Source organism: Somniosus microcephalus, chromosome 10, assembly GCF_052327205.1.
Source record: "Somniosus microcephalus isolate GS21.2 chromosome 10, FLI_Smic_1.0, whole genome shotgun sequence".
In the NCBI taxonomy this organism is placed as follows: domain Eukaryota; kingdom Metazoa; phylum Chordata; class Chondrichthyes; order Squaliformes; family Somniosidae; genus Somniosus; species Somniosus microcephalus.
Window position 1 is genome coordinate 166,914,603 of NC_140996.1, and position 138,812 is coordinate 167,053,414.

The following is a 138,812-nucleotide window of genomic DNA, read 5'->3' on the forward strand; positions in this document are numbered from 1 at the left end:
ACAGATCAGTTAGCCTGACATCAGTAGTAGGGAAAATGCTAGAATCTATTATTAAGGACGTGGTAATAGGGCACTTAGAAAATAATAATAGGATTGGGCAGAGTCAACATATGTTTATGAAAGGGAAATTGTGTTTGACAAACCTGTTCGAGTTTTTTGAGGTTGTAACTAGCAGAATAGATAAGGGGGAACCAGTGGAAGTGGTGTATTTGGATTTTCAGAAGACATTTGATAAGGTGCCACACAAGAGGTTATTAAACAAAATTAGAGCTCATGGGATTGGGGGTAACATACTAGCATGGACTGAGGATTGGTTAGCGGACAGAAAACAGAGATTAGGAATTAACTGGTCATTTTAGGGTTTGCAGGCTGTAACTAGTAGGGTACCGCAAGGATCAGTGCTTGGGCCTCAGCTATTCACAATCTCATCATAATATGGGTGAGGGGACCAAATGTAATATATCCAAATTTGCTGATGATACAAAGCTGGGTGGGAATGTAAGTTGTGAGGAGGATGCAAAGAGGCTTCAAGGGGATATAGGCAGGCTAAGTGAGTGGGCAAGAACATGGCAAATGGAATATAAAGTGGAGAAATGTGAATTTATTCACTTTGGTAGGAAAAATAGAAAAGCAGACTATTTTTTAAATGGTGAGAGATTGGGAAACGTTGGTGTTCAGAGGGACCTGGGTGTCCTTGTACACAAATCACTGAAATTTAACATGCAGGTACAGCAAGCAATTAGGAAAGCAAATGGTATGTTGGCCTTTATTACAAGAGGGTTTGAGTACAAGAGTAAAGACGTCTTACTGCAATTATATAGGGCCCTGGTGAGACCACACCATTGTGTAGAGTTTTGGTCTCCTTACCTAAGGAAGGATATACTTGCCATAGAGGGAGTGCAACGAAGGTTCACCTGTCTGGTTCCTGGGATGTGGGGATTGTCCTATGAGGAGAGATTGAGTAGACTAGGTCTATATTCTCTAAAGTTTAGAAGAATGAGAGGTGATCTCATTGAAAATTCTTACAGGGCTTGACAGGGTCGATGCAGGGAGGATGTTTCCCCTGGCTGGGGAGTCTAGAACCAGGGGTCACAGTCTCAGAATAAGGGGTCGGCCATTTAGGACTGAGATGAGGAGAAATTTCTTTGCTCAGAGGGTGGCGAATCTTTGGAATTCTCTACCCAAGAGGGCTGTGGAATTTTAGCCGTTGAGTATATTCAAGACAGGGATTGATAGATTTTTGAATATTAAGGGAATCCAGAGATATGGGGATAGTGCAGGAAAGTGGAGATGAGGTAGAAGATCAGCCATGATCTTATTGAATGGCAGAGCAGGCTCAAAGAGACAAATGGCCTACTCCTGCTCCTGTTTCTTATGTTCTCATATAAATGTAAGTTTTTTTTTCGTTTTCAGTCTTTTTGTGGATAGCAATTTTACACTTTGTCGGGTAGATGCCAGTGTTGTAGCTGTACTGGAATAGCTTGGCTAGAGGCGCGGCTAGTTCTGGAGCACAAGTCTTCAGCATGACAGCCGGATGTTGTCGGGGCCCATAGCCTTTGCTGTATCCAGTGCGCTCAGCTGTTTCTTGATATCACGTGGAGTGAATTGAATTGGCTGAAGACTGGCTTCTGTGATGGCGGGGACCGCAGGAGGCGGCCAAAATGAATCATCCACTCTTTACTTCTGGCTGAAGATGGTTGCAAACGCTTCAGGCTTGTCTTTTGCACTCACGTTCTGGGCTCCGCCATCATTGAGGATAGGGATATTCATGGAGCCTCCTCCTCCCGTTAGTTACTTAATTGTCCACCACCATTCACGACTGGATGTGGCAGGACTACAGAGCTTTGATATACCGTTGATTGTGGGATCATTTAGCTCTGCCTATAACATGCAACTTCTGCTATTTAGCATGCATGTGGTCCTGTGTTTTAGCTTCACCAGGTTAGTACCTCATTTTTAGGTATGCCTATTCTGAATCTATCCCATTTATTACGGTGGTAGTGCCACACAACGCGATGTAGTGTGTCCTCAGTGTGAAGATGGGACTTCGTCTCCACAAGGACTGTGCGGTGGTCACTCCTACCAATACTGTCATCTGCAACAGGTAGATTGGTGAGGACGAGGTCAAGTAAGTTTTTCCCTCGTGTTTGGCAGCTATGTCCTTCAGGACTCGGCCAGCATTGGTACTACTGAACCACTCTTGATGATGGACATTAAAGTCCCCCACCTAGAGTACATACTGTGTCTTTTCTACCCTCAGTGCTTCTTCTAAGTGCTGTTCAACATGGAGGAGTACTGATTCATCAGCTGAGGGAGGGCAGTAGGTGGTAATCAGCAGGATATTTCCTTGCCCATGTTTGACCTCATGCCATGAGACATTGTGCGGTCCGGAGTCAATGTTGAGGACTCCCAGGGCCAGTCCCTCCCAACTGTATACCACTGTGCCGCCACCTCTGGTGGTTTTGTCCTGCTGGTGGAACTAGGACCTACCCAGGGATAGTGATGGAGGAGTCTGGGACATTAGCTGAAAGGTCTGATTCTGTGAGTATGACTATGTCAGGCTGTTGCTTGACTAGTCTGTGGGACAGCTCTCCCAATTTTGGCACAAGTCCCCAGATGTTAGTGAGGAAGGCTTTGCAGGGTTGACTGGGCTGGGTGTGCCTTTGCCGTGTCCGAATCTGGTACCTAGGTTGTTGCTAGGTGGTCTGTCCTGTTTTTTTATTATCATTTTTCATAGCAGTTTGTTACAACTGAGTGGCTTGCTAGGCCATTTCATAGGGCTGTTAAGAATCAACCACATTGCTGTGGGCCTGGAGTCACATATAGGCCAGGCTGGGTAAGGACAGCAGATTTCCTTCCCTAAGGGACATTATTGAACTGGATGGTCATCATTACTGATACTAGCTTTTTATTCCAGATTTATCGTCTTCGCTGGGTCAAAATCCCAGAACTCCCTACCTAACAGCACTGTGGGAGTACCTTCGCCACATGGACTGCAGCGGTTCAAGAAGGCGGCTCACCACCACCTTCTCAAGGACAACTAGGGATGGGCAATAAATGCTGGCCTTGCCAGTGATGCCCAGATCCCATAAGCGAATAATTTTTTTTTTTAATTATCTGAATTTAAATAGCCCAGCTGCCATGTGGGAATTTGAACTTGTGTCTGAATCATTAGTCCAGGCCTCGGGATTACTAGTCCAGTAACATAACCACTATGTTACCGTACCCCTATCATGGTAAATCAAGGAAATGGAAACTCTCTTACCTGTCTTGATTGTCTGTATGTTAATGATTCTCTTTATCCCTCCTCTTTGTCCCTTCTTTTTCTCTTTTCTGCTTCTTCTTTCTCCTTTCTCTGTCCTCTTTAGCTTCTCTATCTTTTTCTTTCCTGTTGGGTGGGAGGCGGTGGGTGGTGTGGAATCGTATGTTTGGGTGCGAAAATAACCACTAGTTGCTGCAGACTGCCATTGGGGTGGAAGTTATGGGGAATATTGGCTCCCTTCCTATCAGCTCATCCAATCAAACGTGTTTCCTACCATCCTCAGTGGTATTTAGGTTTTATAAATAGGGGCATAGACGCCAAGAGTAAATATGTAATAAATTTATGCAAATTATTGGTTAGGCCACAGTGTGTGGTTGTGGGTGTTCCATTATAGAAAGGTCATTGAAGCTATAGAGAGGAAATAATGTAGATTCACCAGAATGGTGCCAGGGATGGGGAACTATAGTTTTATTAAGAAACTTGAGATACTGGGATTATTTCCACTGGAGCAAAGAATCCCAATAGGAGATTTAATGGAGGTTTTTAAAATAATGAAAGGTTTTGATAGAACAAACCTGGAAAGATTATTTCCTCTGGTTCCCAGAGAGAGTGAGGTGAAAGACTAGGATAAATTTCTTTATGCAGCAGGTTATTGTGCATGGAATGCTTTGCTACAGGGAGTGGTTGAAGCAGAGACCATTGCACCTTTTGAGGGAAAATTGGATAAATATTTTAAGCAGAGGAAGATACAGAGGTTTGGGAAAGAGCGGGACAATGGGATTAGTTTTGGATTGCTCTAGTAAAGAGGAAGCACAGAAACATTGACTGAATGACCTCTTTCGGTGCTGCAAACTTCTGTGTATGCTATGTGTGGTGTATGTGCCTTTAAGAGCAATTATGGTGTATGTGCCTTTAAGAGCCCCAGGTGTGCGTAATGCCGGTAATTGCCACTTGGGCTATATAAGCCTGTGTATTGTGTATATCCTTTAGAAACCACCCCCCAGACTTGCTTAGTAAATACCTATGAACCAACTCCTGTCTTCAGTGTCTTTATCTACACACGGACACCACAGTGGCGACGAAGTGGAAACGGACTGACCTGCAATTCGGCAGCACCTCAAGGACATCGATTCCTCCAGCGTCCAGAAGACTCAAGGAAGTAAGAGAAACTGTGGTTTCACCAGCTGGCCAAGCTGGTGACAGGTACTGCGCTAATCCTTCCTGGGCGTCAGGCTGGAACTCCAGCGGCGGGCTCTACAGCTGAGACAGGCAGCGAAATCGGAGGCAAGCAATAACGGACTGGGAGGGTGCACTCGAGAGATGGCCGGCGCGGCAAGCAGGTCAGCGTTTAGACCTCCGTCGGGAACGAGTCTCCAACAGTGAATAAACGGAAACCACAGTAAAACAGCGTTGTTATCGGTAGCAGCGGCGGGAAAGCGCGGGAAGCACCATATCGTTGCTACAGAGAAAAAAAAAGCGCGGGAAGCGCCATATCTTTTCTGAAATGCCTAAATCTGGTAATATTGAGGCTTTTGATGGCGAAATAGAAGATTGGACCACATACGCGGAAAGAGTAGAGGTTTATTGCACTGTGTGGTAAACCACTGTTTGTATTCCTGTTTGTCCTGTTTGTATTCCACTGTGTACATGCCTGGACATGCCTCGGCTGACTCCTCCCACAGGTCCTAGTATAAAGGTGACTGCTCCCCAGCCCTTAGTATCATGGACCACGACCACGCGAGGCAGACCTCCATTCTGTTGTTAATAAAAGCCTTTGGTTACTCTTCTAACTCTCAGTCTTTTATGAGTAATTGATAGCGCATCAATTTTATTAACAACATTTTTATAATGGAGAAGATCCTCACACCAGCATGCCTGGACTAAGATCATCGGGAGGCGGACTCATCCACCAAGTTTACTCACTGGCTTAAGTGTTTCGAAAAATTCCTGACCGCCTCCGAAGCAATCAAATCGGACGAGGACAAACTGGATGTCCTGACCTCCAAAGTGAACCACCGAGTGTACTCGGTCATCCAAGATGCGACCTCGTACGCGGACGCTATCAAGCTCCTCAAGGACCAGTACACGCGCCCAGTGAACGAAGTGTACGCCAGGCACCTCCTGGGGAGTCGTAAACAACAACCTGGGGAATCGACCGTGGAATACCTTCAGGCACTGTCTGTGCTTGGCCGGGCCTGTGGTTGTAAGGATGTAAAGGCCGCCGTGTACACAGAGGAACTTATCCGGGACGCTTTTGTAGCGGGCCACAGATCCAATTACACCCGACAGCGACTGTTGGAGCAGAGTAACCTCGACCTCAACAAGGCCTCTGAACTCGCACTATCGTTGGATGCAGCCTACCAGGGCATGGATGCCTACTCCTCTGCACCGTGGACGCCGCGGGGAATGACAGCCTGGGACACGGTAGGACCGCCTCATAGCGCCGTGCCACCCCAGCCACACCCCAACAACGGCCCAACTACCGCAGCAGTGTCCCAAGGCCAGACAGCAGTGCCCCAAGGCCAGAAATGCTACTTCTGTGGCCAGGCAAAACACCCCAGAGCGCGCTGCTCGGCGAAAAACGCGATCTGCTCGGGCTGCGGGAAGAAGGGACACTACGCTAGCGTCTGCAGGGCCAAAGCCACCCCGAACCCCAGCAGCGCCGCGTGTGGGCCATGCGGGCCGCCATCTTGGACCTCCCCGGCCATGTGCGAATCACCGGTACAGCAGCCATTTTGGACGCCTCCAGCCACATGGGGATCATGGACGCTGCCATCTTGGACGACAGCCGGGACGCAGCAGGCCCCCGACACCGCCTCATCTGATACCCGCAGCGACACACCGACCCCTACGCTGGCATCCGTTACACTGGACCAAGCGAGACCGCACCAACTGGCCAGTTCCACAATGGACATTGAGGTAAATGGTCATGATACAATCTGCCTTTTTGACTCTGGGAGCACGGAGAGCTTCATCCACCCCGACACGGTGCGGCGTTGCTCTCTCCCAGTCCTGCCTGCGCAACAGCGGATTTCTATGGCCTCCGAGTCCCAGTCGGCGGACATCGGCGGCTACTGCGTGGTGACACTCGTAGTAGACGGGACCGTGTACGATCATTTTAAACTTCTGGTCCTGCCTGACCTCTGCGCTGCCGTCCTGCTGGGGTTAGATTTTCAGTGCCACCTTAAAAGTGTTACGATGGCGTACGGTGGACCCCTACCCCCACTCACAGTCCGCAGCCAGCAGCTTCCAAACTGCCCGCCGCGCACCAGGTGCAACCTCTCCACACTCAGAGTCACCCCCCCCCAACTGTTTGCTAACCTCACCCCCGACTGTAAGCCCATCGCCACAAAGAGCAGGCGATACAGTGCCGGGGACAGGGTTTTCATTAAAACCGAAGTGGAGCGGCTCCTGAAAGAAGGGATTATTGAGGGCAGCACCAGCCCCTGGCGAGCCCAGGTTGTGGTCGTTAAGACCGGCGAGAAGCAGCGCCTGGTCATCGACTACAGCCAGACAATAAATCGCTACACCCTGCTGGACGCCTACCCACTCCCCCGTATAGCTGATATGGTCAACCAGATCGCGCAGTACCGCGTCTTCTCGACCATTGACCTGAAATCAGCGTACCACCAGCTCCCCATCCGCCCTGAGGACCGCCAGTACACTGCCTTTGAGGCAAACGGCCGCCTCTATCACTTCCTTAGGGTTCCCTTTGGCGTCACCAACGGGGTCTCCGTCTTCCAAAGGGAGATGGACCGGATGGTAGATCAAAATGCGTTGCAGGCCACTTTCCCATATCTGGACAATGTGACCATCTGCGGCCGTGACTTGCAGGACCATGACGCAAACCTCGAAAAATTCCTCCGCACCGCCCAACTCCTAAACCTGACATATAACAAGGAGAAGTGCATATTCCGCACAAACCGCCTCGCCATCCTTGGCTGTGTTGTGGAACACGGAGTCATCGGCCCCGACCCCGACCGGATGCGTCCCCTTATGGAACTTCCACTGCCCCACTGCCTCAAGGCCCTGAAGAGGTGCCTAGGGTTTTTCTCCTATTACGCCCAGTGGGTCCCCTACTATGCGGACAAGGCCCGTCCGCTGATCATGTCCACCTCTTTTCCCTTGACGGCAGAGGCCCGCTTAGCCTTCCACCGTATCAAGGAGGACATTGCCAAAGCCACCATGCACGCAGTGGACGAATCCATCCCCTTCCAGGTGGAAAGCGACGCGTCTGACTTTGCCCTGGCCGCTACCCTCAATCAGGCGGGGAGACCCGTGGCCTTCTTTTCACGAACCCTCCAAGGCCCGGAGACCAGACACTCCGCTGTTGAGAAGGAGGCCCAGGCGATTGTGGAGGCTGTGCGTCATTGGAGGCACTATTCACAATTCACAATTCAAATCGCTTTATTGGCATGATAAGTTACATCTTATGTTGCCAAAGCATCAAAATACATTTATGGTTTACCACATAAACGCAGTTCTATTCATACAGTGTATAAACAGGTATATCCCTGAGTGTATAAATATACATTCGCATTGTTTATATATATTCTTTTCTTAGTTTACTGGTTGGCTCTCTGTTCATGGCAAGCTGTAACATAGCGTGCCGCCAGTGTTATACAGCTTCTCTCCTCTCCCAGTAGGAATGGGAGTTTTTGGTTGTCATTCAGATTTCTGAAATCAGGGCATATTTGTGAGAATCTTTGGTAGAAATTCTCCCTGATGCCCTGATATTTTCCACAAGCTGTGAGGAAGTGCATCTCTGTCTCCACCACTCCCTGACTGCAGTGCGAGCATATCCTGTCCTCTCTTGGCAGCCTGGTCTGCCTGTGTCTGCCTTTTTCGATCGCTAGGCCTCCTGGCCGGAAAACGATTTACCCTGCTGCCATATCTTTTCTGAAATGCCTAAATCTGGTAATATTGAGGCTTTTGATGGCGAAATAGAAGATTGGACCACATACGCGGAAAGAGTAGAGGTTTATTGCACTGCAAATGGAATAACAGATGAAAAAAAAGCTTCAGTACTTCTGAACTTAATGGGCGCAAAGACATACGGGCTGTTACAAAATCTAATCACTCCAGCCAAACCAAAGGACAAGACTTTTAAAGAAATTGTTGATACCCTGCAGAAGCATTTAAACCCAACACCGCTGCTGATAGCGGAACGATTCAAGTTCTTCAAGAGAAATCAACACAAGAATGAAAGTAACGCTGATTACCTAAACGAATTAAGAAAGCTATCAAAGTACTGCCAATTCGGAGCAGGACTATCGGATTATCTTCGAGACAAATTTGTTTGCGGTCTCTTAAGTGAAGGAACACAAAAAAGACTGCTTTCTGAAAAAGATTTAACATTGGACAAAGCTTTCAGTATGGCTGTATCATACGAAGCAGCAGCAAAAGGAGCTGCAGAGATACAACAAGAGACACAGGACTTCGGCACCCATAAAATGACACAGGAGTTCGGAAGGTGTTATCGCTGCGGCAGATCCACCCATAACCAGAGGGACTGCTGGTTCAAGGGCAAAGCATGCAGGCAATGTGGTAAGATTGGACACATTGCACGGGTATGCCAATCTGGACAAAATAAATCCACTGACAGAAAACAAAAAATCAATAAAGAAAAGTACAGGAAGGTACAAATGATGACGGACAATAGCTCCGAAGACCAGAATAGCGATAGCGACTCCGGAAACAAGAGACTAAGCTGTCTCAAATTACATAATGTACTTGCCAAAGAGGATTACCAAACCATTTGGGTTACCCTCACAATAGCAGGGTCCCCAGTTAAAATGGAGCTAGATACAGGATCAGCTCTAACCGTAATAAATCGACGAGATTACGAGAGGCTATTTTCGCATATACCTCTAAAAGACACATCCATTATCTTAAAAACATATACGGGGCAGAAAGTCTACCCCAAAGGAAAAATAAGGGTGCCTGTGGTATACAACGGCAAAGAAATACAAAAGTTGTATTTATACATTCTACAAGATGGTGGTCCACCGTTGTTGGGACGTGAATGGATAAGGAAGATACGTTTAGACTGGCACTCCATTCAGGCACTGACGGTGACCAGTAAGGAAAAAAACAATGATGACATCATACCTGAACGATTAAAAGACATCTTGGCCAACGCCAAAGAAGTGTTTCAAGAGAAACTAGGAACCTTGAAAGGCATCACCGCCTCAATAAAAGTGGAAGATACAGCAATTCCAAAAATTTTTAAGGCAAGACCGGTGCCATACGCAATACGTCCGGCAGTCGAGGCAGAGCTGAAGAATTTGGAAAAGGCAGGCGTATTATCCAAAATAGATTGGAGCGAATGGGCAACACCCATCGTTCCAGTCATGAAAAAAACATTGAAAAATAACTCTGAGGAACAGAAAAAAATTCGCATCTGTGGGGACTTTAAGGTAACTGTAAACCCGGTCCTTCACACGGTACAGTATCCTCTTCCGAGGATAGAAGATATTTTCGCCTCACTATCCGGAGGGAAACGTTTCACAAAAATTGACTTGGCACAGGCATATCTACAGATGGAGGTTGAGGAGACCTCTAAAAAGTATCTCTCAATAAACACACACAAAGGCCTGTACCAGTACAATCGACTGGTTTTTGGAATAGCATCAGCTCCAGCTATCTGGCAAAGAGTCATAGAGTCATAGAGTCATAGAGTTTTACAGCACAGAAAGAGGCCCTTCGGCCCATCGTGTCTGCGCCGCCCATCCATCCCTGTCCAGTCTAATCCCATTTTCCAGCATTTGGTCCATAGCCTTGTATGCAATGGCATTTCAAGTGCTCATCCAAATGCTTCTTGAATGTTGTGAGGGTTCCTGCCTCTACCACCCTTTCAGGCATTGAGTTCCACATTCCAACCACCCTCTGGGTGAAGAAGTTCCTCCTCAAATCCCCTCTAAATCTCCTGCCCCTTACCCTGAATCTATGCCCCCTTGTTATTGACCCCCCTACTAAGGGGAGAAGTTCCTCTTTATCTACCCTATCTATGCCCCTCATCATTTTGTACACCTCAATCAGGTCCCCCCTCAGCCTTCTTTGCTCCAAGGAAAACAACCCCAGCCTGTCCAGCCTCTCTTCATAGCTGAGGCGCTCCATCCCAGGTAACATCCTGGTGAATCTTCTCTGCACCCTCTCCAAAGCAATCACATCCTTCCTATAGTGAGGCGACCAGAACTGCACACAGTACTCCAGCTGTGGCCTCACCAGCGTTTTGTACAGTTCCATCATAACCTCCCTGCTCTTATATTCTATGCCTCGGCTAATGAAGGCAAGTATCCCATATGCCTTTTTAACCACCTTATCTACCTGTTCCGCTGCCTTCAGGGATCTATGTACATGTACACCAAGGTCCCTCTGACCCTCTGTACTTCCTAGGGTCCTACCACTCATTGTGTATTCCCTTGCCTTATTTGTCCGTCCAAAATGCATCACCTCGCACTTTTCAGGGTTAAATTCCATTTGCCACTTTTCCACCCATCTGACCAACCCGTTTATATCGTCCTGTAGCCTGAGGCTTTCCTCCTCGCAATTTACCACCCCACCAATTTTCGTGTCATCTGCGAACTTACTGATCATACCTTTTACATTCTCATCCAAATCATTTATGTAGATCACCAACAACAAGGGACCCAGCACCGATCCCTGAGGTACCCCACTGGACACAGGCTTCCAGTCACAAAAGCAACCTTCGACCATCACCCTCTGCCTCCTGCCACTCAGCCAGTTTAGGATCCAACGCGCCAAGGCACCCTGGATCCCATGGGCTCTTACCTTCTTGACCAGTCTCCTATGCGGGACTTTGTCAAAAGCTTTACTGAAGCCCATGTAAACCACATCCACAGCATTTCCCTCATCCACCCCCCTAGTCACCCCCTCGAAAAATTCAATCAGATTTGTCAGACATGATTTACCCTTGACAAAGCCATGCTGACTATCCCCGATTAATCCTTGCCTCTCCAAGTGGAGACTAATTTTGTCCCTCAGAATTTTTTCCAATAATTTCCCTACCACAGATGTTAGGCTCACTGGCCTGTAATTCCCTGGTTTATCCCTGCTACCCTTCTTGAATAATAGTACTACGTTAGCTGTTCTCCAGTCCTCTGGTACATCCCCTGTGGCCAGAGAGGTTCTGAAAATTTGTGTCAGAGCCCCTGCAATCTCCTCCTTTGCCTCCCACAGCAGCCTGGGATACATCTCGTCCGGGCCTGGGGATTTATCCACTTTTTGGCCTGCTAAAACCGCTAGCACCTCCTCCCTCTCGATGCTAATATGTTCAAGTATGTCACAGTCCCCTTGCCCGATTTCTATGTCTGCATCGTCTTTCTCCATAGTGAACACAGATGCAAAAAATTCATTTAAAACCCCGCCTACCTCATCTGGCTCTACACACAGATTGCCACTTTGGTCCCTAATGAGCCCTACCCTTTCCCTGGTTATCCTCTTGCCCTTAATATACTTATAAAACATCTTAGGATTTTCCTTTATTTTGCTCGCCAGTGTTATTTCATGGCCCCTCCTCGCCCTCCTAATTTCTTTTTTAAGTACGCCCCTGCACTTTTTATACTCCTCTAGGGCTTCTTCCGTCTTTAGTCTTTTGTAACTACCAAAAGCCCCCCTTTTATTCCTAATGCATTTTTGTATATCCCTTGTCATCCAAGGTTCCCTTTGCTTGTTGGTCCCACCCTTGACCTTTACAGGAACATGTTGGCGTTGTACTCTCTCTATTTCCCTTCTGAAAGTCTCCCACTGTTTTGATGTGGATTTTCCTATAAGTAGCTGCTCCCAGTCCACTCCAGATCCTGCCTTATCATATTAAAATCGGCCTTCCCCCAATTTAGAACCCTTATTTCCGGGCCGTCTTTGTCCTTTTCCATGACCACCTTAAATCTCACCGAATTATGGTCACTGTCGCCAAAATGCTCTCCTACTGACACTTCCACCACTTGCCCGGCTACATTCCCTAGAATTAGGTCCAGTACCGCCCCCTCTCTTGTAGGACTTTCTACATGTTGGCTCAAAAAGCTCTCCTGGATGCACTTTAAGAATTCTGCACCCTCTAAGCCTTTCACACTCTGACTATCCACAGAATCACAGAATCAGAATCACAGAAATCCCACAGTGCAGATAGAGGCCATTTCGGCCCATCGAGCCTGCACCGACACATATCCCACCCAATCCCCGTAACCCCTACACCAACACCAACACATATCCCACCCTACCCCTGTAACCCCACGTATTTAATCCCCCTAACACTAAGGGTCAATTTATCATAGCCAATCAACCTAACCTGCACATCTTTGGACTGTGGGAGGAAACCGGAGCACCCGGAGAAAACCCACGCAAACACGGGGAGAATGTGCAAACTCCACACAGACAGTCGCCCGAGGCCGGATTCGAACCCGGGTCTCTGGTGCTGTGAGGCAACAGTGCTAACCACTATGCCACCGTGCTGCCCAATTTATATTGGGGAAGTTGAAATCCCCCACTATTATTACCCTATTATTTTCGCACTTTTCTGAGATTTGCCTACATATCTGTTCCTCTATCTCCCCCTGACTGTTTGGGGGCCTATAGTACACTCCCAGCAAAGTGCTTGCCCCCTTTTTGTTTTTAAGTTCTACCCATATGGCCTCATTAGAGGAACCCGCTAATATATCATCCCTCCTTACAGCAGTAATTGACTCCTTAATTAATATTGCAACACCCCCTCCCCTTTTACACCCCCCTCTGTCTCGCCTGAAGATTCTATACCCCGGAATATTGAGCTGCCAGAGCTATGGAGCAAGTCCTGCAAGGGATTCCGGGGACTCAATGCTACCTAGACGACATCCTTATAACAGGAGAAAACGACAACGAGCACCTTGCCAATTTGGAGCAGGTGCTCACTAGGCTGAAAGAACGGGGCCTACGAGCAAATCGCCCCAAGTGTGAATTTTTCCAAAATCAGATATCATATTGTGGCCACATAATTAATAAGGAAGGGTTGCATAAGTCACCTGAAAAAATTGAAGCAGTTATAAAAGCCCCAGCACCTGAAAATGTTTTACAATTAAGGTCATTCCTGGGATTAATAAATTACTATCATAAATTTTTACCGAACTTATCAACTATTCTACACCCTCTTAATGATCTTCTACAGACAGGAGTGATTTGGAAATGGAACGAAGACTGTAAACGTGCCTTCCATAAATGTAAAGACTTAATCACATCCGAGAAAATTTTGGCTCATTACAACCCATCACTACCAATCAGACTGGCGTGCGATGCATCCCCTTACGGCATAGGAGCGGTATTGTCCCATAGATTCCCTGATGGCTCGGAACAGCCGATAGCTTTTGCGTCACGCTCATTGAACTCAGCTGAGCGTAACTATGCCCAGATAGACAGGGAAGCACTCAGCCTGGTATGGGGAGTGAAGAAATTCAGCCATTACCTACACGGACAAAAATTTACCTTGCTGACTGACCATCAACCCCTCATCTCCATATTCAACCCTAAAAAAGGTGTCCCCATTATGACGGCACAAAGACTACAGAGGTGGTCCCTTTTTCTAGGGGCACACCAATACAACATTGAATACAAAGGGTCAAAACAGCATGGGAATGCTGACGGTTTATCACACCTACCGTTGCCAACGATAGAAGAGGCACCTACAGTAGACCCAGTAGAGATATTCCACTCTACCATAGTGGAATGTCTACCGGTGACAAATTCTGCCATTGAAAGAGAGACAAGAAATGACCCTACTCTCTCACGGGTGTACGATTTAACAGTGAAGGGATGGCCAGCACATGGCGAACCACTGTTGCCAGCATTCTCGCAAAGAAGAGAACAGCTGTCAGTGTGCCGAGGAACCTTGATGTGTGGATCCAGAGTGGTGATTCCACCCAAACTCCAGGATAAAGTGCTAAAGGAGCTTCACGAGGGGCATCTGGGTGGAGTGAAAATGAAGAACCTAGCTAGGGCGTTTGTATGGTGGCCAGGTATCGATGGAGACATCGAAGACATGACCAAGAGCTGCCTAGGATGCCAGAAGGTCCAAAATGCTCCACCACAGGCCCCTCTACATCCATGGGAGTGGCCCTCATCTCCCTGGCAAAGGGTGCACATCGACTTTGCTGGTCCATTTATGGACTCAATGTTCTTAATCGCAGTTGATGCACACTCCAAGTGGCCGGAGGTAATAAAGATGTCCTCCACCACCACGGAAAAAACCATCACAGTATTAAGGACCATATTTGCCAGGAATGGGCTGCCGGAGCAGATATGTTCTGATAATGGACCGCAATTTGTGTCCGAAGAATTCAGAAAGTTCTTAAAGAACAATGGGGTAAAGCACTACACGTCCGCCCCATACCATCCCGCCACCAATGGATTGGCTGAAAGGTTTGTCCAGACCTTCAAGAAGGCCATCAAGGCCATGGGTAATGAAGACATAAAACTTCAGCACAAGGTGGATAACTTCTTATTTGCATATAGGAATGCAACGCATATGGTTACTAACCAAACTCCCGCCATGATGTTCTACAATAGAAACCTAAGATGCCGGCTGGATTTGGTCAAGCCCAACATCCGAAGGGACGTGGAGAACCGGCAGTTTCAGGGCATGAATGAAAGGCCAACTAGGGCCTTCCAGATAGGCCAACCGGTTTTGGCCCGGGACTACCGTACCGAGAAATGGCAGCCTGGAACTATCTGCACACGATTAGGACCACTGATGTATACCGTGGACATCGGAGACAGCATAATAAGGCGCTATGCTGACCAAATCATCAAGTCATCCGAAAAGGGACAACCTACACCACCACTCTATACATCTAACGATGAAGTAGAGATACCCATATCTACCTCCGATCCGGTGATACTGGAGCCCGATGAACCCGACACTGGCCTTCAAGCCGAATCAGCCTTGCCAGAAGAACCTACTACACCACCAGAAACTACTACACCCCCGAGGCGTTATCCGGACCGAGTCAGGAAGCCTCCTGAGAGACTAACTTATAATTAATTAATACAGCAATGTATATTATTTTGCATATAACATGTAATTAATAATTACTTAAAATATGATGTACTAGTTAGCTAGAAGGGGAGGAATTGTGGTGTATGTGCCTTTAAGAGCCCCAGGTGTGCGTAATGCCGGTAATTGCCACTTGGGCTATATAAGCCTGTGTATTGTGTATATCCTTTAGAAACCCCCCCCCAGACTTGCTTAGTAAATACCTATGAACCAACTCCTGTCTTCAGTGTCTTTATCTACACACGGACACCACACTATGGTTCCTTTTTTATTTCTTTCTCTTATTTCTCCTGCTTCTCTTTCTTCTTTATTTTGCTTCTCTCATTCTCCAATTTCTCTTCTTGCTTTATCGCTCACTTCTTTGTTTCTCTCCTTTCTCTGTCCCTGCTTTCTTACACTGATTTTCTTTTTCTCCGTGGATCTTTGCTTTTTTTCCCACAGTAGTTTCTTCCACACTCCTGTTGCCCCCTGCTCTTGTCTCTCTCTGTCTTCCCTGTTCATCTCTTTCCTTGCTCCTTCTCCCTGGTCCTCTCTTTCTCTCCCCATGCTTATCTCTTCCTCTCACCCTGCTTCTCTTGTTCTTCTCTTCCCCCTCCCCCTTTACCTTCTTGCTATTGTTTAGCTCTGTGTAAGGAGATTGTGAAGTTGGGAGTAAATAGCCACTTATAACAGCCCAGAAATTGTGGGAACAATCAAAAGCTGTTGAGAACATGGGCCAGAAAGTGAAGATAGACCACGAATGTGGTGTGAGTTGGAATAGGTGAAGTAGAGCACAAATTCACATGAGTGTTAAAGGCAATGAAAGGAATCAAGGTGACATAATTCCTAATCCATGCATGCACAGAATAATTTCCCACAGTGCAGAGTTGTATACTTCAGGAAGATAGTTTTTTCTGAGCCACATGGAATTGTGATCCTTACTCAACTGCATTGTTGTTCTTCCTGGTGGTCAACAACCACAATGCAAGTTATTTACCATTCTGACAATTTAGCTGTTGGATCTCACTTTTGCAAATTCACATTTTAAACTTGAAGTTTGCAAAAACTATGAATTTGTGACCGGGTGCCCATTTCCATCAATACCTGTAATTGTAGGATTTCCACACTTATCCAGAAAGCTACTAGGGATGTTCTGGTCAGAATAACTAATGGCTCCGCACTCAATAGGCATTAGTGTATAAAACTGCCTTTTGTTCCAATCCCTTGATACATCTTAGTGCCTTTAGAATATCAGACTAAAATGTGTATTGTCTGCAGATTGATGTATCAGCTATCAGTACTTAATTTTAGCCCTGTTTATATTTGTGACCAATTTTAAAAACATCAATATAAATAACTCATGGACAAACATTCTTCATTTTTTTTTTACAATCCTATATGTTGTAGGACTATTTTCCTTTTATATTAACATTGGAAATCCTCAGTGTCAAACACATTGATCAGTGGACTGCACTGGACTGGACTGGACTAGACTGAACTGTACTGTATTGGACTGCACTGTCCTGTACTCCATTCATGAAAAATAACTAAAAACAAAATGAACTATTGTGTATTTATTATGAATCATAGCAACTATCTGACTGAATTTAAGGCACTAATCCAATTGTGCAGCTCAGCTGACATCCCTAAATCAGTAAACTTCTTTGACATGTTTATAATATCTTTTGTATTTATGGATTGAATTTGAGCCTTGTAATCTACTTTAAGGTGTTCATTATCCTCTCCTAAAACGGGAGTCTCACAACAGGAGACTATAGTTCAGGATTGATAAATCTTGTAATGAGACTTCTTATGACATGATTTGCTTCTTCCTTCCTACATAATACTTCCCTGGCAAGAGATTTGGATTACTTCTTTTACTTTCCACAATTTTAAAAAACATATTGGAAATAAATTATAGTAACATCATGTGGCGGAACCACCAGAGGATTACGGACAATTGTATATAATTCCTTTTACAGCAATGTAGTAGAGCTGGGGGCTGCACCTTTAATGTATCTGTTAACTGTACTAGGGCTTCTTTCCTGTGCTCCGCGTGATGACGTCATGCCGTCCGTCACGTGATCTCTCAACGGCGGGAAGAACATGATGACGTCATGACGTCAGAGCTCGGAACCTTCTAGCAGTAGAGCTCGGAACCTTCTAGCAGTTGAGCTCGGAACCTGCTAGCAGTTGAGCTCGAAACCTTCTAGCAGTTTTCCAGCGAGGCTTTCAAGCAGACCAGACCTATTTGCATTGTATCCTACAGTTTCCTGTACAGCTTCGTTTGTTCATTAAATTTTATTGTTTTTGATTTTCTGAGTCGATCTCAATTCTTCGGCTAGGAACCCCAGTTCCTACATTGGTGACCCCGATTTCTTCGAACAATTTTCGTTGAAGTTACATCATGGACACAAACGCCGTCACCCTCAAACTGCCGCAAATTTGGGAGCAACAACCAGCCGCGTGATTTTTCCAGGCGGAAGCCCAATTTGCAATCCGGGGAGTAGCAGCGGATTCGACCCGTTATTATTACGTGGTCTCCGCCCTCGACAGCGCCACGGCCTCGCGGGTCGTCAGCCTCCTCGAGAGTCCACCGAACGAGGGCAAGCACGAAGCTTTAAAAGCACGTTTACTGCAGATTTTCAGTCTGTCCAAGTCGGAACGCGCTCGCAGACTTATCTCCATGCTCGGCCTCGGGGACTCAAAACCCTCAGAGCTCATGAGCCAAATGCTCATGCTTTTGGGCTCAGAATCGCAATGTTTTCTGTTCCGCGAGCTGTTTCTCTGTCAACTACCACAGCCAGTACAGACGGCCTTGGCCAATTCCACGATCACGGATTGTGCTGAACTCGCCGCGGAAGCGGATAAAATATTCACTGTCTCACAACAATCTTGTGCAGCCACGAGGTGCCCATCCCCCACAAGAGCGAATCCGACTCCTCCTCCTACAGGCTGGTGTGCACACCACGCTCGTTTCGGCGCGAAGGCCAGAAATTGCCATCCGCCCTGCAGTTTCTCACCAAAAAAAAAACCTACCTCAAACCAGCGGTTTCTGAGAAGATCAATAAGGCCTAAGGGACGCGCCGGAGTTGCGATGGCCGTCGGGTCCGCAGGGAAACTCCTATACATTACAGACTTCCTGTCAGGGTGACGTTTTCTCTGTGATACTGGCTCCCAGTGCAATATCCTACCAGCGTCGAAGCTAGATCTTCAATCCGGCGGTCAAGGTCGCCCCCTCGAGGCAGCCAATGGTGTGGCCATTCGCACGTTCGGAAAGCGTAGGGTCCAGTTGAGTTTTGGCGGCCAACGTTTTGTTTGGGAGTTCGTCACGGCGAAAGTCTCACAGGCCATCCTGGGGGCAGATTCCTTCTGCGCAAACGGGTTTCTCGTCGACGTCCGACACTGCCGGCTAATCAGTGCCTCTACTTTTCACTCGGTCCCCTGCCACCGAAGCACCGCGATGTCTTGGTCAGTTGCCTGTGCAGTCCCATCTCCAAATGAGTTCTCTCGTCTTCTCAGTGAGTTCCCTGAGCTCACCAGGCCCACATTTTCTTCTTCAGTCGTGAGGCATGGTGTGGCGCACCACATTACCACGACAGGATCCCCCGTTTATGCGAGAGCTCGAAGGCTGGAACCTGGTAAACTCGTGGCCGCCAAGGCGGAGTTCCATACAATGGAACGCCTGGGTATTATTCGACGTTCGAATAGTCCTTAGTCCTCGCCATTACACATTGTTCCTAAGCTGGGCGGCGGATGGCGACCATGCGGCGACTACGGACGCCTGAATGAGGCTACCACACTGGACCGGTACCCAATTCCTCACATTCAGGATTTTTCGGCCCATCTGGCAGGGAATTCCATCTTTTCCAAAGTAGACCTCGTCCGAGGCTATCATCAAGTGCCCGTGCATCCTCAGGACGTCCCCAAAACTGCCGTCATCACACCTTTCGGGCTCTTTGAGTTCCTTCGTATGCCGTTTGGGCTGAAGAATGCAGCACAAGCCTTCCAACGTCTCATGGATTCCATGTTGCGCGATCTGCCGTTCATCTTCGTCTACCTAGACGACATCCTTATTGCCAGTAACAGCATGAAAGAACACATTACGCACTTGCGTACCCTTTTTTCTCGTCTCAGCCAACATGGCCTTATTATCAACTCGGCCAAGTACCAGTTTGGGTTGCACAGCATTGATTTCCTGGGACACAGAATCACCTCAGAAGGCACTGGCCACGAAGGTGGAAGCAGTCACCTCGTTCCCTCTTCCTCAGACCATCAGGGCCCTCCAGGAATTTCTGGGAATGGTCAATTTTTATCATCGGTTCGTCCCCAAGGCGGCATTGTTGATGCAACCTTTGTACGAGGCCCTCAGAGGTAAATCGGGCAAAGACCCGATCGATTGGACACCCCAGATGGACCAGGCTTTCCTCGACACTAAGAACGCTTTGGCTGCTGCGACCATGTTGGCACATCCCCTTCCGGGCGCAACCATTGCCCTTACCACCGACGCATTTGATTAAGCCATTGGGGCAGTACAGGAGCAGTGGGTCGACGGCACATGGCAACCACTGGCTTTCTTCAGCCGCCAATTGCGGAAGAACGAATGCAAGTATAGTACTTTTGATAGGGAGTTGTTGGCATTGTTTCTGGCCATCCGCCATTTTCGCTTCCTACTGGAAGGACGCCCATTCATGGCTTTTGTAGACCACAAGCCACTTACTTTTGCGATGGCCAAGACGGTGGAACCATGGTCGGCACGGCAACGACGTCATCTTACGTACACATCTGAATTTACAACCGACATACAACATGTCTCGGGCAAAGACAACCTGGTGGCGGATTGTCTCTCCCGCGCCCAGCTCCACGCAGTACACCTGGGAGTCAACTATGTTGGTTTGGCAAAAGAACAGAAGGCAGACCCTGAAGTGCAGGCATACCGGACCGCACCTTCCAGCTTACAAGTGGCTGATGTCAGTTTCCAGGCCGCAGGGACCACACTCCTGTGTGACATCTCGATGGACGTCCCACGTCCAATCGTTCCAGTCGAATGGCGCAGGAGAATTTTCGACACTATCCACGGGTTGTCACACCCTGGCATGAGAGCGTCACAGTGACTCATGGCAAAGAAATTCGTCTGGAAGGGCATGCATCTCGACGTCCGTGACTGGACCAATACCTGCGTGAGTTGCCAGAAGTCCAAGATACAACGCCATGTTAAGGCCCCAGTCGTCACTTTTCCGGTTCCGGAGCGTCGATTCGACCATGTGCACATGGACCTGGTTGGTCCTCTCCCTTCCTCTCGCGGGTACACTCACCTCCTCACCGTGGTAGACCGCACCACCAGGTGGCCAGAGGCAATTCCTTTGGTTGCCACCACAGCGGCAGACGTCTCCAGAGCCTTCATCTCGTCGTGGGTAGCTCGGTTCGTGGTACCAGCTGACATCTCCTCCGACCGGGGGCCTCAATTTACCTCTGAGCTTTGGAACGCCGTAGCTCAAGGTTTGGGCACCAAGCTTCATCGTACCACCGCCTACCATCCACAGGCGAACGGTCTGTGTGAAAGATTCCACAGGTCCCTTAAAGCCGCACTGCGTGCTAGTCTCCGTGGGCCTAGTTGGGTGGACAGGCTCCCTTGAGTGCTGCTAGGTCTTCGCACGGCGCCTAAGGATGACCTGCATTCTTCTTCAGCAGAGCTGGTTTACGGCCAACCACTCAGAGTGCCTGGCGATTTTCTTCCTCCTCACACGGAACCCTGGTCCCCAGCTCAGCAGCTCGTCAGCCACCAGGAAGCGGCTAGGAATTTCATCCCAGTGCCTACGTCGCATCATGACCTGCAGTGCTCCCATGTCCCGGTGGATCTTAAGAGCGCAGAATACATGTTCATTCGGCAGGATGCTCGCAAAAACCCGCTCAAACCGCCTTACACAGGTCCGTTCCGCGTCATCTCGTCAGGTGACAAGTCCTTCACAGTCGACGTTGGCGGTAAGCCTGACCACATCTCCATCGACCGGTTGAAACCGGCGCATCTGGATCTGAGCGAACCAGTCGTCACTGCTCAGCCGCCTCGTCGTGGTCGTCCACCGTCGACTGCCAGTCCAGTACAGCCACAGTCATCCGCCGAGTCGCCAGTGCTCGCCTCACCGGGTCGACCACAGCTGGCCTCTTCTTCCCTTCCGCCTGCGGCGTCATCCCAACCACAGCCAACGGCCAGTTCGTCTTCTAGCACTCCGTTCCAGCTGCCGGGGTATCGCAGTCGGTCGGACAGACTCGTCAGACCCCCTTATCGCCTTACCTTCTCTGTTAAAAGCAATTCTGGGGGGGCGTATGTGGCGGAACCACCAGAGGATTACGGACAATTGTATATAATTCCTTTTACAGCAATGTAGTACAGCTGGGGGCTGCACCTTTAATGTATCTGTTAACTGTATTAGGGCTCCTTTCCTGTACTCCGCGTGATGATGTCATGCCGTCTGTCACGTGATCTCTCAACGGTGGGAAGAACGTGATGATGTCATGACGTCAGAGCTCGGAACCTTCTAGCAGTAGAGCTCGGAACCTTCTAGCAGTTGAGCTCGGAACCTGCTAGCAGTTGAGCTCGGAACCTGCTAGCAGTTGAGCTCGAAACCTTCTAGCAGTTTCCAGAGAGGCTTTCAAGCAGACCAGACCTATTTGCATTGTATCCTACAGTTTCCTGTACAGCTTCGTTTGTCCATTAAATTTTATTGTTTTTGATTTTCTGAGTCGATCTCAATTCTTCGGCTAGGAACCCCAGTTCCTACAATATCAACTTTTACCATTTAAAAAAATACTTCTTTAAAGTTAGAATAATTTCATATTTAGGACTGTTCATAGATTTTTGGAATGGCTAAGCCCAGCAGTTACTATATGCACGAGGGGTAATGTTCTGAATTAGTGCTACTGGCAAGGAAACTTGCATATCAGAAATTTGGGTGTGTGTTATGGACAAACTTATATAATGAGCAGCAGACCCAAATTTCTGATATGCTCTACTCTCAAGCAAGGCTCCCTGCTAGGCGTGTGAAGTTGGAACATTGCTCCTACTGTGTACATGGACTATAAAAGTTTTACACTTAACCCAAGTTGCTTTTACATTCATAAGGAAAAATACTTTCACAGAAATGAATGAGGAAAATTTGAGCCCAATTTTGCAATGTCATCAAAGTGGGGCTAGGCCTACCTGTGTTGTGAGTGAGCCTGTGCCAATAAGAAAGGCTTGTATTACTGAATTTTGAGAGGTTAGCCCTTCCTCTTAATTTTAATAGGTTCCTCTCACATGTGATTGGCTGGGAGCTGGGAAGTCCAAAGATTGCTGTTCTCAAAAGTCTGCTGTTCGCGATTAGAGGAAGGAAGGAGAAATGAGAAAGAATCATCCCTTTTTGATGATGATGCCTTAGAATCAGATTTACACAGGGGTCCCAAGAATGGATTATCATTTTGTTATTGGTTCAAGGAATGCACGGTCTTGATCATCAAATTCCAAATTACCTGGGAACAAATAGAAAGAAAAGAGGAGTGATAAATTAAGAGTACTGTGGCGACACGCCACCATTGGACATAATCCGCTCATGGCGGCACGGACAGTTTACGCAGGCGCACTGCCGGCAGCAGCCGCCCCCCAGCCGGGGGCCCTTTCCTCCGGCAACTTGTTTCCCCGCAGGGACAGGCTGCCGGGAGCACTTCCTGTCTGGGGAGTATTTAAGTGGTTGCGTGGGCTTTTCAAGTCTCTCTTTGCCATGATGTAAATTAAAGCAGTTGTGTTCCATCAACTCTGGTCTCGACTCCCACATTTGCCGCGGTATCTCAACACTGGTGACCCCGACGCTCAGGACGAATCATAAGCTAGCATGGCGGATACAAACGCAGTCACGGTTAAACTACCGGACTTTTGGGAGAACCTGGCCGAGGCCTGGTTCGTTCAAGCCGAGTCCAGATTCCGGCTGAGAAGCATTACAGTCGACGCCACGAAGTACGACTACCTCGTCGCCTCTCTCACCTGCGCCACAGTCCCCAAGGTTTGGGCAGCGCTGCAGGATCCACAGAGGAAGGCAAGTACGAACATCTGAAGGCCGCGCTTCTTAAAAAATTTCAGGCGTCCTCTTACCAGCGCAACTGCCAACTCCTCGACCTCCCAGGCCTTGGTGACGCTTCACCATCAGACCTGCTTTCCCACATGCTGTCCCTCTTGGACGACAAAAACCCCGGCGCCCTCTTTCGCACGCTTTTCATTCGGCAGCTCCCCACCAGCATCCGCCCGCTCATGGTGGAGTCTGGCTCCACGGACCTGAATGAGATAGCCAAAAAGGCCGACCGGCTGCTCTCCGCGCAGACCACCCGCGACGCCGCGCCCGACCTCACGGCAACGACCACGCGGTCCCCCCGGCCCACTGGGCCCGACCGCCCTTCCACTCCGGGTCACTGCTACTACCACACCCGTTTTGGCACTAGGGCCCAATGCTGCACGCCACCGTGCACTTTCAAACCCCCCCCCCCGCACCGGCCCCCGTGATGGCCGCGGGGCAAAAGGGGCCCCTGCTGTACGTCACCGACGACAGCACTAACCGCCGATTCCTGTGCGACACAGGAGCCCAGCACAGCATCACCCCCGCCTCCGCCCTCGAAATCCAATGCGGCGCACGGGGTATCACGCTGGCCGCAGCCAATGGCTCTGACATCCGCACATACGGCACCCGCATGGTCACGCTCGACCTCGCAGGCCGCCGCTACCGCTGGGAGTTCCTCACAGCCAAGGTCCTCTGCCCACTCATCGGCGCCGACTTCCTACGCGCCCACGGCCTCCTTGTCGACATTCCGAGGCACCGCCTCGTCGACATCAACACTATGGCCCCCATTCCTGGCGCATTCACCCCGGCCCATTCGGCCGGCCTGATGACCTACTGCCACGCCAGAGCCACGGACGACTACTCGGCACTCCTAGCCGAGTTTCCCGCCCTCACTAACCCGACCTTTTCGGCCAAAGCCGCCAAACACGGTGTGGAGCACTATATCCCCACCACCGGCCCCCCGGTCTCTGCCCACGCCCGCAGACTCAACCCGGCCAAGCTGGAAATCGCGCGGACCGAGTTCACCACCATGGAGCAACTCGGCATCATCCGCCGCTCCAGCAGCCCTTGGGCCTCGCCCCTCCACATCGCCCCCAAGCCCGGCGGAGGCTGGCGCCCCTGCGGGGACTACCGCCGCCTCAACGACGCCACCACCCCCGACCAATACCCAGTGCCGCACATCCAGGACTTCTCAGCCCGACTGGCCGGACGAACCGTCTTCTCCAAGGTCGACCTGGTGCGCGGTTACCACCAAGTCCCCGTACACCCCGCGGACATCCCCAAAACGGCCGTCATCACCCCATTCGGCCTGTTCGAGTTCCTGAGGATGCCCTTCGGCCTCAAGAATGCAGCCCAGGCTTTCCAGCGCCTTATGGACTCAGTCCTCCGGGACCTGAACTTCCTATTCGTCTATCTAGACGACATTCTCGTGGCCAGCTCCTCCAAACAGGAACACCTCGAACACCTTTGCATCCTGTTCGGGCGCCTAGCCCAACACGGGCTCATCCTCAGCCTGGCGAAGTGCCAATTCGGCCTAGCCGAGATCGATTTTCTTGGCCACCACATCACCCCTGCTGGGGCCGTCCCCCTGCCCAACAAGGTGCAGGCCGTCCAGCAATTCCCCCGCCCCAAAACCATCAAGGGCCTCCAGGAGTTCCTCGGGATGGTGAACTTCTACAACAGGTTCATCCCCAGAGCTGCAGCCCTCATGAAGCCCCTATACGACTCCCTCCGAGGTAAATCTGGCAAGATGGCCGTAGCCTGGACCGCTGACACGTCAGCCGCCTTCGACGCCACCAAAAACGCACTCGCCGACGCCACCCTGCTCGCGCACCCGAGGGCCGATGCCCGGGTCGCGCTCACCACCGACGCCTCCGACCATGTGGTCGGAGCCGTGTTCGAGCAGTGGGTCAATGGCGCGTGGCAGCCACTTGCCTTCTACAGCCGCCAACTGCGCCCCCCGGAGGTCAAATACTCTACTTTCGACCGCGAGCTCCTCGCGCTCCACCTGTCGGTCCGCCATTTCAGGTTCCTCCTGGAGGACCGCCCCTTTATCGCGTACGTGGACCACAAGCTGCTCACATACGCGATGGCCAAGAACACCGAACCCTGGTCCGCTAGGCAGCAACGCCAGCTCGCGGCCATGTCCAAGTTCACCACGGACATCCAGCACATCTCCGGTAGAGACAACGTTGTCACCGACTGCCTTTCCCGTCCCGCCATCTGCGCGAATCACCTAGCGGTTGACTACGCGCAACTAGCAGCGGCCCAGCTCACGGACCCAGACCTCCTCTCGGCGGCTACCAGCCTGCCAGGGCTACGCCTAGCCAAGGTCGCGCACGGGCCCGAAGCCACGGCAGTCACTTGCGACGTCTCACTCGGCCAACCCAGGCCGGTCGTCCCTGCAACCTGGCGCCGTCGCATCTTCGACGTGCTCCACGGGCTCTCCCATCCGGGTTCCCGCTCATCCGTCAAACTCCTCTCCCAGCGCTTCGTCTGGCGCGGCCTCAGCAAAGATGTTCGGACTTGGGCCACCTCCTGCTTCGCCTGCCAACGGGCTAAGGTACAGCTGCACACAAACGCACCCCTGGGAGACTTCGAGGTACCCAGCCGCCGCTTCGACCACGTACACGTCGACATCGTCGGTCCTCTGCCGCCATCGCAAGGCCAAACTTATCTCCTCACGATGGTTGACCGCTACACACGCTGGCCTGAGGCAGTGCCGCTGACCTCCACCACCACAGCCGACATCGCCAGGGCGTTCGTTAACACCTGGGTCGTGAGGTTCGGCGTACCGGCCAACATAACCTCCGACAGAGGCGCCCAGTTCACCTCCGAACTCTGGACGGCCACAGGACGCAACCTCGGGGTGACGCTCCACCGAACCACGGCGTACCACCTGCAGGCCAACGGGCTGTGTGAACGCTTCCACAGGTCTCTCAAGGCCTCACTCCGCGCCAGCCTGCAGGACAGTACCTGGACTGACCGCCTACCGTGGGTGCTACTAGGCCTACGCACCGCGGTCAAGGAAGACCTCCAGTCCTCAGCAGCGGAGTTAGTCTACGGACAACCGCTGCGCGTACCAGGCGAATTCCTCCCGGAGGCTACCACGCCTTGGTCGGCCGAACAGCAGCGGCTCAACTCTTTCTCTTCCGCTCAACAGTTCGCCCCACTTCCGGTCAACCGACACAGCGAACTCGCACCTTACGTCCCGCCAAACTTACAGCAGGCACGCTTCGTCTTCGTGCGACACAACGCGCACCGCGGACCCCTGCGACCCCCGTACGACGGACCGTACGAGGTACTACAAACCGGGGACAAGGTCTTCAAGCTGCGACTCGGCGACAGGGTCGAAACAGTCTCCATCGACCGACTCAAACCAGCACACACAGAACCAGGGGACCAGGTCCCCGTGGCCCGACCTCCAACTAGAGGCCGTCCCGCCAGCAAGCCAGCACAGCCGGCGGCGAACCGCCCGGACCCACCAACTAGACCGGCGGCCACTCAGAGCCGCTCCGGCAGAACCATTAGACCACTGTCACGATTCGTCCACTCCTCCTAAGCGGATTCTGGGGGGAGCTCTGTGGCGACATGCCACCATTGGACATAATCCGCTCACGGCGGCACGGACAGTTTATGCAGGCGCACTGCCGGCAGCAGCCGCCCCCAGCCGGGGGCCCTTTCCTCCGGCAACTTGTTTCCCCACAGGGACAGGCTGCCGGGAGCACTTCCTGTCTGGGGAGTATTTAAGTGGTTGCGTGGGCTTTTCAAGTCTCTCTTTGCCATGATGTAAATTAAAGCAGTTGTGTTCCATCAACTCTGGTCTCGACTCCCACGTTTGCCGCGGTATCTCAACAGTACCAAACTTTACTTACATTATTTTACTTTTGGGGCTCAGTTCACATCAAAACTGTGACCTATAGCACCCTCAGGAAGGAAACATACAAAGCATGGAGGCAATCTTTTCCCCTTTTCTCCACTTTCTTTTATTGTAGGAAAACTCCTCATCCTCCAATTCACACCATCCCAGATCAGGGGCACTCTACCTCCGCCAGACCTGGTTCACAGAAAGACTGTACATCATCCAATTCATCACCCTTTTATGCAGATCATCTCTCTCCTTCAGTCCTCCCAGTTTATAGTTGCAATCTTGTCTCTCCCCATCAATTCATCCTGGCATTCTTCTTCTTTTCCAACTCAGTTCTGCCTGGTGCTCTTCTTACACCATCCCAATTCACTTTGGCACTTCCCCAGTTCATGCTTGCAGTTTTCCCCCTCCCCCACCCAACTCCCTCAGTTCAAGGTGGCACACATTCCTCAGTTAATATTAAAATTCCACCATCTACAAGGCACAAGTAAGGAGTGTGATGGAATACTCTCCACTTGCCTGGATGAGTGCAGCTCCAACAACACTCAAGAAGCTCAACACCATCCAGGACAACGCAACCCGCTTGATTGGTATTCCCATCCACCACCTTAAACATTCACTCCCTCCACCACCGGCGTACCGTGGCTGCAGTGTGTACCATCTACAAGATGCACTACAGCAACTTGCCAAGGCTTCTTCGGCAGTACCTCCCAAATCCGTGGCCTCTACCACCTAGAAGGACAAGGGCAGCAGGTGCATGGGAACACCACCACCTGCAAGTTCCCCTCCAAGTCACACACCATCCTGACTTGGAAGTATATCGCCGTTCCTTCATCGTCGCTGGGTCAAATCCTGGAACTCCCTCCCTAACAGCACACGGACTGCAGCGGTTCAAGAAGGCGGCTCACCACCATCTTCTCAAGGGCAATTAGGGATGGGCAATAAATGCTGGCCTTGCCAGTGATGGCCACATCCCATGAAAGAATAAAAAAAAATATTGTCACCCTTTCTCCCCATTCCTTTTCCGTTAATGCTGACATGCTTCTTCCTTCGCTACCCCAAAGTGCAGCTCTCAGCTTCTGACCCCTTCCCATTCCCTTTAATGCCATCCATTTCCCTCTTCCCTTCATTGCTATCTATTCCCCTCTCCACTTCATTGCCATTCATTCCTCACTCCCTCAGTTCTACTATTTGAGTCTGCCTCCTATCATTAATGGTTTGAATTCCGGCCTCTGTATAATGTTAGTGGGAATTCCTGTTCTTACAAGAAATTCTGCCTACAGTATACAGAGGCTGGAATCACTGCCATTAGTGCTAGGAGCATGGCAGAGGGAAGAGGGGCATGTTCTAGGCTAGAGGCACCAAGACATGGGAATGAGCCGGACTGAGGGTAGAGCACTGATTTTTGTTAGCTAATGTTGACATGGCCGTCAAGCTGCTGATGGTTAGCGTGTATGAGGCCTTCATGTTTTTTCCTATCCAATATGAGTGAAGAAATGTTAGTATATCATAGAACAATAGAAGTTTATAGAACAGGAGGACATTTTTCACCCCATTGTGCTTGTGCCAGCCCTTGCTAGGATAACCCCAAAATAATCCCAATCCCTTGCTTTCTTCCTTCAATTTATTCACTTTTTCCTTATAAGATACAAGGATCTCTGCCTCAACCACGCCCTGTAGCAAAGCATTCAATGTAACAGCATTCTCCTAAAAAAAAATCTAACGTATCTTCTTATTCTCTCAAAGAATTAAAATTGATGACCTCTTTCTCATTAACAACAACAACAACTTGTACCTATAGCACCTTTAACATAGTAAACCGTCCCAAGGCGCCGCACAGGAGAATTGTAAGACAGAAATCTGAAACCGAGCCACATAAGGAGAAATTAGGGCAGATGACCAAAAGCTTGGTCAAAGAGGTAGGTGTTAAGTCTGTGTGTTATAGTGAGAATTACTACACAGACCACAAGAGTAAACTCAACAGGTCTTTACTGGTTGGAGGTCGGGCTATACTGAATACAATATTATTACACTGTGCTTATATACCGGTGTGTCACCACCGGTATTACGTATACAGCAGCCAAAGAAAGTAGTACCTTTCTTAAGGTGGACCAGGCTTAAGTTCTCTTAAGGTGGAACAGGTTACATACACCACAATCCTCCCTTTTTAGCTTAACAGTCATATCCCCAAATAAACATAACATATATACATATATAACTTCAGGTATAACAGTTCAAAGGTTCAGTCTCTCAGGAGGCTTTCTGATTCGGCTTGGATAACGCCTTTCAGTGGTCTCTGATTCTTGTTGTTGAGGTGCCTCCTCTAGTTGGTTGCCAATGTATTGGGTGTCATCATCATCAAATACATTCTCGGCCGAGGTAGATGCTTCAGGTTCATGAACGTCTTCCACAGCTGTCTCTGTCACAACCATGGGTTCGACCCTTGCTCTCGACTCTACCAGTTGATCCGCATGACGCCTTATCACATTATGACCAATATCTACGGTGTACATCAGAGGTCTTTGTCTGGCCCGGATTGTTCCGGACTGCCATTTGTCGTTTCCATAGCCCCTTGCCATCACTGGTTGTCCTACGTCGAAAGTTCGAGTGGTCTTGCTGTTAATATGCCGAAACTGTTTGTTTTCCACTTCCCTCCGCACATTTGGTTTTAACAAGTCCAACTTGGACCGCAACCTCCTGTTATAAAACATCATAGCAGGACTTTGGTTAGTCACGGCATGATCGGCGTTTCTATATGACATCAGGAACTTATCGACCTTGTGTTGCAGCGAAATCTGATCATCATTCATGGCCTTAATAGCCTTTTTGAATGTCTGGACAAATCTTTCAGCCAACCCGTTTGTCGCCGGATGATATGGGGCAGAGGTATAATGTTTAACTCCATTCTTCTTTAAGAATTGTTGGAATTCTTCTGATACAAACTGTGGTCCGTTGTCCAAACAGATCTGTTCTGGCAATCCGTTCCTTGCGAATATTGTTCTTAACACCGCAATTGTCTTTTCTGAAGTAGTGGTATTCATCTTGATGACTTCTGGCCATTTGGAATGTGCGTCCACCGCAATTAGGAACATGGAGTCCATGAATGGACCAGCAAAGTCAATGTGTACGCGTTGCCATGGGGCTGAAGGCCATTCCCATGGGTGTAGCGGTGCTATCGGAGGTGCATTTTGCACTTTTTGACACCCAGCGCAGCTTTTCGTTAACTCCTCAATCTGTTGGTCAATACCCGGCCACCATACGTAAGCCCTAGCAAGACTTTTCATTTTAACTCCCCCCAGATGACCTTCATGTAGTTCTTTTAAAACTCTTTCCCTTAACTTGGGAGGAATAATCACTCTTGTCCTGTACATCAAAGTACCATGGCAGACGGACAGCTGGTCTCGCCTTGCCGAGAATGCCGGTAACAGAGGATCACCCCGTGTTGGCCATCCTTTCACTGTCACCTCGTAGACTCTGGACAGTGTCGGGTCGTTCCTGGTTTCTCTTTCAATACTTGCGTTGGTGACAGGTAAACACTCGATAATGGTCGAATGAAATAACTCAACAGGGTCAACTTCCGTCGTGTCTTCATCTTCAGGTAGTGGCAGGCGCGACAGGCCATCAGCATTGCCATGCTGTTTCGTACCTTTGAATTCTATCTGATATTGATGTGCCCCTAAGAAAAGAGACCATCTCTGGAGACGCTGTGCTGTCATCACCGAAACACCCTTCTTAGAGTTAAAAATGGACACCAACGGTTGATGGTCCGTCAGAAGTGTGAATTTTTGGCCCTGTAGGTAATGATTAAACTTCTTCACTCCCCATACAAGGCTAAGGGCCTCCCTATCGATCTGCGCATAGTTGCGCTCAGCGGAGGTCAATGATCTGGATGCAAACGCGACTGGCCTTTCCGTGCCATTTGGCAATTTATGTGAGAGTACTGCCCCAATACCATATGGAGAAGCATCACAAGCCAACCGAATAGGCAGTGTCGGGTTGAAGTGAGCCAACACTTCCTCTGAGGTGATCAATTCTTTGCTTTTGCGAAATGCCTTCTTACAGTTTTCGCCCCAGTCCCATGGTACCCCTTTCTGTAAAAGAGCGTTCAACGGATGCAGCACCGTGGATAGATTTGGCAGAAATTTATGGTAGTAGTTAATTAATCCTAGAAACGACCTCAACTGAGAGACATTCTCCGGAGCGGGAGCCTTTACAACTGCCGCTATCTTGTCAGGAGACTTATGAAGCCCCTCCCGGTCAATGACATGACCACAGTACGAGATCCGCTTCTGGAAGAACTCACATTTCTGCCGATTTACCCTAAGTCCATACTCTTTCAGTCTGTTGAGCACCAGTTCCAAGTTAGCGAGATGCTGTTCATCACCATCACCTGTGATCAGAATGTCGTCCAGGTAACATTGTGTGCCTGGAATTCCCTGTAATACCTGCTCCATGGCCCTCTGCCAAATTGCTGGAGCCGATGCCACACCAAAAACCAGCCTATTGTACCGGTACAACCCTCGATGCGTGTTGATCATGAGGTATTGGCGTGACTCTTCTTCAACCTCCATCTGCAAGTACGCCTGCGCCAGGTCTATCTTGGTGAAGTGTTTCCCGCCAGACAGTGAAGCGAAAATATCCTCAATCCGTGGAAGCGGATACTGCACCGTGTGAAGCACCGGATTAACGGTGATCTTGAAATCTCCACAGATGCGAACCTTCCCTGGATCTCCTGGCTTATTGTTCGCAGGACGTTTCATAACGGGAACAATGGGCGTAGCCCACTCACTCCAATCTACTTTAGACAGTACCCCTGAACGTTCTAGTGCTTCCAGCTCCGCTTCAACCGCAGGTCGTATTGCATAGGGTACCGGTCTGGCTTTAAAAATTTTTGGTTGTGCATGTTCATCAATCTTGATGTTTGCCGTAATTCCTCTCAGTGTTCCCAGTCCCGGCTGGAACACCTCTTTAGCCTCATCCAATATTCTGGACAATCGTTTAGGTTTGACAGCTGTTTCCCCAGAATCTACCGTTAGTGCTTTCAAGGAGTGCCAGTCCATATTCATTTTCCTAATCCACTCCCGTCCTAGTAGTGGTGGACCTCCTTCAGGTAGCACATATAAGTCAATTACTTGGCTTCCTTCGCCCTTGTGGACCACTTCTACCTCTATTTTTCCGATGGGGTACACTCTTTGCCCCGTGTACATTTTCAATATAATCTCCGTATCCTGTAAGGGAATATGTTGGAATAACCTTCTGTAATCTTTCTTATTCATGACCGTCAATGCCGATCCAGTGTCCAATTCCATTTTTACTTGGACTCCTGCTATCTTAAGAGTGACCCAAATTGTCTGGAGGTCTGTATCCTTACCAACGTTGTGTATTCTTAAGCTATCCAGTTCATTACTGCTAGCGTCTGAATCTGACTTCTGTTCAGTCAAACTGTTCTTTGTCACCTTGTGTACCTTTGCATATTTTCCTTGCGGTGACTTTTTATTGCTGGTCTTCTTTCCTGACCGGCATACTTTAGCTATGTGGCCAAACCTGCCACACATTCTGCATTCTTGGTTTTTAAACCAACACTGGTTCTGATCGTGCGTTGTCTTTCCACAACGATAACATTTGACAGAACTCAAACCCAATTTGTTTGTACTGAGTTCCGGTGGCCGTAGCTGCATTACTGCCGTGCCTCTCGCTGCGGCCTCATGTGCTGCTGCCATAGTGACTGCCTTCTCGAGAGACAGCTCATTCTCCTCGAGCAGTCGCCTTTGTGTATCCTGTTTAAATAAACCACACACAAATCTATCTCGAAGTGCCTCTGTCAGTCCCGTTCCAAACTGACAATATTTTGCTAGCTTACGTAATTCCATCAAATATTCAGCATTGCTTTCATTTTGCAGCTGTCTTCTATCGTAAAATTTAAATCGTTCCGCTAGCATCAGCGGCGTGGGGCTAAGATGATGTTTTAGGACAGTAACAATCTGTTCGAACGTCTTATCCGCCGGTTCATCTGGTGATAACAGGTGTTTCAATTGCCCGTATGTCTTCGCACCCATTAAGTTTAGTAATGTTAGTGCTTTATCTGTCTCAGGAATTTTATTTGCCTTACAATAGTTTTGTATGCGTTCTACATACATAGCCCAGTCTTCTATATCACTGTCGAAGGCATTAATGTTCCCATGTTTAGGCATCGTAGCAATTTATCGTATTTTTAATGTTATCTAAGATGGCGGCTTCCCGCTCTTGCCGTCGTCCTCCGCCCACAAAATGTCGGTTTTCCCGCGCTTGGCGGTCTTCACCCGTCCCCCGACGCTGTCTCCGCTTCACCGCGGCTCTCGCGCCTTCAGTTTCCCCAGACGCTGCGCCTTTAGCCCGAATGCGGCCCTTATCTCCGGTCGCGATCGATGTCCCGCGCTGCGCCTCTCGCTCGAAAGCGGCCCGGCCCTTATCTCTGGTCGCGATCGACCTCACCGCCCTTATTCCTCCGTCTTCCCAGCCCCGTCTGTACAGCCAACGCGGTTGACTTTCTGTCGCGTCGCTGCCTGGCTTACCCACCACGAGGGAGTAGAAGAAGCTGACAGTCGCTGATGGAGGCTTCGAGGTCAGGATGTCTTCTGCACTCCGGTTGCTCGATGCCTGCCGCTCGACGTGTCTTCCCGTAGGTGATGAGGGTGGAAACCTCTCTTCGACGTCCTGTCTGTGGATGAAGTCGCCGTGGAAATTACTGCAGCAGGGTAAGAATCGGACTCGTCGCCACTGTTAAGTCTGTGTGTTATAGTGAGAATTACTACACAGACCACAAGAGTAAACTCAACAGGTCTTTACTGGTTGGAGGTCGGACTATACTGAATACAATATTATTACACTGTGCTTATATACCGGTGTGTCACCACCGGTATTACGTATACAGCAGCCAAAGAAAGTAGTACCTTTCTTAAGGTGGACCAGGCTTAAGTTCTCTTAAGGTGGAACAGGTTACATACACCACAGTAGGTTTTAAGGATCATCTTAAAAGGAGGAAAGAGAGGCAGAGAGATTTAGGGAAGGAATTCCAGAGCTTAGGGCCTAGGCAGCAGAAGGCACAGCCACCAATGGTTGGGTGATTATAATCAGGGATGCTCAAGAGGGCAGAATTAGAGGCGCGCAGATATCTCGGGGGGTTATGGGACTGGAGGAGATGACAGTGACAGGGAGGGGATAACTCCCCTACTCTTTTTCGACATAATGCCATAGGATCTATTACGTCCACCTGAGGCCATGGATGAGATCATCTTTTGGATGAGACTTTAAACCAAGGCCCTGTCTGCTGTCTCAGGTTGCAACAGTGACAGTACTTCATTGACTGTAAAGTGCTTTGAGATGTCTGGTGGTTGTGAAAGGCACTATATAAATGCAAGTCTTTCTTTCTTCCTTCATGGAGGGATTTGAAAACAGAAAGACTTGTATTTATATACCGCCTTTCATGACAACCGACGTCCCAAAGCGCTTTACAGTCAATGTAGTACTATTTGATGTGTAGTCACTGTTGTAATGTAGGAAACGCGACAGCCAATTTGCGCACAGCAAGCTCCCACAAACAGCAATGTGATAATGACCAGATAATCTGTTTTTTTTAGTGATGTTGATTGAGGAATAAATATTGGCCAGGACACTGGGGATAACTCCCCACTCTTCTTCGAAATAGTGCCATGGGACCTTTAACATCCACTTGAGAGGGCAGACAAGGCCTCGGTTTAACGTCTCATCCGAAAGACGGTACCTCCGACAGTGCAGCACCCTCTCAGTACTGTACTGAAGTGTCAGCCTAGATTTTGGTGCTCAAGTCCATGGAGTTGGACTCAGAACCCACAACCTTCTGACTCAGAGGCGAGAGTGCTACCCACTGAGCCACAGCTGACAGAAGGATGAGAATTTTGAAATCCAGGCATTGCTTAAGCGGGAGCCAATGTAGGTCAGCGAGCACAGAGGTGATGGGTGAACAGGTGATGGTGCGCGTTATGACATGGGCAACCGAGTTTTGGATGACCTCAAGTTTACGGAGGGGAGAATGTGAGAGGCCAGCCAGGAGTGTCTAGTCAAGTCTAGTCTAGAGGTAACAAAAGCATGGATGAGGGTTTCAGCACCGGATGAGTTGAGGCAGGGGCGGAGATGGGCGATGTTACGGATGTGGAAATAGGCGGTCTTAGTTATGCTGCAGATATGTGGTCGGAAGCTCATTTCAGGGTTAAATATGACACTGTAGGAATTCGGGTTGACCTCAGCAGAGTTTGGACGAATGCCTACTAAATAATCGAGTTCGACTTCAGGAGAACAATCTAGAAGTTGTTTATTTACAAGAACAGACGAAATACAGCAGGTAAGGTGGCTGGATGCAGGAGCACTGTGAAGTAGGTCTTTCCCCAACGGGGACGCCACGAGGACTGAGTCCGCAGTCCTGTGGAGAGCATGATGACGTCATCACGCTCGGCCGTGTTTTCCCGCGCTTCGGGCGTCACGTGACCGTGTCGTGACGTCAGCGCGTTCGCCCGCGCTTGGGGCGGTCACGTGACCCGCGCCGATATGTCAGCGCGTTTACCCGGCACTGAGGCTGGCCGTTGAGGCCGAAGTCGCGAGCGCGGGAGCGGGAGCTGGAGGCCGAGCTGGTCTGGCGCTTGCCGCGGGAGATCGCGTCGGCTGGCCGACGCGGCCGAAGTCGCGGTAGGCCGGGCTGTGCCGGCGGCCGACGCGTTTAGGTGCGTCATGTGATACGTGACGTCAGCGCGTTAGGGCGCGTCTTAAAGGGGCAATGGCCCAAACAGGTAAGTTAAAGGGGCAACGGCCCAAACTGGTAAGTTAAAGGGAATTATGTACATAGTTAGTAAGGGACAACCGGTGGTACCGCCACAACACCAAGGTTGCGAATAGTGTGGTTCAGCCTCAGACAGATCTTAGGGAGAGGGATGGAGTCAGTGGCTAGGGAACGAAGTTTTGTGGCGGGGACCGAAAACAATGGCTTCAGTCTTCCCAATATTTAATTGGTGAAAATTTCTGCTCATCCAGAACTGGAGGTTGGACAAGCAATCTGACAATTTAGAGACCGTGGAGGGTGTGGTATCTTGAGCTGGCCATAGATGGAGACAGACACAGGTTAACTCCGTAACATGGTTTAATCAACCCTTGCACATAAAAGCTTCTGCCATGAGGCAGCATAAACAAAGAGTACAACAGTACAGATCAGACTTAACTCAGGAGAGCAATTGCCACAGCACCACCTGGTGGATCAGGTTACTCATAACCTCCCAGGTTACTACACTCCTCCTCCCTTAAGATTGCCGTATGCAATTCTTAAACAATAACCCTTACTAGGTACTACGTTTTAATTAACCAGTATGCTCTAACCATGGTTAACCCGACTAATTTAACAGGTTTGTATAAGTCTTTCTGATTGCTTGCGAATCCTTTGTGAACGTCTTAATTACACTTGTGGTGGATTCTCAGATTCATTCGCACTTGAGATTGGAGTAGTCTCTGATGTTGGTTTTACTCTGTCCCGCTGTGGCCTGGCAGTACCAGTGTCCACTGGCACCTTATAAGCCGTGCTGGGTCCTGGAACAGCCTCCTCTACTGCCCTTTGTTCCATCTGAGGCAGTTCCCCCTGCTGCCGGCTGAAAAGCTGATCCACATGCCGACAAACCCCTCGACCATCCCCTAGTAACACGGAGTACGACACAGGTCCTGTAATGTCCTGGATTAGTCCTGGTATCCATTTAGGTCCATAACCGAAGTTCCGGGTGTACACAGAGTCCCCTATGGCGAAATGGCGAGCTTTAGTATGTTTGTCATGGTACGCTTTTTGGTTTGTTTGTTTTGCCTCAACCTTGCTTTTGAGATCTGGGTGTATCAGGTCTAACGTGCACCGCAACTTTCTCCCCATCATCAACTCAGCCGGAGAAAGCCCTGTGGTAGCTTGGGGTGTTATACGATAACTAAACAAGGCTCTATTGAGCTTGGTCTCCAGGGTGCCACCTGAGCTCTTCCTCATGAGCTCCTTAAAAGTCTGCACGGCTCGCTCGGCTAACCCATTTGAGGCTGGGTGATATGGAGCCGAGGTGACATGTGTGATTCCATTCCTTACCATGAATTCTTTGCTCCCTTCACTACCAAAACACTGTGCATTGTCGGATACAATCATTTCTGGAATACCATGCGTGCTGAAGCTGTTCCTGAGACAATTCAGTGAGGCATCAGTCGTTGCAGAGCTCACTGGATAAACGTCGATCCACTTTGAGTGAGCGTCAACCAGCACCAAAAACATTTTGCCCATAAAAGGTCCTGCATAGTCTATGTGAATTCTCCTCCAGGGTTTGCTGGGCCACTCCCAGGGATGGAGTGGTGCCCCGGCAGGCACTTTCCTCTGTTCCTGACATATAGTGCATGACTTTACCTTTGACTCAATTTCAGCATCCAAGTTAGGACACCACAGGTAGCTCCTAGCCAGTCCTTTCATTCTAGTCATTCCTGGGTGCGATTGATGCAACTGTTCCATCAAAGTAGAGCGTCCCCGCTCTGGGACTATGATGCGTGCTCCCCATAGCACACATCCATCTTGGACACTGAGCTCGTGCTGTCTCTGTCTGTACGGCGCGAACTCCGGACCCTCACGGTGATCTGGCCAGCCTTTCAACACATACTCACGGACCCTTGACAGAACGGGGTCCTTGGCTGTCCAGCCCTGGATTTGCGCTGAAGTCATCAGGGGACTGATCTCCTGATCCAGCATCAGGACGTGCTCCTCAGGGGAAGTACTGTGAGGAGATTTTGAGAGGGGCAAGCGGCTGAGAGCATCCGCGTTCCCGTTTTCCTTGCCGGCTCTGTACGTGATCACATATTCATAGGCTCTTAGTATTACTGCCTATCTCATTATTCTCTGTGATGCCATTTGAGGCACCGCTTTCATCTCATTCAGTAAGCTAATAAGAGGCTTGTGGTCAGTATTGATTACAAACTTCCTCCCATATATGTACTTATGGAATTTCTTTACTCCAAATATAATGGCCAACCCCTCTTTATCAAGCTGTGAATAGTTCTTTTCCGCAGCTGTGAGCGTGCGTGAAACAAACCCGATGGGCCTTTCTGCTCCATCTGGCATGCGGTGGGCCAACACTGCCCCCACTCCATAGGGTGATGCGTCGCAGGACATTATCAGCTCCTTCTTCTCATCATAATGCACCAACACCCTGCTGGACTGAAGTAGCTCCTTTGACTGCTGAAACACTTTCGCTTGCTCTGGCCCCCAACGCCATGGCTCCTCCTTTCTCAGCAGTTTGTGCAGGGGTGCCAGCAGCATCGATAAGTTTGGAAGAAACCGGTTATAATTCAGGAGCCCTAGATAGGCTTTCAGTTCAGTCACTGAGGTGGGTGCAGGTGCATCCTGCACTGCCCGCACTTTCCCTGGTAATGGATGGAGGCCTGTGGCATCCAACCGATGTCCCAGGAATGTAACTTCCTTCTCCATGAAACTACACTTACTCCGTTTCAGGCGTAGCCCCGCCTCTTCCAGCCGCTGTAGCACTTTGTCCAGTGTTTTTAAGTGATCCTGATCGTCACTTCCTGTTAGCAGAATATCATCTAAGTACACGGCCACCTTTGGAATGCCCTCCATAGTCCGTTGGAATATTGCTGGGCTAGAACTGACACCAAATGGTAACCTGGCATACGTGAACAGCCCCTTGTGCGTGTTCACTGTGACAAACTTTTTTGATTCTTCATCTAGCAATATCTGCTGATACGCATGACTCATGTCCAGTTTGCTGAATCTTTCTCCCCCAGCGAGCGATGTTAACACGTCCTCCATTCTCGGAATGGGGTACTGTTCCAGTGATGATACTCTGTTCACTGTTAACTAAACGTCACCACACACCCTTACGTTACCGTCGGGCTTCAATACCGGGACTATTGGTGCCGCCCAGTCTGAAAATGTCACTGGTTCTATTACTTTGTCCCTTAGCAGGCGATCTAGTTCCGCCTCAACCTTGGTTTTCATTGCAAAAGGTACCGACCTTGGTTTAAAGAAACGAGGCGTGGCATCACTGGCTACATGAATCTTGGCTGTGGCTCCCCTTAAGGTGCCCAGTTCGTCCTTGAACACTAACTCATGCTTCATCAGCACTTCTTGCAGTGCCTCTGTACTGTCCTCCATTTTATTCATTGCCTGCCAGTACACACTCAACTCACTGATCCACCCTCGCCCTAACAGGTTTGGCCCTGACCCTGCTACCACTACCACCGTAAGCTCTTTGGTGACTCCTTTGTTTTCCACTACATCTGGTGTCAATCTCAAACTTTACTTGACCTCCGTTCACTATCAAATACTGAGTGAGAGGGGGTACGTTGGGCCTTGAAGTGTCTATACTGTATACAGTGAAAACCTCCTCACTAGACTCTTCCTCTTCTTGTATGTAATTTGCCCGCTTTGTGTACTTCTCCCTCCCCCCTTTTGCATGCTTTGCCCCTTTAGCACTGCTTCTCTCACTCACTGCCCTTTTACAGACTTTCTTTAAGTGCCCTATTTTTCCACAATTGTGGCACTTTGCCTTTGCAAACCTGCAGTCCTTTGCATAATGGCTCGTCCCGCCACATCGGTAGCAATCCCCACCCCTGACTGGTGGACTTTTCGCGCCAGCTTCCATCTTGAAAACAGCTCCTCCCCCTGGGGTTGAGAGAAGTGAACTCCTTAACCAAAGAAATTAATCTTTTTCTATTCACACTATTAAGACCTTTCATAATCTTAAAAATCTGCACAATATCTCCTCTTAACCTCCTCTACACCTTGAACTTGTTACAGGCCAGTGTCTCAGCACTCTCAGTGTAATTATTGCTTTTGCATGGCACTCTCATTTTCAGGGCTATGTTAAACTAGTTATCAACTGTTTTTGAAACGGTTGGTCAACTACTGCAAGTTTTCTAGGTGGATCTGTCCTAATTTTGTGTAGTGACTGGGCTCCCTCCAGGCGATGACTGCAAGTAACAACAATGTGTAAATAAAGTCCGGGATCTGAAACGTCACTGGGACGCGACCGGGCTCTGCTGTCGATGTTGTTAGTGTGTGACGGAAGTTGTCTGTCTACACGCTGGATCCAGGCATGGCTTTCACCGACCGGGGCGATATCATTAGAAACTACGAGAGATGGAAAAAGAAATATCAGAAGAAGAAGACCAAGATAAAGCTGCAGAAGAAGCAGCAGCGGAAGCCCGAGTGGCAGGTCGAGAGGGAGGTGATCGCCAGGCTGGTGCAGCGTTATCCCGAGGTATGAGCGGCGCTCGGTTAAAGGCGGGCGGGGTGACGGCCAGATGCTGAGGCGAGGCCGGGGCGGGAGGATGTGCCGGTGACTGCAGCCGGAGTAACATCCGGCGGGTTCCTGTGTGGAGAGCGCGGTTCAGCTTTCCGACAAATCCGGTGTCCATGGAAACAAGACTAGGCCGGGGAACCTGTCGAAACAACAGTGTGATAATAGGAATAATGTCATTAATATTGAGTAACAGTCGCTGCACTTTGAGGTTTACTGTGTGGTTACAGTGCAGATGAGATGAAACAATTAAGTATTTAATATAAAATGGTTTAAAGAATCGGGAGGACAGTTAGAGTTGTTTATCAATATCACCTGACCGTTCTAGTTTTGGTTTGAAATGTTTTCTATGTGATAGCCGGCAGGTGATGTACCAGTTGTATTTAACACGATAACAAAGCATTGAACAAGACAAAGCTATTTGACCAGTCTATCCCTTCTGCAGATGTTGGACTGCATCACCTGTTTTAATCTGAGAGAAAGTTTTGTGTAAATAATTTGTTCTTGCCAAAGCAAATTAAGTGAAATTTCAGAACACTGATCCACCCTCACATCTCTACTTCAACCTGCGCCTGATGCCTTCCGCAGAATACATCTTTGTAACCAGTAAACTAACATGTCCAGAGGATCATCTTGACATATCCTCATCTGTTTTGGCTCCAATCAAAGTTGTAGCCGGTTAACTACCCAGCTTCATTTTTGAGGAATTAATAGACTCGGTCTGAACTTTTTCTGACAGTCTGTCCATAGGAACATAAAACAGGAGTAGGCCATTCAGGCCCTCGAGTCTGGTCCACCATTCAGTTAGATCATGACTGATCTGTACCTCAACCCGATTTACCTGACTTTGCTCTATATTACTTGATACCCATACCTAACAAAGATCTATTGATCTTCGTCTCGAAAGTTTGAATTGACTCTGCATTCATAGCCTTTTGCAGAGAGAGTTTCAGATTTCTACCCTTTGTGTGAAGAATTGCTTCCTGATTTCACTCCTGAATGCCCCCTTGTTCTGCATTCCCCCACCGGAGGAAATACGTTTCTCTCTATCTACCCTATCCAATCTGTTTATCATTTTAACACCTTGATTAGATCACCCCTCAATCTTCTACAACCAAGGGAATACAAACCGAGTTTATGAAACCTGTCCTGCCCCGGTATAATTCTGGTGAATCTGTGCTGCATCCACTCCAAGATTAATATATCCTTCCTGTGATGTGGCCTGTGATGTGGTGCCCAGAACTGAACGCAGTACTTCAGATGGGGTCTGACCAAGGATCTCTATAACTGAAGCATAACTTCCTCCCCTTGATATTCCAGTTCCCTTGAGATAAAGGCCAACAATCCATTAGCCTTTTTGTATGTATCCACTAGCTTTTAGTGATTTATGTACATGGATAACCATATCTCTTTGCTCCTCCACAGTTCCTAGTTTCCTACCATTTAGAAAGTACTCTGATTTGTCTTTTCTTGGATCCAAAGTGGATGACCTCACACTTCCCCATATTGAACTCCATTTACCACAGTTTTGCCTGCTCACTTTAATCTCTCAATGTCCCTTTGAAACTTCCTGCTCCCAACTTAGTATTATCTGCAAACTTTGATATATAACTCTATTCGTTCATCCAAGTCATTGATAAATATGGTGAAAAGCTGAGGCTCCCGTCCAGACCTGGGGAACACCACTTGTCACATCTCGCCAATCCGAGTACATACCCTACTCTCTGACCTACCGTCCAATTTCCAACTCCTGCTACAAGTTTGCCTCCAATTCCATGCTCTTTCATTTTTTTTCTAATAGTCACTTGGGTTGAACCTGAATGCCTCTGGAAGTCCATACAGACAACATCCATAGACAATTCCTTATCCACCATGTTAGTGACCTGTTCAGAAAATTCAACTAAATTAGTCAGACATGACGTACCCCTGAATAAACCATGCTGACTCTCTCTAATCAGCTCAAATTTGTCCAAGTGCTCAGCCACTCTGTCCCTACTGACAGATTCTAGTAATTTCCCTGCAGCTAACATTAGACTGACGGGTCTGTAGTGACCTGGTTTCTCTCTCCCACCATTCTTAAATAATGGAGAGACAGTTGTAATTATTTAATCCAATGGCACAATTCCTGAATCAAGAGAGTTTTGGAATATTATTACGAATGCATCTGTAATTTCCTCATCTTTCAACGTCCTGCGGTTTGTCTGTCTTAAATCTCATTATTTTCTCCATTACCATTTTCTTTACTTGTATTAAATCCAACAAGTTCCTTTAAAAAAAATTTTAGTCTCCCTTGTGCCACTGATATTTTGTCCTTTTCCTCTACTGTGAAGACGGATGTAAAGTACTCATTTAACAAGTCTGCCATTTTCTTATTGCTGATTACAGCAGGGGTTCTCGACCGTTTTGCTTCTGAGACCCCCCCTCCAGTGTTACAAAAATTCCACGGACCCCCTGTAACCCAACACAAGTATTTTTTCTTCATAAAAATGAGTTATACAATTAAACATATATTTATTATTTTTGTTTTACTTAATGTGAAACTTGTTGCTGGTGCTGAAGTTGAGACTGTTGCCGGGGTTGGTAGAGTTATACTGAGATTAGTAGACTGTGACTGAGGTTAATAAACTGTCACTGGAGCTGATAGAGTGCTGATGAGATCGATGGTGTTGACGACTGTACCAGCTCTCGCTTCTCCTCTTGTCCGTTACTAACCGTTCTCAAGGTTCTTTTCCCTACTAGCCTGCCTCATAGCTTCCCTCTGCCTCAATCTGGGCATCTTTCCCTGCGCCATTGGAGCACACACCACTGGTTGTTCTCCAGTAGATACCCAAACTGCCTTGGTCACCGCTCCTAGCACCTTTCCCGCATACCTCACTTTTTTTTCTGGGGCTAATCTCGCAATTAACTGAATGGAGAAGTGCACAGAGATTATTCTCCCCAAATTAAAAGCAAACTATTACAAAGCGCGCCCGCTGAGATTGGACGCTGTTTCCTTGACAACACAGCAGACCGATAACCATGAGCCTTTGGGCCAAACAGTGGCTTCCGGTTCCTCGCGTCCTATGCGGGGCCGGAGACTAAAGAGATACTTGCTGACGAGGTCAGTGGGCTGCTCAAAATATCTCCTATAGGCCAGGGGTTCTCAACCGGGGGTTGGCAGACTCCTTAAAAACTTCTCCCGAACCCCTGGATTACAGTATCGCGTGTGTCTGCCTGGGCCCACGTTTCCCTTAGCCATTCTCTTCCTCTCAGTATATTTATTAATAACTGTTGCTGATAGTATTGTCTGCAAGTATTTTTCATATTCCTTTCTGCAACTCTTCATACTTTCTTTGTGTCCCTTTATTTATTGTTATAACTCTCCCAGTCAGCTGGATTTCCATTTTTCTTTGCATTTCTGTAAGCCTCGTTTAGCTTCATACTGTATGTACTGACCTTGTATTATACCAAATACTTCTTTGAATACTTCCCACTGTTTGCCTGTAGGTTTATCTGTTAACAATTCAGCTCAGTTTCCTGTGGTCAGTTTATGTCTCATTCTTTTGAAATCAGCCTGACTTAAGTTTAAAGCTTTACATAGAAACATAGAAGATAGGAGCAGGAGTAGGCCATTCGGCCCTTCGAGCCTGCTCCGCCATTCAACGAGATCATGGCTGATCATCCAAACCCTAGCACCCGGTCCCTACACCGACAGCCATCCCACACAAGCCCTATCCCCGTAACCCCACGTATTTAATCCCCCCTAACACTAAGGGCCAATTTTTTTATCACAGCCAATCAACCTAACCCGCACATCTTTGGACTGTGGGAGGAAACCGGAGCACCCGGAGGAAACCCACGCAAACACGGGGAGAATGTGCAAACTCCACACAGACAGTCACCCGAGGCCGGATTTGAACCCGGGTCCCTGGCGCTGTGAGGCAACAGTGCTAACCACTATGCCACCGTGCTGCCCTCTTTGTGACTCTCCTCTCTGTCTCAAACTTTACATCAAATTCAATCACGTTATGGTCAGTGTTCGCAAGATGTTCCCTTATCATCGAATTGTTTCCTAGTCCTGGCTTATTACTCATCACACAATCTAATATGGCCAGTTGCCTTGTCAGTTTTAAAACAGAAAACTGTCCTGAATACACTAGAAATTCTCTACTATTATGACTTGTGCAGTTCTGCTTCTCCCAGTCTTTGTGAAAATTTAAATCTCCCATTATAACCGCTTTGCTTTTGCTACATGTTTCTCATGTCCGTATTTATGCATCCCACTACTGTCGGGCGGTCTGTAGACAACTCCCAATAGAGCATCGTGTCCTTTGCTGTTTCTTAATTCTGTACAAAGTGTTTCCACTGCCTGCATGCCCTTACTGACCCCCCCTTTCAACTGCTGTAATAGTGTCTTTTATCAATATTACTACTACTCCTCCTTTTCCAATTTCTGTCTTTTCTAAAGATCTTGTAGCCTGTAATATTTAGTCATACCCAGCCTGTAGCTATAATGGCTACTATACCATACCCTTTAATCTGAATTTGAGCTTCTAATTTGCTTGCTTTATTCCTTATTCTACGTGTATTTATCTACTGCCTTGGGGGAAGTGAGAAGTTTTCATTTCCCAAGAGGCTTATTACTTTTAATCCTGTGTACTGTACCTCATTTTTCACTTGTAGTCCAAGCCAAACAGTCTGCTTAAATCTAATTTACCTGTGTATGTTGTCAGCATTTTTGAAACTTGGATCATTTGTTTCTCACAGTATTTCTTTTAGATGGATGATACTGATTGCCTGTAGTTTTGCACATTATTTCAACAATCAAATACTTAAAGACTGAAAAAAATGCCAGGAATAATAAGCATATAAGCCAACGATTAGGCTCTACAGACACTGAACCAGTGATATAGATCAGTAATGCTAAAAGTGAATTTAATTGTTGTGCACTATTTTAGTATCTGACTCAGAATATCGAGGCATAGCAACAGAATGGTTGCAGATTTCCTCACACTGTTGCATTTATGGGGCCGGATATTCCGATCCCTACGGGTGGATACGCGCTGTGTACCCACCCGTAGGGACATCGGAAATGCCGGTTTCAGGCATGCACTGCCCATGCGCTGGAAACCAGCATTTCTGATCTGTCAAGAAAGTTCTTGATCGATCCTCCGGCTGCCCTGGAGAAGGGCCTCTGCGAGCGGATAGTTCCGCTTTTTGGAGACTCTCCGCCCGCAGAAAACCCTTACAATTCTTGCGCCTGGTAAAAGCAGGCGTAAGGTCTGCTTTTACCAGGATAAGAGTTGAAAAAAGTAAAAAAAAAAAAAAAAAATGTTTCCACTGCTTTATCATTTAAAAATACTTTAAAAAAAGGTACGTTTATTTTTAGCCCCGTAAATCACTTTAGTTATTTTTAATTTTTTTTAAAAGATTTGCTAAAAATAGTTAATTTATTGTACTTTCAAGTCATTTTAAAAATGTGAGTTTAAAAATTTTTTTTTTAAGTTTTACTATGTTTTGGGGGTGATCTCCATTCATATTTTTGACCGGTCTTCCTGTCAAATGTATGAAGGGAGATTCCCTTCTGTGATTGGCTCCCCATGGCCCATGTGATCCCAGGGACGCTGCGAACTACTTGTGCCTCTGGGATACGTGTGCCCTGCGCACCGGCAGTTTGGAGAGGCCCAGCATTGGTATTGTGCGCCTCCCGGGAGCCCTCAGGTAAGGGCGCAGATTTTTCCAGATTGCAGTCCTCCGCCTGCTGGAGGCCTGCGACCGGAATATCTGGGCCATGATCTCGGAAACACTGGTGTGGTAAAGTGTTGAGGGAACATCAGTTGTTTCTCCAGAAGGGGAGGGGAAGACTTTGGAGAGTTGGCACAGGGTTGCTTTTGGGCATCTCTGAGCAGCTGGTTAAGCGTTTTAGGGGATGCCTGGGGATAAGTTGTCTGCAGTTCATGTTGTGTTTAAAAGTTCTTTTTGCATTTAAATTGTTTGAAAATGTACTGCTTTGGTAGTTGCACACCACTGAACAATTGTTGTCATGTAGAGGAAGCTCCATTTTAATGCCCCTAATGAGTTTTCATCAAACTGAGGGATGGTTTTGCTTGGAATGGAACATTTTTCTACTGTTGGCACTTAGTGTCAGTGTCAAGTGTTCTTAGGTCAAGTATAGCATGGCCGATTGTAGAATGCCCCCCCTTTGCCCTTCCTCAATAATGCACCTTAATCTAATTCTTTACTGTATCAGTGTTTTTTTTCTGTCACTAAATGCCGCTATGGCCTCTTTAATTTAGGTGGTAAATTTTTGGCTGCATAAGTCCCGGCACTCCAAAAGTAATTAATTATGTGTGGTACCTTTTGAGACATAACTTGATATAGTGCTGTATAGCTATTGTGTTTTTATTATTCACTCTCCAGGTGTGGGTGTTGCTGGCATTTATTGCCCATAGATAGCCCGAGAAGGTTTTGAAGAGATTCAAAATTGGGCAGTATAAGGTAAAAGACAGTGTGCAACCCAATCCAATGAGTTATGTGCCATTTTGAAAGTTTGAATTATGCCAGTTCAAGGTTACACTCATTTCTTTGCCCGTATTTCCCTCAACCATGTTCAGGAGGTGGAAGATCTTACTCAGTAACCACTCATGATCAAGCACACCACTGGGACTGGACTTGTTTTTATCCAGGTCTACAGCACAGGTGTTGAAGCTTTTGGGGTAGAAATTGGACCTTGTTGCGCCCATTTTACACCCGTGACACGGGCGCAATGGAGCCCAATTTTGGGGACCCATATCCTGTACCCCAAGGACATCTGAAAAATGTCCAACCTGAAATTGAGTTGGGCCATTTTCAGGTGTCTGAGGCAGCTACCTAAAATAGTCGTTCGGCCCCTTGCATATGCTAGGGCCAAATGCCTGATTTATTACCCCTTGGCGAATTTGGGCTGTCATGAACGGAGCAGGCATCAGGCCTGTGCTCTGCTCAGATTTTTCAGGCGTGGATGTGGCCTAGCCAGGGGCTGCCATCGAAAAGGTAAGTAAATTAAAGAAAAAAATTCACGTGTAGCCAGGAGCAGCAGGAGTCCATGGCACTCGTGTCAATCACTGCCGGCCACGCTTGGGGACCCCCCTAACTGCTGTCCTCTGGTTTCCTTCTCCAAAAATGGTGCAACTGAAATGGGTAAAGTTGCTTTGTAGGCAGGAAGAAAGGAGGTGAGAGAAGATATGTTGGAACCAATTTATATGGCAATATGCATCTGTTGGTCAGAAAAAAAGAAAATTGTTTCAGAAGATAATTAATCTTATTTTTTGGTTTTACTGATGTAATATGAATTCTGTTTTTGTGCTGGATGTGATAGAATAAAAGAGAGTCCCATCAACAGGGACATTAGATGGTCTGTTCTGTTATTTTTCATAAATCAAATGCTTCATGACATTTGGAGAAAATGATTTGTATTCCTGAATAATTCACACTTCATGAATTATACATTTGTGCATGTAGAGTGAGTAAGGAGGAAATTTTATCATTTTTCTCAACTGATATGTTAAGTGAATGCCGAGTGTATTGTTACATTTTATTCACTTTGAAATGCTTCCTGTTTCACGCACATTTAAAGAATCTCAATCTCTGGGTGCTGGGTTCTGGTCTGAATAGGCTTCAAGGACCTTAACTAAGGCCTCCTCCTCATTGATTCTATGTGAAGCTTTTTGAGCCAGGTGCTTATAAGTGAACTTTGCTCTTGACGGTTGCAGACCTCCTTTCTGACAGGAGTTGCCATGGAGGTGGACTTGTTTCTCGTATGCTGTAATGGGAGGTTTCTACAGTTTTGTTGGAGGATAGGGATCAGAACTCAGACACTTGAGTACCTGACCTCACAGTGGGGAAAGAGGTTCCTTTATAAATTTCCTGTTTGCACACATTCCTAGAACTTTGAGGCCTTTATATGTAACCCTATTCACAATTCTGTACTGGCTAAAGAAACCCGAGTTCTCAAGTACCAGGTACTCATTTCCACATTGGCTGTCTCAGAGAGTCAGATCTATCATTCTATCCACATAGTCTTTGGCTGGCCTGATTTTTTTTTTATTCGTTCATGGGATGTGGGTGTCGCTGGCAAGGCCAGCATTTATTGCTCAACCCTAATTGACCTTGAGAAGGTGATGGTGGGCCACCTTCTTGAACCGCTGCAGTCCATGTGGTGAAGGTACTCCCACAGTGCTGTTGGAGGGGGAGTTCCAGGATTTTGACCCAGCGACAATGAAGGATCAGCGATATACTTCCAAGTCAGGGTGGTGTGTGACTTGGAGGGGAACTTGGAGGTGGTGGTTTTCCCATGCGCCTGCTGCTCTTGTCCTTCTAGGTGGAAGAGGTCGCGGGTTTGGGAGGTGCTGCCGAAGACGTCTTGGCGAGTTGCTGCAGTGCATCTTGTAGATGGTACACTCTGCAGCTACAGTACGCCAGTGGTGGAGGGAGTGAATGTTTAAGGTGGTGGATGGGTTGCCAATCAAGCGGGCTGCTTTGTCCTGGATGGTGTCGAGCTTCTTGAGTGTTGCTGGAGCTGCACTCATCCAGGCAAGTGGAGAGTATTCCATCACACTCCTGACTTGTGCCTTGCAGATGATGGAAAGACTTTGGGGAGTAAGGAGGTGAGACTCTCGCCACAGAATACCTAGCCTCTGACCTCTTGTGGCTACTGTATTTATGTGGCTGGTCCAGTTAAGTTTCTGGTCAATGCTGACCCCAGGATGTTGATGTTGTCAGATTCGACGATGGTAATGCCATTGAATGTCAAGGGGCGGTGGTTAGACTCTTGCTTATTGGAGATAGTCATTGCCTGGCACTTCTGTGGCGCGAATGTTCCCTGCCACTTATCAGCCCAAGCCTGAATGTCGTCCCAGTCTTTTGAACAGCAAAAGTTCTTATGCCGAGGCGTTCTATGTTCAAGAGCTCTTTAAAGAAATAATTATATGGAAGGGAGCATGTTAAGCTAAAATCATGCCTCAGATAGCCCGTTAATGGGTTTTTGTAAAGTCGGTTCAATTAATTTATTTTCGAGAGCATGACGCCCTCTCCCCACCCCCCACTTTATCTGGTGGAATTTGGAGCCCTTTATTTTTATTTGTATGCTAGTCGATGTATGAAGTACATCGGAATATGGCTACTTTTACCTGTTTCTGCTCTCTGTTTGATGTTTTGCCTGCTTCCGTCTCTTTCTCTTCTCTGCTTCTCTCCAACTCTTTTTGGTTCACTATCTTTTCTTTCAGATGGACAATGGTGTGATGGAGAAAGGAGACACTGATGGCTTCATTCAGGGTGGGTGTTGTGAGGAAAATGTGGCCTATAGCAGCTCCCTTCTTCCCACCACACCGCGCCACCACCCCCCCCCCCCCCCAAAATCACACGTAGGAACAGGAGTAGGCCATTCAGCCCCTCGACCTTGTTCTGCCTACTCCTTGCTTCCTCTACTCCTTTTACAACCATCAAATCCTCTTCAACTTTGCTACCCACTCCTTCTTCCTACTGCCCCCTCACTTCATCATTAATCCCCACCACCTCCTTTTTGAACAGCCCACTCAACCACTGTATCCTTCCCTCCTTTGCTCCACTGTCACTCACCTCACCCATAATTCTACATCCACTCTTCTCCCACTCCCACTCTCTTTTCCCCCCTCCAACGCTGGATGCTGAGGCCTGAGATCCCCCTCACCCTGAACTCGATTCCCTTCTCCAATCCCACTCTCCTTTTCTATGCGTTTCCCGCAAAGTCTGCCCCTCAAGCTTGTTACCTGGGCAATAATAACAACAAACGTTGCAACATATGTAATAAAATAGGTTGAGCCTGTTTAAAATATTTTAAACCCTTGTGTATTAATATGTTTTTAAGCTTTCATGTATTGACTTAAAGGGACATCTACTAGATTAAAACAAGGCAGAACTGTTTCATATTTGTTATGGTTCTGTTTTGCATTGCCTCCATTGATGGCTTTCAGGACCCGCAAAAAAGTTGCAGTTGCAACACTGAGTTCACTTTGTTTGTGCTGTTGGATAAAAACAGAAAATGGTGGAGATACTCAGCAGGTCAGGCAGCATCTGTGAAGAGAGAAACAGAGTTAACGTTTCAGGTCGATGACCTTTCGTCAGAACTGGCTTTTACCTATCCCCAGAGATGGAGACGGAGAAGTCGAGGAAGGGAAGAGTCGGAGATGGACCATGTGAAAGTGAGGGAAGGGTGGAAATTGGAAGCAAAGTGAATGAAATTGTCCAGTTCAGGGCGAGAGCAGGAAACGGCACCGATACAGTCATCAATGTACTGGAAAAAGAGGTGAGGGAGGGGACCTGAGTAGGACTGGAACAAGGAATGTTCCGCATATCCCACGAAAAGGCAGGCATAGCTAGGACCCATGCGGGTTCCCATAGCAACAGCTTTGATTTGGAGGAAGTGAGTGGAGTCAAAGGAGAAGTTGTTCAATGTGAGAACAAGTTCAGCCAGGCGGAGGACGGTGGTGGTGGATTGGGACTGGTCGGGCCTCTGTTCAAGGAAGAAGCGGAGCACCCTCAGGCCATCCTGGTGGGGGATGGAGGTGTAGAGGGATTGTACGTCCATAGTGAAAAGGAGGCGGTTGGTGCCAGGAAACTGGAAACTGTTAAAGTAGCGGAGGGCGCCGGAAGAGTCGCGGATGCAGGTGGGAAGAGACTGGACAAGGGGCGAAAAAATAGAGTCGAGATAAGAAGAGATACGTTCCATTTGGCAAGAACAGGCTGAAATGATGGGTCTACCAGGGCAGTCCTGTTTGTGGATCTTGGGAAGGAGGTAGAAGCGGGCTGTGCAGGGCTGGGGAACTATGAGGTTGGCGGCCGTGGGGGGAAGATCTCCAGAGGAGATGAGGTCAGTGACAGTTTTGGAAACTGTGGTTTGCTAGATGCAGGAAGGATGTTCCCAATGGTCGGGGAGTCCAGAACCAGGCGTCACAGACTAAGGATAAGGAGTAAGCCATTTAGGACAGAGATGAGGAGGAATTTCTTCACCCAGAGAGTGGTGAATTTGTGGAATTCTCTACCACAGAAGGCAGTAGAGGCCAATTCATTAAATATATTCAAGAAGGAGTTGGATATATTTCTTAAGGCTAAAGGGATCAAGGGCTATGGGGAGAAAGCAGGGGCAGGGTACTGAATTTGGATGATCAGCCATGATCGCATTGAATGGCGGAGCAGGCTCGAGGGGCCGAATGGCCTACTCCTGCTCCTATCTTCTATGTTTCTATGTTGATGTTCGGTAGTAGGGTCATGGTCCAGGCGGAGGTAGGAGGAGGTGTCGGAGAGTTGGCGTTCAGCTTCTGCGAGGTAGAGTTTGGTTCGCCCAACAACAACACCACCCTTGTCAGCTGGTTTAATGACAATGTTGAGGTTGGATCTGAGAGAATGGAGTGCTGCAAGTTCAGAGGGAGGTAGGTTGGAGTGAGCGAGGGGAGCAGAGAAATGGAGACGGCCAATGTCACGCTGGCAGTTTGCAATGAAAAGATCTAGAGAGGTTAAGCGGTCAGAGGGGGGAGTCCAGGTAGAACGAGAATTCTGAAAGCGGGAGAAAGGGTCAGCCGTGCGGGGGGAAGACTGCTAGCCAAAGAAGTGGGCACGGAGACGAAGGTGGCGGCAAAAGAGCTTAGCGTCGTGCCGAGCTCGAAATTCATTGAAGTGGAGGCGTAAGGGGATGAAGCTCAGGCCTTTGCTAAGGACTGATCGTTCGGGGTTAGAGAGGGGAAGGTCAGAGGGGATAGTGAAAACGCGGCAGGGGTGAGTTTGGGAGAAGGGATGGGGTCAGAGGAAAGTGAAGGGGAAGAAGGTTCCGGAGGGGCATTGGTGTCCAAGAGTTGTTGAAGCTTGCGATCCTTGACACTTGAAAGGAAGAAAAAAAGTTTTTTGTTAAAGCACCGGATGAGGCGAAGGATGAAATGGAACTGCGGACCAGGACAGCTTTGAGATAGTGAGTCGGTGCTGCTGAAGACAGAGGTTGAGGGTGTTCATGTGGTGTCGCATAGCATTCAGCGTGGATCTTGGGTTATGGCGAGAGCAGTGGTTCGAGGAACGCTGAATATCTGAGATATCTGTCGTCCTGGGTGGATCCAAAACACGAAAGGTGGAATTTCAGTTGGAATCCACGTGGAGTAAATCGGAGCCGGAGACAGTTGCTGAGGAAAGATAGGTGGCTGCGAAAGCGAGCTTTGGTAGATACCTGATCAAACACGAGAAGGGAGACAGAAAGCAATGAAGATGAACAAGGTAAAAGAGAGAAATGGAAATCCCGTCAGAGAGAAGAGCAGAACTTCTTCAAGGTGGGCATTCCTGGAAGAGCGGTGGCAGTGAATTAAACACGATTACAAAAAGAAAGTACTGCAGATGCTGGAAATCTGAAATAAAACAGAAAATGCTGGAGATACTCAGCAGGTCAGGCAGCATCTGTGAAGAAAGAAACAGAGTTAACGTTTCAGTTCTGATGAAAGGTCATCGACCTGAAACGTTAACTCTGTTTCTCTCTTCACAGATGCTGCCTGACCTGCTGAGTATCTCCACCATTTTCTGTTTATTTCAGATTTCCAGCACCTGCAGTATTTTCTTTCTGTATTTGTGTTGTTGGATGCCTGGTTGAAATGGTGTGATGAACCTGTATCTCATTGGGCAAGAGGACAGACCTGTCCTTCGCCTCATTCTAAGCTTCTCCATAAAGGTAATTTCTGAATACAATCTCTCTTAATCAATTATTGTTCTGTCTTTTTACCCACCCCTTTGTACCTCCGAGATGGAGTAGATTTCTATGTGAATGCGAATTATTGGTATTATTACACTAGTTGTCTTTATTGGCAAGATTTGGCTTATTTGCAAAACACAACCGTATCTTAAGAATTGTGTGAATATTGGAGCATTATCTCTGATCAGAAAGTTGTCAAGCGAATTGTTAGTAAATTGTAGTTTACAAACTTAATTTGGCAGGGAAAGCCTTCAGGAAATGTTAAAAGCCATTCAGGCTGCTTGTTGGCAATGTTTTGGACCAAAAACTGGCAAGACACGAGATAAAGATTCTGCATTCTACTGAATGCTTCCTTGTAATTTTGGACATGGATACCATAATTTCAATCTGTAGTTTATTGGTAAAAATTTAGAAAATGACTCCACAGTAGTTCTGTAGACTTGTGTAAATTAATTTGCTACCTTGTATCTGTACTTGTGTCGCCTGCAGGCAATTAATTAGCTACTGTGTGATAACCAGTTTGACTAAGTCCTCTGCTGTTGTGAACTTGGACATAAAAGATCCCATGGCACTATACGAAGAGGAGCAGGGGAGTCCTGACCAATATTTATTCCTCAACCAACATCACAACAGATCATCTGGTCATTATCACATTGCTGTTTGTGGGACCTTTCTGTGCGCAAATTAGCTGCCACGTTTCCCTACATTAAAACCGTGACTACACTTCAAAAGTACTTAGTTGGCTGTAAAGCGGTTTGGGACGTGCTGAAGATCTTTCTTTGCATTTGAAATCTTATCCTGTATTGCCGTGGTGGTATTTATGCAATTCAGAATCAGTGCTAACATAAAATTTGTTTTAAAAATTAGTGTGAAAAATTTCAGTTAGAACATCTTTACCCAGAGAGTGGTTAGAATATGGAACTTGCTACCACAAGGTGTAGTTGAGGTGAATAGCATTGATACATTTTAAGGGGAAGCTGAATTAAAACATGAGGGAGAAAGTAATAGAAGGTTATGGTGATAGAGTTAGATGAAGAGGGGTTGGGAGGAGGTTTGTGGAGCATAAACACTGGCATGGACCAGTTGGGCTGAATGGCCTGTTTCTGTGCTGTGCATTCTATGTAAGTCATTGCAAATATTAAAAAAGGCAAAATGTAGAAGTGTGACACCAAACAAGTTAAGGCCAAAAATTGCAGGTACATTTTAGAGTGTGACCATTGTAGATTTGAAATTTAGTTATGAATTAAAATAGAATGAGTGGCCTGTCTGCAGTGAACAGACTTTCCATTGAAAATCCGCATCAGGCCATCAAATACTGTTTGTATTTGAGCAGCCATTCTTTATTGACCCTAATGTGACAAGGATTTTGGCAATACACTTGTACTGTGCTTCAAAGTGATCTCAATTAGATCATGTTGTTCGTGCACCTGCTGTTGCACAGCTTGCTGAAATTCATTTGCATGTGGAAGATGAACAAGTGAGGCAGAATCATGGGTATAGTTCTCATTTCTTAACTATATCTTGCATACAAATCTCCTTTCTGCCGTGTTCCATTTTTTTCCTGACTGCATTATTTATGTGGAGTTTTTCTTTAGTCTCTGCTGTTTCTGTGGAAAAGTGTGTGACTTTCTAAAGGTATTTAGAAGGCAGTGTCCCATGATTTTACTCCATCTCGATGATATATTGTGGGGTGTGAATTATATTCAATAATTGAGTACGGGACCTCCTGATATAGATCTTTTAAGATTATGAAAGGGTTTGATGGGGCAGATGTAGAAGAAAATATTTCCATTTGTGAGGGAGTCCAAAACTAGGGGCCATAAATGCAAGATAGTCACCAATAAACCCGATAAGGAATTCATGTAATTGTAACGTGCAGAAAGAGTGGTGAAGGGATGTAAATCTCTTTTGTGATGTATAAATCTATTGTTTTTGACTTTTCAGATAAATGCCAAGGAGGTGGTGAAATTTTCAGATTTTCCATTGTCGAAAAAAACCGTTAAAGGTAAGTGCCATTCTACCTTTCTCCATGCTTCCTTTATTATAATTTTAAAAACACTATACATTTGGTCTATTTGCCATAGAAGGGCCAGGTGGAAATATCTGGGCTGTACCCTTTTCTCTATGGTAATTATCCATGGTGCTTCGTAATTGACAAGTGGGTTCCCTTGAAGCAGGGCGACGGTTTCTTTGCTCTTTCCCTCTGAGATTAGTATTCTGCTATAACTCGGTACTGCTTCTGACAGCCTGTCTGGGAATTGATGAGAATTACTCCCAGCTTAATAGGTGACCTGTGGGGGGGAAAAACACATCCTATCTGATTGGAAGGTAGGAGTTATGCATAATTTGAGATTCTTTTTTCTGTGTACATAGGAACAGGAGTAGGCCTTTTAGACCCTCGAGCCTGTTCTGCCTTTCAATGAGATAGAATCTTACGGCACGGAAGGACACCATTCAGCCCGTCATGCCTGTGCTGGCTCTTTGAAAGAGCAGTCGTGCCTAGTCCCACATCCCCGCTTTTAGTCCGTAACCCTGTAAGTTTCTCATCCTCAAGCACCTGTCCAACTCCCTTTTAAAATTATTTATGGAAGTTTCCACCACCTTTTCAGGTAGAGCGTTCCAGATCGTGACAACTCTGAGTGGAAAAGTTTCTCCTCACCCCGCTAGCTTTTTTGCCAATGATTTTAAATCTATGACCTGGTTGTTGACCCACTCACCAGAGGGAATAGTTTTTCTCTATTTACTCTATCAAAACCTCTCATCTTGAAAACCTCTATTAGGTCACCTCCTTAACCTTCTCTGTTCCAAGAAGAATAGTCCTAACTTTTCCAACCTCTCCTCATAACTGAAGTCCTTCATCCCTGGTAACATCCTGCTAAACCTCCTCTGTACTCTTTCTAAGGCCTTTACATCTTTCTTGAAGTGTGGTATCCAGAATTGTCCACAAAATCATGGCTGATCTGTGACCTAACTCCATAGCCCCGTAGCCCTTAGATTTTTGTTAACCAAATGTCTTATCAATATGTAAATATTAATGTAAAGTTTACAGAGTGCAAGAGTTATTGCTGTAGTGGTAATCTGATGTACCTTCTTGTAACTTTCAGGAACAAAGACCTGAATCCACTTTCTCCCAGCTATATGGCTATCTTAGCTGGAGGGGAGAGGAGAAAAGAATTAGATCACATTATAATATTCAATCTCTCAAAATGATTTGGCCATGCACTGGGCAAATTTTGTTAGCTACTCTAGGTCTTCTTGTCCTCTTGCCGAGTTCAGTGATGCTCACGCCAATAGTAAATCCAATAAGGAATTCAGGAGATACTTTACCCAGAGAGTGGTTAGAATGGGGAACTTGTTACCACAAGTAGTTGAAGTGAATAGCATAGATGCATTTAAGGGGGAGCTAGATAAATATGAGTTAGATAAACACGCGAGGGAGAAAGGAATAGAAGATTATGCTAAGGGGGTGGTAGGAGGCTCGAGTGGAGCATAAACACCAACATGGGCCTGTTTCTGTGCTGTACATTCTTTATAATATATTTTGGCATTGCACTTTTTTAAGCAAACAATTGTCCTTCACATCTGCACAATCCGTATAACACAGGTCACTGCATGTATAGTTTGTTGTCTGCTGGTTGCTCTTGGGTTTTTAATCAGTGCTGCTGGCAGCTCAAGCTGCTTTTAAGGCTCAGAAATGCTGTGAAGGAGAATTAAAGAATGCATAAATAAAAGTTACAGATTGTTCATATCCTTCATTCTTTGGAAGCTATCAAACATTATGCTAGATAGAAATCTAAAGGATTGTGATATTTGAGAGGTTGGTTTATTTTTGTGGATTGCTAGGATATGGGTGTGACTTCCCACAGAATTGCTGAATTTGGGTGGGGAGGGAAATTTCTCTGTAGCCTAGTTACAAAGCAGAATAAGCATGTATTAGCAGCATCTGAGGAGGAGAAAAAGAAATGGAAATGGTGGAAAGGAATGTTTTCAGTTCTGTGGTTGTCTGTTTAAGGTTTCCCCTTTCTTGCAGCCTTCCAATGCTCCACATTATTTTCATCCAAGAAAGTGAGCAAACTGGTCACCTACTTTTAGGTCGGTCCCTTGCTCTCTCGCCTGCCCACCCTCTTTCCCTTTTGTTGCTCCTTCACACTAATCAGTAGTGAAGTGCCTGGCCTCTACTTGCCACCATACCCTGGTGTGTATATGAAATAACCAAAAAGATGGGGATACATGGGTATAGGGTTGCAAAATTCCAGGAATTTTTAAAAGAGGAAACTTTCCATGGGAATTTATGGGAATTTTGAGTTTTTTTGCACACTGATGGTTTTTGCCTCTGACCCTTATATTATCTTTGTCATCAAAATAGACATACTGTTCCATACAAATAAAAACAGGCTTTCAAAACTTTATTTAGGTTATAATTTTGAACTTTATTGAACCCCCACAAAAAAGACCCATCTAAAATAAAATAAGAGCGTCAGCTTATTTAGCCTGTAATTTGTCCTTATTTTGTCCCATTGAGTCTTCTACTCATCATTGCTCCTCCTGATTCTCTGACTCTGGCTCTGACGTGTCCATTTCCTCCTCTGTGTCACTGTCTAGCTGTGTGGTGGACACTTCTGTATCTGGCTCAATAAGTTGTAGGTTCGCCCGGATAGCCACCAGTTTCTCCAATCTCTTGTTAGTCAGCCTGTTGCGCACCTTTGTATCCGTATTCCCAAAAAGTGACCAGTTTTGTTCAGAGGCCGCTGATGAAGGTGGGATTTGGAGTATCACTGATGCAGTGGGTGACAGGGCCTCAGATGCACAAAGTCCCTTCCACCAGGTATGTGCACTGATATGATTGCATGATTCCCATATCCCGTCCCCATTCCAAAGACCTTTTTGGTAGAGAACTTTGCCCACGTCCAGATTGAGGTGGTGTGAGAGGGTAGAAATCACTCTGTAAGCGCTGTTGATCTGTTCGCCAGAAAGTATTGGTCTCCCAACATGCTTTGGGTCCAGCATGTATGCTGCAGCATGAATCGACTTGACACAAAATTCTTGACGCGTCTGTATGAATTGAACAATTGCCTTCTCCTGCTTTGAGCAGCAGGGATGTGGGTAGGGCAATGCTGATTTATTCTTTTAAATCAGCAAAAAGCCTGAGAACATCTGACAAGACAGTGTCATCTCCTTCAATCTGAGCAATTGCAGATGCTACTGGTGAGAGTAGTTTAAGGCTGCTAACCACTCTCTCCCAAAACACATCATCCAGCAGTATTTTCTTGATGGTGGTTTCCATATCCCCAGACTGGGATATTGCCATTTCTTGCAGCGACTCCTTACCCTCCAGAAGGCTGTTGTACATTATGACAATGCCACCCCATCTAGTGTTGCTGGGCAGCTTCAGTGTGGTGTTCTTGTTCTTTGTCGTTTGCTTGGAGTTGTAGATTGCTGCAACTACCTGTTTTCCCCTGACATACTTAACAACTTGCTTGGCTCTCTTGTACAGTGTTTCCATGGTTCTCAAGCCCATGATGTCCTTGAGCAGGTTGAGCCCATGAGCGTAATATGAGGGTAGGCCTCCTCCACTTGAGCCCAAGCAGCCTTCATATTCGCAGCATTGTCAGTAACTGCTGCAAAAACCTTTTGTGATCCAAGATCGCTGATGACCGCTTTCAGCTCATCAGCAATGTATGTGCCGGTGTGTCTGTTGTCCTTCGTGTCTGTGCTCTTGAACAACACTGGGAGAGGAGTGGAGACGATGTAGTTTATGATGCCCTCCTCGCGTACAATTTGACCACCCAACTGAGATAACTGCAACACAGTCTGCCATCTCTATCGTTTCTTTGAGCTTTCCTTGGACTCTGTTATACTCAGCCTCCAGCAAATAAGTAGACAAAGCATGTCTGGTGGGAGGACAGTATGCAGGGCGAATAACATTGAAAAATCTCTTCCAGTACACATTGGCTGTGAGCATGAGGGGTGAGCCTGTCGCATGTACAGCTCGAGCAAGGCACTCATCTGCATTCTTCTGGCTATGGTTGTCCATTGTATCAAAGAACCTTTCAAGTGGGCCAGGAGTTGCTGATGATAAGGAGTCTGATGCTGAATGTGAACCATCATCTTCTTGAATGGAAGCAGAGGAACTCTGGGCTGACTGCTGTGAGCTTTGAGTGAAGTTGTTGCATTTGGATAAATGCTGCTGCATCTTTGTGGCATTCTTTACATATGGCTTTGTACAGTGTTTGCACATGTACACAGTCTTTCCATCTTTAATGCCTGGGGTAAAATGCGTCCACACATCCGACGGTAAATGTGGCATTGTTCTATGCAGAGAAATAAAGGGCATTCGTCTCAGTGTCGAACTGCGGTCGATCAGCACGATTGCAACAGAGTGAGTAAATTTTTCCTGATGCTCCATGTGATGGAAGCATGACCTGTGCACGCACGACGCTACATCACCAATAGAGGGAGCTAATCGCTCATCCACTCATCCAACCAATCAGGACACACTTGTTCACAGTCACGCACAAAACCTGTAATTATTAAAACAAGCCAAGTAAGAAGATAAACATACATGGGTATATCTCTCTTGGCACCAAGCATTCACCTCTCCCTCTCAGTAATTACCCATATTGCTGTAGCTATTCCATTTTCCTTCTGTGTGGTTGGAATGAAGGGATACAAAAAGATACATAATTTCAAAGTTTGCAGATGATGAAGCTTGGAAATGTCGTGAACAGTGAGCAGAATAGTAGCAGACTTCGGGAGGATATAGCAAGACTGGTGAAATGGGAAGACACATGACAGATGAGATTTAATGCAGAGAAGAGTGAAGTGATGCATTTTGAAGGAAGGCAGAATGAGGAGAGGCCATATGAACTAAATGGTCCAATTTTATAGGGGGTGCTGGAGACCTGGGGGTTTGCGTACTGAAATCTTTGAAGGTGGCAGGATAAGTCAATGAGGCTTTATAAAAAAAAAAAGCATACAGGATCCTGGGCTTTTTAATAGAGGCATAGAGTACAAAAGCAAGAAAGTTATGCTAAACCTTTATAAATCACTGGTTAGGCCTCAGCTGGAGTATCGTGTTCAACTCTGGGTACTGCACTTCAAGGCCTTGGAGAGGTGCAGAAGAGAGTTACTAGAATGGTACCAGGGATGAGGGACTTCAGTTATGTGGCGAGACTAGAGAAGCTGGGATTTTTCTCCTTGGAGCAGAGAAGGTTAAGGGGCAACTTGACAGAGGCATTCCAATTTGAAGGGTTTTGATAAGAGTATGCAGGAAAACACTGTTTCCACTGGCAGGAGGATACAGATTTAAGATAATTGGCAAAAGAATCGGGGTGGGGGGGTTTAGGGACTGGTGCGGAGATGAGAATTTTCTTTGTGATCTGGAATGCAATACCTGAAAGGGTGGTGGAAGCAGATTCAATAGCAACTTTCTGAAAGGAATTGGATAAATACTTGAAAAGGAAAAGAAATACAGGGCTATGAGGAAAGAGCAGGGGAGTGGGACTAATTTGGATAGCTCTTACAAAGAGCAAGCACAATGGGCCAAATGGCTTCCTCCTGTGCTGTAAGATTCTATGCTTTTATGTATTTATGGCCAGAGGAATTCTGTATTTTTGGAATGGTTTAAGTGCTCTGGGGGTTTGAATCCACTGTTTAATTTTTGGTTTACAAAAATGTTTTGAATTCAACCAGACTGATAAACTAAAAGGAAAACTTAAATTTTACTTCTCACTCCTTCAGAAGTAAGCTGAAAATTATTTGATTTATCATTAATAGCTATCTGAATCTGCAGTTATGTCAGTCAGTGCAGATTACATGAATGAAAAGCTGCAATTCTCTTTTGAAACCGTGCTGCTTCCATATAACCCTCGCTGTGGAAAATGCTTCCTGTTTCATATACCTGTAGTACTTATTGATCACTGGATGTTGCAATTGTGCTTTGTAAATTTTGTTTGAAGAGTTTTAGGTATTGAAAAGGTTGTGTGTTGGCAGAATGACAGAACACAAATTTGTAAAGAGATGTTCTCCCCTTCCCCCCCCCCCCCCCCCCTCACCCCGAGGCAGTGCATTCATACTATATTAGTATTTTTCATGTGGTAGTGACAGGTACATATTTAATATTAGCTTTTTTTCAGTGAGAAATATATTCCAGCATTTGGGTTCTCAAAATAATTAATTATTTTTTAATAACTTACTTTCAGGCTCGAGGATCTTTTAACCATGTGTATCTCATCTTGAGTGGAATGTTGCTCTAGGGAAATACTGAAATACCAATGTTAAAAGCTTGCTTGACTCTTCATATTGCAAGATATATATATTTTGTTAGCGTATTGGTTCTGCTCAATACAGTACTTCTGATTGATTGCAGTAATGCAATGCAATGCAACCCGAGCTTGAACTAAACAGCAAAATTTGATTCATCTGTTCTGAAAATTTGTAAAGGTTGTATTCTCTCTTGTAGGCTTGGCGGAGGCTCAGTATCGTATGGCCACTGAAATACAGAAGCAGGCAATTGGCCTTGCCTTACAAGGCAAAGATGTTCTTGGTGCTGCAAAGACTGGATCTGGGAAGACGCTGGCATTTCTTATTCCTGTAAGTGACCAGGATTAACGGAGGGGGGTTTCTATTGATGGGAAAACTGATTTGGTAGACCTAGGCCAAAAGAAAATGAGTGAAGTTTATGAAATAATGTGCAAGTTTGTTTTGTAATAAAATTCAACGTGCACTTTTGACGAGAGGGTGTAATTAAAATGTGACAAGTTTACATAAGCAGCTTCCATTTATAATTGTGGATATAGAAATTTATAGAAATAAAAAATGACAGTGTATACCTTTAACATGGGGACTAAGTTATATCTGCACATCCTGTTCCAATTATTCCCTTGCCCTCTAACCTCGCTTCACCTGAAAACTGCACTTGGTCTTGACTCCCTGTGTGCTTTGCCGCAGTAGATTGACTAATTTTATATATTAATTCAATATTATAGTATAAAACCTTTAGGTATTGTATGGAAAATGGAAAACTTTTTTGTTGTTTTTTTTCCCCTCTTGGAAACCTGAGTGAAAGGGTGACTGCTCTGTACCAATTGCTGTTCTGTGAGCACAGCCTTATTGACGAGGGCAAGTGATTTGGTGCAGCCCGGCACAGCATCCTGTGCCAACTCATGTGACTTTGTACACTTGCTGCTTATAGTGCAATTTGTGAACTGAGTACTGGAGTTTCACCGATTTATAACATTTATTCAGTAATTAGTGAGTTGACTTATGGCATGATTATGTTGATTATTGGACAGTTATTGAATCTGCTGATCAGGTACACTATTCTAAATGTTACAAATGTCTGGTTTAAATGTGTATTATGTTTTGTTAAGTAATGTGAATCTGCTTATTTAGACTGTGTATCAGTTATGCATCTAATAAATACACACATACTTTCCCTATCTTGATACCCGTTTTACTGCTGACTGTCTGCCAAGAAATTATACAAATGGCAAACTCCAATGCATACACAGCAATTGCACCATGGCCATGCTGATTGGTTCAAAGGCAAGTTGATCATAAAGCAGCAGAAAACTAATAGATTTATGTCAACTCATTAATCAAACAAGTTGTCTTCAGCAAATCCTTCCGCTCACAACTGTATGCCTGCCATTCTGTAGGTATTGGAATGTCTTTATCGTCAGCAATGGACATCGGAAGATGGAATGGGCGCTCTCATCATATCTCCGACCAGAGAATTGGCATATCAGACCTTTGAGGTCCTGCGCAAAGTGGGGAAAAAACATGAATTTTCAGCTGGACTTATAATAGGAGGGAAGGTAGGCATTAAGAACGTTGTTATTTAACTATTTTACTTATAGGTTGAGATACAAAGTCACACTAAGGAAAATATATTTAAAAAAATAACATTAGGTGAACCTATATTGTGGTTATTTGCTAGAAAATGACTAGTTCTTGGCATGTCAGACAATGAGCAGTGTTATCTGGGAACTGTGCAATGTACAGGTTGTTCCAGAATTATCACTGCAAATGTTAAATATTACCTCATTAGAGGTTACTGAATTTGATGCTGAATTTGCCAATTATTTTCCTTCAGATTGTAGGTTTGTCAAATGAGTTTGGGAAGATCGAAAGTATTTGTTAATAGAAAGAAAAATCTTCTATTTGCAAATATTTTGTCTTGAAATTGCTACCTCGTTGGACATATTGGACTAAATTTTGCTCTCAAAATAACGGTAAGGCTAATGGCACTCGCCGTTATTTATGTGCAAATGGTACAGCAACTTCAGGCTGATGCGCGTTTAAATGCCAGTATCCAAATGTTGCTGTCCGAGTTGTGCTGCTGCACTGTTAGCTTTGCGGAAACTGCATCTCGCTGCGTGCCTTACCATTGAAATTAATTGAATGGCGGGAAGTTGCTGTATTTGCGCGGTAGATACGAACTAAATGCGTCACAGAAAATTAAGTCTTATCACTTCAAGTCTACGTACCCTTTTAACGACTTGATGAGTTAATTATTGTCAATCGACCCCATTGACTCTGAAAATGAGCTATTACAAGTGTGGTGTCTCATTCCTTCAAGTATTAATTGTTGTTGGAGATCTTTAAAAAAAATGCCAAATTTTTAACTTAAAACTTAAAAAAAACTTTTCCTTTCTGTCCCTTTTTTCTCTCTCTCTTAATATGTTAGCAACTTGCAACACAAAAAAATGTAAAGCCTAAACATACAAGGGTAAGTCTGACTAACGGCAGATGCTGTTGGATGCCCTGCTATAGCAAATTCTGGCGGGCTAGCTCATTGAAACTTGTTATGGAAATTGTGTATTGAGGGGCATTATGAATTCACTTGCCTGGTATTAGGAACCTAGTAAAGAACCAGAAAAGGCTCTGCAGTCCATCTGTCTGGCCTGAAAATCTAATACTTCTCAACTGCCCGCAAATATCTTTGGTTGTCTCCTAAAATTTCTCTACTGTTTGTCTCCCTGGGCAGCCTGCTGAAAACATTCGCTACCCTCTGCGTAAAGTAATTCAATCTGTGCACTTTCCCTCTTCTAAAAAGGAACCCATGTCCCATGGTTCTAGAGTTTGTGACAATTTTAAACAACAACAACTTGTATTTAGATAGCACCTTTAACATTGTAAAACACCCCAATGCGCTTCACAGGCGTGATTATCGAATAAAATTTGACACCGAGTCAGATAGAGGTATTAGGACAGGTCAAAGAGGTAGGTTTTAAGGAGTGTCTTAAAGGATGAGAGAGATGTAGAGAGGCGGAAAGGTTTAGAGAGGTGAATTCCAGAATTTAGGCCTAAGCATACTGAGGTTCTATTTGTTGCCTTAAGAATCTTGAATGCTTGAATACTATCTCCCCTCAGACTTTTCTTCTTCACAGTAAAGAATCCTAGACTTTTCAACCTCTGTAGCTGATGCCTTAAGCTACGTATCAGTATGGTTACCCTTTACTGCACTGCTCCCAAAGTCTGGATATCCTTGCTTATAGTATGACAACCAGAATTGTACACCGTACTCCAGGTGTGGCCATACCAGTGCCTATTACAGACTCATTATCACCTCCCGCGATTTGTGCTCTATTGTTCTTGCTGTGCCTCCCAAGATCTGGTTAGCCTTCCTTGCTGTTGCTGCATACTGCGTTATTGCTTTCAGTGGGCTATTTGTCAACAGCCCAGATCTTTCTCCTGTTTTGAGTCCTGCAACCCAGAGCCATTTAGTTTATATTCCCATTGTTCATTTCTCTTCAGCAGTCTCATATAACTTGCAGTTACCCCACATTAAAATACATTTTCCACTCATTTGTCCACCTTCCCAACTTATACAGATCCCTTTTATTTTGGGATTACTTCTCTATTATTTGAACTCTTTCTAATTTGGTGTCACCTGCAAACTTAGACAGCTTTGTTTCTGTCCCTCATTCCCAGTTGCTTGTATATAGCAATGGCCCCAGCAGTGATCTCTGTGCCCCCCAACTAGTGACCCCTTGCCATGTTGACACAGCTTTGATAACAACCATCCTTTCCCTGGTTTAGCTGATTTTTTTCAATTCACACAAGCTTACCTCCTATTCCATGCCTTCCTGCCTTGTGCATTAATTGTTTGCCTGGAACAGCATCAACAAGCCTGGCCAAAATCTAAATTACTTTTTCCCCACAGAACTTCCATTGTCAATAATATTTGTAATTTCCTTGAACTCTACTGAATTTTTTAGGCAAGACCTCCCTCCGATAAATTCATGCTGACACTATCTTGCCATACCTATTTAGGTATTTCATTATATCCAGATTCCTCTGATACTTTTACTTAACAGGTGGTAGATTATAGCCTATAGTTTCCTGGATGACTCCATGCCCCTTATTTTTATGGACTGGCATGTTAGCTACTTAGCTGGGTGCTATTTCCAGTTTTGTTAACCATTTCTTTAAGCACCCTTCTATGAAGTCCTTCTGAACCTGGTGTCTTGTTTTCCTTTCACTTTCTCAGCCAGTAAGTGACCATATCTGACATTTCCATTTCTTCTACTTACTCTGCCTCTCTCTCTCCCCTGGGATATTCAACTTCTGTGCTGGGGAGACTGTCCATGAACACAGAAAATAATGTATTTGCTATCCCTTGCTCCATTAATATTGTGTCACCTTTGGGATCTTTCATTGTCCTCACCTCTTTTTCACCTGCTTGTTGTGAATATATTTATAGAAATGCTTGACATTTCTCTGATCAGTTTCTTAACCTCCGTTTACCATAGATTTTATATTTGTCCCATTATGCTCTGCTACCCATAGCTTTATTCTTTAGGAATTTTTTTTGCCCTTATTCCTTGCATTACTTCCATTGTTGCCCACATAGGCCTTTTTCCTCTGTTACTCATCTTTCCTATTGGTATGTATAAGTTCTATACATTTTTCCATCCAGTTTGAATGTTTAAATTTTTTTTATTTGACACACCTTTCAACAGTACCTCAGAACTGTAATGATATTGGGTGGGTGAATTTGCAGAATCCTGCACTACAGCCAGTTCTGTGACCGCCTTTGTGAACAACTTAATTGGGGCATATTTTAGTCCTGTATCCATTCTTTCTTTCTTTCCCCCTTTCTATTGCCTGATGTTGGTAATCATTTATGAGATGTGTAATGCATATTATTTCTTACAATAGGATCTGAAAGTAGAGTCTGAGAGGATCCATCTTACCAATATTGTCATCTGTACTCCTGGCCGTCTTCTACAGCATATGGATGAGACAACCTACTTCCATGCTTGTGACCTGCAGATGCTAGGTAAGTGCATTGGATTTAAGGGAAATATATCTAGGGCAGTACTTTTTGTTCAGGGAAAGAAAAATACTTACCAGAATTTTCATTGACGCTTTATAAAAACACTAATTTTATTGCTTGCATGGAGAGCCTTGAATTAGGTCCGTTTTCTTGCCACTTCGGTGACATCCCTGCACGTTCTAGATAAACTCCATAGGAAACCGTGGGGTCTGCTACTTCAGCCCAGCTTGAAAATTGCTCTGCAGGATTCTGGGAAACCATACTTGCAGGCTGAGACTGCAGGGATCCCTGGCGAGTGACATGGTTTCCAGGAACCCTTCAGCTGTGGAGTGGCCCTTGGCGTCGTCTGAGTTTGCAGCTCTTGTTGTTTCAATGGAGCCTCTGTGGAATAAATGGGAACACATTCTGTTCATGAAAACACTGGAATGACCTAGTAGCGAGAGGAATCTGATTGAGGGGCTCCATATTGGCAATTAAAAAAAACATTCTTGCATTACATAGGATATATATGGCACAGAAACAGGCCATTCGGCCCAACCAGTACATGCTGGCGTTTATGCTCCACTCGAGCCTCCTCCCATCTTTCCTCATCTAAATCTATCAGCATAGAGAAAACAAGAAATCAAGAGAAAAGAGACCCAGCCTGTTCATCCTTTCCTGATACGTATACCCTCGCATTTCTGGTATCATCCTTGTGAATCTTCTCTGCACCCTCTCCAGTGCCTCTATATCCTTTTTATAATATGCCGACCAGAACTGTACACAGTACTCCAAGTGTGGTCTAACCAAGGTTCGATACAGGTTTAGCATAACTTCCCTACTTTTCAATTCTATCCCTCTAGAGATAAACCCGAGTGCTTGGTTTGCTTTTTTTATGGCCTTGCTAACCTGTGGCGCAACTTTTAGTGATTTGTGTATTTGTACTCTTAGATCTCTTTGTTCCTCTACCCTACCTAGACTCCCACCCTTCATGATAAGTGACCTCCCTATTCATCTTACCAAAATGTAATACCTTATATTTATCTGTGTTGAACTTAATTTGCCCATTCTGCAAGTTTATTAATGTCCTGTAATTTGTTGCAGTCCTCCTCAGTATTGACTATCCCCCCCAATTTGGTATCATCCGCAAATTTTAGAAATTGTGTTCTTGATTCCAAAGTCTAAATTGTTAATATAAATTGTGAACAATAATGGTCCCAGCACTGATCCTTGTGGAACACCAGTACCCACCTTCTGCTACTGTGCATAGCTACCCTTTACTCCCACTCTCTGCTTTCTGTCTTGAAGCCAGCTAGCTATCCATTCTGCTACTTGATCTCTGACTCCGCATTCTCTGACTTTATTCATTAGTCTAATAATATAGGGTACTTTATCGAAGGTCTTCTGAAAATCTAGATAAATGACATCTACTGCATTACCATTGTCTATTCTCTCTCATTGTTACTTCTTCAAAAAATTCAATAAGGTTGGTCAATCAAGATTTTCCCTTTTGAAATCCATGCTGACTATTCATTATACTTTTCGTTTCTAGATCTTCTTCTATTCTCTCCTTTAGTAGGGATTCCATTATTTTTCCTACCACCGATGTTAAGCTGACTGGTCTATAATTCCCTGGACATATTCTTATCCCCCTTCTTAAATATAGGTATTATTACGTTAGCTATCCGCCAGTCCTCTGGCACGACACCTTTTTCTCACGAATTATTAAATATGTGTAGTTATGCCTCTGCTATCTCTTCCCCAGATTCTTTTAAAATGTGTGGATGCAATCCATCCGGACCAGGGGTTTTATCCTCTGAGTTTGATTAGTTTATTTAATATATCCCCTTTTTTATTTTAAATGCACTTATCTCATTACTCATCTCATCATCCAATGTCATGTCTACCTGTTCTATCTCCCTGGTAAATACCGAAGAGAAATAATGATTTAATATTTCTGCCATCTCCTTATCGTTACCTGTGGTATTGTCCTGTCTATCCCTTAATGGCCCTATTCCTATCCTAACCTTCCTTTTTTATTGATGTGCCTGTAAAATATTTTACTCTTTTGTTTTATGTTCCTTGATAATTTAATTTCATAGTTCCTCTTTGTCTTCCTAATTTTTTTTGACTTCTCTCCTAATCCCTTCGTATTCTCTTTTATCATGCACTTCTTTGCTGTCTATAAACTTAATGTATGCCTCTTTCCTTACCCTTAATTGTACCCTTGTGTCTTTATTCATCCATGGAGTCTCATTCGTGTTCAGTTTGTTCTTTCCTTTTAGTGGAATATATTTTTCCTGCACTCTGTTGAACAGCGTTTTAAATGTTTCCCATTGCTGTTCTACATCGTTGTTTGCCAATATTGTTGCCCATTTTATCTTCCCAAGTTCTATTCTCAGCCCCTCAAAATCAGCTTTTCTCCAATCTATTAACCTGGTTTTTGTCATTCTTATGTCCTTCTCTATTATCATCTTAAAGTGTATTATATTATGGTCACTATTACCTATATGTTCCCCTACTTTTACTTCTCTTATCTGCTGCGGCTCATTCCCCATTACTAGATCCAATAGCGAATCCTTTTTACATATTGGGTTAGAAAGGAGTCCTGTAAACATTGTAGGAACTCTTATCCCTTATCCCCTTTACTTACCTCTTTTGTCCAATTAATATCTGGGTAGTTGAAATCCCCCATGATTTATTCTATGTTTTTTACTCATTTCTCTAATTTGTCTGTATATTTCTTCCTCCACCTCCCTTCCACTTTTAGATGGTCTGTAGATTACACCTATTAGTGTGATTGATCCTTTATTATCTTTTATCTCTATCCATATGGATTCTATTTTTGTCTTGCTGATATCTATGTCCCTTTTTTCTACTGCCATTATGTTATCCCTAATAAGTACAGCTACTCCACCTCCTTTTTCCCCCTCTGTCTTTTCTAAATATGTTATACCCTGCAATGTTTAATTCCCAGTCCTGATTTTTTCTGTAGCCATGTCTCAGTAATCCCTACTATGTCTGGATCCTCCCAACGCATGATTGCCTCCAGCTCCCCTGTTTTATTATGGACACTGTGTGCATTGCTGTACAGACAGTTTAACTAATTTTTAATAGGATTTCCTCTCACTTTATGTTTAACCATCTTTTTAGACTCCTGTTCTATAACTCTATTTGCTCCCTTGCTGTCAATGTCCTCCCTTACTTTATTCTTTCCTATGCTCACTTTTCCTGTTTTGTTTATATTTAGGCTGCTTACATTGCTTGTAGATCCCTCCCCCCCTTCTTACTAGTTTAAAGCCTTTGCCATCTCCCTATTTACCCTATCTGCTCGGACATGGGTCCCATCCCGGTTCAGGTGGAGCCCATCCCATCGGTACAGCTCCAGCTTCTGGTGACAAAATGGATGATTACTTTGAACAAAAATTACCCCCTTTCAACTTATTTTTTCTCTCAAATAAATATTTTATCTGTTTTATGTTTGTTATAAGAATCATCTTTCATATTTAAATGGTTCTGAGAATATGGTGTCATTCAAAAGGATCTGAGTTTAAAAAAAAAAAAAAAAAAAAAAAAATTCTCTTTTCCCCCCCCCCCCCCAATTTTTGGATATTTTTTGAGTGATAGTAGTTTGTCCTAGGCTATGTACTAAAAAAAGAACTGCGTGCTCCCATACAACTACTAACACTGCTTCAAAGCTGGAAGTTCTGAGTGTCCTGGGATATGTGCTGGGGGATGTACTTGACCTGCATTTCATGGCACAGCTGCGATTGAGATCTGACTATCTGAGAAATTGCAATGTCCTATTACTTTGTGATGCAGAATGTTGGTGTCCTTTGTACATCATCACTGCACTGCCATGAGCTAATTCTAACAGTCAGCTTCTAGTTAAGGCCAACTAACTTCTTTTAATGTCAGATTTTTCATTGTACAGCAAATACATGATGAGCCTGAAATATCTTGTCCTACTTGTAAAAATATGAATTTTTTTAGTTGTCTCCCTGTTGCTTTCTGGGGTCTTCCTTTGCTGTGCATCTTCTAATTGTTCTGTTGTTGGCTTCTAAGAATTAGTTACGAATGGGGTGACTTGTGTTCCTCTTCACCCTGTGTCTTACCTGTGGCAGTGTGCCTGGCTTTCACTCTGTCTTCCTCAGTGATGTGCTTGATGTGAGGAACTCATCGTGTGGGAATTGAAACCGTTGAACTGCATCTCGTTCATCATCTTTTACAGATTGATAATGATAAGGCCATGAAGGTTTATGTGAGGATATCACAATGGTTCGGAGTGAAGGAAGGAGTCTGACAGGGCCACGTCTCATTGGCTGACATGTTCAGTATTGTTATGGACCATGATATGCTTGAGGCAATAGGAGGCAGAGAGACTAAAAGTTGTAAGGGTAGGCCAGGAACTGCTGTATGTGGAGGATGGTACTATTCTCCCATCATTCTTGGTTACTATCCTTCTGATAAGTAAGGACTTCTATGCTGAAAGAAGGGGATGCTCAATGCAAGGTTTTCAGTAGTACAAAGACGAGTAAGTTAAGATAAAGGAAGATTGAATTTTTTTTTTATAGTTGCTGTGAAAAAAATGGTTAGGAGGTGGAAGTGGTGTATGAGTTTGTATATCTGGGAAGCTCAATGCCTGAAGAAGAGGATGTATGAAGGTGATGAAGACATGTTGTCTAGCTGTAATTATCTTGACAGGCTATGGAAATTGCTTGGAGGACAGAGATCATGGACTGTGAAATGGAGCATGCACAAAGCTAGTGTCCAGTTGACATTTTTATCTGGTATTGAGAGCTGGATCGCGAGAAAGGCACAGAAGCAGAAGTTGTGTTTTTGGATTGCATTGTGTGAGGATGTTGGATATTTACTGAGAGTTTAGAGTGACCCAACACTGAATTAAAGTGAATGAGTGGCCTGCATATTGAACATTTTGCAATGAGACGATTCTGATGAGCAACTTTTTATGCTGTGTGGCTGAGGACCTGTACCTGCAGTAGGCTGTAGAATAACTTCCAGCTGTGACAAGTTCAATAGGGAGACCAGAGCTGAAGTGATATATGGGGAGACCACAGACTGATGCTTGGAAGAGCTGGTGAGGGGGATTGCAGTTTCTAAGATTTGTAATGTCTGGCCAATCTGGTTCGAATCACTGACTGATCTCACCACTCTGGATGCAATGCATTGAAGATCCAATTTACTGTGGCATCGTGCTGTCCTGGAACAAAATCATAGTTTCTTAGAATAAAATAGAATAATCTTGCTTTTAATTTTCTGGTCAAATGCTACTACAGTCCTTAAAGGGATAAGTGCACTTGGTAAGTGTGTTTGATTGTATCAGGACTGCACTCTACACAATTAGAAGAAAGCTTATCTGTATTTAACTACTTTTGCTTGTAGCTGTCAGGAACTAGGCTTGATTACAACAGTGGATCATTGCAGATTCTATTGTAATGTAAAAGGTTCAGCAGTAAATATGTTCAGATTGGAGTTGATTTGTGTATAATCCTTTGCCTTCATCAGATGTTTTTTTTTCTCTCTTATTACAGTCTTGGATGAAGCTGACCGAGTTTTGGATATGGGGTTTTCTGAGACCATGACTGCCATTGTGGAAAACCTCCCTAAGAAACGCCAGACTTTGCTTTTCTCAGCAACTCAAACCAAATCTGTCAAGGACTTGGCGCGACTGAGCCTGAAAGACCCGGAGTACATTTGGGTTCATGAAAATGCTAAATTCAGGTAGGTTGACATTATTTTGTTTAACATAACAAGGCTGTAAACTTGCTGCAGGCTCTCGGACTTTTATTTCCAGTAAGAAAACTGTAAATAATAATCACTTTTATTCTAGTGTAATGCTTATATCCTGAGTGCCCTGTAGGCTATTCACAACTTGTCTCCTGCGTCAGGCATCAATGACAGTTGTACTGTTTGTCTTGTTTTTGTTTTTTTAAAACATAATTTAGTTACAACTTTAATGAAGTTACAGGTAAGTTTACAGAGAAAAATAATCCAGTATGTTTATGCCCCCACTCCACCCTGTTCCTTGGGTCTTCATGTTTACTTTTGGTTTTTTTCTTTTTTTGTTCTTGTTCTTCTTCCTTTCTCTCTTCACCTCTCCTCCTCTCTGTTGAGTGGGTAATGATGGATTAGACTGCCTCGGGAGCAATGGCATTTCTGAAGTGGTGAAAATCAGTGTTGACTTCCATGAATTCTAGAACTTGGAGTGGGTGGGGGAGGATCCAGGCGTCGTGGCCCACGTAGGAACCAACGACATAGGTAGAACTAGGAATGAGGTTCTACTGAGGGAGTTTGAGGAGCTAGGATCCAAATTAAAAAAGCAGAACCTCAAAGGTAATGATCTCTGGATTGTTACCTGAGCCACCTGCAAATTGGCATAGAGACAAACAGATTAGAGGTTTAAATGCGTGGCTCAAAGAGTGGTGTGGGAGGAAGGGGTTTCAGTTCATGGGGCACTGGCACCAGGAAAGAGGGAGCTGTTCTGTTGGGACGGGCTCCACATCCTCGGTTCCGAGGGACTGCCTAAGAAGAAGAAAATAATGAAGGAGAGTGGGAGGCTTCAGGAAAGAGAAAATTTAAAAGCAGCGAGAGAAATGTCAAGGCTCTAGAGCAGAGTAAAGTTTTGGGTAAAAATAAGCAGAGTGGGTCAGGAAGGGACAGGGAGAGTAACGAAGGTAATAAGGCATCAGTGACTAAGGTGACATCAAGGAAAAATAGAAATAAGTCAAAGCTAAAGGCACTATATCTGAATGCGCGAAACATTTGCGACAAAATAGATGAATTAATAGCGCAGATAGAAATTAACAAGTTTGATCTAATAGCCACAATGGAGATGTGGTTGCAAAGTGGCCAAGGTTGGGAACTAAATATTCCAGGATACTTAACTTTTAGAAGAGATAGGCAAAATGGAAAAGGAGGCGGGGTAGCCCTGATGATAAAGGATGGGATAAAGACAGTGGAGAGAAATGATCTTCGCTCCGAAAATCAAGAAGTAGAATCAGTTTGCGTAGAGCTAAGAAACAGCAAGGGGCAGAAAACATTGGTGGGAGTTGTTTATAGGCTCCCAAACAGTAGTTGAAATGTAGGGCAGTGTATAAATCAGGAAATTAGAGGTGCATGTAACAAGGGTAATACAGTAAGCATGAGGGACTTTAATCTACATATTGACTGGGCAAACCAAATTTGCAGTAATAGCGTGGAGGACGAATTCATGGAATGTATGCAAGATAGTTTAAGATCTTGCATAAATGTTAAAAAGACAAATTTAAAGGCACTATCTGAATGCACGAAGCATTCGTAATAAGATAGATGAATTAACAGCGGAAATAGATGTAAACGGATATGATATAATTGTGATTACGGAGACATGGCTGCAGGGTGACCAAGGCTGGGAGCTGAATATCCAAGGATATTCGATATTTAGGAAGGACAGGCAAAAAGGAAAAGGAGGTGGGGTGGCGTTGTTGGTAAAGGATGAAATTAGACCAATAGTGAGAGAGGATATTGGCTCAGAAAATCAAGATGTAGAATCAGTCTGGGTGGAGCTAAGAAGCACCGAGGGGCAGAAAATATTGGTGGGAGTTGTCTATAGCGAAGGTTCACCAGACTGATTCCTGGGATGGCACGGCTGTCGTATGAGGAGAGATTGGGTCGACTAGGCCTGTATTCACGAGTTTAGAAGAATGAGAAGGGATCTCATTGAAACGTATAAAGTTCTGACAGGGCTAGACAGACTGGATGCAGAGAGGATGTTTCCCCTGGCTGGAGGGTCTAAAACGAGGGGTCACAGTCTCAGGATACGGGGTAGGACATTTAGGACTGGGATGAGGAGAAATTTCTTCACACAGAGGGTGGTGAACCTATGGAATTCTCTACCACAGAAGGCTGTGGAGGCCAAGTCACTGAATATATCTAAGAAGGAGATAGATAGGCATCAAGGGGTATGGGGAGAGAGCAGGAATATAGTATTGAGAAGGAGGATCAGCCATGATCATATTGAATGGCGGAGCAGGCTCGAAGGGCCAAATGGCCTACACCTCCTATTTTTCTGTCTATGTTCTATGTTTTGTAGATCAGTATGTTGAGGAACCAACTAGGGAACAGGCTATTGTCGATCTAGTATTGGGCAATGAGAATGGGTTAATTAATAACCTTGCAGTAAAGGGGCCTTTAGGGAAGAGTGACCATAATATGATAGAATTTTATATTGAGTTTGAAAGTGATTTAGTTAAATCTGAAACTAGGGTCTTAAATCTAAACAAAGCAAACTACGTATGTATGAGGGATGAGTTGGCTACGGTAGATTGGGAAACTGCATTAAAAGGTATGATGGTAGACAAGCAATGACTAGCATTTAAAGAATTAATACAAAATTTACAACAAATATACATTCCTTTAAGGCACAAAAACCCTACAGGAAAAGTGGTCTAACCTTGGCTAACAAGAGAAGTTAAAGATAGTATTAGATCAAAGGAAGAGGCTTATAATGTTGCCAAAAAGAGTCGTAAGCCTGAGGATTGGGAGGATTTTAGAATTCAGCAAAGGAGGACCAAGAAATTGATAAAGAAAGGGAAAATAGAAATATGAGAGTAAACTAGCGAGAGACAAAAAAGAGTGTAAAAGCTTCTATAGGTATGTAAAAAGGAAAAGATTAGCGAACGTAAATCTGGGTCCCTTACAGGCTGAGACAGGAGAAATTATAATGGGGAATAAGGAAATGGCAGAGAAATTAAACAAATACTTTGTGTCTGTCTTCACGGAAGAAGACACAAATACCTTCCTGGAAATAGTGGCGAAGCAAGGGTCTAGTGAGAATGAGGAACTGAAAGAAATTAGTATTAGTAAAAAAATAGTACTGGAGAAATTAATGGGACTGAAAGCCGATAAATCCCTTGGACCTGATGGCCTACATCCTAGGGTTTTGAAAGAGTTGGCTATAGCGATCGTGGATGCATTGGTTGTCATTTTCCAAAATTCCACTATTTAAGAAAGGAGGGAAGAGAGTAAACGGGAACTACTGACCAGTTAGCTTGACATCAGTAGTAGGGAAAATGCTAGAATCTATTATTAAGGACATGGTAACGGCGCTTAGAAAATTGTTGTGTATTTTGAATGTGTATTAGAATTGTCCCACATGGGATACCGTAGTGGTGATTTGCAATGCACTATGGGAAATGTTGTGCATTGAGTGAAGAAGCACATTGTAAATAAAATGGCCGTTAACTAAACTCTCCACCCCGGAGTCCTCCTTAATTGTTATATAGGTAAGGGTATAAAACCCCTTGAGACACAACAAAACTGGCGACGAGTACGACGGACTTGCGCATCACTTTGCACTGGAATCGGCGATGTTTAAAGTAAGAAGTTCCTGTCTTTTCTTAATGGCGCGCCCGCAGTTTAGTGCTGATGCAATCGCCTCGTAAAGGTGGCGGTTCGTGTGTTACACAAAGAAGGGGGAGAGTAACGATACAGTGAAACGTAGTGGAGGAAAAGGACTGTAAAAATAAAAAAAAAATAACAAGATGGCTATGCTAACCGGAGCGTTTGGACCATTTGATGAAACATAAGAACATAAGAAATAGGAGCAGGAGTAGGCCAATCGGCCCCTCGAGCCTGCTCCGCCATTCAATAAGATCATGGCTGATCTGATCCTAACCGCCAATCTACTATCACAGAACCATCTCCTGAATCTAACAGAATTAGACACACGAAATAGGAGCAGGATCAGGCTACACGGCCCCTGGGCCCGCTCCGCTACCCACAGGGCCATGTCCGATCCGAACCTAGACTCATGTCCAAATTCCTGCCCGCTCCCCGTAACCCTTAGTTCCCTTTACTTCTAGGAAACTGTCTATTTCTGTTTTAAATTTATGTAATGATGTAGCTTCTACAGCTTTTTGGGGCAGCATATTCCATGGACCTACCACCCTCTGAGTGAAGTAGTTCCTCCTCATCTCAGTTTTGAAAGAGCAGCCCCTTATTCTAAGACTATGCCCCCTAGTTCTAGTTTCACCCATCATCGGGAACATCCTCCCCGCATCCACCCGATCCAACCCCTTCACAATCTTCTATGTTTCAATAAGATCGCCTCTCATTCTTCTGAACTCCAATGAGTAGAGTCCCAATCCGAGTGAACCTTCTTTGTACTGACTCGAGAGCAAGTATGTCTTTTCTTAAGTATGGACACCAAAACTGTATGCAGTATTCCAGGTGCGGTCTCACCAATACCTTGTACAACTGAAGCAATACCTCCCTATTTTTATATTCTATCCCCCTAGCAATGAAAGCCAACATTCCATTGGCCTTCTTAATCACTTGCTGCACCTGCATACTAACCTTTTGAGTTTCGTGCACCAGGACCCCCAGATCCCTTTGTACTTCAGTACTTTCCAGTTTCTTGCCATTAAGATAATAACTTGCTCTACGATTTTTCCTGCCAAAGTGCATAACCTCACACTTTCCAGTATTGTATTCCATCTGCCAAATCTCTGCCCACTTACTTAGCCTGTTGATGTCCCCTTGCAGGTATTTTATGTCCTCCTCACTCACTACTTTCCCTCCCATCTTAGTATCATCTGCAAACTTTGATATGTTACACTCGGTCCCCTCCTCCAAATCGTTAATATAGATTGTAAAGAGTTGGGGACCCAGCACTGACCCCTGCGGAACACCACTAGTTACTGATTGCCAGTCTGAGAATGAACCATTTATCCCAACTCTCTGCCTTCTGTTAGATAGCCAATCCTCTATCCATGCCAGAATATTACCCCCAATCCTGTGATTTTTTATCTTAAGCAATAATCTTTTGTGTGGCACCTTGTCAAATGCCTTTTGGAAGTCTAAATACACTACGTCCACCGGTTCCCCTTTATCCACCCTATATGTTACTTCCTCAAAGAACTCCAGCAAATTTGTCAAACAGCGGAGCAATGGAGTGCATATACAGAGTGTTTCGGATTTTTCGTGACTGCAAATGGCATTAAAGATGACGTGAAAGTGGCGACGTTCCTCAGTGTGATCGGAGCAAAAACATTTGGCTTGTTACGGAGTTTGATGCACCCGGATAAGCCTGGCGCTAAGACATATGATCAGATTGTGGAAGTTTTGGAAACACATTTCGCACCCAAGCCGCTGCTGATTGCCGAGAGGTTCAGGTTTCACAAACGAAACCAAGGGGAGGGTGAGTCCATAGCCGAATATGTTGCAGTGCTAAAGAAGCTAACTGAGCATTGTGAGTTTGGTGAAACTCTAAATGACACTGTCCGTGATAGCTTTGTGTGTGGATTAAGATGTGAAGCAACACAGAAGCGCTTGCTCACGACTGGCAAACTGATGCTTAAATCAGCAGTGGAGCTCGCTGTGTCTATGGAGTTAGCAGCTAAAGATGCACAGCTGTTGGGGGCTGCAACAAGAGTGCACAGGGTAGCAGCTACACCGGATAAGCATGGAAAGGGCGCCAGAGAGTGTTACAGATGTGGAAGGTCAGGTCATCAGCCATCTGACTGCTGGTGTAAAGACCTGACCTGTCGGAAATGTGAAAAGGAAGGACACATTGAACGTGTGTGTAAAGGGCAAAGCAAACAATCCTACACCGAGACACACAAAAACAAACAAGGAAACACATCCAACTGGGGTTCTAAGAAGAAAAACCTACACATGGTGAAACAAGAACAGGAAGACAGTGACACAGACTCTGATGGGGAGCTGAATCTCCATGTGTTAATGGTGAATGGAGGCTCATCAGGCTATGGAGTCACTCCACTACTAGAGGGAATACCGGTCAAAATGGAGCTGGACACGGGGGCTGCTGTCTCCTTGATTTCAGAGAAGCTATTCCAAGAAAAACTGAACCACCTATCACTGACGCCGGCCAAGCTCATCTTAAAGACCTACACTGGGGAAACAGTCCCAATGCTGGGTAAGACGGAGGTCAAGGTGGAGCTTAATGGACAAACCGTAATGCTGCCAGTTTACGTGGTCAAGGGTGACTATTCATCCCTGATGGGCAGGCCATGGTTGGAGAAAATTCATCTGGATTGGAAAAAAGTGAATGCGGTGTCAGTCGAAGAGGCGGGGCTAGCGGCAGTGTTGACAAAGCATGCGGCTGTCTTTGACGGAGAATCGGGGAGTATGAAGGGGATTACGGTCAAACTCAAGGTGAAGCCAGCCACGATTCCTGAAGGCCAGGAACGTTCCCTACGCCCTCAGACCAAAGGTGGAGGCTGACCTGGAGCGTCTGGTCAAGATGGGGGTCCTGGTGCCGGTTTCGCACAGTGAGTGGGCCACGCCTGTGGTACCAGTGATGAAGAGTGACGGCGCGGTTCGCTTATGTGGAGATTTTAAAGTAACAGTGAATCCTGTGCTCTCAGCTGAACAGTACCCCCTCCCCATCATTGAAGATCTTTTCGCGGGTCTAGCAGGCGGTCAGAAGTTTAGCAAGATTAATCTATGCCAAGCCTACTTGCAGATGCATGTAGAAGAGGACTCCCAGAAGTACCTCACCATCACCACCCACAAGGGCCTCTACAGGTACTGCCGCTTACCCTTTGGTATAACGTCAGCACCAGCATTGTTTCAGCGGGCTATGGACCAGATCTTAAGCGGCATTCCAGGGGCACAATGTTACCTCGACGATATCCTTGTCACAGGAAAGGACGACAACGAGCATCTGCAGAACCTGACGAAGACACTGGGAAGACTTGAAGAATATGGCTTACGCGTTCGCAAGGACAAATGCGAATTTTTCAAGCCATCAGTGGAGTACCTAGGCCATGTCATCGACGCGGACGGCCTACACACAGCACCGTCGAAAGTGAAAGCCATTGCCGACGCTCCTGCAACGACAAATGTCGGCCAGCTGCGGTCATTCTTAGGTCTCCTGAACTATTACGGAAAGTTTATTCCACAGCTGGCATCACTGTTGAAGCCATTACATGAGTTGCTGTGTCAGGGCAAGGCCTGGGCATGGACGAAGGAGTGCGAAGCTACATTCAAGAAAGCCAAAGCAACTTTGACTGACCCCAGAGTGTTGACGCACTTTGACCCGTCGTTGCAGATTCAGCTGGCCTGTGACACGTCTCCTTATGGCGTCGGCGCGGTCGTGTCCCACATCTTTCCCTCAGGCGAAGAGAAGCCGATTGCATTCGCGTCAAGGTCCCTGATCAAGGCGGAGGTGAAATACCCGCAGATCGAAAAAGAGGCTTTGGGCATCATCTTTGGAATCAAAAAGTTCCATCACTACTTGTTCGGAAGGAAATTCACCTTGCTGACGGATCATCGTCCTCTGACATCAATCTTTGGTCCACACACAGGAATACCCTCCCTGGCAGCGTGCAGGATGCAGCGCTGGGCGCTGATGTTAAGCGCTCACAATTACAACATCAAATACCGGAGGTCAGCAGCACATGGCAATGCGGACGGATTGTCAAGACTTCCGCTGCCGGTGCCCTCTGAAGGCTGTGAGCAGAAGATTTTCTACTTTGACATGGTGAGCAATGCCCCTGTCACGGCCCGGCAGGTCAAGAAAGAGACCAGAGTGGACCCTACGCTATCCAAGGTGCTGGATCGTTTGATGCGAGGAGACGGGTCACGGGTGTCAGACGCACCACCTGAGCTCCTACCTTACCTGTCAAGAGGGAAGGAGTTCTCTGTCACATCAGGATGCCTCCTTTGGGACACGCGAGTGATCATACCACCAAAGCTGCGGAAACATGTCCTCAACGAGCTGCACTCAGGACATTGTGGTATTGTCCGGATGAAGGAGCTGGCACGAAGCTACTTCTGGTGGCCCGGTCTGGATCATGAAATTGAGGTTGAAGCGAAATCATGCCCATCATGCGAGACAACCAGGGATAAGCCAAGAGCAGCGCCACTGCATCCATGGGAATGGCCGGCGACACCGTGGCAACGGATCCATCTGGACTTCGCGGGACCAGTGGAAGGAGCGATGTTCCTGGTCGCGGTGGACCAATCGTAGAGCAAGTTATTATCTTAATGGCAAGAAACTGGAAAGTACTGAAGTACAAAGGGATCTGGGGGTCCTGGTGCACGAAACTCAAAAAGTTAGTATGCAGGTGCAGCAAGTGATTAAGAAGGCCAATGGCATGTTGGCTTTCATTGCTAGGGGGATAGAATATAAAAATAGGGAGGTATTGCTTCAGTTGTACAAGGTATTGGTGAGACCGCACCTGGAATACTGCATACAGTTTTGGTGTCCATACTTAAGAAAAGACATACTTGCTCTCGAGTCAGTACAAAGAAGGTTCACTCGGTTAATCCCGGGGATGAGGGGATGGACATATGAGGAGAGGTTGAGTAGATTGGGACTCTACTCATTGGAGTTCAGAAGAATGAGAGGCGATCTTATTGAAACATATAAGATTGTGAAGGGGTTGGATCGGCCTGCTCCGCTACCCGCTAGCCTGATCCTGCTCCTATTTCGTGTGTCTAATTCTGTTAGATTCAGGAGATGGTTCTGTGATAGTAGATTGGCGGTTAGGATCAGATCAGTCATGATCTTATTGAATGGCGGAGCAGGCTCGAGGGGCCGATTGGCCTACTCCTGCTCCTATTTCTTATGTTCTTATTCCAAATGGCCGGAGGTTGCAATAATGTCCACTACCACTACGGAGAAAACCATCGAGACTCAGAGAGATGTTCGGGCGATTTGGTCTGCCGGGGCAGATCGTAACCGACAATGGAACACCGTTCACATCCCAGGAGATGGAGGAGTTCCTCAAGAGCAATGGAATCCAGCGCATGTTCTCCGCGCCTTATCATCCATCCACGAATGGATTGGCGGAGAGATTTGTCAGAACGCTGAAACGCGCGTTGAAAGCGGCAAGAAGTGATGCTCCTCTAAAGCAGCGCCTGAATGCTTTCCTGCTGAAATACCGAAACACGCCTCATGCTACGACTGGAGCATCTCCTGCTTACCTACTCGTGGGAAGGCAGTTACGGACACGCCTTGACCTGCTGAGGCCAACGTCCACAGAAGCAGTGGTGCACGCCAATCAGCAGGATCAAGTCAGCAGACGAGCTCAGAGGTCCAAAGAACCACACTTTGTGGTGGGGGGGCAAAGTCCTCGCGCGGTGGGTCCCGGCTACGGTCATTCAAAAGACGGGCCCTGTTTCATACCGAGTCCGCACCGGAGACGACCGTACATGGAGACGGCATGTAGTCCAGTTACTGCCAAGACAGTCGCCACAGGTAACCCAAGAAACAGAGGATCAAGGACCTGCTGGGGGCTTCGGCAGGGACTGGCCGCCCGACCCTGAGACGGTGGCACCATCCACTCTTGTGCCATCGAGGGAGGAAGCCATGCCTGCAGGGTCATGGGAGAGCCAGCCAGAGCCTGCTCCTGAGACTAGGCGTTACCCCCAAAGAGAAAGGCAGCCTCCAGAGCACCTTAGTTACAGTTAGTGCTAACCTGTGTGCATGGGGCAGAATAATCCTCAGGGTTAGCGGATTGTAGAGGCAGTCTACCCTCTCTTCCATAGTTATAGTCATTTTCAGTTATTCTGTTTTGTGGACATTCTATTTTAAGGGGGAGGAAATATGTTGTGTATTTTGAATGTGTATTAGAATTGTCCCACATGGGATACTGTAGTGGTGATTTGCAATGCACTATGGGAAATGTGCATTGAGTGAAGAAGCACATTGTAAATAAAATGGCCGTTAACTAAACTCTCCACCCCGGAGTCCTTCTTAATTGTTATATAGGTAAGGGTATAAAACCCCTTGAGACACAACACAAATGGTATGTTGGCCTTTATTACAAGAGGATTTGAGTATAAGAGTAAAGACGTCTTACTGCAATTATATAAGGCCCTGGCGAGACCACACCTGGAGTATTGTGTACAGTTTTGGTCTCCTTACCTAAGAAAGGATATACTTGCCATAGAGGGAGTGCAACGAAGGTTCACCAGACTGATTCCTGGGATGGGGGGATTGTCCTATGAGGACAGATTGAGTAGACTAGGCCTATATTCTCTAGAGTTTAGAAGAATGAGAGGTGATCTCATTGAAACATACAAAATTCTTACAGGGCTTTACAGGGTAGATGCAGGGAGGATGTTTCCCCAAGCTGGGGAATCTAGACCAGGGATCACAGTCTCCGAATAAGCGGTTGTTTATTTAGGACTGAGATGAGGAGAAATCTCTTCAGAGGGTGGTGAATCTTTGAAATTCTCTACCCCAGAGGGCTGTGGAGACTCAGTCGTTGAGTATATTCAAGACAGAGATCATAGATTTTTGAATATTAAGGGAATCAAGGAATATGAGGATAATGCAGGAAAGTGGAGATGAGGCAGACGATCAGCCATGATCTTATTGAATGGTGGAGCAGGCTCGTAGGGCCAAATGGCCTACTCCGGCTCCTAATTCTTATGTACTTATGAAATGCAGATTGCAGAAAGCTCATCACAGACTTTTAAAAAGCAATATCAACGATTTGAATTTTATTTTTTACCCTTCCTAGGGATTAATATTTAATACAGGTACAGTAATTATTTTGTAGACAGCTAATCCCTGTTCAAATCAGCTCAACCTTGACGGCCATTTGCTAGACGGTGGCATGTTCTAATTATTCTGTAGCTCACTGTGATTTCAGAGTGACTGATCACTGATCCACCAGTGTGATACTGGCCTCAGCTGTTTGAGTTGTCTCGATTGCTCCCTGCTAATATTGCTGCTCCCTTCTTCCATAGACACTGCTCTTGATGAAATTTGACTCCCTGCAGATTTGCATAATTTTACCTTACTGAGCAAAGTGTCAGTTTTGTATGAGATGTGGGCTTTATATTTACAGCTAAACAGAGTTGGCTTCTGCTTTGTCAGTTCTTTCATTCATGGTACCAGCTTTGTTGCGGACAATGAAAGCATGGACTGCAGATGTTTATCAGTGAACTTTGAGCAGGAGCTCGCTTTCTGCAGGTCTTTTTGAGAAACTTTTTATTACACACACACACACACACACACACACACACACACACACACACACACACACACTGAAAGCAGGTAATGAATGTGATACTGCAGACATCTAGATTCCTCTGTATAATACAGGCACACCTACCACATCAGACTTGCTCTTCAGCTGGCCATTGCATTGAATTAGTTGTATCTGAATGTTTGGTGGAGCATACACACCGATATAAAAAGGGTTTCAAACCCCTCTGAATCTGGCAATCTGTCATGAAAATGTTGGAAATCGTCCAAGAGTAGTTGCTGCAGAGATCAGATTCTGTTAATGCTATTAGAAATTCAGTGGATTACTTATCAGTGTGAAAAATATGAACCTAATTTGGGTTTATTTACCCTTTATGCTCCCTGCATACTCTCCAAAGCAGTAAGTTCATGATCATGTTGGGGTTATCCACGTTTATCTCAAAGATTTTCAGCTGGGTCATGCCCACATTGTTAGTTGTTTCATCCATGGCAAGACTGTGCCACATGAAGCTCTGATCTTTTCAACCAGTTGTTCTTATGACCCCCCCCCCCCCCCATATAGTTTCTCCTACACATGATTTTGTTGCATGATAAGCAAGTGTTGTTGTAGAAGGACCTCTTTAACTTGTTAGACAATTTCTGTCATGGCCTTGCAGTGCCTCACAAAAGCACTTTCAGTGTAATAGTGCCCAACATAATAAAACTGTCTGGGACTGTGATCCATATCACTCTTAACATGTTGGCAAACATAGTGCTATAGTGGGATTGATTTTTCAGTTTGTTGACCTCATAGCTCAATTTACCTTTTTGTCCTGCAAATTTGGATTCCTGTTTAGTTTTTGTAGCACTTTCACTGTATATTCTTGGCACTGCACAGTGTGTGACACATGAAACAGAAGGCCCTCATCACTGTAAGGTACTAATCTGTCTACCTGTCTTGAAAGATGTGAATTTCAAAATCTTTCTTCTCCTCTTCCTGCAGCTCTGCCTGCCATTTCAATTTGGCAGGATTGCTTTTATAAAACACAATAGGATATCTAAAATGGATAGTTGGGTGCAGAAACTCAGGAAAAATAAGTAAAAATGTGTTGTCCTGCAGTACAAGTTTGATTCTTAACATGATGCGCATTCTGCTGAGGTACTTCTTTGATTCAATTGTTCTCTGGTCAGCCAAGTGTAGCTTAATGTATATGTCCCAACATACATTCGCAGAGCTCTACTCATTGGTGTACAAATGCTGATTGAAGTTTTTGTTATTAAAAAGGCTAACTGGCAGTTACTTGGGTTAGCAGTTATACTGCAGGTGGTGCAAACCTGAAGCAATGTGAAACTTCCTGCTTCAAGATGGTCTCAGACTGCATACCAAATTTGATGTGCACCTTTACAATAGCAAAATACAGCGGATGCTGGAAATCTGAAATAACAACAGCAGAAAACGCTGGAAATACTCAGCAGGCCAGGCAGCAACCGTGGAGAGTGAAACAGAGTTAACGTTTCTGGTCTGGGACCCTTCATCAGAACTGGAAGAAGCTGGAGATGTAACAGATATTAAGCAGGTGCAGAGACAGGCAGGGGGAGGGGAAGGAATTGAAGGAATATACTGTGCTTTTGTAACAGGCAGGAAAGATAAAATGTTGCAAATGGGAATGGCAAAATCATACAGCATGAAAAATGGGGGCAGGGGTTATAGTTTGAAATTGTTGAACTCAATGAGTCCAGAAGGCTGTAAATTGCCTAATGGAAATATGAGGTGCTGTTCTTCGAGCTTAAGTTGAGCTACATTGGAACAATGTAATAGGCCGAGGACAGAGAGATCAGAGTGGGAGTGAAGCGGTGAATTAAAGTGACAGGCGACCGGAAGCTCAGGGTCACCCTTACGGACTGAACGGAGGTGTTCCGCAAAGCGGTCGCCCAATCTGTGTTTGGTCTCCCCAATGTAGAGGAGACCACATCGTGAGCAGCGAATACAGTATACTAAATTGCAAGAAGTACAAGTAAATCGCTGTTTCACCTGGAAGGGGTGTTTGGGGCCCTGGACAGTGGGAAGGGAGGAGGTAAAAGGGCATGTGTTGCATCTCCTGTGCCTGCACGGGAAGGGCTGTTAGGGGTGATTGAGGAGTGGACTAGGGTGTCGCGGAGGGAGCGGTCCCTTCGGAATGCTGAAAAGGGAGGTGAGGGGAAGATGCGTTTGGTGGTGGGATCACGTTGGAGATGGCGGAGGATGATCCGTTGAATGTGGAGGCTGGTGGGGTGAAAGATGAGGACAAGGGGAACCCTATCATGGTTCTGGGTGGGAGGGGAAGGGGTGAGAGCAGAAGTGCGGGAAATGGAACGGACAAGTGTCCACCACAGTAGAGGAGAATCCTCGGTTAAGGAAAAAGGAAGACATGTCGGAAGCACTGGTATGGAAGGTGGCATCGTCAGAACAGACGCGGCGGAGACGGAGAAACTGGGCGAATGGAATAGAGTCCTTGCAGGAAGCGGGGTGGGAGGAATTGTAGTCCAGGTAGCTGTGGGAGTCAGTGGGCTTGTAGTGGATGTTTGTTGAAAGCCGATCGCCAGGAATGGAGACGGAGAAGTCAAGGAAGGGAAGAGAAGAGTCAGAGATGGACCATGTGAAGGTGAGGGAAGGGTGGAAATTGGAAGTAAAGTGAATGAACTTATCTAGTTCAGGGCGAGAGCAGGAAACGGCACCGATACAGTCATCGATGTACTGGAAAAAGAGGTGAGGGAGGGGACCTGAGTAGGACTGGAACAAAGAATGTTCCACATATCCTATGAAAAGGCAAGCATAGCTAGGGCCCATGCGGGTTCCCATAGCAACACCTTTAATTTGGAGGAAGTGAGTGGAGTCAGAGGAGAAGTTGTTCAATGTGAGAACAAGTTCAGCCAGGCGGAGGAGGGTGGTGGTGGATGGGGACTGGTTGGGCCCCTGTTTAAGGGAGAAGCGGAGTGCCCTCGGGCTGTCCTGGTGGGGGATGGAGGTGTAGCGGGAGTGGACGTCCATAGTGAAAAGGAGACGGTTGGGGCCAGGAAACTGGAAACTGTTAAAGTGACGGAGGGCGTCGGAAGAGTCGCGAATGTAGGTGGGAAGAGACTGGACAAGGGGAGAAAAAAAGAGTCGAGATAGGAAGAGATAAGTTCCATGAGGCAAGAACAGGCTGAAACGATGGGTCTACCAGGACAGTCCTGTTTGGGGATCTTGGGAAGGAGGTCGAAGCGGGGCTGGGGGACTATGAGGTTGGCGGCCATGGAGGGAAGACCTCCAGAGGAGATGAGGTCAGTGACAGTCTTGGAAACAATGGCTTGATGTTTGCTAGTGGGGTCATGGTCCAGGCGGAGGTTGTGCAGCTTCACTCCCTATACTGCAGGTTTTGTCAGTGCAATACAATGCAATGCTAAAATTGCATTGAAAAAATATAATGGGTTTTTAGGTTTTTTTTAAAGAAAAATTGTTAGAATAGATTAAATCAGTTAAAAATGAAACGAAGCTCAAATAATAGAGGAAGAAATGAGGAGGAAGGAAAGATGTAGCAGAAGTAGTCTTTTGAATTTTATATGTAAAATAACTTGCGTTTAGTTCTACACGTTTAATTGAAGTAATGAAGCAATTCCTGATATGTAAATAGCTTTGTTACTGTGATTATTAGAGCTAATTTCAGTGTCCTGTCTTGGTATGTGAGCTGAGAGTTCAAGAATAAGCAGGTACAAGGAGAGTGGAGTTAAATTGGATTCAAAAAGTAAATGCATGGTATTTTTGAAACTTTCTTTAAAAAAAAAAAAAATGCCATCAAATGCAAGTCAGAGGATGCAGTTATATGGATAAAATGAGTTTGAGCAAGAGCACACGGACGTTGGTGCGCCTATCCTGCCAATGGATTTGCAGGATCTTGCGGAGGCAGCATTGGTGGTACCTCTCCAGTGCTTTGAGGTGCCTGCTGTACATGGTCCATTTCTTTGAGGCATACAGCAGGGCGGGTATCACTGCTGCTCTGTAGACCATGAGCTTAGTGCCGGGTTTGAGGTCTTGGTCTTCAAACACTCTCTTCCTCAGGCGACCGAAGGCTGCACTGGCACACTGAAGGCGGTGTTGGATCCATTGGCAGGATAGGCACACCAAAGTCAGTGTTCTTGCTCAGGCCAACATCCCCAGCATCGAAGCTTTGACCACGTTCGATCAGCTCTGATGGATGGGTCACATTGTCCGCATGCTCGATACAAGACTCCCAAAACAAGCGCTCCACTTGGAGCTCTGGCACGGCAAGAGAGCCCCAGGTGGGCAGAGGAAATGCTTCAAGGACACCCTCAAAGCCTCCTTGAAAAAGTGTAACATCCCCACCGACACCTGGGAATCCCTGGCCCAAGACTGCACAAAGTGGAGGAGAAGCATCTGGGAAGGCGCCGAACACTTCGAGTCTCTTCGCCGGGAGCAAGCGGAAGCCAAGCGCAGGCAGCGCATGTCAACCCAAGCACCCCACCCACACGCCCCTTCAACCACCATCTGCCTCACCTGTGACAGAGACTGTAGGTCCTGCATTGGACTCATCAGTCACCTGAGAACTCATTTTTAATGTGGAAGCAAGTCATCCTCGGTTCCGAGGGACTGCCTAAGAAGAAGAAAATGAGTTTGCAGTGAAACTCAGGTTATCTATGCATGGGTATTCTCATCTTCTGAGTATCTTTATAAAATTATAATAGTTTCCTATTCAGCGAATGACCTGCTGGACACGGTCACTAATTCGATGCATGTAATGGCTGATGATAGTAGTAGGATAGTAATTGCATCTGTTCGCTTGCTCACTAACTAACCAGGTAATCGCTTGCTGTAGATGTGAAGTCCAAAGTAAGCGCATCATAATTTGTTTACTTCTGATCTTTGTTTCCATTATGTAATATGCAGTTATTGCATATTAATTGGAAAATAATTACAAACTGGCCACCAATGCACATGTAGTATAAATGCTTAGAAATAAAACATAACTTTGAAAAGGACAGAAGTCCTTTTTAAAGTGACAGGAATTTAGACTTTTTGAGCAATTTGCTCTCTTTCAGTTTGTGGTATTGGTATATACGTGTAATAAAATATCTGTAAACTGCACTTTGTGCTCATACTTCATTCATGTCTGTTTCTTTGCAAGGATGTTAAAAAGTATTTTCCATTGCAGCACCCCTGGAACACTTGAACAGAATTATGTGATCTGTGAGCTGCACCAGAAAATGAACATGTTGTACTCCTTTGTGAAGAATCACCTGAATAAGAAGATAATTGTCTTTTTATCAAGCTGCAAAGAGGTAGGTGTTTAATTTAGGTATCAAAATGCCAGAGTATTTCTGCACACAAAGAAAATTCTGCGGTTTTCCCCATTTCCACTCTGCTGTGAAGTACCTGGGAGAATCACTTCACTATGATAACCTCTTTGCGAGCAGTCACCAGGCTTACAGAGTAAGCCCTAAACAAATATCAGCAGTGCGCAGCCCTCTGCCGCTCTTATGTCCAAGCATCTACGAGCTCTTAGACTTGCAGCTTACAGAGGAGACTGTAAGCCTGTCCGGAGCTGTGACGCACGCACGCACACACGGTGGCAGCCTTGGCCAGCAGGGAAGGTGAAACAGCAGGAACGCAGAAGTGATTGAGTCACTGAGAATTTAAATAGCTCCAAATGAACTGTTTTCCAGGCCCCTGCATGAACAGCGGAAAAGATAATTGGCAATTATGCATACGTGCGGCTATTGGGTTTCAGTTTACAAAGAAACACAAACTGAATTGTGGAATATGATCCCAAAACACTAATAAAAATTCTGAAATCCAATGTAGTAAAAAGAAATTTAACTTATTCTGTTTCCTTGTAGCAGTCGCCTTTGTCAGGCCTTTTAATCAGGGTTGTTTTACAGTTGTATGTTTTTGAGCTTTTTTTGAAACTGTTTGTCAGCTGTTCCAGGTTTTAAAGGAGTAAGGATTATGGTTAGTATTCCTTTGATTTGAATGTTGTGTGACTTGGAAACTGCATTTTCGCTTGGCTTTGACTTTTTAATTAAAATGGAACAGCAGGCAGAAGTGCATTAGAATTGTTGGAGGCCGTGAATTGTATTGCATTGGGTGGATGATTTGGAGAAATGCTACAGATTGCAAGCATGTGATTTTATCGATTTGGGCGTGTCCTTTTTTGGCAGCGCAGGGTACTATTGTTTGACTATCAGCCTGTGTTCTTTAAATGTGGGGTCGAGCAGAGCACTTCTGCTTTCTTGAAATGGAAATTTTAAAAACGGGTCCTGCAGCTTTAAATCGGTAAAATGGACAAGCAGATTTAACTTTTATTAAAGAACTGTTTGGGGGGCTTTGAAGATCTATTGAATCCTTCACATTTTGTTCCTGTACATTAGGTCCAGTATTTGTTCCGTGTGTTTTGCCGTCTTCGTCCTGGTATGCCAATCCTAGCTCTTTACGGCAAGCAACAGCAGATGAAACGAGTTGAGGTCTACAATGATTTTTGCCGAAAAAAGGCTGCTGTACTATTTGCAACAGATATAGCTGCTCGAGGACTTGGTATGTAGATTGCAGGGATGAAGACCATAGTTAAAAGTATAAGACAATTTGAAGTTTTTTTTTTAAGTTTCTCTCTTTCTAACTATTTGGCTTTTGAAAATCTCATTTTTTTATTACTCCTAAATTCTATTCTCTTGTAGGAATGTGTCATTCACTTGAATAATTCTTTCCCCCCCTCATGCACGTGCTCTCTTGTGTTAGCTCATTCTCTTGTGCTCACTTATGCACAAGTGTTCACTCTCTCTCTCCTACTTCTCTTGCCCCCCGCCCCGCTCCTGGCCACCCTGTGATGATGGCCAGAATGGATCAGCTTTCAAGTTTCTGTTAGTTGATCTGCAAAGCACCAATGTTTCACCTCAAATTCTTTTTGACCTGTGCTTGGTTAGATTACAATGAAATTTCTTGATTGACTTGTTTTGGTTATACACTGGATGTGCTGCACCTGATTGTGGGTTTGTTTAATTTTTTTTGTATTGCATAGGATTATATAGGCATATATAGAACTGGAAAAGACTATTGTGGTCCATCCAGCTGGTTTCAGTGTCTAGGAAATATACCTCACAATACCTGTCATATCTATTTTTTGGCGGGTACTTCGAGAACTTTCTCTTGAGTTTGCTGATGCAATCAACCTCCACTGCTTCGCTTGGCAGTTCATTCCATACATTTGCCACCTTCTGTATAAAGTAGTTAAATCAAAACTATCTTTTCACCCTCTACTAATTTTTTGGCTACATTTGTTGTTGGATTTGTGCCTGTTGCTACATCATAGTACGCAATCAGTTGGCAAATAAAAGCCTTAATTGGACCAAATTTGTAGACTCCCTATTCATTTGTGGATGGTGCATTTAAAGAATGATGCCCAATTTGAAAGTTGGTAGTACAGCTTTAGCGCCATCTCTTCAAGATGATGATTCCTTACCAGCGAACAAATCCACAGGCTGTGATCGCCTTCTGGTGGCTCTTCCAAGTGATCATTATTCACGTATGAGCCTTGATCGAGTCGGTGTCGGTTGGCTTTTGCAATGCCAGGGGCGTCAAAGCCAAACTGGATGGAGTCGTCATCCAGTGTCCACATAGAAACATAGAAGATAGGAGCAGGAGTAGGCCATTTGGCCCCTCGAGCCTGCTCCGCCATTCAATGAGATCATGGCTGATCATCCAAATTCAGTATCCTGTCCCTGCCTTCTCCCCATACCCCTTGATCCCTTTAGCCTCAAGAAATATATCCAACTCTTTCTTGAATATATTTAATGAACTGGCCTCCACCGCCCTCTGTGGCAGAGAATTCCACAGGTTCACCACTCTGGGTGAAGAAATTCCTCCTCAATTCAGCCCTAAATGGCTTACCCCTTATCCTTATAAGTTTCAATGAGATCCCCTCTCATTCTTCTAAACTCTAGCGATAAGCCTAATCGACCCAATCTCTCCTCATACGTCATTCCTGCCATCCCAGGTATCAGTCTAGTGAATCTTCACTGCACTCCCTCCATGGCAAGAACATCCTTCCTCAGATAAGGCGACCAAAACTGCACACAATACTCAAGGTGTGGTCTCACCAAGGCCCTGTACAACTGCAGCAAGACATCCTTGCTTCTGCACTCTAATCCTCTCGCTGTGAAGGCCAACATACCATTTGCCTTCTTAAACGCCTGCTGCACCTGCATGCCTACCTTCAGTGACTGTTGCACAAGGACACCCAGGTCTCGTTGGATGCTTCAATCTGATTGGTTGAAGAGCCTCGCTGTTGCTTGACCTGCTCACTGACGCCACAGATCCCCTGTAGAGGACACCACACTGGATCAGACGCCCAATGATAGCAAGTCTATGCTCAAAAGCCCATGTAAACGCTGTGGGCAGCTGTCAGCATAATGAATGACGAGCACCATTCCTTTGCCACTGACCGGAAAATCCGGGTCTATATGTTTGCACTAAGAGTGCTGAGAGAATGTTTTAAGTTTTACAATAGTGGCTTAACTGCACATAGTTAAAATAAAAATAAAAGACCAAGCACACAATATATTAAGATTATTTAGTAAACTATTGGAGTGTTTAATGTGACTGCTTTTCTTTCTAGATTTCCCTGCTGTGAATTGGGTTCTTCAGTTGGATTGTCCAGAGGATGCTAATACTTACATTCACAGAGCAGGAAGGACAGCTAGGTATTGTGATGTGCAGCCATGCATATGAAAATGTCTTATAATTCTCTTGGGAATTCTTGTAATATGGGTTACTCAAGAGTGCCTGTGATGAATATTAACTGGAAAATTATAGATTCAAATTTTATTTTTAAAGGATCATAAATTTTCATTTTTTTTTCAAGCTAGGCAAATTATTTTCTTTTAGCTGAAATGGGATTTTTTTTCTTACATTGTCATGAATATTTTAATGGCTTTCATATTTCCTGCATTATATAGTAGTGCCTGGAATTAGCAAAGGGGACCAGTGTGTGTGCACGAATGTTGTATTAGCTGAATACTTCCTGGTTATGAACTATAAAAACTTGGTAATTTTCACTAAGAAGATTACTATGTACAAATAAAGACTTTAATATATTTCAATTAAAAATTGCATACATGTACTAATTCAGTTTTTCATTGCATTATCAGGTACATTTTATTCAATTATTGGATTACAATTTTATAATCCATGTCAGCCAGTGGCTCCGTTACATAGAAACATAGAAGATAGGAGCAGGAGTAGGCCATTCGGCCCTTCGAGCCTGCTCCGCCATTCAACGAGATCATGGCTGATCATCCAAACCCTAGCACCCGGTCCCTACACTGACAGCCATCCCACCCAAGCCCTATCCCTGTAACCCCGTAACCCCACGTATTTAATCCCCCCTAACACTAAGGGCCAATTTTTATCATGGCCAATCAACCTAACCCGCACATCTTTGGATGGCACCGTTGGTTGCCTCTGAGTCAGAAGGTTGTGGGTTCAAGTCCCACTCCAGAGACTTGAGCACAAAAATTTAGGCTGACAGTGCAGTACTGAGGAAATGCTGCACTGTCAGAGGTGCAGTCTTTCCTCGTCTCCCCTCTCGGGTGGATGTAAAATATCCCATGGCGCTATTTCGAAGAAGAGCAGGGAGTTATCCCCGGTGCCCTGGCCAATATTTATCCCTCAATCAACATAACAAAAACAGATTATCTGGTCATTATTACATTGTTGCTTGTGGGAGCTTGCTGCGCGCAAATTGGCTGCTGCGTTTCCTACATTACAACAGTGACTTCACTTCCAAAAAAAAAACACTTGCTTGGCCTGCTTTTACCAGCGTAAGAGTTTGAAAAAATGTTATTTTTTGTTTTTTAAATAATTCATACATTTAAAAACCTGTGAAATAAGGTAAGTTTGTTTTTAGTCCCTTTAAAACATGTAAATTTATTTTTCAAAAAATTTTTGTTTTAAATATTTCATTAAATGTAATTTTAATTAATTTTAAATGTGATTTTTATTTTTATTTATTTGAAGTGTAGAAGTATTTTTTGGGGTACGGAATCCCCATAAGTATGAATGGGGATCCCCCTTCTGTCATTCGTTGGGCCGGCCCACATGATCACAGGGGCGCTTGCGAACTGCCTGCGCCCCGGGATAGGCGGGCCTCTTCCTGCGCACACCTTGGAGAGGCCCAGGACCGCGAATCTCATTACCGCCTGGACCACCAGGTACACGGGCATTTTATTTGCGGATCGGAGGCATTTCCCTGCGGGAAGCCTCCGACCACAAATTCAGGGCCAATTAATTTGAGCCCAGCATGGGGTGTCTGCAGAGAATCCACTCTTTGGGGATGAGGGGAGAGTAAGACATGAGGGCTGCTCATGGGTGTGTCCTGTGTTGCTGAACCTGTGATAACATCCAAGGTAGATCTGAAAATTGTAACAATCTTATTTTTATGGAGTTGATCCGCTGAGAAATCTCCACTGAGAAGCGGCGGCGGGGGGTGGGTGGGTGGGGTTGGACATGAGCACAATTTTTTTTATGGGGAAAGGAATATTTGGTAGTAAGTCAGCAGATTTATGCTGAATAATTGGTAAGAGACCAGTTTCCATTGCACCCGAGTACGTGAATTTTTTTAGCGGATAACATTTTAAAGGATGTACTATATAATAATTTCTGAAATTTGTCGTACTTTATTCACTGGGACACGACAATTCACATTTTTGATTCGCTTGATTAAAATTATTTATAAAATTGATGCTGCTCATCCCATTGGATTTTTTGTCATCACATCTAAAATTAACTTTAAAATGACAATATATATATATAGTATATAGAGCAGTAGAATATGATGCAAGTTTCATGTGTTAACTGATTTGTGGAAAATTTAAAAGTACTTTGCATATTCTGTTTCACATTAATCCTTCAAGCAGTGCCAGTGGATTTATTCATCTGGACATTGCTGGGTTATTTGTGTTGCCAATTTGTTTACTCGCCACCGGTAACATTTGGATGCAATTATTATATTGTGACCTGTTCATCCATCACCCCTGTGCTTGCTGACCTACATTGGCTCCCGGTCTGGCAAGCAGACTGTATTTTATCCTGCATTCCTAGAATCATGAAATTAGCCTTTATTTATTAAACTAGTGCCTGCTCTGGTTACACAACTGAATAAACTGGTCATATTCTCTTGTGACTAAGAATGATCTATTTATATTTCTCCTTCGGCAACTAATCGATTAAAAAATTTCATCCTTGTGTTCAAATCCCTCCATTGCCTCGCCCTTCCCTAGCTCTGTAACATCCAATTCTGGCCCTACAACCCTCCGAGATCTCTGTGTTCTTCCAATTCTGGCCTCTTGTGTACCCCGATTTTCTTCCCTCCACCATTGCTGGCCATGCCTTCAGCCGTCTAAGCTCTGGAATTACCTCCCTAAACCTCTCTGCGCCTCTACACCTCTCTCCTCCTTTAGGACTCTGCTTATAACCTACCTCTTTGACCAAGCTTTTGTTCACCTGTCCTAATATTTCACGTGACTCCGTGTCAAATTTTGTTTGATAATGCTACTGCAAAGCACCTTGGGATGTTTTACTATATTAAAGGCGCTATATAAATGCAAGTTGTTGTTGGGCAAATCTATGATACAACTAGATCAGTCTCCCAAATCTTGGGTTCAACAGCGATGAAAACCCTTTTTGTTTTTAAAAAACCCCCCAATTACATCCACTTTAAAACTAGATGAAGGGAACAGTGAGGCAGAAGAAAGGTTTTTTTTCATTGCATCCTGATAATCCTGTAATAAATGTTCAAAGTGACATGACCCTGGTTCACCCTGTGACATACTTTTTCCTGCAGAGTAGTGAATGGAAATGGTGCATTGCTTGTATGGGTTATGAGCTAATCTAGATTCCATTGTCCTTGAAGCTGATCTCAGCAATCCCTTGTCACGTGCTCCATCTGCAGACAAGTTACATTAGCATATCTCTTGGATAAGAACCAACTTGAAGTTGTATAGCAAGTGTGAGAAGAAAGTGGCTGACACTAAAATGATGTGGATTGCTTTTTGAGCGAATACTGCTCTGCAATGACTGCTTGCTTATTTGTTTTACAGGAATGTTAAAAGGAATGGGGAAGTATTCAGAGTTGATGTACAAAAATGTTAGTTAAAATTCACCTAATATTTTATAATGTAGAAAGATGTGAATTGGTCAAAATGAATTCTACATCTCTAAATAATTGAATTGCAGATTGTCAGATGAGATTTGTTTCAGCAATTATGTAATTTATCATTACTCCATGTATATAAATTCTACAGTTAGTTCGTTGATTCTGTTCTGCCCTGTATTATTGCTGTTAAATCTCAACCTATTTGATTTCCATTTAGTTACTGTGGTGATGTGCATTTTCAAAAATGCAGTGAATTAAACCTAGCAAAGGCATGAAGTGGAACATTTTTTGGTGTATTAGGAATTATTCATAATCTTTTGCGTTTTCTCAACTGTGTAATTTACTCAGGATCACAACATTTTTTTCAGGTTTAGCTTTTCCACAAGTAGTGGAAAGATTTCTTCCTTCCCCGCCTCAATCGATTGCATGCGATATAGTTAAAACATCTGTAGTGTACTATTTGTGTGAGGTTCAGAATTAATCTTTAGGGGGATTATACTTTGATCAATCAAAAATGCTGTTATGTATAGTAAATTGCAATGCTTTAAAAACCATTTAAATTTAAAAAGATAATGTTCAAGATATGCATCAATGGATAATATTTTGTGAAGGAAAAATAGCATTCTGGTGACTAGATGCATAACATTATATTAGGAACATAGGAACAAGATTAGACCATTCAGCCCCTTGAGCCTGTTCTGCCATTCAATGAGATCATGGCTGATCTGTGTTAACTCCATCCTATTGCCTTGGCTGCATATCCTTTTCTACCCTTGGCTAGCAAAAACCTATCGATCTCCGATTTAAAGTGATTAATTGAGCTAGCATCTACTGCTTTTTGTGGGAGAGAGTTCCACCATTTCTGCCACCCTTTGCGTGAAGAAGTGCTTTCTAACTTCTCTCATGAATAGCCTGACTCTGATTTTAAGGTTATGTCACCTTGTCTTAGACTTCCCCACTAGCGGAAAATCTTTCTCTCTATCTACCCTACCAATTCCTTTCAAAATCCTGAAACAAATTGCCCCTTAACCTTCTATATTCCAGGGTATGCAAGCCTAGTTTACGTAATCTCTTTTCATAATCTAACCCTTGGAGCCCTGGTAAGATTCTGGTGAATCTGCGCTGCACTCTTTCCAAGGCCAATATATCCGTTCTAAGGTGTGGTGCCCAGGACTGTACACAGTACTCCAGGTGTGGTCTAACCAGGGCTTTGTATAGCTGTCACAAAACTTCCTTCACTTTATATTATAACCCTCTAGTTATAAAGGCTAACATTCCATTAACCTTTTTCATTATTTTTTGTACCATTTTAGTGATCTGTGTACATGGCCCCCTAAATCTCTTGGACCTTCACTGTTCCTAGCATTTCACCAATTAAATAATACTCGAACTATCCTTTTTTGGTCCACAATGGATGACCACATTTATCTGTATTAAAATCCATCCGCCACAGTTTTGCCCACTCACTTAATCTAGTCTCTTTATAATTTTATGCTCCCGACTACACTACTTACTATACCACCAATCTTTGTGTCATTGGCAAACTTGGACATATGGCTCGCTATTGTGTTTATCTAAGTCATTATTAAATATAGCGAATAGTTGAGGCCCCAGCATAGATCCTTGTGGGTCACCACAAATTAATTCCTTCCAATTCACATACCCATTATCCCTATTCTCTGTCTTCCACTGCCTAATCAATCTTCTAACCAGGTAAATAATTTGCCTTCAATTCCATGAGCTTTAATTTTAGCTAACAGTCTTTTATATGGAACCTAATCGAATGCCTTCTGGAACTCCATAAAACTACATCCATAGACGTTCTCCTGTCTACTACTTTACTACTTCAGTTACTTCCTCAAAAAATGTATTTAGGTTCGATTGACATGACCTACCCATTACAAATCCATGTTGGCTCCAATCAGCTCAAATTTCTCCAAGTCACGCTGTCCTTAATTATGGATTCCAATAACTTCTCCACAATAGATGTTAGACGAACAGGTCTATAATTTCTTGGTTTCTCTCTCTCACCTTTCTTAAATAATGGAGTTACATTTGTAATTTTCCAACCTAAAGGGATAATTCCTGAATCGAGAGAGCTTTGGAAGATTATGGCTAAAGCATCTGCAATTTCCTCACCTACTTCCTTTAAAACCCTAGGGTGGAAACCATCAGGTCCTGGGGGGTTTGGATTTTTTTCTAATACTGTTTTCTTGCTTTCTTTAACTTTAGTGAGTTCCAGTCCTTGATTCATTATTAATTTCCCTGAAATGTCAGGTGTATTATCCTCTTCCTCTACCGTGAAGACTGACAAAATAATTATTCAAAGCAATTATTGCCCTAGTAAAAGTTCTACTTATATTCTCTAAATATGTATCTTCTGATGAAGAAATGCCATTTTAATGGGGGAGGGGTTCATTGTGGTTTTAGTAACTCATATTACAATATCTCTATAAGGGGATTGCTCTATATTGGTCTATTTCTCTGCATTCACATTTCAGTGGCTTTTTGGTTTTCCATGTTTTCTATGTAGTAGAGAGGTTTATTTTATCTATTTTTGGGTACTTTTGGTTTGGACGTTTCTGTTTTCTGGTGCCAGTTCAAATACTACAGGCCCTTCAAAATTTCTAAAGATGGGGCTAGCAATAAATTGACTCTTTTTTGTTAAACGTGGAAGAAGAGTATCTGGGACTTAATTTGATAGATATAATATAAATTGATTAAAACCATTTCAGTAAATATGTGGAAAACATGAAATTCGGTGGTGCAGCATCCTGCATATTTTATGCCATTGAAAAGCACTGTGAAATGGAATACATAACTGAGCATATGTTGACAGTCTCAAATGTATGATGGTGTGAACGGAATTGATGTACCAGGCAATTCGCACTGATAAAAGACTGTTGTAGTATGAAATCCAGCTTTAATGGTTCACATGGTTTGGAAGAAGTTTGTTGCAGTTTTTATTTAGTTGTATTACTGTTGGGTCTAGTAAGGACAAGTAATCATATCATGGATTCTTTTTCTTCAATTTTTCTCCCCCTGTTCTCACTCTCCTGGGTACAGTTCTACAGATGCTTGCTGCCCTTTGGTGAGCCTGTACAATTAGTGTCAGCAGGCTATTTGATTATTTGAAGGCATTATAGCTGAGCCCAATCCAAGCCCAATCCTGTTGTTGCCCAGTGTTGATGTGTGCACTTTTCAACAGGGGTCACTGGATCGTGGTGTGGAGCAGAACTCTTCTCCTTAGCCCAGGGGTGCTGAGGCCAATTGTGCCCTTGCTGACGTCAGCTAACTCAGCACAGTCAGGAAATTGATCATGGAGCCTCGGTGGCAACAAAGCCCAGTACAATTATTGGATAGTACAGCATGGAAGGAGGCCATTCAGTCCATTGAGTCTGTGCCGGCTCTTTCGAAGAGCAATCCAGTTAGTCCCACTTCCCCGCTCGATCCCCATATCCCTGCAATTTTTCTCCCTCAAGTATTTATCCAATTCCCTTTTGAAAGCTATTATTAAATCTGTTTCCACCACCCTATCAGGCAGTGCATTCCAAATCCTAACCACTGGTTGTGTAAAAAAAAGTTTTTCCTCAAGCCTCTGGTTCTTTTGCCAGTCACCTTAAATCTGTGTCCTCTGGTTATTGACCCTTCAACCATTGGAAATGGTTTCTCTTTATTTACTCTATCTAAATTCTTTATGATTTTAAACACCTCCAACAAATCTCCTCTTAGCTTTCTCTGCTCTAGGAAAACAACAACAACTTCGCTAGTCTATCCACATAACTGTAAGCCCTCCTCGCTGGAACCATTCTAGTAAATCACTCTTGTACCCTTTCCAAAGCATTCATGTCCTTCTTAAAGTGTGGTGCTCAGAATTGGACATAATACTTTAGCTGGGGCCGAACTTAGTGTTTTATATAGGTTTAGCATAACTTCCTGGCTTTTGTACTCTCTGCCTCTATTTATAAAGCCTGGGATCCCATATGCTTTATTAACTGCTTTGTTAACCTGTCCTGCCACCTTCAAAGATTTGTGCACAAACACCCCCAGGTCTCTCTGTTCTTGCACCCCCTTTAATATTGTACCAATTAGCTTGTATTGTCTCTCCTCATTCCTCCTACCAAAATGCATCACCTCACATTTTTTTGCGTTGAATTTCATCTGCCATGTATCCGCCCATTCCACCAGCCTGTCTATGTCCTCTGAAGTCTAATACTACCTTCCTCACTGTTTACTATACTTCCAATTTTGTTGCTTGCCAGTCTTTGACTCTAATTTACCCGGGCCAGATCCCTCCTCAATTAGCTGAAATTAGCCCTCCTTCAGTTAAGTATTTTTATTCTAGATTGCTCCTTGTCCTTCTCCATAATTAATCTAAACCTTATGATACTATGACTGCTATTCCTGAGATGCTCCTCCACTGTGACATTCTCCACTTTATTACATATGATTTTTTACATAGTATTTACAGCACAGAAACAGGCCATTCAGCCCAACAGGTATATGCCGGTGTTTATGCTCCACACGCGCCTCCACCCACCCCTCTTCATCTAACCCCATCAACTATCCTTCTATTCCTTTCTCCCTCACGTGTTTATCTAACCTTACCTTAAATGTATCTATGCTAGTCACCTCAAATACTCCTTGTGATAGCGAGTTCCACATTCTAACCACACTCTGGGTAAGTAAGTTTCTTCTGAATTCCCTCTTGGATTTATTAGTGACTGTCTTATATTTATGGCCCCTAACTACTGAGAGACATTTTGATCTGATGACAAGTGATCTTCAAAGCTACTTGAGTTTATCCAATGATATTTTAAAACAGATAAGCTGTAAACAATGTCTACACACAAACAACCGGGGGCATATTTTATGTCTGACAGTGAGGGGATGAACTGAGTTTATGGCGAAGCCTGGAGCTTTTAGACAGAGGAACAAATGATATAGGATATGGTGTGTGTGAGACTGAGAAATCATTTGCCTTGTGCATATTAAGCTAGTATTTTAGAATTCATCTTTATTGTGAAATACTGCAGTTGCTCTTGCAAGCCCCAGTGTATTCATGCTGCGCCATACCTTTACGCCTTTTCGCCAATACCCTCACTAAAACTGTAAAAAGTTGACTAACATAGACCGCCTCGAGTCAAGTCAATGGCGATTGCGGATTTCCTCGATTTATGCCCACTTTCATGTTGCAGCCACTTAGACTGAAAAATAATGATGCAGGTGAATGTCCTTAAATTCAGGAGTTCAACATAATTTGTTAATTTAAAATAAAATCTCTCCTCATTCTTCTTAGCTAAAATCCACATGCCTGCTTCTCTCTGGTCAATGAACTTCCCTCTCCTGGCATAAGAGCATCTGTCACCTCTCTTATGCAGCAGTGAACGGCGAACTGGGAGATGTTACAGATGCCGCCTGCTCCAGCCTGGAAAGATCCTGGTGCAATGAAATTCAGGGCCACAGTCACCTTCACAGCCACTAGTAGCGCTCTCCTTGCCCTGGTGTGAGGCTGCAGATCTGGTTGCAAGAGGTGGCAGAGTTCTGTGAGCACCTCCTTTGTAAAGCACAGACACCTCACACACTACTCCTGGGTCAGACTAATCCACTTCATTCCCCAGGACTAGATCCAGCAATGCCTCCTTCCTCATTGGGCAGGAAACATATTGATCAAGAAAGTTCCCCTGAACACACTTTAGAAATTCCTCCCCTTCTCTGCCCTGAACACAATCACTGCCCCATTCAATATTGGGGTAGTTAAAGTCTCCTATTATCACTACTCTATAGTTCTTGCACGTCTCAGTAATTTCTTTGCAAATCTGCTCCTCTATCTCCTTCCCACTATTTGGTGGCCTATAAAATACACCAAGTAGCGTAATAGCTTCTCTGTTGTTTCTCAACTCCAACCAAATAGATTCTGTCTTTGATCCCTCAAGGACATTCTTGCTTTCTAGCACCGTAATATTTTCCTTAATCAAAACTGCTACCTGCTTCCTTTTTTCCTTCTCTATCTTTCCTGAATACCTTGCACCCAGGTATATTAAGCATCCAATCATCTTTTTTTGAACCAGGTCTCGGTTATCGCCACTACATCATATTCCCACGTGGTTATTTGCACCTGCAGTTCACCAAACATATTAACTGCACTTTGTGCATTTACACAACTGCACTTTGTGCATTTACACACATGCACAGCAAACCTAACTTAGACCTCATTGTATTTTCTATGTTCCCACCTAATTCTGTATTATTTCTAACTCTTTAACTGTCTCTCTTAGTCCTCCTGTGCATCTGATTTATGCTATTTTATTCTACATCTTGGTGCCCAACCCCTGTCAAATGAGTTTAAACCCACCCCCACAGCACTAGTTAACCTGACTGCGAGGATATTGGTCCCTTCCCTGTTCAGGTGCTACCCGTCCATCTTGAACAAGTCCCTCCTGCCACAGAACTGGTCCCAGGAATTTGAAGCCCTCCCTCCTGCAACATGTTTCTAGCCATGAATTAACCTGTCATATCCTCCTATTTCTACTCTCGCTAGCGTGTGGCCCTGGGAGTAATCCAGAGATTACTACCTTTTGATGTCCTGCTTTTCAAATTCCACCCTAGCTCCTTAAACTTTAACTGAAGGATCTCAACCCTCTTTCTCCCTATGTTGTTAGGTTCTCCCAATGACCCAGTGGTGAAAGCACCAATCAACTAATTTAATAATGAAATACTAGTAGCATTCCTAACTGAGTTGGAGGGTATAGTATTTACATCACAGAAACAGGCCATTTGGCCCAACAGGTCCATGCTGTGTTTATGCTCTACACGATCCTCCTCCCACCCTTCTTCATCTAACCCCATCAATGTAACCTATTCCTTTCTCCCTCATGTGTTTATCTAGCTTCCCCTTTAATGTATCTATGCTAGTAGCCTCAACTACTTCTTATGGTAGTGAATGCCACATTCTAACCACTCACTGGGTAAAGAAGTTTCTGCACAATTCCCTATTGGATTTATTAGTGACGATTTTATATTTATGGCCCTTCGTTCTGGTCTCCCCCACAAGTGGAAACATCTTCTCTATGTCTACCCTATCGAACCCTTTCATAATCTTGAAGACCTCTATCAGGTCATCCCTCGGTCTTCTCCCTTCTTGAGAAAAGAACCCCAACTGATTCAATCTTTCCTGATGGGTATAACCTCTCAGTTCTGGTATCGTTCTAGTAAATCTTTTTTGCATCTTCTCCAGTACCTCTATCCTTTTTATAATATAGGGACCAGAACAGTACCATGTGTGATCTAACCAAGGTTTCATACAAGTTTAACATAACTTCTTTGCTTTACAATTCTATCCCTCTATAAATTAATCCCAGTGCTTTGTTTTAATGTGTTGCAACATACAAGAATCATCACTGATTTCTGGTGATTGAATAAGTGGAATTGTGTTTTTATTGCGTAGTGTTGTGGGATTCCACAATTGTTGATTGCATGGAAACTGTAGATAAATAGGAGATAGACTGTAGATAATGTATGTAACAGCAAAGGGGAGAGGAAATGTGTTTTTGTAGTGTTGGGAGGGTGGTTCTGGGCAGTAAGAGCATTGGTGGGATCTGGGAGGAGTGAAGGCCTGTGTTGTTGGGGAAGACTGAGGAGGAGCGTCATTGGGTGCAGTAGCCGGGAGGAGGTTTTGGAGTGTGGGACCACTGGGAAGGGGTTGCACGGTGTGGAAGTGGTGAAGGATGGACTCTGGGTGTTGGGATATGGGACCATTGGGGAGGGAAATTGCTTGGTAAAAATACCAATTGTAGCAGTGTATGTTTGACAAAAAACATCCACTGTTTATGTGGGTAAGTCCAGATGCATTTACACTAACTGTAGCATTGAAGTGAAGTGGTTTTGCTTTGCACCAGCACTGTAATTATAGTTCAAGTATAGCCTGTATCAAGAGTCGGGGATTTTCCTGGCACTGCGGTGCTTCACAATCAGTTTGGGTCTTAATATGTGTGTTGCACTCCAAGTTTAGTGTCATTGTGAAGATGAAACAGCTTTGCACTGAAGCTAAACTTGTATCATGAATGCGCTGCCAGAGATCAACCTTGGATGCAGTATTTTAATTGTATTTAATTAAATAATATTTTGGGGATACTTATCCCAGTTATAATTATCAGTTTAAAAAAAATGATGGGTTATTTAAAGTTTAAATATGTGACTCAGAATTTGAAAAGGAAGAAGCTAATGAATAATTAAGATCGCTCTGGGCAGTCTAGAGGCTCTATCAATAAAGCTTCACCTGCCACCTGAATTCTCTTGCCAACATTTGCAGAAGTTTTGCCAGGCTTTGGCTAGGTTAGCAGATGGAGCTCTGCTAATGACTTCAGTGCGCCATCTCTTTGCAAATGAAGAAAAGCTCTCGAGCTGTTTTTTTGCAGATAAACTGAGATTTAAATTTTCTCTTCTATGATTGATAGTACTGTGATTGTAAGTATGATTTACTTAAGCAAACTTTGTGTACATTGTCAATTGCACATTTCCTTTGTGGAGAATATATGAACACCTTTTCTGTGAACATTCTTTGGGATTTTTGAAAGTGTCTGTTATTTGTACGCGCGTAAGTGTTTGGGTTTAAGATCACCTGACAAATACAAGAGCCTGCAACAGATGTGTTTGTAGTCTATAACATGTATGGCATTTCCTGATGACCTAACTGTTGATAAACCTGTAATAGTGGCATCACAAAGTAGTGAATAATGTTTACCATTGCACTAGTGAACCTAAAAACAAGGCATCTAAGCATTTTTATAAAATTTTATAAATTGTGTGTAAATTTTAAAGATTTGATATAGAGTGAAGAATAATGGAATGATTTAAAGCTGTAGTCTAATCTCATCATTTGTAACCCACTGAACCTTGCAAACTGTCTGAACCCCTCAATCAGTTTACAGCCTTGGAACATCCAAATATCCATTATTCTGTAAAACATGGCTATAGTATAGTTATTCCATCCAGTTGAAAATATTTAAGCTTTTGTCGTACAGACTGATGTCAAAAGTAGTTTGTGCCATTCACCAGTGCTTTTTGCCCTAGGTTCTGCTTACGTAATTGGCTAAGTTGAAGAGCAGAGAGTAGTAGACATGTAATTTTTGTGAAGTGTTTTGAGATGTTTCTTTGATATAAGGTGCTTTATAAATGCAAGTTTTTTTTTACTTGTGCACTGTTAGGGGGAAGGAAGAGGAGGAAATAAATCTAATTGGGCATTGCTACTTTGAGTTTTGATATTCAATTGATGTGAATTTTAGTATAGATTGGTATTTAAACATAATGTATACTTTATTTTGTAGGTACAAGGAAGGTGGTGAAGCATTGCTAGTACTACTTCCATCTGAAGAGAAAGCCATGGTGAAACAGCTGGAGGAGAGAAAAGTCCCCATCAACAAAATAAAGTAATACTTTTATCAAAGTAACATCCAGAACTAAAGTGTGGTTGTGTTTCTACTTGTATATTATACCGGCTAAGAAAATGTTGTAAAAATGTTTACATTGCCTGAAATGGAAGTATTACAAGTTCAAAGCAATGCACTTGAATCACCTTTTGTTTTTGAAAGTTTCATTAATGGGTGGTTGCTGGTGAAGAAGTGTGTACAACTGTGAGTTTGGGTTATAACATGCTTTTTTTTAGATCAGGATAAAAATAATATTTTAGTTTTGCTGATCTATGTTTGTACATGGTGGGGGAGCAACTCTTGGTTTGTAAGAAAAGAATGTCTGTGAGCTCAGGATTTTGGTAAGTTTGTTATTCTCGTGAACAAAGCATCTTCCAGGTGTGTTTTCATTAAGTCATGAAAGCCTCCTTTACATTTTAAACTATAAATTTAGATACATTCCGTATTCACCATCTACTTTGTTACGGATTCACGCACTCCGATGTGCAAAATAAAACCTGCAGCTTAAAATTAGTTTAATGCACGCAGTTTGGCATTGAACTGGTTGGTTTGTTTGTTTTGTTTTCAATAGGAATGTAAAACTTAGTAGGTTTGCTGAAGTTTAAATATTGATTTGCCCATGATGAAGCACATTTCTGGTTCCATCCTGGTTGAAGCAAAAAGTTTAGCAGGTGGAGAATGCAGTGAGATATTTCTAAAATAAAGCAGGCCAGCCCAGTAGCACAGTATACATGAGGTTGCCAATATTCTGCACTGTTTTTTCTTTTTTCAGTAACTCTTAGTATTGAAGTTTACTTTCTAGTTTTTCCAAACCTTTTAGATGCCGTGCCACCTGCTGAAGTGATAGCCTGTAAATTTCTAGTCTTTATGAAGTGGCATGTTTAGATCAATTCACTCGAGATCATTTGTTTTTCTTTGGGATAATTTTGCTGGTTACTTGGTATAAACATAGGAATATAATCCTATTATGAAGAGCTGTGTACTCCTCAAGTAGGGTGTACATAATCTTTCCGCTTTATAGACTTTGAAAAATAAGTTCGGGAAGCAATGACATAATGGCCCAGAAATTCGGGTCGGGGGCTTCCCGCGGGTGCAAGCCCCCGATCTGCACTTAACCTTGCGCGCCGGCCGTTGAGCTGTGGGCCCCCGTGGAATTCCGATCTGGGGCCTGGTCCAGCTGCCGGTGCGCAGTGCTTGCGTATCCCAGGGACGCAGTTAGTTCGATGCGTCCCCTGGGATAACGTGGGCCATGGAGAGCCAATCGGAGCAGGGAATGCTCCATTCATAAGTCTGACAGGAAGTGCTGTCAAACTTAGAAATACTACGGGCCCCAAAACCGCACTAAATCTTCAAATAAAAAAAAAATTAAAAAAAAATCACATTTTTTAAATAAACTATAAATTACATGAAATAACTATTTTAAACAATAATTTAAATTTTTGAAAAAAATAATTTTATTTTCTAACGGGGCTAAAAATAAGCTTACCTTTCGTTAAAGTATTTAAAAATAATAAACCTGTGGAAAAAAATGTTTTAATTTTAATTAATTCACCACTTACCTTGTAAAAAGCAGGCCTTGCGACTGCTTTTTACATGTCTAACTTCTGCACACTTACCTTCCCGGGAAAACCTGTTTTAAAAATAAATAAATAAATAGATAAATAAATAAACCCCCGAAGTTCAATGCGCACGCGCAGCCTCTCCTACGCACGCGTTCGACCTCTGAACCCCTGCTTTCATGGGAACGGAAGTGCCGGTTTCCTGCGCATGCGCAGTGCATGCAGGAAACCGGCACTTCCATTGGGTCTACGGGCGAGTACCCCGTGCGTACTCACCCGTGGAGACCCGAATTTCTGGGCCAATAGCTTAATGAATGATGCATTAATCATAAGAATATCCTCGAATATACAGCTATAATCTTTGGTGGGCTATACTATGGACAAGAATCATTTATCGTAATTAAATTCTATGGTCTTGTGATCTAAATAGAAATTATACCAACTACAGGAACAGTGAGAATACAATTCCAATTTTTCAAATTCCAGTTAAGCCTCTGTCTGCAGCACTTATTGTAACTATGTTCTTGAATATTATTCTTAAATAATGCAAACTGCAAGTATGGGAAAAGAATTGTAGCTGTACCTTCCGCAACTGTTTTTGGAGGCAGATGGGCAGTTATTTTGAAAGTTGACGCAACATGCTTTAAACAGTCTTTCCATTGTCTTGCCTTTGGGCAAAACAAGTGAAAGAGTCTAGAGTTTTATTTTCCATCTTGCCCTACGTAGTTCACCATAGAAAGGCATCTCGAGGTGTTCTGTATGCTAATTAAAAAAAAAATGTATATTTGGATGATGGTGGTGGTGGTGAAAATGGCCCAGAAATTTGGGTCGGAGGCTTCCCGCGGGTGCAAGCCTCCGACCTGCACTTACCTAGCGCGCCGGCCGTTGTGCTGTGGGCCTGCGTGGGATTCCGATCCTGGGCCGCCTCCAACTGCCGGCGTGCAGTGCTTGCGTATCCCAGGGGCGCAGTTAGTTCGAAGCATCCCCTGGGATCACGTGGGCCGTGGAGAGCCAATGGTAGCAGGGAATCTGTATTCATAGATTTGACGGGAAGAGCTGTCAAATATATGAATATATGAATACAATTCAGCCCCAAAACATCACTAAAACTTCAAATAAATTTTTTAAAAATCACATTTTTATAAAATAACTATAAATTACATAAAATAACTATTTTAAACAATTTAAATTTTTGAAAAAATTAATTACAGTTTCTAACGGGGCTAAAAATAAACTTACCTTTCTTTAAAGTATTTAAAAATAATAAACCTGTGGAAAAAATGTTTTAATTTAACTTAATTCACCACTTACCTTGTTAAAAGCAGGCCTTGCGACTGCTTTTTACAAGCGTAGCTCCTGGAGACTTACCCTCCCGGAGAAAGCTGCAAAAAAACGGAAGTTCCAGGCGTACGTGCTGCCTCTCTGGCACACGTGTTCGACCTGTGAACCTCTTCCTTTAAGGGAACGGAAGTTCCGGTTTCCCGCACATGCACGAAACCGGCACTTTCGTTGGGCCTACGCGTGAGTACCCAGTGCGTACTCACCCATGGGGACCTGAATTTCTGGCCCAATATCTTCTGTTATGACATTCTCAGGATTTTGCTTTAGTTCTTTCCTTCTCTGAAGGCAGTGATTCACACTGGATTATGGTTTCATGGACCTGAAATCTATCCGGTACATTGCCTGCTCACCTGTTCTTCATAAGTAAATCTAGACGGTGAGTTGCCAGGCTATTTGAGTGGAGGGCATCGCAGTTAAAACTTGTCTTGTCTGCATCAGATGTTGACGCACGCACTTTCCAGAGGGGGTCACTGGATTGCCACTACAGGAAACTTTGGTTTATCCGGAGGTTAACTGTCCGGAATGCTCGAGCCACCGGCAAAAATCAGGAGCCGTTTCGTTAGGTTTTTTTTCTTTTCGTTGCTTTTTTTTCACCAGTCAGGCTCTGCAAGGTCTCGCTGAAGCTGTTGCTAAGCTACAGAGACGCTTGCAAGGTACAGCCGACTGTTTAGAAGCTGTCAGGGTTTGTTGCCAGATACGGAGCTCAAAATCTCCGTATGTTTTAACATTAGCGCTGGTTTGTCCGGCAGTTTTGATGGGACGGCAACAGCTTGGTGCCAGATAGCGCAAAGTTTCCTGTAATATTTTCTGTCAATACAGTGTTTATAGAGAACACCATCCTGCCTGATGATTGGGGCCCCACCCGAAACATCAACCTTGGCTGCTTACTACTTTAACCGAGATTAGCTATCTCGGTCCCCCTGGTCTGCAGAGCCAAGTACCATGCCAGGGGGTGGATTTATCTCTGTTTTGAAAGTGGAGATTCCAGTGCGTCAGTTCAACCATTGTAACCCAGTTTCCTTTCTCCTTTTAGTTCAGGTTGAAGGTGTGAGAACTGCACTTAACTTCACTATCTGTTACGGCACTCATAGGAATGATGAGTGTTCATAGTTTGTAATTTAAAAGTGCATTGGTCTTGTCCAGTGTTTTTTTTCTCGGACGTGCTGCGGAGCTATTCAATTTTCCCCATATGCATAGTTCCTTCTGTGTAGTTTGAAAGTCTGCCAGAAGGTGCTGCCAGTGACGGAAGAACACACTGTTGTAGAAACAGAAAATGCTAGAAAAATGTAAGACATTAGTCAGCATTTGAAATAAAGACTGGTGAATGTTCTGAGCAGGACCCTCTAAGTACTGAGTGTGCTTTATACATGTTGTAGTCTCCTGTATTTACAGTGTAAGGCACATGTATTTCTCCAAATCCATTTACAAATGGGAATCTTAATAACTAGGCTATATTCTTTAAAAATCAGAATGCATTAAAATTTAAAGGAGGCGGAAAGACCGCCTACTTCCACTTCCTGTAATATCGCCAGTCTCCGACCCTGCCTCAGCATCCATGCTTCTGTTGCCTCTAGATTCGACTATTCCGATGCTTTGCTGGCTGGTCTCTCATCTACCACCCTCCTTGAACTTCAGCTGATCCAAAGCTCTGCTGCCTGTATCCTAACTAGCGCCATGTCCTGTTCACCCATCACTCCTGTGCTCACTGATCTACATTGGCTCCCGGTCCAGCAACGCCTGGCTTCTCATCCTTGTGTTCATAGCCCTCCATAGCCTTGCCCCATCTTATCTCTAACGTTCTCCAGCACTACAACCCTCCAAGATCTCTGCATTGCTCCAATTCTGGTCTCTTACATTACAACAGATTCTACTTCAAGCAGTACTTCATTGGCTGTAAAGTGCTTTGGAACGTCCGGTGATCATGAAAGGTGCTATATAAATGCAAGTCTTTCTTTTTCTTGTGCATCCTTGATTTCCTTCACCCATCCATTGGCAGCTGAGCCTCCAGCTGTCTAGACCCTAAGCACTGGAATTCCCTCCCTAAACCTCTCCACCTCTCTACCTTGTTCTCCTCCTTTAAGATGTTCCTTAAAACCTACCTCTTTGCCCTGTACTAATATCTCAAATTTTTGACTGATGATGCTCCTGTGAAGTGCCTTGGGACGTTTTACTATGTTAAAGGTGCTATATAAATGCAAGTTGTTGTTGACAGGTTGGCAGTGACATGGATAATTGAATTGTAAAAAATGGATACTCGTTATAAACAGGATAACCGCTTAAAATTAAAAAAAAAAAATTGTGCTACTTTTCTTCCATGGGTCTATTCTACCTTTGGTGCTTGAGGAAATCTGGCATGGCAGCATGCCAAAAGCTGCTAATGTTTTTCCTGTTTTGAAAGCAGCACATATATTTACAGCTAAAACTGATTAAAATTTATATTTTGTGCCAAGGTGCTTTAAGTTGTCCTTGCACTTGTGTCAGTGATTACACCAATTGCAAAAATTAAAATCTATCCTGTAATCTTGTTTTTGACTCTCTTGGTCTTAAATTTGCTTATTTTAGGAGCATTTTATATTTTTATTGTAGATTAATGGGTTGTTAGCAATTAAATTTAAAAAAAAGTAATTACTGTTTTGATCTTTTTAAACAGAATAAATCCAGGAAAACTAACAAATGTACAGACAAAGCTGGAAGCTTTTTTAGCTCAAGAACAGGAGCTGAAAGAACGAGCGCAACGGGTGAGTCTTTCAGTTACTGACAACTTCTACTGTGATGATACCTTTTTGATGCTTTTGATGAATTAGATGTAAACACAGTAAGGGGTACAATGGATTATTGCTTGTTTCCCCTGCAATCGGTAAATATAGGACATCAGGCACTTTATAATCACAAAGATACTTGGTAGAGATTAGCACAGCAATGCATGTCGAAATACTGTACGAAGTTTTGTTTTCCCTCAAATGGAAATTTGAAAATTGATTAATAAACTTGTGCAATTTTCATTGCAGTGGTGCTGATAGTTGTATTAAGCTAGTCTTTTTGTGATCAGATTTGTTTAGTGTCTTTGAACAACATACAAGGTAATGATTTAATCTGTTTAATACTGTAATTTTTTCATTAGCCTAATTTTCTTAAAATGAAGACCAAATGGAGTAAAAAAAAAACAACTATCCTGAAGACTTTTATATAAAAATAATTTAAAGAAATATATTGCCATGATGGCCTGTTGGGGCCAGAACCTCAGTCTGCCCTAAACATGGCCATTAACGTAGGCGGAGGCAGGGTTGGGGACTCCTCATGTTGGGAGCTTTCCCATAATCTTGGCCCTCAACGGGACTTGGCATAGGGACATATTCTCTCAACTCTTTGGTTTTAATTGGGATATTGTAACATTTAAGTAGCACTGCTTGGGGAAAAACAGCTGCGTTGTACAGGATCTCCAAGCTGGCAAAATCAGCTTGTTTGCCGATTCTTTTCCATGTGTTGAGCTGTAAATCACCCTTTCAACATGTTGAAGTTTGAGGTATACATTGTTGAACTAAATAAATTGTTACTTTGAGATTGTTTATAATGTATGAAATGTGCATTAAAGGTTTTTGTTTTATTGCAGTGCTTTGTGTCCTATGTGCGTTCAGTCTACCTTATGAAGAACAAAGATGTTTTTGATGTTTCCACAATACCATTAAAGGAATATGCATTGTAAGTAATATTTTGTTGTTGGGGCCGGGGAGGTGGTGGGTGGGTGTTGAAGATAGGTGGGCACATAGCAGCAAAATGAGGGATATCTTTACCTAAAACAAAACACGTGTCCACTTTCAGCAACAAGCAGCAGCGTCATGCACTCCCAGGCCAGCTATAGCTTGGACAGATAGGAATTATGGGTCCCTTTCCTCTTCAAAAATTTCACCTTGCAAAGAAATTGCATTTTCATGCACACAATTTAAACATCAATGTCATTTCACTGCAATGTGATTTTATGCACAAGATCAACAGAGGTCAAATCTTGGTTACAATTAGTATGATTTGTGCTGTCATTTTGGTCTATCGTCATTTTAAGTTCATTTTTCCCACTGTCATTCTTCATATTCCTCTGGCTTGCAATGCTGCATAATAAATCTGACACCTGTTTGGTTAAGAAGAAATTAGGTTTTTAATAGACAACCACCTGTATTATTATGCATTCTTTTTCGCAGTTTACTAGGACCCCATATCTGGTGGCATCAGAAAGCTTTATTATTTCTTTTGCTTGCTGCATAACTTGTATATCAAAGATTAAGGTGCCATCAGTGATGAGTACTCGTCACCAGTGTACGTGACTTAGACCCTTTTGGAAAAAAAAGTTAGTTTGATATTTCTATTTCCCATATTACCAATAGGTGAAATTGAGGTAGTGGAATGCTGCAAGTGTCGGCATGGTTACAAGACACCTGCTGATGAAATGGGTACATGAAAAAAATTCTTTCAGCCCATGTTACTATGCTAAGAGAATTGCAATTGCATTGAAGTTCTGTTGCAACCATTTGTAGAGAGAATAGAATGATAGTGGAAAATGGGTGGGCTGGTGGCAGCATGCATTCTTGCTGCCTGAGCCAGGCTCTTTATTATTTATCTTCAAATGATGAGCCGTGGATTTTAACAATAGTTCCAAGCTAAAATATGTAAATTAGGCAGTGATCTATGTAAATACCTTTGGAGTCTATAGAAGCACCAGCCATTTGATAGTGGTGTATAGTTAGTATATAGTTTTTTTGGTAGGCGGAGAGCAAGGAATTGATGTTGGCATAAGCTTTCTTATGTATTCAAAAAGCATACAAGTGGTATATTTCCAAACCCTGCGAGGGAATGCTACTGGGAATAAAGTTCCATAGTCCTAATTTATATATTTAAATTAGTGTATTAAACAGACCAAATACTCTGGTATTGTTCCTTGCATATATTACCCTGTTCGATGTTATTATTACTGTGCTCTTTATGGATAAGAGTTAACTAAACAGATATTTGACCTACACAAAATATTTGCAGAAGAAAGAAAGACTCGTGCCTTTCACAACCTCAGGACGTCACAAAGCGCTTTACAGCCAATGAAGTATTTTTGAAGTGTTGTAATGTAGGAAACACAGCAGCCAATTTGTGCACAGCAAGGTCCCACAAACAGCAATGTGATAATGACCAGAAAATCTGTTTTAATGATGTTGATTGAGGGATAAATATTGGCCAGGACACCGGGGAAAACTCCCCTGCTCTTCTTCGAAATAGTGGCCACGGGATCGTTTATGTCCACCTACGAGAGCAGACGGGGATCTCGGTTTAATGACTCAGCACCTCTGACACTGCAGCGCTCCCTCAGTACTGCACTGGAGTGTCGGCCTAGATTTTTGTGATTTAAAAAAAAAACGGAAAGCTAGAAATGGGTATGTGGAAAGAAAAGCCTAGAACTGATGAGTATATCAATATATAGTTATCTCTTTATGCGACTCATAGTAAGTTTTGCTAAATCAATGGTGCACTTAATATTTTATTTAAATCTTTTAAGTACTGTGTACATTTCTGGTCTCCATATTATCAAAAGGATATCGAGGCACTGAAGAGGGTGCAAAAAAGATTTACAAGGATGATACCAGAACTGTGAGATTATACCTATCAGGAATGGATGAACAGGCTGGGTCTCTTTTCTCTTGAAAAGAGAGGCTGAGGGGTGACCTAATAGAGATCTTTAAAATTATGAAAGATTTTGATAAGAGTAGACACAGTGACTGTTTCCACTTGTGCGCAAGAGCAAAATTACAGGCCATCAATACAAGATAACACAGGAAATCTAATAGGGAATTCAAAAGAAACTTCTTTACCCAGAGTGGTGGGAATGTGGAACTCGCTACCACAGTGAATAGTTGAGGCGAATAGTATAGATATATTTAAGGGCAAGCAAGATAACTGTCTTGGGAATAAGGGTTATGCTGATAGAGTTAGATGCCGAAGGATGGGAGGAGCTCAAGTGGAGCATAAACGCGGGCATGGACTGATTGGGCCAAATGGCCTGGTTCTGTGCTGTATATTTTATGTAATTCTATAATTCTGTGTAAGTTGTTAAAGATGTAAAATGTCTTCCAATTACAGCTCCTTAGGCCTTGCTGTACCTCCTCGAATTAGATTTCTTCAGAAAGCACAAAAAGAAAGAGAAATGTCTTGTACAAGAAATGTAGCACACAACAACTGGCCAGCTGTTGCTAAAAATGCTGCAGCTGAAAGCTCACAGGAAGATGCTGATGAGGAATTGAAAGACTTTAACGCTCAATTTAGGGAACACAAATCCCCTTCCCAACTAGAGACTAGGGAGAAAACCAAAGTTAAAAAAGCTGCCAAGGAAAAAGTGTGTGATACAGATGAAGATTCCAGTGATGAAGGTAGAGATCCAAGTGACCAAGATGATGAAGTGGAGAAGAATAAAGGAGCAATAGCATTTCAGTTTATTGATGATGATGATGATGATGATGATGGTGGTGAAGATAATGATGACCGTGACCTGCTTATAGTGAAGCGGAGGAATGTTTTCGGCTTTGAAACTGAAGAAGAAACAGTAAGTTATTTTTAATTCATATTGAGGATAAGGAACAAAATTAGAGGCTAGTTTGTTTAAAATAGTTTACACTTTCTAGCTCCTGTTTTGTAGCCGCACGTGTGGTGTTATATTTCTGCCATCACAACTCGTATGCATATTTCTTGCAGCTGATTGGCTCAAATGATTAATTTCATGAAACAGCAACAAATGTGAATTAAGATGACGGACAACATTCAAATAAAATTGAGGAATGTGGATAGGAAAATTACCACCGATGAATTGTTAATCACTTATGAAAACAACAAATCAAATATGAGCAATCAGCAAAATATTTCAAAATATGCTTTCTCGCCATCCTTGTTTGCTCCCTAATAGAAGTATATATTTCTGAAAATTTTCTAAGATTAAAAAGAAAAGGCACATTCCTCATGTCTTCATTACTTTGTTTGTCTGAGGCATGTTCCTGTTTAAGGTGGCTATGGGCTAGCATTTGAGGTAGCACCTTAGACTGGGTATTATGTAATGAAAAAGGATTAATTTGCAATCTTGTTGTGCGAGGCCCCTTGGGGAGGAGCGATCATAATATGATAGAATTCTTCATTAAGATGGAGAGTGAAGTAGTTGACTTGGAGACTAGCATAAGATCCAAGAAGAGGACATATAAATTGGCCAGAAAAAGCAGCAAACGTGAGCATTGGGAGCAGTTTAGGATTCAGCAAAGGAGGACAAAGAGATTAATCAAGAGGGGGAAAATAGAATATGAGAGTAAGCTTGCAAGGAACATAAAAACCGACTAAAAGCTTCTAAAGATTGGTGAAGGCAAGCGTAGGTCCCTTGCAGTCAGAATCAGGGGAATTTATAATGGGGAACAAAGAAATGGAAGACCAATTAAATATATACTTTGGTTCTGTCTTCACAAAGGAGGACACAAATAACCTCCCAGAGATGTCGGGGAGCATAGGGTCTAATGAGAGTGAGGAACTGAATGAAATCAGTGTTTGTAGGGAAATGGTGTTAGGGAATTTGACGGGATTGAAAGCCGATAAATCCCCAGGGCCTGATAATCTACATCCTAGGGTACTTAAGGAAGTGGCCCTAGAAATAGTAGATGCATTGCTGGTCATCTTCCAAAATTCTATAGACTCGAACAGCTCCCATGTATTGGAGGGTAGCTAATGTAACCCCACTATTCAAAAAAGGTGGTAGAGAGAAAAGGGGGAATTATAGACCGGTAAGCCTGACATCGGTAGTGGGGAAAATGCTAGAGTCCATTATAAAAGATGTAATAGCAGAGCACTTGGAAAACAGTGACAGGATCGGACAAAGTCAACATGGATTTACAAAAGGTAAATCATGCTTGACTAATCTACTGGAATTTTTTGAGGCTGTAACTGGTAAAATAGATAAGGGAGAACCAGTGGATGTGGTGTATTTGGACTTTCAGAAGGCTTTCGATAAGGTCCCACATAAGAGACTAGCATGCAAAGTTAAAGCACATGGGATTGGGGCTAAGGTACTAACTTGGATAGAGAACTGGTTGGCAGACAGGAAGCAAAGAGTTGGAATAAACGGGTCTTTTTCCGAGTGGCAGGCAGTGACTAGTGGGGTACTGCAGGGATCGGTGCTAGGACCCCAGCTATTCACAATATATATTAATGATCTAGATGAGGGAACTAGATGTAATATCTCCAAGTTTGCAGATGACACAAAGCTGGGTGGGCGTGTGTGCTGTGAGGAGGATGCAGAGGAACTCTAGTATGATTTGGACAGGTTGGGTGATTGGGCAGATGCATGGCAGATGCAGTATAATGTGGATAAATGTGAGGTTATCCACTTTGGTGGCAAAAACGGGAAGGCAGATTATTATCTGAACGGCAATAGATTGGGAGAAGGGGAAGTGCAACGAGACCTGGGTGTCCTTGTGCACCCGTCGCTGAAGGTAAGCATGCAGGTGCAGCAGGCGGTTAAGAAGGCAAATGGTATGTTGGCCTTCATAGCGAGAGGATTCGAGTACAGGAGCAAGGATGTCTTGCTGCAGTTGTACAGGGCCTTGGTGAGACCATACCTTGAGTATTGTGTGCAGTTTTGGTCGCCTTATCTGAGGAAGGATGTTCTTGCCATGGAGGGAGTGCAGTGAAGATTCACCAGACTGACACCTGGGATGGCAGGAATAACGTATGAAGAGAGATTGGGTCGATTGGGCTTGTATTCGCTAGAGTTTAGAAGAATGAGAGGGGATCTCATTGAAACTTTTAAAATTCAAACAGGACTAGACAGACTAGATGCGTGAAGGATGTTCCCGATGGCGGGGGAGTCCAGAACCAGGGGTCACAGTATAAGGATAAGGGCTAAGCCATTTAGGACAGAGATGAGGAGGAATTTCTTCACCCAGAGAGTGGTGAACCTGTGGAATTCTCTACCAAAGAAGGCAGTTGAGGCCAATTGATTAAATATATACAAGGAGTTAGATATATTTCTTCAGGCTAAAGGGATCAAGGGCTATGGGGAGAAAGCAGGGACAGGGTACTGAGTTTGAATGATCAGCCATGATCTCATTAAATGGCGGTACAGGCTCGACGGGCCGAATGGCCTACTCCTGCTCCTATCTTCTATGTTTCTATTACATCTACGTGATGGGTTATAGTTTTATTCTGGGATCAGGTTTCGGTTTACTTTTAATAAGTTTCTGGGAGTGTATAGTTTCTTATAGATTATATTGTGTTCGAAGACTTTTTTTCCCAGCAAGTCCTTTCGTGTGACTGAAATCCTCTGATTGCATGTGCTCAGTGGAGTGTGATTTTATTCTGGGCTGGTTTTGATTAGAAGTTTATGGCAGCTGATTGGCTCAAATGATTAATTTCATAAAAAAGCAACAAATGTGAATTCAGATGACGGACAACATTCAAATAAAATTGAAGAATGTTTGATGGAATTTTATTGTCATGGGTTTCCGGCAGTGCTGTATTTAGTTTTAAATTGAATATTTCTATCTAATATGTATCTAGTATTTCTATATTTGCAATTTTGTTTTCCAATGCATCCGTTTGTACATGTGTGGCAGGTGACTGCACTTTCATCTTGCTGTTTTCTTCTTCTGATTGGTGTGTGCAGACTTCCCTTTTTTGGTAAATGTTGTATCTACATGATATGGTAGATGATCCTTCAGCCAATCCTTTGATTATACCCTGTTAAGCGTTGCGCTGCAGCAGATTACAGATGTTTTAAACGTGTACATGTCTTGAATCATCATGTACAGCTCTAAAGGAGATCCTGTAGATTGTTTCAATAAAATTTGGCGTGTTGGTCAATTCAACATCTGATGTAGAATTGCCTGTTCAGTTACATTTATGCAGGGGTAATCTTTAATCATTTGTCCTGTTCTCCTATTATCCATCTTCAGAATCAGTCTGAGTAGAACTGTTTAACTGGAAGAACAGCTTTATGCTTAACAAGTCACCAAGTCTTATCGACCATAACTGCAATGGCTGCGATTTTGCTGACCGTGGTGGGCGCCATCGGTGGCGAGCGCCGATCCCGCTGCTGGCTCCAGCCCGGCCTCTGGAATGAATTTCCCTCGATTGGGCTCGTTGAGCCCGCCCATTGCATTTGCCGGCCAAATAGAGGAAGCGGGCCTGGTGACGTCATCAGCCGGTTTCCTTAAAGGGGCTATACCCAAATTTAGTTTGACATTTGTGCTGCCAGCGTGCTACAGCATTGAGGTGCTGCAAACACTGATGATCGCTGCGCAGAGGTGCAGGGCTGTACCCAGGCTCTCCCATGACTCCCTCCATAGGCTTATGGAGGGAGTCACAGCATGCAGAAAGGTCCTCTTTCCTTCCCATGGGCAGAAGAGACCTCCCCAGGAGATTAACACAGCCTGGTTTGAAATTGCAGAGGAGGGCACAAGCAGGGATGTGGTCAGGAGGACCTGGGTGCAGTGCCGCAAATGTTTCAATGATCTCAGTAGATCATGAAAAGTTAGTACAAAGCCACACTCAACCTCATCCTGCTGTGCCTCGCATCACATCCCCACCACTCTGCCTTCCCTACCCTTCTCCTGCACATCCTTACTCATGCCAACTTACCTTCCACCTCCACCCATCCCTCGCTATCTATATTATCACACCCCATCTCACTCGCCACCCCTCACACTCACCCTCATCCTACTGCAATCATACCAACTAACAGCACACAAGGATAGGCACTTGGGTATTTTATGCAATGCTCATGTAAAGTTTCTGTTGATGTGCTGTCAAACATTGAAACCTTTATTTTCAACACATTGTGTTCTTGGACAGATTTGTGTGCACCTTTGGAAGTGTCTTAGTGAGGTGCAGTGAATGGTGAGACACAATGGTACCCCCCGCAATGGTGATGAGTGTGAAAGGAATGTCTTGGGCATTGTATGAATGCTTTATGGTGTTAGCATAGAAGATAGGAGCAGGAGTAGGCCATTCGGCCCTTCGAGCCTGCTCCGCCATTCAATGAGATCATGGCTGATCATCCAAATTCAGTACCCTGTTCCTGCCTTCTCCCCATATCCCTTGATCCCTTTAGCCTCAAGAAATATATCCAACTCTTTCTTGAATATATTTAATGAACTGGCCTCCACCACCCTCTGTGGCAGAGAATTCCACAGGTTCACCACTCTCTGGGTGAAGAAATTCCTCCTCATTTCAGTCCTAAATGGCTTACCCCTTATCCTTAGACTATGACCCCTGGTTCTGGACTCCCCGGCCATCAGAAACATCCTTTCTGCATCTAGTCTGTCCAGACCTGACAGAATTTTATAGGTTTCGATGAGATCCCCTCTCAACCTTCTAAACTCCAGTGAGTATAAGCCCAATCGACACAATCTCTCCTCGTACGTCGTTCCTGCCATCCCAGGTATCAGCCTGGTGAATCTTCGCTGCACTCCCTCCATGGCAAGAACGTTTTTCCTCAGGTAAGGTGACCATAACTGCACACAATGCTCAAGGTGCGGTCTCACCAAGGCCCTGTACAACTGCAGCAAGACATCCTTGTTCTTGTACTCGAACCCTCTTGCTACGAAGGCCAACATACCATTTGCCTTCTTAACCGCCTGCTGCACCTGCATGCTTACCTTCAGCGACTGGTGCACAATAACAGCCAGGTCTCTCTTCACTTCCCCTTCTCCCAATCTATTGCCATTCAAATAATCTGCCTTCCTGTTTTTGCCACCAAAGTGGATAACCTCACATTTATCCACATTATAGTGCATTTGCCATGTTTCTGCCCAATCACCCAACCTGTCCAAATCGTACTGGAGTTTCACGACATACTCCTCATAGCTTACCCTCACTGTGGGGTGGTGCCAACCTAGTGCATAATGTGGCAGCCAGGGTGTACAGCATCAAGTGAAGTAAATCTGGCCATGGTGAGGCCATCCCTGGCCTCCTGGACAGTAGTTTGGTCAGGTACTGATGCCCTCTGTCCTGTGCAGCATCAGTTGATTGTGGAGAAGGTTGGTGGTGTGCCTGGTGCTGCTGGTGTTGGGGCTGATTGTGGTTGGATTCTGAGGACCAAGGTGAGCGAGTATAAAGGGCACCCAATGCTGATGGAATAGATGGTAAGTGAAGTAGAGATGACAGAAGCGATCTGTCAATGGTGAGCGAGGTAATGAGGTCAGATTGGATGGAGACTTGTGTAAAGACTTGCAGCCTGGTGAACCTGTACATTTGAAGCTGTTAACTCAACAGCTGATTCAATGGCCACTGAACTCCCGCCTCAGCTTGACAGACACGGTCCGTGGCCAGCGTGGACCCGTGGACGAGCTGTCAAATGCAGAGGGTGAACTGAAATTCATTCTTAAGTGGCTCTAAAGAAGTCACTAATTATCTTAATTGGGTCCGCCGCTGCGTGTCGGGTCTGCTCAGTGCTGACAGACCAGACTTCGGGGAAAGGCGCATGGCGGCGGGTTCACAGCGGGGTCCTGACCCGCTAGGGGGAAAAAAACACTTTCCCACCCGACCCGCCACTGACCTCAGACTGATACCTGGGATGGGAGGAATGACGTATGAGGAGAGATTGGGTCGATTGGGCTTATACTCGCTGGAGTTTAGAAGAATGAGAGGGGATCTCATTGAAACTTATAAAATTCTAACGGGACTAGACAGATTAGATGCAGGAAGGATGTTCCCGATGGCGGGGGAGTCCAGAACCAGGGGTCACAGGATAAGGGTAAGCCATTTAGGACAGAGATGAGGAGGAATTTCTTCACCCAGAGAGTGGTGAACCTGTGGAATTCTCTACCACAGAAGGCAGTGGAGGCCAGTTCATTAAATATATTCATGAAGGAGTTGGATATATTTCTTAAGGCTAAAGTGATCAAGGGATATGGGGAGAAAGCAGGGACAGGCTACTGAATTTGGATGATCAGCCATGATCTCATTAAATGGCGGAACAGGCTCGAGGGGCCGAATGGCCTACTCCTGCTCCTATCTTCTATGTTTCTATCATACTCCTGACCAACATCTCACTTTATCTGTAACTAATGCTATATTAATTATCATTTGTGACTTATTGCAACTTCTCTATCTTAAATAAATTAATTTGGTGTTGTGATTGATTTCTACAAATACCATTGAGCCCTTGAATTATAGGTGGGCTGGAAGTGACTCTGCATCTTTAGGATTGTTAATCTGATTTAGCAACAGGGTATGCTTTAGGTTGCCTTTTTTGACTTCTAGGAGCATTATTTTATGGGCACTGAGTAAGACGGTAGGAATGAAGAGAAGAATTAATTGATATAAAAAAGCAAATAAATTAATAAAGCGTCAAAGAAAATTACAATAAAGTAATACAATAGAAACGTTTGGGATCAGTAAGTATTCTAAAGATGCAGCATACATGGGGTACACGAGAGAAACATGGCTGAACGATGCTCTGGAAATAGAGCAATTTGGAACCGGTGCAAAATTGAAGACTTGGCCGAAGAAATGGATTTTAGGAAGCTTTTGAAAGCATAAGGGAATGTATCAAAGCGCAGTGGTTTTGGAAAAGAGTTCCATGGGGCAAGGAAGCAGTGACTGAAAGATTGATATGGAGCAGGAGTAGGCATCAATCTGGAATCTGAGGAACGGAACATGGTGGGTGAGATTTATGACTGGAGCTAAAGCTTATTCCAATTGAACAGCAGGAAGATCAGAAACCATAAGCAACTGATTCCATCCTCTCTCTCTCCAAATATTCAAATGAACCAGACATTGCCAAACCATGGCATCCTGTTCATCCAAGAGCTGAGTTTCAAACCACATAACTCATCCAGCACCAAGATGGTTTAGTTCCACCTCTGATATTCCCTACATTTACCCTCGTCTAAGCCCCAATGCTGCATAAACCTTTATCCACACCTTTGTCAATTCAGGACTCGATTTCTCCAGTGTCCTCTTGCTTCACCTCCCATCCTCCACCCTCTATGAACTTCAACTTGTCCAAAACTCAGCAGCCCATATCAGGTCCATAACTTTATCCTTGCTGATCCACTCTGGCCAGCTTCCTGTCTGTCAGTACATTAAATTTAAATTGTTCACTTCAAATCCTTCCGATGGAACTGCATGAGAATGGCACTGGGTGTGTAGGAGAGACCTTGTTGCATTGTCTAGCTTGTGGAGGATAAAGCAGGCTGCATGGAGAGCATTGGAGAAATCAGTACTTGAAATAATGCCAGTGTGAATTAGCGGTAAGGTGGGTATGTAAGCTTTAAATGTTCCAAAGGTGGAAGAAGGCAGTCTTGATGCTGGATTGGAGCTGAGTTAGGGTGCTCAGTTCAAGGTCAAAAAAGGCACCATGTTGCTTAGCACCAAGCTCGGGGTGATAATGTTGTCACCAGCTGGCAATAATTGAACAGGATGGCTTCAGTTTTGTTGACATTGAGCTGTAGGAAATTTCAATCCATTCAGCACATGGTGTTGGAAGGCAGTCAGTACAGAGTAGAAGTCTGGTAGATCTGGTCAGTAGCTAAGGTTCACCTGATGAGAGAAAGACGGGAGGAGAAGAAAAACTTGCATTTATATAGAGTCTTTCACAACCTCCATCCCAAAGCACTTCACAGCCAATGGAGTTCTTTTGAAATTAGTCACTGTTGTAATGTAGGGAAATGAGGCAGCCAATTTGCATACAGCAAGGTCCCAGAAACCACATTGAGATAAATGATCAGATAATTTGTTTCTGTTGGTGTTGGTTGAGGGATGAATGTTGGCCAGGTCACCAAGAGTACGCCTTGCTCTTTATTTGAATAGTAATGTGGGATCTCTCACACTCGCCTGAGAGGGTAGAGATGGCCTCAGTTTAATGTCTCATTTGAAAAATGGCATCTCCGACTGTACAGCATTCCCTCAGTACTGCACTGAAGTGTTGGTCTAGATTATGCGCTCATGAGTCTGGAGTCGGGCTGAACCCACACCCTCCTGTCTGAGTGGTGAGAGTGCTACCAATGACTCGAGACTGACGTAGTGAAAGTAGGGTAAGTCTTCTTAAATTGATGGGTCACTTATGGAGACATGTTGTGAGATCACCAGCTCTTGGAAGAAGTGATGAAGAAACAGATCCCTCAGATCCTTGTCTCAGCCACTCCTTCCTCTCCCAACTAGTCCTGTAGCAACTTTTAACCTGCAGTTGCTAAATCAGATTGGCTTTTGTAATTTAATAATTGTACTTCTCCTTTACAAAAAATATAGGAGTCCATTTAATGTGCGTTCCTGCAACTAGTCATCCATCCTACAATAACTTTGTTTGCTGCTTTAGTTGAGGTAATTTTCATTGCTCTATTGAAAGGTTAATGCTCTCAAAACACTTGGTTTTGCAGTGGCTGCACTTTAGCAGTAACATAGTGAGCTTTTGTTTTCCTGAATTATAGTGGATTAAATATAATTCTATAAAATATTTACGTGGAATATTAGCAAAGTGTTCAATTTTTCATCCTTGGGGCAAACTATTAAAATTAAATCTTTCCCCCATATGAAATATGCATTGAAATCATCATTTAGATTAAAAATTATTTGAGGCTGCATTATGATTGGTGATTATTGCACAGCTACAGGAGTTCCACTGGGTCCTAACTGATTTATACACTGTGATGTTAAAATTTGAACAAAAAGATGATATCAGTTTTTTAATGTCATTTAATTCAGTATAGTTTTATAAATTCTAGATTAAAGCTGCTCAAATAAAATTATCTAAATTGTAAATTTCTAAATACATTTTTAAGGCATGAAATGTTTCCAACTGTCCATATCCAAGAAAGCAAAAAGTGCATCATTTAAATTACGTATTGTAGTGCTAATGAGACATTTCTACCATGAATTGTGCCAGAGGACTGGAGAACAGCTAACATAGTATCATTATTCAAGAAAGGTAGTAGGGATAAATCAGAAATTACAGGCCAGTGAGCCTAACATCAGTGGTGGGGAAATTATTGGAAAAAGTCCTGAGGGACAGAATTAGTCTCCACTTGGAGAGGCAAGGATTAATCAAAGATAGTCAGCATGGCTTTGTCAGGGGAGATCATGTCTAACCAATTTCATTGAATTTTTCGAGGGGGTGTATAGGTGTGTGGATGAGGGTAGTGCAGTTGATGTAGTCTACATGGACTTCAGTAAGGCTTTTGACAAAGTCCCGCATGGGAGACTGGTCAAGAAGGTAAGAGCCCATGGGATCCAGGGCAATTTGGCACATTGGATCCAAAATTGGCTTAGTGGCAGGAGGCAGAGGGTGATGGTCGAAAGTTGTTTTTGTCACTTGAAGCCTGTGTCCAGTGGTGTACCGCACGGATCGGTGCTGGGTCCTTTGCTGTTTGTAGTGTACATTAATGATTTAGATATGAATGTAGGGAGTATGATCAGTAAGTTCGCAGATGACATGAAAATTGGTGGAGTGGTAAATAGCAAGGAGGGAAGCCTCAGGCTACAGGACAATATAGATGGGTTGGTTAGATGGGCAGAACAGTGGCAAATGGAATTTAACCCTGAAAAGTGTGAGGTGATGCATTTTGGGAGGACTAACAAGGCAAGGGAATACACAATGAATGGAAGGACCCTAGGAAGGACAGAGGATCAGAGGGACCTTGGTGTGCATGTACATAGATCCCTGAAGGCAGCTGGACAGGTAGATAAGGTGGTCAAAAAGGCATATGGGAAACTTGCCTTCATTAGCCGAGGCATAGAATATAAGAGCAGGGAGGTTATGATGGAGCTGTACAAAACGCTAGTTAGGCCACAGCTGGAATACTGTGTGCAGTTCTGGTCGTCACACTGCAGGAAGGATGTGATTGCATTGGAGAGGGTGTAGAGGAGATTCACCAGGATGTTACCTGGGCTGGAGCGCTTCAGCTATGAAGAGAGACTGGACAGGCTGGGGTTGTTTTCCTTAGAGCAGAGAAGGCTGAGGGGAGACCTGATTGAGGTGTAAAAAATTATGAGGAGCATAAATATAGGGTAGATAGAAAGGAACGTTTCCCCTTAGTAGAGGGGTCAATAACCAGGGGGCATAGTTTCAAGGTCAGGGGCAGGAGGTTTAGAGGGGATTTGAGGAAAAACTTTTTCACCCAGAGGGTGGTTGGAATCTGGAACTCACTGCCTGAAAGGGTGGTAGAGGCAGGAACCCTCACAACATTCAAGAAACATTTAGATGAGCACTTGAAACGCCATAGCATACAAGGCTATGGACTATGTGCTGGAAAATGGGATTAGAATAGACAGGGCTTGATGGCCGGCGCGGACACGATGGGCTGAAGGGCCTCTTTCTGTGTTGTATGACTCTAATTAAAATTGCTCTTAACTGTGTTTAAGTTGCACTTTCATACGTGTTTCAGCGCATTGTAAATACAAGGGGCAGCCTTGCCTACCAGTATGGTAACCTGGTAATGTTTCTGAATTTTTTAATTTCATTCATTGGATGTGGGCGTCCCTACTTGCCCTCGAGGGTGGTGGTGAGCCACCTTCTTGATCCATTGCAGTCTGTGTGGTGAAGATACGCTCTTCTGCACTGAATTAATTGTTAGGCGAAGTCCAGTATTCCCACTCTGTTTAGCAAAGACTGCACTGTAACCAGTAACATAGCGAACTCTAAGCAGTAAGGTGGAGCTTGTCCCTGTTGGAATATTTTTGATTAATGGTTGTTATTCACTTATTGTAATGAAAATACACAATGCAGTATAGCTGCATACCACTTAGTACACATTACAGATTGCTGCATATATTTTATCTTCAGTTTATTTGACATTTCGTGACCTACATTTTAAGTTTTATGGGGATCGGTATCATTATTCAGCTTTTTGCCTCTACGCTAAACTCCTATAAAAGGCCTCACATTAGCTCCCGCCCCTTGAAGGTTAGGTATTGATGGCTCCATCTGAAAAGCAATCCCCAAATGTTCATAATGTTAGGGACTGAGTGCTGTCATTGTTAAGTGATTGGAAACTATTTTTGCAGCCCTTTACCAGCGGCCTTTCTGCTACAAATAACAAAACCAGTAGCAATACATCTTTCCATCGTGAGGCAGTTGGGAGAGAAGAGGAGGCAGCCAATAATATGCAAAGCTTGAATTAGTAATTAATAAAGCTGCTGTAGAATATTTCAAAAAGGATCCTGGCTTTGCAAAATTACAGGAATATGAAGTGGTTTAATAAGTGTGATCTTGTATTCTCCTGATAGATTGTCTTTCCTGTCTTTTGTAAGATAAATTACTGATCATACTCTCTGGGCTTTATGCTTCTGTTGAAAACTGGAAATCAGTTAAAAGAATTTGCTATGCAAGCTTTTAAATAGCTTATTTTATTCCTGCTTTTGCCCACATAACGACAGTCACGTCATTTCAAAGGAATTCATTGTAGGTGAAGTTCTTTGACCTATTTGATGCGAGCAGGCACCACGTAATTCTTTATTATACTGAATGTGAGAGCGAGTACACAAGAGACTTGTACAGTGAAAACAGTACTAATGGATGCTGATCAAAGCAAAATACAACACAGGACATGTTCTGGAAAGGAAGTCAAATAAAAGCACTTGTTTATTAGAAGGAATTATTGTGGTAAACCACTGTTTGTATTCCACTGTGTACATGCCTGGACATGCCTCGGCTGACTCCTCCCACAAGTCCTAGTATAAAGGTGACTGCTCCCCAGCCCTTTGTATTTCTGGACCGGTCGACCACTCGAGGCAGACCTTCATTCTTTTGTTAATAAAAGCCTTTAGTTACTCTCTTAACTCTCAGTCTTTTATGAGTAATTGATAGCGCATCAATTTTATTAACAAAATTTTTATAATGGAGAAGATCCTCACACCAGCATGCCTGGACTTAGATCATCGGGAGGTGGACTCATCCACCAAGTTTACTCACTGGCTTAAGTGTTTCGAAAAATTCCTGACCGCCTCCGCAGCAATCAAATCGGACGAGGACAAACTGGATGTCCTGACCTCCAAAGTGAACCACCGAGTGTACTCGGTCATCCAAGACGCGACCTCGTACGCGGACGCTATCAAGCTCCTCAAGGACCAGTACACGCGCCCAGTGAACGAAGTGTACGCCAGGCACCTTCTGGGGAGTCGTAAACAACAACCTGGGGAATCGACCGTGGAATACCTTCAGGCACTGTCTGTGCTTGGCCGGGCCTGTGGTTGTAAGGATGTAAAGGCCGCCGTGTACACAGAGGAACTTATCCGGGGCGCTTTTGTAGCGGGCCGCAGATCCAATTACACCCGACAGCGACTGTTGGAGCAGAGTGACCTCGACCTCAACAAGGCCTCTGAACTCGCACTATCATTGGATGCAGCCTACCGGGGCATGGATGCCTACTCCTCTGCACTGTGGACGCCGCGGGGAATGACAGCCTGGGACACGGTAGGACCGCCTCATAGCGCCGTGACACCCCAGCAACGGCCCAACTACAGCAGCAGTGTCGCAAGGCCAGACAGCAGTGCCCCAAGGCCAGAAATGCTACTTCTGTGGCCAGGCAAAACACCCCAGAGCGCGCTGCCCGGCGAAAAACGCGATCTGCTCGGGCTGCGGGAAGAAGGGACACTACGCTAACGTCTGCAGGGCCAAAGCCACCCCGAACCCCAGCAGCGCCGCGTGTGGGCCATGCGGGCCGCCATCTTGGGCCTCCCCGGCCATGTGCGAACCACCGGTACAGCAGCCATTTTGGACGCCTCCAGCCACATGGGGATCATGGACGCCGCCATCTTGGACGACAGCCGGAACGCAGCAGGCCCCCAACACCGCCTCATCTGATACCCGCAGCGACACACCGACCCCTACGCTGGCATCCGTGACACTGGACCAAGCGAGACCGCACCAGCTGGCCAGTTCCACAATGGACATTAAGGTAAATGGCCACGATACAATCTGCCTTTTTGACTCTGGGAGCACGGAGGGCTTCATCCACCCCGACACGGTGCGGCGTTGCTCTCTCCCAGTCCTGCCTGCGCACCAGCGGATTTCTATGGCCTCCGAGTCCCAGTCGGCGGACATCGGCGGCTACTGCGTAGTGACACTCGTAGTAGACGGGACCGTGTACGATCATTTTAAACTTCTGGTCCTGCCCGACCTCTGCGCTGCCGTCCTGCTGGGGTTAGATTTTCAGTGCCACCTTAAAAGTGTTACGATGGCGTACGGTGGACCCCTACCCCCACTCACAGTCCGCAGCCAACAGCTCCCAAATTGCCCGCCGCGCACCAGGTGCAACCTCTCCACACTCAGAGTCACCCCCCCCCCCCCCACTGTTTGCTAACCTCGCCCCCGACTGTAAGCCCATCGCCACAAAGAGCAGGCGATACAGTGCCGGGGACAGGGTTTTCATTAAAACCGAAGTGGAGCGGCTCCTGAAGGAAGGGATTATTGAGGGCAGCACCAGCCCCTGGCGAGCCCAGGTTGTGGTCGTTAAGACCGGCGAGAAGCAGCGCCTGGTCATCGACTACAGCCAGACAATAAATCGCTACACCCTGCTGGACGCCTACCCACTCCCCCGCATAGCTGATATGGTCAACCAGATCGCGCAGTACCGCGTCTTCTCGACCATTGACCTGAAATCAGCGTACCACCAGCTCCCTATCCGCCCTGAGGACCGCCAGTATACTGCCTTTGAGGCAAACGGCCGCCTCTACCACTTCCTTAGGGTTCCCTTTGGCGTCACCAACGGGGTCTCCGTCTTCCAAAGGGAGATGGACCGGATGGTAGATCAAAATGCGTTGCAGGCCACTTTCCCATATCTGGACAATGTGACCATCTGCGGCCGTGACTTGCAGGACCATGACGCAAACCTCGAAAAATTCCCCCGCACCGCCCAACTCCTGAACCTGACATATAACCAGGAGAAGTGCATATTCCGCACAAACCGCCTCGCCATCCTTGGCTGTGTTGTGGAACGCGGAGTCATCGGCCCCGACCGGATGCGTCCCCTTATGGAACTCCCACTGCCTCAAGGCCCTGAAGAGGTGCCTAGGGTTTTTCTCCTATTATGCCCAGTGGGTCCCCTACTATGCGGACAAGGCCCATCCGCTGATCAAGTCCACCTCTTTTCCCTTGACGGCAGAGGCCCGCTTAGCCTTCCACCGTATCAAGGAAGACATTGCCAAAGCCACCATGCACGCAGTGGACGAATCCATCCCCTTCCAGGTGGAAAGCGACGCGTCCGACTTTGCCCTGGCCGCTACCCTCAATCAGGCGGGGAGACCCGTGGCCTTCTTTTCACGAACCCTCCAAGGCCCGGAGACCAGACACTCCGCTGTTGAGAAGGAGGCCCAGGCGATTGTGGAGGCTGTGCGTCATTGGAGGCACTACCTGGCCGGAAAACGATTTACCCTGCTCACTGACCAACGTTCAGTTGCTTTCATGTTTAACAACAAGCAGAGGGGCAAAATCAAAAATGACAAGATCTTGAGGTGGAGAATCGAACTTTCCACCTACAATTACGAGATCTTGTACCGGCCCGGGAAGCTCAATGAACCCCCGGATGCGCTATCGCGTGGCACCTGCGCCAGCGCGCAGATCGATAGACTGCGGGCCCTCCACAATGACCTCTGCCACCCGGGGGTCACCAGGTTCTTCCACTTCATCAAGGCCCGCAACCTGCCTTACTCTATTGAGGAGGTCAGGACCATGACCAGGAACTGCCAAGTCTGCACTGAGTGCAAACCGCACTTTTATCGACCAGACAGGGCCCACCTGATAAAAGCCACTCGCCCCTTCGAGCGCCTGAGCGTTGATTTTAAAGGGCCTCTCCCCTCCTCCGACCGCAATGTGTACTTCCTCAATATTATTGATGAGTACTCCTGTTTCCCGTTCGCCATCCCCTGCCCGGACATGACCAGTGCCACGGTCATTAAATGTCTGAACGACCTCTTCACCCTGTTCGGTTTCCCCAGCTATATCCATAGCGACCGGGGCTCATCGTTTATGAGCGACGAACTCCGTCAGTACCTGCTAACTAGGGGTATTGCCACAAGCAGGACCACCAGTTACAACCCCCGGGGGAACGGACAGGTGGAAAGAGAAAATGCGACAGTTTGGAAGGCCGCCCTGCTAGCCTTAAAGTCTAGGGGCCTTCCAACCTCCCGCTGGCAGGATGTGCTCCCCGATGCGCTCCACTCTATTCGGTCTCTGCACTGCCACTAACGCCACCCCTCATGAGAAAATGTTTGTCTTCCCAAGGAAGTCCACATCGGGGACATCGCTACCGCCATGGCTGACGTCCCCAGGGCCGGTCCTACTGAGAAGGCACGTGAGGACCCATAAAACGGACCCCCTGGTCGAGAGGGTCGACCTCCTCCACGCCAACCCCCAGTATGCTTACATTGCATACCCGGACGGGCGGGAGGACACAGTCTCCATAAGAGACCTTGCACCCTCGGGGGCCGCAGTAACCCACTACTCACTACCACCCCCCCCCCACACGATCCGATATCCAGCCCCAGCAGACGGCAGGCCTGGGCCCCGCGACCCACTCGACATCTACGAGGACGACACGCCTGTGCCACAGCCCACGCAGGACTCGACGCCGGAAGCTCCACTACCCCTGCCGTCGCCACGCCGATCACAGCGGCAGACAAGACCTCCGGAGAGACTCCAATACACTAACTTTTAATACACTTCACCCCGCCGGACTCAATTTTAAACAAGGGGTGAATGTGGTAAACCACTGTTTGTATTCCACTGTGTACATGCCTGGACATGCCTCGGCTGACTCCTCCCACAAGTCCTAGTATAAAGGTGACTGCTCCCCAGCCCTTTATATTTCTGGACCGGTCGACCACTCGAGGCAGACCTTCATTCTTTTGTTAATAAAAGCCTTTAGTTACTCTCTTAACTCTCAGTCTTTTATGAGTAATTGATAGCGCATCAATTATATTAAAGGAATTGTATTAAAATGTGAAGCAAAAAAGATTGTGTAACATCCTATGTACCAATAAATTAACCTTCCGCCAACTTGCTTACAAAGATTATTGGCTGTTTCCAAAGGGTTATATTTGATGATCAGATCTGTTGTGCTCTCAATTTGCCAAGCTTATTTCAACAGCACCTTCTGAGCCCACAGCCTCTATCACCAAGAGCCGCAATAACGTGCGAGCAGCATCAGCTCCAAGTTTCCCTCCAAGTCACATGCCATCCTGACTTGACATATACCTCTGTTCCTTCATGATCACTGGATCAAAATCCTGGAATTTCCCACCTAACACCATTGTGTGAGCACCATCACCACAATGACTGCAGCAGTTCAAAGAAAAAGCCTACCAGCAACTAGGGGTGGATAATAAATACAACCTTGCCAGCATTGCCCACATCCCAAGAACAATTAACAAAAAAAGTAGACTGGCACTGAAGTGCCTGCCTAGATTATGTGCTCCGATCTCTGGAGTGGGGCTGAAACCCATGTCTTTCTGACTCGGATGAGAGTGCAACCACTGAGCCAAGGCTGACGCCTTGTTGTAGGACAGCATATTTGAAGCTTAAGTGGAACAAGAATTGAAAGTTAACAAGCACACCAATAATAGTTGATGAAATAGAGGAACACAAAAAGGTGCAGTAGAAAGAGAGATTGGAGACTAGGCAAGAAGGATCACCTATCAGAAGACAAGCTTTTTCTTGTATCCTATCCAGGAGTAAGAAGTGTTAGAAGAATCTCCTTCGATGAGGACAATATTCAAGTTTTTAATGCACTTCGGCCTCATTGAGAGTTAAGAGCTGTTAGGGGAAAATAATTAACAGAAAATGCTGGAAATACTCAGCAGGTCAGGCAGCATTTGTGGAGAGAGAAACAGAGTTAATGTTTCAGGTTGATGACCCTTTGTCAGAACTGGAAAAAGTTAGAGATGTAACAGATTTTAAGCAAGTGCAGGGGCAGGGAAAGAGGGGAGGGGAGGAAAGAACAAAAGGGAAGGTCTGTGATTGGGTGGAAGGCTGGAGTGATTAAATGACAAAAGGTATTATACAAAGCAAAAGGAGATGGTAATGGGATAAATAAAGAAACAAAAGATGGGTCTAGAAGAGATATAAATGGGAACGGCAGAATCATCAACAGCTGCCATCTGAAAAAAATAGGGGCTGAGGTTATGGTCTGAAATTGTTGAACTCTGTGTCGAGTCCAGAAGGCTGTAAAGTACCTAATCGAAAGATGAGGTGCTGTTCCTCGAGTTTACGTTGAGCTTCGTTGGAACAGTGCAAGAGGCCGAGGACCGAGAGGTCAGAGTGGCAGTGGAGTGGAGAATTAAAATGACAGGTGACTGGAAGCTCGGGGTCATGCTTACGGACTGAACGGAGGTGTTCCGCAAAGCGGTCACCCAATCTGCGTTTAATCTCCACAATGTGGAGGAGACCGCATCGTGAGCTGCGGATACAGTATACTAAATTGCAAGAAGTACAAGTAAATCGTTCATCTTTTGTTTCTTGTCCCATTACCATCTCTTTTTGCATTGTACTATAATACATTTTGTTGTTTAATCACTCCTGCCTTCCACCCTATCACCGACCTTCCCTCTTGTTCTTTCCTCCCCTCCCCCTTTTCCTGCACCTGCACTTGCTTAAAATCTGTTAATCTCTAACTTTTTCCAGTTCTGATGAAAGGTCATTGACCTGAAACGTTAACTCTCTTTCACTTTCCACAGATGCTACCTGACCTGTTGAGTATTTTCAGCATTTTCCTGTTTTTATTTCAGATTTCCAGCATCTGCAGTATTTTGCTTTTGTATTGGAGGGAAAATAATTCGTAAAACGAAAATCAAGTTTCTTGGCAGCAGCTTTAGGACCACAGAAATTTACCGCACAAAAAGAGGACATTCAGTCTTGGATCTGTGCCAACTCTTTGCTAGAGCAATCCAAAACTGAACCCGTTAATCTAAGCTCCAGCAACTTGCTGCTTAAAGAAATTTCTACGAATGTTTCTCCTCACTTACTTAATTTTAAATTGGTAAGCCCTCATCACTAACTTCCCAACCAGAGAAATTGTCTTTCCTTTTTCACTCTTGCAAAACCCTTCATAATTTTAAAAATAACTATTAAATCTCCTTTTAGTCTTGTTTACTAAGTAGAAATAGTCCCAGTATCTCCTGTTTCTCTTCATCACTATGGGTTTCCATCCCTTGGAACCATCCTGATTAATCTATAGCGCATGATCTCCATGACTGGTTAAGCAAAATGAATGGCATTAACTTGAATTTCTTCTTCTTAGGCAGTCCCTCGGAACCGAGGATGACTTGCTTCCACATTAAAAATGAGTTCTCAGGTGACTGATGAGTCCAATGCGGGACCTACTGTCCATGTCACAGGTGGGGCAGACGGTGGTTGAAGGGGCGGGTGGGTGGGGTGCTTGGGTTGACGTGCGCTGCCTGCGCTTTGCTTGGGTCGTAGATGGTCTTGACTGCGCTAAAGAATTCACGTACGTCGTGGTTGTCAGCGAGCTGCTGGATCTCCTGCGCTTTCTCCACCCACCATCTGTTCTTTAGGTTGCGAGTTTTTTGTTGGACCTCGGCCTTCAGGCGTCTGTAGAGCTGCTTTCTTGCTCTTGAGTTCTGTTGCTGTTTCCAGATCAGGAATGTCATATGCTTGCGGCTTATTAGCTCCTGGATCTCCTGGTCATTCTCGTCGAACCAGTCTTGGTGTTTCCTGGTCGAGTGACCGAGCGTCTCTTCACAAGTGCTGATTATGGAGGCCTTGAGTGCAGACCAGGCGCTGTGGGCACTCTGTGTCTCTGCATCACTGGGAGTCGTCAGGTTGTTTGTGAGGGGCAGGCTGAATAGGGCTTTCTGAGCGGGGTCTTTGAGTGCTCCAGCGTTAATTTTCCTGCGGCATTGTTTCTGTTGCCGCCGCTGTTTTGGGGCTACATTGAGCCGAAGAGTCATGAGGCGCTCGTTTATACCGCTAGGGGAGTCTCTGAGACGCCCAACTAGTTCATTTTTTATGGCGAAGTCTACCCCATGGAGGCGGCGTTCTTCTTCAAGTTTGCCTTTCCAGAAGAAGGTGTAGCCACCGCCTTGCTCCTTGAGCTGGCCTTCCCCTGACCGCCGGGTCTCACTTAGGGCGGCTATGTCAATGTCGAAACGTCTGAGCTCCTGGGCAACGATAGCAGTACGGCATTCTGGTCTGTTACTGTTGGGGTTGTCCATGGGGGTCCTGACGTTCCAGGTCTCGAACTTCATTTTTTAAAGGGTGGAAGATGCCTGTGTGCGAATTCTTTTAACGTGGGGTGGCCGTTGCACACCAGCTACCACACGGGCTTGACAGAGCAAGGTTTTGGTCCAATGGCAAGGGGATCCAAGACGATTGGAGACCAGGCTCTGCTACAACGGCCTAGCACACACACATTAACATAATGCTACTGTCGTCCTCCCTCCTTCCCGCAGGTCCTCTCTGCCTGGGTTTCCTTGGATACATTGTGGTCCTCCCGACCTCGCTGTTGGCCCGTGCCGCACCTTCCCTGGGCCCCGACCCCGCTGCTGGTCCACACTGCGCCACTCCTGGGCCTTGACCTCGCTGCTGGGCTCGTCCTCGCTCCTGGGTTCCGGCCTCGGACATGAATGATGTCTCTCACCGGATCAAATTAGCCCTGATACTCTCGTGCTCCCTGGCCCCGAACTCCACTCGCGATCCACTAGTCACTAGATCACTAGTCTAGTGGAGAAGCGTAGTCTTGACGGCAGAGAGGTCTGGGAATTTGGGAGCTAAGTTTAAGTGAAGAGCCAGTGCTCACAGAACAAAGAACAGGCATGGTCGGGGGATTGGCAGTGGGCTCAGGTAACTTTAACCTTGCAGCTTAGGGATAAAATGCACCCACTATTAGAGCCAGGGGAACTTAAACAGCAGAAGAGAGGAGACTGGGGGGAAAAAGAGCAAAGGATGGCAACGGATGGCCAAAGGTGGCAAAGGAGCTCCCTAGGGAGCTGCCAGCACAGCAGCCATCTTGTTTTCACTGAATTTAAAAGTGCCGTCACAACCTCAGGACGTCCGAAAGTCCTTCACCGCCATTGAAGTACTTTTGAAGTATAGTCGCTGTTATAATGTAGGGAAATGCGGCAGCCAGTTTGTATATGTATATCTACATATATAAAAGTCTGTCTGTCTGTTCTCTATACGTTCGAAAGTTATAGAGCGTACCTACACGCGCGTCACATCAAAAGAAAGCTTACGATTACGGACCGGTCATAGGCGTATTTACTTTTCCGTCAGACAAAAATCGTGCCCACGGTATCCCAAAAACGTTCAAAATTCCGCTCATTAAATGGGAAAAGTTCCGCTCATTTGCTCATTAGCATTGAGTGACGTGAAGGTTGACCAATCGTGCGGTCGAGCGACCTGACCGTTGACCGACGGTTGACCAATCGCTGCGTCACGGGGTCGGGTTCAATGCGCGTGCGGGCGGGCCATCCTACAGTTGAGTGTTGAGTGACTTGACGATTGACCAATCCTACAGTTCAGTGACCTGAAGGTTGACCAATCGGTGCGTGTGAGGGCGGGCCTTATCATTCTGAACCGAGGTGAGTGGCCGCCATCTTGATTCTTCACGATTTTTTCCCCACACTTTGTGTGTTAGGGAACTAAGGAAAATAACAATTTATTTGAGTTTTAAATTGTATTTAGCAACAGTAGGAAATGAAGTGATCCCCTGCCCTTCGCCCGGAGGCTCGCCTACTTTGCCGGCCATTTCGAGCGGCTGTGCCGGCGCCGGGCACGGCCTAGCAGCCTGGGAAACCTGGGCCTTGAATTGCGGGCCGTGCCGGGAGCCGCCGCGCACAAAACTTCCCCGCGGCATCAACAGCCCCGCCCCAGAGCCCGACCCAAAGCCACCAGGTCACCGGCCGTGCCGGGAGCTGCCGCGCACAAAACTTCCCCGCGGCGTCAACAGCCCCGCCCGAGAGCCCGACCCAAAGCCATCAGGTGAGCGGCCGCGGCGGCCCAGTCTCTCTCACTCCCAATCTCTCTCTCACACTCCCAGTCTCTTTCTCTCTCACACTCCCAATCTCTCTCTCTCACACTCCCAATCTCTCTCTCTCACTCCCAATCTCTCTCTCTCTCTCTCTCTCTCTCTCTCACTCCCAGTCCCTCTCTCTCTCTCACTCCCAGTCTCTCTCTCTCTCACACTCCCAATCTCTCTCTCACTCCCAATCTCTCTCTCTCACTCCCAGTCTCTCTCTCACACTCCCAATCTCTCTCTCTCACTCCCAGTCTCTCTCTCACACTCCCAATCTCTCTCTCACACTCCCAATCTCTCTCTCTCTCTCACACTCCCAATCTCTCTCTCTCTCACTCCCAATTTCTCTCTCACACTCCCAATCTCTCTCCCTCTCTCACACTCCCAACCTCTCTCACACTCCCAATCTCTCTCCCTCTCTCACACTCCCAATCTCTCTCTCACACTCCCAATCTCTCTCTCACACTCCCAATCTCTCTCTCACACTCCCAACCTCTCTCTCACACTCCCAATCTCTCTCTCACACTCCCAATCTCTCTCTCACACTCCCAATCTCTCTCTCACACTCCCAATCTCTCTCTCACACTCCCAATCTCTCTCTCACACTCCCAATCTCTCTCTCACACTCCCAATCTCTCTCTCACACTCCCAATCTCTCTCTCACACTCCCAATCTCTCTCTCACACTCCCAATCTCTCTCTCACACTCCCAATCTCTCTCTCACACTCCCAATCTCTCTCTCACACTCCCAATCTCTCTCTCACACTCCCAATCTCTCTCTCACACTCCCAATCTCTCTCTCACACTCCCAATCTCTCTCTCACACTCCCAATCTCTCTCTCACACTCCCAATCTCTCTCTCACACTCCCAATCTCTCTCTCACACTCCCAATCTCTCTCTCACACTCCCAATCTCTCTCTCACACTCCCAATCTCTCTCACACTCCCAATCTCTCTCTCACACTCCCAATCTCTCTCTCACACTCCCAATCTCTCTCTCACACTCCCAATCTCTCTCTCACACTCCCAATCTCTCTCTCACACTCCCAATCTCTCTCTCACACTCCCAATCTCTCTCTCACACTCCCAATCTCTCCCTCACACTCCCAATCTCTCCCTCACACTCCCAATCTCTCTCTCACACTCCCAATCTCTCTCACACTCCCAATCTCTCTCTCACACTCCCAATCTCTCTCACACTCCCAATCTCTCTCTCACACTCCCAATCTCTCTCTCTCTCTCTCTCTCTCACACTCCCAGTCTCTCTCTCTCTCTCTCTCTCTCTCTCTCTCTCTCTCTCTCACACTCCCTGTCTCTCTCTCTCTCACACTCTCTCTCACACTCCCAATCTCTCTCTCTCTCTCTCTCTCTCTCTCTCTCACTCCCAATCTCTCTCTCTCTCTCTCTCTCTCTCTCTCTCTCACACTCCCAATCTCTCTCTCTCTCTCTCTCTCTCTCTCTCTCTCTCACTCCCAATCTCTCTCTCTCTCTCTCTCTCTCTCTCTCTCTCTCTCTCTCTCTCTCTCTCTCTCACACTCCCAATCTCTCTCTCTCTCTCTCTCTCTCTCTCTCTCTCTCTCTCTCTCTCTCTCTCTCCTTCCCTCTGCCTCCCCTCTCTCCTTCCCTCTGCCCCCCTTCTCTCTTTGACTTCATGGCTCATTGACACGAATCGCAATCGTACATCTAGCAAAACCATTTCCAATTCACTGAAACAAAAGCAAAAAACTGCGGATGCTGGAAATCTGAAATAAAAAACAGAAACTGCTAGAAATACTCAGCAGGTCAGGCAGCACCTGTGGAGAGAGAAACAGAGTTAACGTTTTGTCCTGAAACGTTAACTCTGTTTCTCTCTCCACAGATGCTGTCTGACCTGAGTATTTCCAGCATTTTCTGTTTTTATTTCCAATTCACAGATGTTGCCTTGTGTTACCAAGACCTGTGGAAAATTCTATTTAACGTCTTGGTACTTTATTTGTTTTGTATCCTTTTTGCCACTGGAGGGCACCGTGGAGAAAATCTGTATTGAAGCGCCTGTGCTGAAAACCGGCATTTCCGATCTGTCAAGAATCAGACGCCTGCCCTAGAGAAGGGTCTCTGCGGGGGGAAGAGTTCTGCTTTCTGCAGAACCTCCGCCCGCAGAAAACCCTTAGAAAAGACCTGCTTTTACCAGCATAAGTGTTGAGAAAAAAAAAAATTTTCATATAATTTTTCACTCATTTATAATTTAAAAATACTTTTTAAAAAAAGGTAATTTACTTTTAGCCCTGTAAAAAACTTTAATTATTTTTTTCAAAAAATTAAATTTTTGTTTAAAATATTTAATGTAATGTAATTTAACTCATTTTAAAAACGTGGGGGCAGTAATTCCTCCCCAAACGCATGAGTACGGAAGGGGTACTCACGCGTCTGGCCGGAGGAAATGCCGGTTTTCAGCATGCACAGCGCATGCGCTGAAAACCGGCATTTCCTCTCCTCCAACCCAAGAGTTGAAGAGGCTAGCGCGTGCGCTGTAGGGGGCAGCGCGTGCGTCTTGGATTTCCTCTGTTTTGGGGGATTTGCGCATGTCTAAAGGCCTCCGGTCTTTACGCTTGTAAAAAGCACACGTAAGTATTTATTTTTACAGGTAAGTGGTGTTTTAGTGTAATTTAGAATTTTTTTTCCCACAGATTTATTATTTTAAAGAATCTACAATAAGGTAAGTTTAGTTTTAGACCCTTTTTTATTAAAAATTTATTAAATTATTTTTTTAAACTTATTTATACTTAATTTAATGATTGGGATGTTTTTTAAATTTTTATTTAAAGTTTAAATAGTGTTTTGGGCCCCCGTAGTTTTCATGAGTTTGA

General features: G+C 45.0%; 1 protein-coding gene across 2 annotated transcripts; it reads left to right on the forward strand.

Moving 5' to 3' along the window:
- The first annotated feature begins 40,289 nt into the window (after positions 1-40,289).
- Positions 40,290-114,837, forward strand: ddx10 (DEAD (Asp-Glu-Ala-Asp) box polypeptide 10). 2 transcript variants are annotated; one of them, XM_085999108.1, is made up of 14 exons: positions 40,290-40,519; positions 55,221-55,281; positions 61,738-61,868; positions 62,936-63,094; positions 66,444-66,564; positions 72,093-72,282; positions 88,675-88,801; positions 89,891-90,053; positions 92,131-92,215; positions 104,994-105,095; positions 110,646-110,733; positions 111,606-111,694; positions 114,110-114,569; positions 114,719-114,837. In XM_085999108.1, exons 1-14 carry the CDS (start codon positions 40,355-40,357, stop codon positions 114,737-114,739), a joined length of 1,962 nt encoding a protein of 653 aa, XP_085855234.1. In that variant the 5' UTR covers positions 40,290-40,354; the 3' UTR covers positions 114,740-114,837. The 2 variants fall into 2 exon arrangements, with proteins under 2 accessions (XP_085855234.1, XP_085855235.1); XM_085999109.1 differs by lacking the exon at positions 40,290-40,519 and adding an exon at positions 49,796-49,849 and having other exon boundaries at positions 114,719-114,830.
- Positions 114,838-138,812: the final 23,975 nt, after the last annotated feature.

Bases quoted from the DNA above. Each gene is read 5' to 3' on its own strand.
- ddx10 (XM_085999108.1), top strand. From the start codon at position 40,355: ATGGCTTTCACCGACCGGGGCGATATCATTAGAAACTACGAGAGATGG. The intron at 61,869-62,935 runs GTAAGTGACCAG...GCCATTCTGTAG, and splicing joins CGCTGGCATTTCTTATTCCT to GTATTGGAATGTCTTTATCG. The intron at 88,802-89,890 runs GTAGGTGTTTAA...CCTGTACATTAG, and splicing joins TTTTATCAAGCTGCAAAGAG to GTCCAGTATTTGTTCCGTGT.